Source organism: Vidua chalybeata, chromosome 1, assembly GCF_026979565.1.
Source record: "Vidua chalybeata isolate OUT-0048 chromosome 1, bVidCha1 merged haplotype, whole genome shotgun sequence".
NCBI lineage: Eukaryota > Metazoa > Chordata > Aves > Passeriformes > Viduidae > Vidua > Vidua chalybeata.
The window spans coordinates 14,613,407-14,756,006 of NC_071530.1; the positions used below are offsets into that span (position 1 = coordinate 14,613,407).

The 142,600-nt window shown below is 41.3% G+C and overlaps 1 protein-coding gene across 5 annotated transcripts; it reads left to right on the forward strand.

The window, feature by feature from the left end:
- The first annotated feature begins 26,369 nt into the window (after positions 1 to 26,369).
- ARHGAP12 (Rho GTPase activating protein 12) lies at positions 26,370 to 101,263 on the forward strand. 5 transcript variants are annotated; one of them, XM_053951850.1, is made up of 18 exons: positions 26,370 to 26,440; positions 31,828 to 32,579; positions 58,354 to 58,617; positions 63,579 to 63,719; positions 65,289 to 65,369; positions 73,597 to 73,722; positions 76,979 to 77,053; positions 79,786 to 79,847; positions 81,445 to 81,526; positions 87,771 to 87,875; positions 88,234 to 88,332; positions 90,870 to 90,978; positions 91,735 to 91,854; positions 94,739 to 94,837; positions 96,890 to 96,967; positions 97,744 to 97,878; positions 98,147 to 98,249; positions 98,668 to 101,263. In XM_053951850.1, the coding sequence occupies exons 2-18, from the start codon at positions 31,911 to 31,913 to the stop codon at positions 98,840 to 98,842; spliced, it is 2,523 nt and encodes an 840-aa protein (XP_053807825.1). In that variant the 5' UTR covers positions 26,370 to 26,440; positions 31,828 to 31,910; the 3' UTR covers positions 98,843 to 101,263. The 5 variants fall into 5 exon arrangements, with proteins under 5 accessions (XP_053807825.1, XP_053807834.1, XP_053807803.1 ...); XM_053951859.1 differs by having other exon boundaries at positions 87,774 to 87,875; XM_053951828.1 differs by lacking the exon at positions 26,370 to 26,440 and having other exon boundaries at positions 31,831 to 32,579; positions 91,738 to 91,854.
- The last annotated feature ends 41,337 nt before the right edge of the window (positions 101,264 to 142,600 follow it).

The window sequence follows — 142,600 nt, forward strand, 5'->3', positions numbered from 1 at the left end:
TAGTGTGCCCTGTTAACAGAAGATGGATCGACTCAGACCTCTTTAATTGCAGACAACCACTAAGGGTTGCTCAGAAAAGATAGGAAATCTTTCACTCTGAAGTTTCGTATGGGCAATGGAATGGTCCAAAATCCCTTTCAAATGTGAGCAAAAGAATATTACTGCATCTCTGCCAGGGAAAAGCTGTGGTTACCTGCACTGTCAAACTGGTAAGGAATTCATTGGCTGGCCTAGGTGCCTTCCTCCTTGCATGTACCGAGGAGTTGTAGCACCCGTTTAGGAAGTGTCAAAATGAATCACTATTTAACAGGTGCTATGTGCAAAACTGCCACTTAAGTACGTATTAAGGGCATAATAAAACCTCACTAAATGACGAAGGAAACACCTGTGGAAGATGATCACTGAGGACTGATGGGTACGTCAGAATTTTTGCCAGGGGAGTTTTGAGCTCGTGAGTCTTCCTGAACTCCGCACGGGGCTGTTCATTGTTTTATCTTTAACCAGCCCTTGCTGGGGGCAATGCGGGGAGGGCAGTTGGAGCCGCGGACTCCTTCGAGTATTTCACTGCCAAAGCTGGAGGGGCAGAGGGTACCAGTCAGTCAGCTGCGCTGTCCAGGGTAACGGGCAGAGGAAATTAGGTGAAGAAGGAAAATACAGTACAAAAAAAAAGGAGCCTGTTTAGCCTATTTGCATTTGAAAAGGAAAGTAAGAGGCTAATGATTATAAAGGGAAAGCTGAGGCATTGCATAGCATGATGTGGCGTATCTGTGCCCTGAGATGTCCTGCAGGCTGTGCTCTGCATGGTGTGGGCACAGCGGTGTTGTGGAACAGAGCTAAATCCATCGACTGTCTCCACCTCCAGCACCGAGGGAAGTGTTAATATGTACCTGCAGCAAGGAGGGCAGCATAACCCACATTCTCCGCGTTCCTGAATCCACAAAACTGGGTGTGGAAATAACTCGGAGGTGCCCCCGGGTGTGTGTTAAAGAGAGCTATTTCCACAGCTCCCGTTGTGAGGAACAAATGCCTGGAACCCCCCGTCCTGTAAGTCAGCTAAATTGTCTCCTACAGTGGGACAAAGACAGTTCACAGTTTATAACAGTGTATTGAAGATACATGTGAAGCCACTTGCTGTTTCAGTGGATTCTTGATTTTGCTTTTGTCAGGAGCAGCATTTAAAAGTAAAGGTAGATTAGCTCAGCGAAGTGTAAATGTCGGGCGTTTTCCTGTTTGCTTATCACCTTCACCAACAGGCCCAGTTCCATCGGCCAGGGGCGTGTTGTGCTGCCGGGACAGATGTTTTAAGTGATCACTCATCATCCGATAAGCGAGTATTTGGAGGGTATTTTTTAATGATCTTCCCTGAGAGGGTGTAAATGATTCTTTAAATGCTTTTACTGCAGGAAATACCCTTCAGCAGAAGCCAGGACAGTTTAGTTTGCTGCCCAGGAAAGCTCGTTTCAGCCACAGCTCTCTGCGAGCCTTCCTGTACCTGCAGCAGCCTGGTGACCGCAGTGCCCAGCGCTGGTTTACAGGGGGGCAGCAGGGTGAGCCTCTTTCCTGCTGGTCCTGTAGGAGAGGATATCCTCTCACGCTGAGTGGTGGGCTGTCTTGCAGAGGCAGCGCAGCTCCTGCTGCTCACAAGCGGTAAGAGAGTCCTGGTCCTGTCACCACCAGGCTCAGCCCCTATCACCGTTCCCATTCAGACTGCAGAGCTCCCCTTTGACCACCTGGGGTGTGGGTGACTTGTCCCTGTGCTGGGGGAAGGGATGAACTGCCTGCTTTTCCTGAAAGATACTGATATTGCTGCTCCTACAGGTCTGCTTTCCTCTCAGACACGAGGCCATGTGCTCAGGGTTACACAACAGAAGGGAGCTGAGCCACAGGTCACGGAGAGAGGGAATATAGGCCAGGCTGTGGTGGAGTAATAAAGGTTTTGAGTTTGGTCTGTGACACTTTCTAGGTCTGAGGTTCAGCTTGACTTAAGGCCGAATTATGAGTTACTCCACTGCCAGGTCTGGCATCCTCCCTGCCCAGCAAAGGACTGTTTGTCGATGAGCCTGCAAAGTCGTGATGAAGTGTAAGCCAGTCTTGTTATCTCACTGCTCGGGGCACTAAACCCAGAATTGTCCAGCCGGGGCTGAAGTTCCAGCGGTGCCGAGCTAGTGAGGGACAGCAGCACTAACCTGGCCCGTGCAGGAATCTGCCCGAGACCTCCGGCCGTGAGAGAGCCCGGGGGCAATGGGGCCTCGTGCGCCGGGCACCGCCGGGTCAGCGATCCGCTGCTCCCTCCCTCGGCCCGGGCCTCTGGTCTGCCTTCAGTCCGGACTCCCGGGTGTCAGCCGGGCCCCGGATCGCTCGGGACGCGGCCCCGGCGCGGAGCCCGTTCAGCGCCAGGGGGCGCGCGGGGCTCGCCGAGCATCCCCGGGAGCGCCGCCGCTTCCCGGCGTCCGGCACCGCTGGGACCGGCCGCGCTCACGGCCCGGGGCTCGCCGAGCATCCCCGGGAGCGCCGCCGCTTCCCGGCGTCCGGCACCGCTGGGACCGGCCGCGCTCACGGCCCGGGGCTCCCGGCACCTTTACCCACCCGCCTGTGCTGCTGGGTCCCTCTTGTCCTGCCGGGGGCCGCGGCTGTGCTGCTTCTTCCCCCTGAGCTGCACAGGATTGAATCCTGGCAGCTCTTTCCCCAGTTAAAACACTGGGAAAAGACGCGCAATATGTTTCTGAATAAGTACCAGAGTATCGTGTTTTCCACTCTTTGTTTAAATCACAGTTTTTTTGCAGGAAGATACTTGGAAATGTTGCAACATTTGGTTTCTTTATTTGAACTGCAAAATTAATGGTATGAATTAATGGCAGAAAGTCAGACCTGTGCAGAGGGTGAATCATTATCAAATCCACTCATAGTGAAGCTTGAGACATTTTTGTATTTTTCTCTCATTTCCAGCTGACTTGTCTCCATTGATCCACACACTTGAGCAGCACAAGAGAGATGGGAAGAGTCATTCCTGATGAGAAATGGATTTTTTCCTCCTGCGCTCATTATTGTAGAGGACTGTCAGTTTCCCTTGACAGCCTGTACAATGGGCTTGCTCTCTAATAAATGCAGATAGCATTAAATTAACGTTTCATTCCCACAGCGACAAACAGTTGCATCCAATTCCAGCACAGGATAATTCAATGACAGTATGGCAGCAGACATGTACCTTGCCTGTTGTGGGCTAATCAGTGATGCAGTATTCAAATTGGACTCAAAGCATCCACATAACTTGGAGTAAGTTTATCAACCTTTATTAGCTGGTGAAAATGAGCTGGGAAGTGCAAAATAAGAGAATATGAATAATAATAATAAAGAGCCAAAATGCATAAAAATAAGCATAAAAGCATGAGTCAAATCTAATAAAAATTTTATTTCTACTCTTCATCTAATTCTAACTGGAACCTATAAAGGAGCTGTCAGGGGAGGAGAACTGTTTCCATAACTGACTGCAGGAGTGTAAGCACATGTGGACACGAGGAAAAGGATCCTTGGTTCATATGCTGGGCTGATAAACCTGATAGAAATTGCACTGCTAGCCTGGGAAAGGATGGAGTTTGGTTTTGTCGTATTCTTGGTCAGAGTTTGGAAACCTAGGACAAAGCAAGGCTGTGGAGAAGGAGACCCAGAGGTATCTGGAAACTGTTGCACCAAAGATCTCCAGTAGAGAAGAGCAGATACCCACTGCAAGGAGACTGCAAGGGCCAGTGAAGGGTGAGCAGAGCCCCCCAGCACCTGCCGCGATACTGGGAAGGGAGCTGCTGGCCCTCAGGCAAGACCTGACTCTGAGGCTCCTCTCTGTTCCTCCTCTGCTGCCTTTGTTCCTTCCTGCTTGGCTGGTGGGTCTTCCTTGGGCCCGACCCTGAGTGCATCTTTCTTTTCTTTTGGAGTTACAGCACACGTGGGAAAACACTCCAGAGGGAAGTGGATACTGAGCTTTTTAAGACAACTTGCAAAGAAGAAGAGATTTTGCAAGGAGCCTTCACTTTTACAACATGCCCCGGGGTTTTGTTCTGCACATCAGCAGTTCTGCAGGAGGGAAAGGACCAATGGCAGCCTTGGAAAACACAGGGTTCCCCTTTCACTTGTGCTCAGCTTTCTGGGCTGTGTGTTTCTGAGAGGCTATTTTGGTGCATGCTTCTCAGTGAGAGCAATGCTTCAGTTAGTGCTTGGCATAAAATCTTACGGGTGCCAGTTGCTTTTTACTTTTCATCAACTGAGATATTTAAAAGCAACTCATTCGTGTCCCCTAGAATTAGTCTGAAGATTCTCACCACACTTGGTATTTTATTAATGGAAGCTCTTGGAGACACATCTGGCATATTTTATTGATCAAAATCTCATGGCTGGAAGCTCATCTTGGTAGCTATAGCAACAGAACTTGTTTTTTTTTTTTTTTTAAACGTTAACATAGCTCCACAAAAAGTGGAGTAAGGAGGAGCAGATAATTTAAATTACTAGACAGCTAATAACTCCTTCTGTAATAACTCCTTCTTCTGTAACCAGTTCTGAGATTTCTGGTTTGATCCAGTAAATAATGGATAGGAATTAAATCTTTCAATGACTACCTCTTCTGTGGAAGCTTGTGAAATGGATGGATGTGCTGTCTCAAGAGTCTTTTTTTGCTGATTGCCCATTGCTCCCATCCTCTGCCGGGCTGCAGGGATCATGAGCAGGCTGTGGTCACAGACCATGGAGAGTACAAAGCATACATTTGCAGGCCTCCCTCTACTACCCAGCCAGGCAGGGGTCCCAAACACTGCCCACAGCAGCAGGGCTTGCTCCTGCTCTTGGAGGCAAGAAGCACTCCCAAAACGTACCTGGGAGTTAAGATGAAATTATAACCTGTGAGTGTGCTCTGATGCCTAAAGACCCTTATGAGGTTGGCACTACCAAGTTTTCTTATCAGAGATTTTCTCAGCTGCGTCTACTCAGGCACAAGTGGGACCTGCAGGTAACCTGGCCTGCACTGTGGGATGGATCTTTCCTCTGCTTCCAGCTCCAGTGTTTGGCTCTGAGAGCACTCCTAGCAATGCTTCTTCATCCTGCCTTACAGCAGCATCCTGCTAGCACTTGAAAATGGTGATGCTGGGACAGCCAAATAAATCAGTGGGTGGTTGCCTCCCTTGCTTTCCTTTAGGGCTTTCCAGCAAGGCAAGTGGAGAACCACCCTCAGCCTCCAGCCAGAGCAGAAAGTCAGATCCAGCTGTGGCTGCCTGACTTCTTCAGGTCTGCAAGAAGCTGCATATGAGTATAACCAGTACTTCCAAAAGATTTCTACACATTCAAACCTTCACATCAGCTTCTCAGCAACTGAAAAAAAATAGGCCTTTGGAAGTGCTGGAGAGCACAGCCCTGAGAAAATTGTGGAGGGTGAAGGGCAGACACCTTCCCTAGGGGCTGCAAATGCTGCCAGGTCGAGGCCAGAAAATGTTCCCACCAGCTCCATGGCTGGTGAGCAGGGCAAAACACTTTGGTGTCCTTAACTTGCTCCCCCAGCTGGTGATTGCATTCCCCAAATCCCGCTCTGGTAGGGGGAATTTCTCTGGGCTGCACAGGAAGGGCTGAGGTTCTTGGCAGCATCCTACAAAGGGCCTAGGTGATGATGGTGATGGTGGTGATGATGATGATGATGGAAGTCAAACTCACAGCTGTCAGGCAAGTCATTCAGGTGTTCTGCTGCTCTAAATGTCACCTGTTTGACCCCCATTTCTGTGCAGTCCTGTCCTCAGCCGCACAAACAACGCATGAGGCTGTCCCTGCAGATGCCTTTCCACCCAAGGAACCGCATAGATCACCCTCTCAAAACCCAGGGTAGGTTGAGTTTGGGTTTGTTTGGTTTTTTTTTTTTTTTTTTTTTTCTTTTTTCCCATCATCTCTCCAGGGTTGTGTTAGATCTCCTGCGCCCCAGAGCTGTGGGCGGGTGCAGCTGGCCGGGGCAAAGGCGGGTGCCACTGCCGCGCCGGCAGCCCCGGCGTTCTCCCCCGTGCAGACCCTGCAGCCGCTCATGCGTGCTAATCCCTGCCCAGGTCACTGAGCGGGAACAAGGCGAGGATTGTTCCCCTGGAGCTGGGGAAAAGCAGGAATGCAAGGCGCGGGGCGGGCAGGGAACGCCGCGCCGCCCCATCGCGGACACGGCAGAGGGTGAGCTGCGTTTGGGGAATGCCGAGGGCTGGGTGCTAAAAGGAACGCTGGAATCGATGCCGAGTCCTCGCTGCTGCTGAATACCAGGGTGACTTGGCACGGACTGGCGCTGACTTGGTGAAACACGTTTCCCCTGAGCTGCACCCTGGGAGAGGAGGAGATAACCATCGGGAAAATATGCAGTGATAGTGCTGCCAGGGGCTTGACACAGCAGAATACTTGTGCCGTTATGGGTTTCTGCTGGCTGGAGTGCACCTCCCTGCCAGGACAGGTCCCTCGCTGCTTTAACACCTCGAAATTCGGGGAGGTGAGGCCAGAGGGAAGCACCAATCTGCTACATGGTTAAGGGTGGGCCCGGTGGGGCTTTGCTTCCTGTTGAGTCAAGTGCATCACTGTGAAGAATCTGTGCTTTGATATGGTGAGAGCAAACATGGAAGAATAGAGTAGGTCCGTAAGAGCAGACAAAACCAATGTGCCTGAAGAGAATTTCAAAGACAAAATGGCTCATAGCTGGGGAAAGTCGAGGGGACTTCTTCAGAAAATGAGTGTGGTGTTGTACTTGAAAGGAATAAAGAGGTACAGAGTGTTTCTTTACTCAATTCAATTTCTTCCCCTGCCTTTACATTTCCTGAATGCTATCCCAGGAAAAGTCTTTCACCTTAAGCAGAGGTTTTGCTGCATTAGCATAGCTGAGGGCCTCTGGCAGATCAGTGCTGGAAGAGTTTGCCTGGTGCTGCTGCTAGCAATGGGCAGCATCACTGACAGGACATCAACAGAGAACTGAGCACCCACTGGGAAGTTTTGAACTCATACAGACCTCAGATATTTTAGAAAGGATTAATGAGGCCACCTTTTGTTTTAATTCCCATTGCGTCTTTATAGCTGTGTAGATTGCATACCACCCACATCTAAGAGGAGCTTCAGACAAAATCATAACCCAAAATTTAGATGCATCACAGTAACCTGCTCTGACCCAGGAGGGTTCTAATTCTGTTATCTCCTCCTGTTCCACACTTGCAGACATCAAAGTCCCTAGATGTCTGTCACGTCCTGGGACACCACAGCTGGGGAGAGGGGAAGTGCTGACCCCTCGCACCCAGATTAGGGCTCAGTGTCCCAGAATGTGCTGCAGGCAACATCACAGGTTACATTATTTGGTATTCAGCATTTTCAGGAGTGAGGATGGGAGAGGGCTTTTCAACATCTGCTGATGAGTGGTGTCCTTTAGGCCAGGGACTCACCCTGACTTGACTCAATAAATATTTATGGACTCCATACAGAAGTGGAGAACTTCCACCAGTGGAGCTGAGAGGGCAACAAGGCTTGCCACTGCCCTTGGGCAGAGGAAGGGCCAGACCAGGAGTTCCCACATCTTGGCTGTTTTAACCACAAAAAACTCCTAAACCAGAGGGTGAATGTAGCAGCAATGAACACCAAACCCAGAAGCTAAATGAACTGAAACAGAAAGTCATGACTCATGTATGGTGTATGGGTCTGCACAGAATTTCCTAGTCCCACTTCCCATATACCTTCCAAGAGCTGTAAAAACCCTCCCCTCCCCCATCCCCCCTTTTTTTAAGCTGAGTTTAGAAAGAATATTTGCAAAAAACTATTGCTTAAACTCTCATGAGGAGCAGGATGGGCTCTACTCTCCTCAGCAGCTATTTCAGCTCCTGCCTGGGGCATACTGCACTCCCTGCACTGGCTTTTTGTTTTGTGGGTACTTACCTACCTCTTCTGCATCCCCTGAGTGGTTGTGATATTATGAATGCTAGTCAAAAATGAAATATCACAGGGTGCTATTGTAGCCTAAATCATGCATGTGACTCTGGTCTGTACTTGTAGCTAGTTATGTGTGATTACTGTAGCAGGATTGTTTTCTAGGCTTGGAGCTTGTAAATACCAGCTAGAGAAGGAGAGCAGGGAAATTAATTTAGGTGAGGAGTTAGATTTATCTTCTGTACATGTTACTGATATGATCATTTGTATTTGACTCAGTCAGCAGTCATTTAGTACACAGGCATTAACAAACACTCATTAAAGTCAGGTAGAAGCTGACTGCTGCTTAATACACCAAATACCTCAGGCTTCTCCTAGCACTACAAAATGATTGTACTATTTATTCATGTATATATATATTTATATACACACCATGTGTGTATACACAAAGATGTGTGTGGATGCATGCAGGTGCATGTATGTTTGAAGACTGTTATGTTCTGCTGATCCTTCAATACAGTGTCATCCCTGTGGATGCTCTCCAGTTGAAATTACCTCACTCAGTTTACACCACGAGTGTGGGTGAGGCAGGGCTGTTCTCACTGTCAGTGCAGCCCCAGCCCACACAGCCTGAAGTCAGCAGCAGCCCCACCAGTGCCCAGGTGACCATGGCCAGAGTTCCTCCCACTCCAGGGAGCAGAGCAGCTGTGGATGAGCGTCCCTCTGAAGGTGGGAAAGGAGCAGCTACTCCAATACCCAGTGGGGCATTGTCTGCATAAACCAACTTGGTGCAGACTGGGCCTGGTACCAAGTGTCAGAAGAGGTCACATTTTATTTAGTGTGTCTGTTTCCAAGGCAAGCCTGAGGTGGCTGCAGTCCTGCACTGAGAGCTCTTTGCTGCCCAGTCCATGGGGCACAGCGAGCGTTCACCGAGGTGCAAAACTGCCCTGAAATTGCAGTGTGTCTCTTAAAACTGTGGTCACACCACCAGTGCTGGTGGCAGCAGCCCACCAGCTGCTCCTGCCAGGGCAGACCGAGGGGGCACCTCGCTGTCAGGGACCAGGGGTGGCTGCTGCACTCGGGCACCAGGGCATGGGGGTAGGCAGCTGTTTTGTGCCACCTCTCCTGCACAAGCACCCCTAGAGCGTCAGTAAAGTGGAAGATCTTGTCCTGCACTCTGATTTACTTGGAAAAAGATATGTCACTAAATATTGACTCATTCTGCAATGAGACTAATACTTTCCAAACAGCTGCAGGTCTCTCCTACCCTCTGAAATATTCTTGTGGGGGAGTGATGTGGAATATGTTCCCTTCTGAAATATTATTTTCATTTGATGTGTGTTCTAATGTGTGTGCAATACTGTCAGTGAGATTACTCCAAACTGTCACGTGTTGAACACTCTGTGCAATTTGTTTCTATAATGGCACTTCTTACTGCTGAACATTTTAAACTTTTTTTTATAAGCAGACAAATAAATATTGGGAAAGTCTCACTTGAAATAGGGAAAACAGCTCCTGGGGGAAAACAATTTTTATTGTTCTTGGTTTATGAAACACTTAACAGAGGTCAGACTTCTTTTCTGTGTAAAGATTGCACATGTGGGTACAGAATGATTTTTTGAGTCTTGCAGTATGTCACTAGCAGCAGTAGAATGCCATTATTAAGCATTAAATAATTAATGTTAATAACTAAGATGCTGATGGAAGGGATGAGGTGGTAGGGCTGTGTTCAGACAAAAGCTCCTTGCTCCTGGTCTGCCTCTCAAACTGCTCCAAAGCAGGTGCACACAGCATCTTTGCTCTACCCGTGCACTTCAGCTGCCCTGACTGAGCTCTGCCCTGACCTTCCCTTGCAAAGAAGGGCAGGCTTTTGCCCACAGGGAAAGGCAGATTAAATGAAAACAAAACCAAACCAAAACCAGCCCCCAAAGCTCAGGACAGGGCAATGTGTTTTGAAGGGAAGCAGCCTGCTCCCTGTGCCCGGTGACTCACACCCTGGGTGGCTGTGAGCAGCAGCCAGGGCACGGCTCGAAGCAGGATGTTGCTGGATGCCAGGGGCAGCCATGGGCACGTTCAGAGGGAATGGGAGGTTGGGGTGGCACACATGGCCCTTCCTGTCACAAACAGGCACAGCCCAGGCTCAGCACAGGCACAGGCACTGTGTCACTTTGCTGGAGCTGTGCCCTCCATGGCTGCATGGCTCGAAGGTCCGGAGGTGCAGGAGGGGCTCAGCAGGGAGGACCCACGTGCCCCATGGCACAGTGACCCCATGGTGGGTCCTGCTGGCTCCCCTGTGCCCTGGAGCTGCCCCAGGCAGGTGTGGGCACCCCAGCTGCCATGGTCCTTCCTGGAAGAAGCCTCTGCTGCTACTCCTCCTTAAAAATTAGGAGATTGGCTTGTGAGAAGAAGTATTATTCATAGTCATATTTCACTACGTACACCTCCAAGCTGGCTGTGATGCCAGGAAAGATGTGAGGTTAACAAATCAGGGAGTCAAAATCTGCTCTTCCCACTTGATGAAAGAATGTATTGATTTCACCCTCACACTGTGACTTGGGGATGTACCTCCAGCTGGCCCTCAGCTTTTGCTGCCACTACTTGCCTAAGATTCTTTGCAATTTTATAGTTCTTGGATGACAGCAAAACCCTGATATATTCCTACCAACCCTCTGTGTGTGAACAAGATAAAGTATATAAGCACTCACCAGGACAACAGTAATTAGCTGCAACTTGTGAATCAAAATGCATAATTAATGCTGTGTCACATACTGAGTATAAGTCATGCAATGAGAGGGTTGTGATGGCAATTAGAAATTCCTGAGCTTTAGGGCCATTGCTGCGTCAGAAATCCTGGTCCACTTATACAAGTTGTCTGGGTAGTATCAAGCCTTTGTGCAGCATCAGGCTGAGGGACTGCTTGCACCTCACAGGAACCCTCTTGCAGCTCCCTCTCCCAAGAAATGGCAATTTCTCTGTTCTGGAGCACACCTCTGAGTGATAGAGTAATCCTGAGCCCAGGTGAGAGCCAGCTCTCCCCCTGCAAAAGGGGAATATTGAAAGTCCTCTTACCCACTTTTCTTTCCTTTTCTTTCCTCCTCCTACACAAACACCAAGAGCTCCCTCCCTCTCATATGAGCTGCTCCCATTCCGTGGAGCATGGGGAATGGTCATGCCGTGGCCCAGGGCTTCAATGTGATGTGTGAAGAAAGCTGATCTGTGCCTGCCTCCTGCCCATGGCACAGCAGTGCTGGGCTCTGAAACCCCTGGGTGATGCAGCTTGTCCATGGGTATCCTACCTCCAGTGCTCCACATCCAAAATACCTGTCCAAGAGCTGAGACACCTTTGCAATGACTCAGATCACGGGTTACCTGTCAATAACATTTGTTGTTTCAAAAGACATCCTGGGCTGGTGCCACCCTGTTTGTCCTCTGGTCCTGTCCAATGCTTCCAGCACCACAGAGGCACTGTCAGATGTGTTTGGTTTGGGGACCCAACCTAGTATTTCCCAGTGTTTGGGTTCTCTCAGTCGAGACGAATGTTGGGGCATTTTCATGGTCACATCTGAATACAAGGAAAGGAAGGACTGGCTGCCAGCAGGGGGGACAAAGAAGTGGTGTCCCCACTGCGACTGAAATTTAAAATCATGCTGCTTGTGATATGCTGAGGCTCTTATTAAAAGAGGGAGGTGCAGACAGCGCAGCATCTCGTGCCTGCCAGAGGGAGGAGGGGAAGGGTGATCCCCCCAGCTTCCCCCTTAGCACCACTCCCACTCTTTCTTACTGATTTTTAGGAAGAAAATTTTTTTCTGCATCAAATGCCTCCCACCTCTATATCCCACACTCCCCATGGCCTGTTACTGTTTTTCCAAAAGCATTTTGAACTAAATGCTGCTTTCAAACATGTCCCCAAGCCCTCCTGGTTCATCTTTTTTAGCCTTCCACCCTTTAATGGCCCTCTTACAATATTAATGGTTCACAGTTCTTATAATATGAGATTAATCTAATTCTGCATTTTTTTACATAATAATTGTTATTAAATCACTGTGTCCTGATGAAATATTATAAAGGGGCTTCTATCAGCTGCTACAGTGGTAAGGCTGGATGCACAGACCACTGATTTATTTTGTTTTGTGGAAGCTGTACAGGACTGAAGAAGGACCACATATTATTTTTACTGCAGACTTTCCACAGGTCACTAAACTGACACCTACAGTAAGCAGACCACCATTATTATTCTGAACAGGGAGGCAGCCCCATCCCAGCATTATGAACTGGTTTGAGAAAATTACTGATTTTTTTTTTCAGTTCAGCAGCTGAACCAAAATGTAAATAAAAGAAACAAAGAAGCAATTACCAGAGTGAGCAGTATGTAAAATTTGCAGGTGTTTCTTTTAGCTAAAAAAAAAAAAAAACCTTGTCCACAAAACCCATTCCATCTGACCCACATTAAAACTTTTATTTCCTTGCATTTGTAAAAAAAAAAAAAAAAGCAAAAAGAAAAAAAGGAGAGGCTCCATACATGTATCTGCTCCTACACATTCATGATGCCAGCCAGCATCAGCTGAGAAATCCTCCCTCAGAGAGCAGCTGTGCCCCCCCTGCACTGCATGTATGACAAGGATCTCACACTGACCCAAAACGCTGCTGCTGTGACCAATTGACCAATAAATAATGTCTTGTTCAGGGATGATCTCCTGAAGAGCCAGGCAATGGCTGTTCTTTGGCTAAATGCTCCCTGATGGGTGGGGATTTATTAGGAGGGATGCGAGTCTCCAATGCTTTATGGGTGAGGGTTTTTCCGTGCAAACTGAAAGTCTCCAATGGCGTGGGGCCATGAGCATCCTGCAGTGTCCTCTCTCTTTAGTGGGGTGAATTGTCACCAACAATTAATCACATCTTTGTTTGCTTGTTTGTTATTTTTCCCCACAAATTTGGGTCAAATTGATGAACAGTTTTGGGACAACTGAATTACTTTTTAAGGAGAATTTGTAGTTGCCTTCTAAGAAACTGCTGAGATCTACCTCAGCAGATTATCACTATTAGCAGCTCTGAGAATCCTTTGGGCAGCTGGAAACCATGTAGAAGAGACAGAAGTGAGACAAAACATTTTCCATGCAAAGATATAATTAGGGATTAGAGAGACTGATCCTACTGCATAGTGTAATTAGGAGATTATGGCGGGGCATTGACTGGGATTAGATTTGACAGAAAAATCTGTGCTCTACTATATAAAACCTTCCAGGTTTTGAAATGGAAACCTATTAACAAAAAAATCTTCATTCTCTTAAATCCATGTTCTGCAGCAGCCTTGCTGCATTTTGAGGGGTGAAGGGAAACTTGTGTGGTCTCCTGGGCAGAAGTAAAGAAACCCTTGACAGGAGCTGACCACAGCTCTGCTTGCTGCTTCCCCTTCCCTGCACAGAAACTGGTCCCAGCTGATCCTCCTCTGGTGTCCCCAGCACTCCCTCAGCCAAGCCTTTCTTTGAGCACCTCCTGAGTGGCAGCACCATGGGGCAGTGACTCGAGGACTCCCCGCTTCTCCTCTGGCTTCTGGGCTGCTGGGATCTCCCCTTGGGTTTGGGAAGAGGCTTGAAGTGCACTCTGCCACCTCCCCGGCCCTGGGCATTGCATGGGAGGACAGAATCACTCTTTTACTCAGTGAGTGGGGCCAGTGAAGGCACCCTGTGTGCTGGAGGGCAGGGAGAGAGGGAGAAACTCACCTGAGCACAGACTTGGTGTTGCAGTGCTCTGCATCAGCCAAGCCAGCCCCTAAATCCAATGAGCACCAGGAAAATCATGAGAACCAGCCACATGGATCACATTTCCTTATCTCCCACCCTAAAGCAGTTCTAAAATCAATAACTCAAAAAAAATCCCTAAATTATGCCTCTAAATGAACCTCCAGCAGGACAGGCTTGGTGTGCTCTCAGTAAATTAGTTCTTGTTAAAAGTCAATAAAATACGCCAGTGAAGCATCCCCCAAAACAAGCAGTAAGACCAATTCTGCTGCAGTATTTTTTGTGTTGCCCAGAAACATAGATTCCCTGGGGACAAGAGGGAAAATGGGAACTGCAATGTTCCAGTTACAACTGCAACTCCCAGAACTTTGCCATGGGTTTCTTTGTCACACACTACAGTTGCACCAAGGCTGTCCAGTTCCCACAGCATTTTCTTCTCTCTTTTATGCAGCATTCTTCAGCACAGGAGCCACCTTTTTACTTTGTTATATCTATTACCAGCTATTCCTGGCAGAGTAGATTGTAAATGTGAACAACTATGAGTACTCCACTTGCCTCATTATATTTACCAGCACAGGAGTTGGATAATAAAATAACAACTCCATCCTATGGTCAATTAAGAGGAATAAATCTGGGGATGAAATACATGTGACAAACCCCCAGTGTGAGAAGGCACTGCTGCCTCTGCAGATACATTTTTTAGTTTATCAAAAATCAGTGTATTGCAAAGTTTCAACAGCCTTCACAAGAAGATCTTGACCAAACCAAAGGCTTCTTTTACTTTGGGGAGCATTGATTTTTGGCAAGGTCAGTTGCCTTTCTCTTGCTGTGCAATCACAGAATGAAAAATTGCAGAATTTACAGAAAATGGAGAGTCATCAGCACATCATCTTGTCAGAGCCTGATTTGTCTGGAGACAAGTGACTGTCAGATTTCCTCAGCCTAGGAAGTTAATCTGAGTACTATCTGTCATCTAGTAATTGTGCTAAACTTCCCAGCACTCACATCAAACCAAATATTCAGGATACTAAAATGAAGATTAAGCATGTGATTTTAAATAAAAATGATTCCAGAGAAAGTGCTTGGATTTTCAAATATTTTAAATTACTGTTTTGAATTGTTTTGCAATTTTATCTCTCATATGAACTAAATCTTTCTATACACTGTAGGCTTGTCTGGTAAATATAGTTGTTTCTCCTCTACATTGTATTTTCCTTGGTTGGGATTATTACCCACTGGAGTACCTTACTTAGCCTTTTTTTTCTATCTGACAAGCTAATTAAAAAGTTACTTGAAGTTGCAAATAAAGAAGTAAAAGATTTAGAACTATAAAAAGTAATCTGTATGCTTCTATAAAAGCATGTCTCTGGGGGATATAAAATGACTGCAACGTACAGTCAGGAATAAATGGTAACCCAGCAAATCAGAGCTGCAATTTCATCTCCCATTAAGAGATTAAATAATTTTCCTTTGACAGTGATTGCAGCTGAGCTTCACCATAGTTGAAGTTGAGCTTCACACCTGAAGGACGGGATGTCACCCAGAGGGACCTGGACAGGCTCAAGCAGTGGGGCCATGGGAACATCATGAAATTTAGTAAGACCAAGTACCAGGTGCTGCCCTGGGCTGGGGCAACCCCAGCTATGAGCACGGGCTGGAGAGATTGAGAGCAGCCCTGCTGAGAAGAGCTTGGGGTCAATGAGAGGCTGGACATGCCCCAGCCATGGGCACTCACAGCCCAGAGAGCCAAACGTGTCCTGGGCTGCACCCAAAGCAGGGTGAGCAGAAGGGGAGGGATTCTGCCCCTCTGCTCTGCTCTGCTCTGCTCTGGTGAGACCCACCTGGAGCACTGCATCAGCTCTGGGTTTCCAGCACAGGAAGGACATTCTTGGAGCGAGTCCAGAGGAGGCCACCAAGATGATTAGAGGGATGGAGCACCTCTCCTGTGAACAAAGGCTGGGAGAATTAGATTTGTTCAGTCTGGAAAAGTGAAGGCTTTGGGGTGACCTAATTTCATCTTTTCAATATCTGAAGATAACCCACAAGAAAGATGGAGAGGGACTTTTTACAAGAGCATGAAGTGACAGAACAAGGGGAAATTGATTCAAATTGAAAGAGAATAGGTTTAGATTAATATTAGGAAGAAATTCTTTACTGTGAGAATGGCCAGGCACTGGCACGAGAGAGAAGGCACAGCCCAGAGAAGCTGTGGATGCCCCATCCCTGGAAGAGTTCCAGGCAAGGCTGGAGGGAGCTCTGAGCAACCTGGTTTAGTGGAAAGTATCTCTGCCCATGGCAGGGGGTTGGAACTGGATGATCTTCAAGGTCCCTTATAAGGACATATAATATGAAAGCATGAGAACTTGTTTTAAAAGTGTGTGTTGACAAAGTACAGTAGACTTTTCCTGCCACATTTGGCCCAGTAGGACTGTTAGGTCATTTGTCAGAAGCTGCAGAAATGGTCAGGAACTCCTGAAATGGGAATTTCATTCCTTTTTTTCCAGAGAAGGTTATTTTGTCTTTTGTAAGATCTTGAAGATCTTACTGTTCCTAAAATACCTGCTTGCTTAGGGAAATTTTAAATGTGAATCTTCTCACTTGTGTTTATTTATTGAACCCTTGTAAGAAAGAAGTCTTCTTGTATATTCAGCAAAGTACCCTGAAAAGATCTATATTTAAAGCAAGCCTACTTACCTGCCTGACAGCCCAGTTCTGTGGAATAATCTCATTGCCCCCAGGAGTCTTGGGGGTAACTTGTTCCCTCAACACCCCCAAAGATGCGACTTGCACTGCAGCCACCCCAGCCAGGGCCCTGACCTCACTCCTGGAGCTGGGATGGGTTTCCCTGGCAGTGCCCGCTGGTTTTCCAGCAGATGGAATAACCCATAGTGGCTGAGTGGCAGGGTCTGTGCAGCTGGGGCAGGAGTCCCCCCAGCAGCCCTGCACATCCCTGCGGTGTGGGGAGAGGGAAAAGCAGGGAAGAGAGAGCAAGGCAATGAATAATAGATTACTAAAATCTAGCCAGCGAGAAAGTGCATACACAGGAGAGGGATAGAGTGCATAATTCATCTGTAATTGCTTGGAGGGGGGGGGTGTTAAATAAAGAAGAGAGCTGGGTTTTGTTTCCCTTTGTTTCTCTTTTGAGTTTTCCAGCAGTGTAAATGTGTTTTTATTCACCTGTCTTGGCCTTAGGGCTCAAAGGTGACCCAGCTACCATCCTGCCATCTGTCAGGTGACGGGGCTGGTCACACACGAGATGCCAAGGCGTGACTGAAGCATGACCTAAAAATTACTGTAGCCTATAATACTGCAGGCCCAAAGTGGTGAGCGTTGAGGATACACCTTTAAAAAGACCGGGACAAAATGCCGATACCATCTTGTCAATGGCTATTTCACAGCTCCTGAAAATACCCTGAAGGAATTTCTATCTTGTGATTCATGGTTAATCATCCTGCTCACTTTGCAAGCCATAAAATGTAGTGAGGTTGACTTTTGTCACAGCAAATGAAAACCTGTTCAACTTTCTTGTGTTCCTGCAGAATGAACAAGGGAGCACAGGTTGGCTAACTCGGAGTCTGTAAAGGATGTTTCCTTGGGAATTGAGTATGTTTGTGTCTGAAAGTGACGATTCTATGCGATAACTTAACACCCTGCAGTTGTAAAGATTAAACACCACCAATTCTTTTTTGCATTACAGAAAGTCACATAAATATAGGCCCACAGTCTCAACTCAGAGTTCTGTTTGTGCCAGTATCCTGTCTCTAAAAGTCAAAAAACGTAAGCTCTTCTGGAGGAATAGCAAGTGAGACAACATGCCCTGGTTTCCTAATCACCGGGGGGAGGGATAAAAGGCTGGTCTCTGCTGTAAAACCTGAGCATTTGTGACTGCCGCTGTTCCAGGGCTACCTGTGTGAAGTGCCTTTTGTTTTCTCATCTTGCTACACTCTTGGCCTTGGTGAAAGGCTTTGGCAATAAGTTCCATGTTCTAGTTTGTGTGAAAACCTTTCTCAGTTTCTGCTTTGTAGCATTTCAGTATCACTGGATGTTCTCTTCCTTTTTCTTTTTATGAATAAATGCACTTAGAAACTTTTGATATGAGTTGTCCTTACCATGGTGATATATTTTATTTCAGAGTTTCCTGGTACTGATCTCTTCCAAAGATGAATGTTTTCAGCGTCTTAAAAACAAAACAAAACAAACAAAACAAAACAAAACAAAACAAAACAAAAAAAAACCCAAAAAAACCCCAAAAAAACCAAACAAGAAAACCCCCCCAAAAAACACAATAAAGTGGGAAGAATGGGTAATGCCCACTCAGAAAACATGCAGATAACTACAGGGCTGCTCACATAAGAGAAAACAACACTCTGGTTTCTATGTCTCCCCTGTCCTCTTTTGAGAAGCAAATGCAAAGGGCTGAGGAAGGTAATTGTTTTGTGGGGGTATCTGATTGCAGGAGCAATATCTGAAGACTTATAACTGTTAGAAATTAGTAACTGTTTGTTATTTCCTCATTGCTGTATCAGCAGATGTGTTTTAACTTCTGCTGTCATGGCAGCTTCTCAGCCTCCACAACAATAACCTGTCTCATGCTTATTGCTGAATTATGGTGTGTCCTAAAAAACAAAACACCTGACAAAACACTCAATTTGTGGCATGCACAGACTACCAGCTCTGCGTTTCTGTTGCTATTCTGTTAAGATGGAGCTGATGCAGTGAGTGCCAGAGATCATTTAGTGTTGGATGGACTGGCATAGAAAACTGTACTTCGAGAGACTTGCTCAGAAGTAACTGTCCTGACCTTTATTTCCTGACCAAGAGATGACTGTCGATACTGTGGTTCTTTAGAGGATAACTTGTGGTTATTAATGCACAAAACAATTTCCATTAAACAGGACTGGAAATGGGTGATATGTTTCCCAGTGAATAGTAAATTAACAAGAAATTTGGCTTCAGTCATTCAAAAAATTCAGATTTGATCTGAATTCATTTGAACGATGCTGCCTAGGGAGAGCAAAGGAAAAGCGATGTCATTGTATTTCTATCACAGAGCTGGGGGAGGGGGACGCCTCTTTTGAACATTCAGGCTTGGCATGAAAAATGCAGGTTCAGTATCTGCTTGAGGGGATTTAAGCCCCCTCTATCACCTATTTCTCAGTCCTTCATCACTAGCAACCACACCATTTAGTATTCTGGGGTGCCTGCAATCCTGTTGCTGCTGTTCCACTTAGCATTAATAATTAAATCTTCCCTGCAGAGGGACTGGGCTTGAGATATCTTCCATCCTCGAGGAGTGCTCCAGGCTGAGAAGCATTCACACCCTTTGTTTAAATGACTGCTCATATATTTTCCATGCACCAAAACTGTGGCAGTCAGAGGGACCAAAGGTGGCCCATTTAGAGTGACTCTTGTGGTTAGCAGGCTAATCTGGAAGAGATTATAAGCATTATTTTAGAGCAAATTTCTGCTTCATTTGAACTAAACTACAAAGTCATTGTTTTGGTATAAAAACTCCAACATTTAAATTTGTTTTGACCCTGGTCAGGACCTGGTTTTAATTTTTTTCCCCTCCCCCACCCTCCTTGCTTTTTTTTTTGCTCGGCAGGAAGCCCGAGAACTCTCCCTCCCTTTTCATTAATTGCAGACATAATGCTAACAAAACTCTGAGCCAGTGAACACCTCTCACTTGGCTTTGGAGTTTATTCATCCCTAAGGTAGAGCTATTATTTCATAATTGGAAGCACCTTCAAGGGACTCTTTTATCAGTACTTTAATAGATCCTTACAGCTCTGCCACTGCTTCCTGGTGAATCTGCCTTGGTGTTAACAGCTTTTATCTTGGCTCAGCTGTTTGCAACTGCTCTGGGGCTCGCCCCTTCCATAGTTTCATCCTGACCGAAACCAGCATCCTACACAGCTTCACTCTGTCACTGCCGCAGACAGGTGCTCACCATATTCCTCCCCATGCTGCAGGAAGAGATCATGAGCTCAGTTATGTAAAACAGCGGATGAAGAGAACATATTATGTACTGGTAAAGTCATGGCCTGATATGCACAAGGCCTCTAGACTTTCCAATTAGGGGACTGAGCTAATTAGAACTGGCTAAAATGCCCATGTAGTGCGCATGTTTTTATTTCATGGGATTCAAAAGAGATATATGCCTCTAAAAGGTTTAGCATTTATTAAATTGAAACCTGACTTTTCAAACGATGTCTGTGATTACATGAATCAACAATTTTTATGAGAGTTTGGGGATTGCTTTAATGACTTTGATAAGGGTAAGGCATTTTCACAAACCTTTTAGGGAGTGCCAGCTCAGTGAATGGTTGAGGCTGGGGAAAAAGGCATTAGGACCACAGCTATGGCAAAGAGGTGCAGTGCAGTGTCACAGCCAACAAACTCTGATTTTTCCTTTTCTTTATTGGAGAGCAATTGTAATGGTCAAACCATGATGTACATGAAACATTCCAGGAGATCCTTCGCATCAGCTCGGGATGTAAAACTATGATGGCTGAGCCAAAATACAAAAAATTTCCATTCTTTCTAATGAAACCTCTATTTTAAAAACCACATGAAAATAACAAAGACACAGCCAATCCCCCTTTAACACTATGTCCCACGGTTTCCTCTCTAGTAAAAAGCTGGAATGACTCATTTCTGGCTAGAAGCAGGTGAGACAGCAGCAGCATTGGCTGTGTCACCTATGGCGTTATTCCTAGGCCAGCCTTCGAGCAATGAAATTCTTCATAAGGGTTTCTGTTCACTTTTTGGTGGAAAGAAGAAGGAAAACCAGCAGAGAAACTTTCAAGAAAGCAAACACAAGACAAAATGTGGACATGGATTCCTTAAGATATCTCTGTTTGAAGGAGTGATGGATTGGAAAGGGTTTGGGCCCTGAACTCCAGTGACTCCTTGGGAATGGCTATGATATACTGAAATTACTAAGAACTCTGAGCCAGTACATAGTTTCCTTCATACCAGCCCACTCAGGGACTTGAAATAACTTTTATTTTTTTTTTTTTTCAGAAGCAAAACTCAGAAAAGAAAGCTAGAAACACAACTTGTCATGGAAATGTCGTGACCTTCTACCTGACTGTTTCTGCAGTAGCTATTGGCACAGGAGGATTGTTTTTTTCTTTTATGAAGCAGAATAAAATTCAGAAGAGTTGGTGCAGGGGCTATGATGGAACAGAGGAACTGGAGAAGGAAGAGTAAAAGATGGCATCTGTACTAGTCAATTAAACACAGTCACAGGTGCTGGAACTTGATCATCCATACTGTGAAATTGTGAAAGCAGTCCTCCCCATGGCTTTGGTGAGAGGCTAGCTTGCCATCTCCCACACATGTTCTGCAATAGGACCATTTCCAGGCAAGCTTTAGACTGTGATTTGCAAGAATGTTTACTCAGTTGAATATCACAGTTAGCAGATTAAGTATTTTTCTGACTCACTGGGATGCATAGAATGAAACCTCTTCCACCAGGATTGCTCTCTAGTTCAGTTTTCTTCAAGGACAACCCCATGGTGACCAGGCAATACCTTTAAGAAAAAAAATCATGCTTATATAACAAAAAAAATTTGAAGAACACCTGAAATAAAATATGTGTGTCTATTTTTCATGATTTCAGGCAGCTGAAAATTAAAATTTTAGCCACTCATTTTTCTCTCATGAATTTGTCTAATTCTTTATGAACATGAAAACTTTTGGCATTCACCATTTCCAGTGGCAGTGATTTCCAGTAAGTACATGAACAGACTCTAGAGTGCAATTGATCTGATCACATATGGGTGCCTACCTTAAGATGAGATGAATTACTCCCTAGACTCCTTTGACTGTGATAAATAGAAGTCCACTGAGTCTGAAGGGAGCTTTGTCATCCATCTCTGATGTAAATACACACTAATAGATACCCAAAAAAAAAAAAAAAAATTGAGCAGGATGAACCTCTCCTCTGACTTTTAACTATGTTTGTTAAGCTGAGGGGAAACCTATCCAGGTTGTCAGTTTCTGCTGTTCCTCAGAAAAAAACACCCAGTATTAACCAGACAACCTTACATAACTTCACTTTGACTCCACTGGGAGCTTTGCTGGACCTTGAGAAGCCTCTGTGGTGGAATGGGACCAGCAATGTGGAGTATGAGTTGGAGCTTCCAGTTTCAGAGCACCCACCAGTGACTGGGTTGTTTACCAAGTCACATCAGACCCTTGCACTGGAGTAAATTCTGAACTTCTGTGATTTGAGGAACCAGAAACTCCCCTGTGAATCTTCTCTAAGCCTGAATTTGGTGCAGTATAATAAAATTAACTTCAATGTGAGTAAAACATTTATCACACTAGGGTTTATTTAATTATTTTTGCAAAGCTCTGTATTATTTAGATTTTGCTTATCAGTGGTTGCTAAACAACCCTTCATTTTCATTAGAAAATATGTAAAATATGTAAAAATTAAATAGACTTATGTGGGGCTATCCTTAATTCTCCAAAGTATAAATGGACATTTACATTGTGCCTTTGAATATGAGCACTTTTTATTATAGGCTTATAAAAATAGATATTGCTATTTAAAGAATTAATTGCCTGTTAGCTCAAACCATGGTGAGATCAAGACAAGACTAGCTGTGCAAAGATGACTAAGATTTAGCTCAGGCAAAGGTCTTAGGTCAAGGTAGCACAAAGAGGTGTCCGCCTTCATCTACTGTAGGCTTTAGCTATTCAGTCAGAAAATTATTCATTACTTTTCTCCACTTTTAATTCTGTGCTGTGACTCAGAGGTATATTTTAGTGCTCCACACAGAAGTGGCACAGTTTGGAATACCATGCTTGATAAGAGAAAAGCGATAAACAGTTTAACTACACAGGTGAGTAGGGAACCAGCTCTTGGCAAGAGCAGAAACAAAAGATCAGTTTGACCAAAACAAATCTCACTTTGTTCTTTAGTAAGGCTGACAATCAGATAGCTGCAAAAAAATGTCCTTCACTTGCAAACTGAGACTGCAAATACAAACAATAGGTATGTTTGAATTTTTGTTACAGCTTCCACTGGATGCTCCGAGAGAGCTGTGAATATTGAAGATCACAATTGTGATGTGGCTAACAAACAGAGCAGAGTGAAAAAGCATGTGTTGGCCACTGTCCACTCTGCCTAATACAATTTGCAAAAATAATCTTCTGGCAAAATGGAAAAAATTTACAAATTCCTTGCTGATTTTTCACAGTACAAGAAATCATCTTCTCTGAACTGTGGATAAAAGTTCCTCCTTAAGGCAGAAAATTCCTTTGTAGTGTCATGGTGAAAGAAGTTCTTTACTGAACTCGTGAGAAATCTGGGTTCCTTTTTCTGTAGTCTTTACTTTAGTTGTTCCCTCGTCAATTGATTTTCCTTATAATGCACAGTTATATAAATAAAAATGGCTCATCTATTAGTTGAGTCAGGAGATGGGGAGTAAATTGACAAGTTCATGCAAAAAGCCCACAGCATCTGCACTTTGTGAAAAAGTGCTTTTGTAGTACAGAGAAAGAACAGAAAGAAGGAATTGATTGTATGTCTATGTGTAGGTGGTATGAGTACTTTTAGATTAGAGGTGAGAGGCTGGAAGCTGTCAAAAAACTGAGAGTAGGAGCAGAGTACACAGGAGATGCCCCAGGTAATGTGTTTTAGATCAGGAAAGCTGAGCCATTGTATAAAATACATTTGTAAGTAGGATTAAAAGTAAAATAAAAATATATTCTATTTATACAAAAAATATTTGCTGAAATAAGTGCATTTGTCTAAATTCAGAATGGTTTCTCTAGAGCATATCACTGTTAAGGTTGTAAGACCAATAAGAGAAAAGGTCTCTAAAAAGGAGTGAAAACTTGAGGAAACAGCAAAATGACCAAGGTGGATATTTGCAGTATCTGCCTGTTAAATGTGACAAAGCTTTTTGTATTTGCCTTCTTGGTCATTTCCGAAAGAAAGAATCAACAGAGTTCATAATGAGATTATGTTTGGTAAGGAGGGGTGGCAAACAATGAATAAACAACCCAGATTTAATACCAATCACGTTTTCAGCAGCACATTTCTGCTGGTTACCTAACGCCAGTTCTGGCACTATGAGTAACAGGATGGCAGCAACCACTCTCAGATACGCATTTCTAATTAATTAAAACATGACACACATCTAGAATTACAGTGACTGAGGCATAAAATAATGGACAGCTGAACTTGCAGAGATTTGATATAGACTCAGAAGAAAAAAAGAAAAAGAAAAGAAAAAGATGGCAATTTCACCTTCAAAATTAATAGGCTCAGCTTTTTATACATATAACACTTGAGTACTTGAGAGCTTTTGAATCTGAGAAGTGAAAGCAACATTTCTATGTCTAATTCAAACACCAGAAATGGATTTTTTCAAGACTGGATTTTCAGAACTGTGAAGCTTGTTTTCTATGGATTTGTATTTTATCATAGATTGTAACTGTCCTCTTTTCCTTCACAATTGCAGCATTTATAATGTCACTTTCTTATGTGGATTCTTCTCCACCTCTATATGGCTGACCGTTTCCACAGACCTTGTGGGAGCTTAAACCGCCTTTAAGGGAACTCCCTTTTGGCAAACACAGTTAAATTTGGACAAAGGTTTTGAAGGCTTGGTGTAATAGAACAGCTAGACACTTCAAACACTGATGTTTCATAGGGAATCAGTTTACAAAGAGAGAGATTGATGTTGCTGTGTGCAAGGTATGATACAGAACAGTCAGAACACAATAGATACATGAATTGAGTCCTGTACTCTCTACCATAGCTCGCATGTACTACATAAAGCAATTTTAGTTGGCAGTTCTTTCAGTCTGGGATTTGTGAGGTCAGTACATGTACTGGATGTTTCCAACTAATATATACATGCAGTCCCATCTGAGGTATGACTATGGCAGCCTTCCTACATCTCCAGGATAAACAAGCCATGGTGAGTAAAGGTGGTGAACTTTAGCTCTTTCTAATTGGCAGAGAAATCCTTCATAGGCAGCTACTAAAATTGGAACTTGGGCTGGACAGTTTATTTGTAATGTGGAATCTTTCATGACTGCACTTGGGCAGGGACTCAAAATTACATATCTTCTGGCACCTTCAGCTCTATTATGCCTGTTGATCTTATGTGGGACCATTGGTTCAACCCTGACTCAGAGGGAAGAGTGCCTCAGACTGAATCACTAACGCCGTATCCTGCAGCACTCTAGTGAAGCCTTGGCAGTAAGGAAGGATAATTACTATGTGGTTACTACGACTGATTTTTGGGATGCTTTTATGTACACCTCAGGCGTGTCAGCAGGTAAAATGCAGTCAGCTCGTTCAGAAGTACCCAAGTGTCCCAAGTACATTATTTTTTACCACAAAACTGGGCATACAGATAGAATCCTACTAGACAGAAACATCCAAGAATTACTCTATATCTTTTTCATGTATGTGTAATTTACAAAAGAGTGACCATGGATAAAAAAACACTGTCCTTTTACATGTTTCTTTTGCCTTTTAATGAAAAATAATGGACATCTATATACAAGATGTTGTTTCCCTTACAAGAGAAATGCTGGTGTCTAGTCTGTTTTTTCCAGACCCTGTGAATAACTGCTGAACAAATGGGTGTGACAGTGTTATCAGTCTTACAACATCAACAGAATTTTAATAATTATGTTTTGTGAACAGACAGCCCAAAGTCAAATGATCCTTGGTGTCAAGGGGGCATTCTCACAAGTATTCAGGCTTGAGAAGAAGAAGCTTTAAGGTGTATGCAGTGTTTTCTAATTGTCTTGCATAACACACATGGGATTTCAAGGAACTATCAATACTGAAAGTTCAAGATGGATTGCAATTCCATATGAAAATATGTCCACATGTTCAATTAAACCTATTGATGCTGTTTTCATCTTTTCCTCAGTTAAAGTCTTTTTCTCTCACTGGCACTTCTCAGGTCTTTTCCCATTGCTTGTCCTTCCCTCAGCAAACCTGTTCTTTCCACCTTTTGATGGTTTTACTGTCTCCTTCCTCCTTCCGTGTGTTAAAATAGTCAAAGAAGTAGACCAGCATTCTCCTTCACTAGATTAATAGAGTGCAGACAGTTTACACATATCCACGCCATTGTTTCAGGCTGTTTGCAGATGCATTCAGATACCACTGTATCAGTTACAGTCGTTCATGCTTTCAAGGTTATCTTTGCAACCAAGAGAACTAGATACTGCTTTTTCAAAGAGAAAGATAAGATTACTTACAATTTGAAAATGCTATGAAGGCCACCTAAATATTTTCAAACAATGTTTGAAAACTTTTTTTAATATAGTACAAGATACCAAGCAAGTTAACTCGAAATAAATGTCAAGGACTCTTTCTTATTATTTCTTTTTGGGCAACTGTTTAAAAAATGTGGTTTCTTCAGGTATCATCTATTAAACAGTCAGACCGACCCCTGTTTGCAGCGAGGAAGGTGCGTGGTTTTTGTTTCCCCTCTGTTCGTTTCGCCAGGGACAAAAAGGCCTGGGTATTTCACACACCGCGTTAGCTGGGAGCTGTTGGCATCGCCCCAGCAGCCGCACCGGAGCACTCCAGCAGCTCACGGTGAGGTGGGCAGCAGGACGGCCGGACGGAGCCGCCGCCGCGGTCACCGATTTCTCGCCGGGGGCCGGGCGGTCCCGGGCACCGCCCCCGCCCCACCCCCGCCCGGGCCCGCCCCGGCACGTGACCCGCGGTGACGCCGCCGTGCCCCGGAGCCGACACTCGCCGGGGCCGCGGCGGGAGCGGAGCGGGAGCCGGAGCGGGGCCCGGGCGGCAGGTGGGTGGCTGCGCCGCTCCCCTCGGCCCGCCGGGGCGGGCGGGGACCGGGACGAGCGCGGCGCTGCCGCCGCCGGGACGGTCGGGCAGGGCCGGGCGGCCCCGCGGGGGAACGTCCGCGCCCGGGCCGGCGCACGGGGCCGCAGCCCCCCGGCGCCGCCCTGCCGCCCTCCCTCTCCTGGGGCGCCTCGCGGAGCGCCCCCCGCGCCCGCCGGGGGTCCGGGCGGCGCCGCCCCGCGCTGCTCCCGGCGGCGGCGGCGGCGGCTCCGTTCCGCGGGTGGCGCCGGCAGCGCCGAGTCGGCGGCTCCGGGAGGCAGCTCCGCACCTGGGCGCTGCCGCGGGCCGCGCTGCCGGGGCGGCGGGGCCGGGCCGCCCGCGCTGCCGTGTGCGAGCGGCGCCCGCTCACCTGCGGGAGACAAAGGGAGGCAGCGGCGGCCCCGCCGCCCTTCCCGGGCGCCCCCGCCGGGCCGGGGGGATCTGCCGCCCTTGGGTGAACTTGAGCGCGGTAACTTGGGGTGGCTGGGCCGGGCCGGTCGGGGCGGCCGTGCCGCGCTATTTATAGCCGGTCCTCGCAGTCAACAACTTAACAAAAGCCCGCACCGGGAGCGAGCGGGACTGGCAGGGAGGGAGCGGGGGGAGGGGGGGGGCGCGGGCTGCAGCGGCGCTGAAAAGTTGTCCTGACACTTGTTTAAAATGCATGGCTTATTCAGTGCTCTGAGTCACGGGCAGTTATTAAATGGTTGCTTATTATGCCTCTAGCGTTTAAAGACGTGTGAGCTCCGGGTAGGTAGTTTACTTGCAAGTAGTGCTCCATTTCTAACTGTGTTTGAGGAAAGAGCGAAGGGCTAAGCTTGTTTTCGTACAGCTTGTAAGTTGTGTGTGTTTTGTTTGTATCTCTCGTTTCCATTTGCCTCTATTTGTATGCAACTTCTGCATGCTCTCAGTGCACGCTTTGCAGAGGGTGGCTCTTGCAGGCGTTGGTGAGGACTGGTCTGCAGGAAAATACTGGCTGAGGAGTTAGGTGTGCTGGACAAGCAGTGGTGCCCCCTTGGGAAGAAAGGTATGAATGGGGTTGAAGTTTGACAAGGGACCAGTCTCCCAGGCAGTGGTCATGCAGATACAGCCTGAACCCCTAAGAAAACTACCCAGGGAGAAGCAGAATCATGGAATCTATTGAGGTGTAGCCAGGGTATCTCATCTGGCCTGAACTGTTAAGAATTTATCCTAATTTAGCCTTCATAATTGAGTTTATTTCTGTATCAGCACTGCAGAAGAGTTCATTTCAGTAGTGGGTGAAGTTTGATGCTGAAAATGGAAAAAGATTACACAAGTCAACTGCTCCTGCTTTGTAGGAGGCTGCGAACAAGGTCACACAAAGAAATTTAAGGCGATCCGTTGGTACTCAGTAGCATTTTTAACAATTTATCATCTGCTTGTATTGGACAGTAAGTAACAATTCCCTGTCCCCAGTAAGGGTTTTTTTTTTTTCCCCTAGAGGAAATAAAAGAAATAGCAAAAAGCATTTTAGGTTATTTCCCAAGACTCAGTTACCTGGTTCTGGAAGATGAGAAGTAAATGCTCTGTGCCTGATAATTTCAAAAGAGAGGGTGGGGGTGAGTCTTGAATTCTAGGATAATGCTGAAGGTAGGGGTGATCATATCTCATACGATACATGAGCGTACTATATGTGTATCATATATGGCCATATTTATGATTCTGTGTCTTAGGACCGTGCCTCATTCAAGCATTTGCATTGACTTCAGGATCAACCCAGAGAGCATCATTCTGTAGTTAAGACTGGGTGCTCTAAGGAGATGAGGGTGCAGCTGCAGGGTTTAGGTTGCTCCGGGAAAGGCTGAGCTCTGAGCGGACCTACAGCGCTCCGAACCCTGCCTGTCTGGGGGTGATTGGAGCTGTCACATCGGGTCTAGATAAAAACGGTCTCGTTCTGTGGGGACTCACATAAACGTGTAGCTAGAGGCAAGTGTTGGCATGCCGAACCCCTGGTGCTGCGTGTGCACCCGCTTGTGGGGAGAGTTCCCCGGAGCCCCGAGTGCGGAGCGGGCAGGGCCGGCCCGGTGCCGGGAGCAGCGGAGCGCTGGGGCAGGGCCGGCCCGGGCAGGGGCGCGCCCGCGGGCGGAGGGATGGGGGAAGGGAGGAGCTGACCTCTGCGAACACCCAGGGTTGCCAGCCTTACTCAGCCTTAGCTGAGTAAGAGATGGGAACGGTTCCATCGGCAGCCGGAGTCCGAAGGGATCTCTCTGCCCCGGTGTCGAGTGAAAGCCCTGCTCGCCTCTCTCGCACCGGCTGCCGCACCCGGTGCCGTGTCTGCCATCGCCAGGCTCGCTCCCGTGGGACAGCGGGAATGCTCCGTGAAATGGTGGCTTGTGCATTCTCGTGGGGATGTGACCCACCTTAGATCATTTGCCAGTTGCGACTGGGGTTTTCTTCACCAGGAGAAAAGGGAGGTCTGAGTCTTTTTTGGTGTTCATGAATATAGGTTTTCTTAGTGAGGCCATTTGTTACTAATCTCTCAATCTCTCAATCAGGTACTGAGACTTTATTTAAGGTGTTATTTATTTAAGGTATGAAAGCTTACAGATGTTCTCTGTGGAAGTAAATGATTTTTCATACTTACCATTCTCTAATTAGAGGAATTCAACCTTCTTTAGCAATGTGGATGCCATTGAGCATGACAGGTAAATGGTAAGGAATAAAAAATACTGTGAGGTTACAAGAACTGACCAGGTATCACTTCAGCTGTTGACTAGTAGCACAGTGAAGTCAGCAGTCCAAGCGTCAATATTGTCCATTCACAACTGCGTTGTTGTGAGCCCCTTACAGCAGAGGTTTGACCAAGGCTCCTGTGGCTCTTTAAACTGTGTTCTGTGAGGCAGCTTCATGAAAGGGCATTACAATTAGCTGTCCCCTGGGCTGCACAGAGAGTGCAGGCAGTCTATCTTTTGTGACACAAGAGCTGCATTAAAAAAATTAAAGCAAAACAAAAATTAATGCATTTGAATCTGTGAAATCAAGGCCATGGTAGTTGTTTGCTGATCTACAGGCTTAATTTCCCATCTATACCATACATATTTCTTGCCTTTTTGGGTTGAGGAGGAGAATTAGAGCCTTGCTCGATCCTGTTGATGTGATATGTTTGTAAAACTGTTTTAGTATTCTGGCTGAACACAGTCTGTCTCTCTTTAATCATATGTTCAACATTACCAAATGTTTGCTATTGACTTGATAATTTTGCAGCTTGGATGAAGGACCAAAAATTGTGCTGCTTATTTTTGTTATTTCTTTTTTGTTGTTATTTTTTGGGAAGGCATTAGGCTGCAAAACTGACTTAAAAAGTGGGTAGAGCTATTTTTGTAGTAGTTGTTTTATTTAACTTGTATTATTCAAAATTTTGTTTTTTTTGAAACATAACATGCAACCTGTTGAACCTTTCTGTCTTGAGAAAATGTTAAGCATGCATTCTCAATAAATAGTCATATGGAACCAGCAAAAAAGGAATGAAAAATCCAAGCTTTTAAACACTCGTTAGTCCTGTGGGAAACCAGAGGCTTATGTCCTCTTTGGTTTCTGTGTGGGAGAAAGAGATTTTGAATGGATCCTTATCCTATGGTTCAGCTTTTTGAGATAACAGAGCTTTGAGGTATACTGCAGCTTGGTAAGACTTGCATTTTTCTGATGTCTGACCTGGAAGCCATGAAAAGGATTGGTAGCAGCTTTGAAGAAGTGTTGGAAGGAGTCAGGTTTGCTAAGAAGAAAAAAATAGCATTTGCATGGCAGAGCTTCCAAAACTAGGAAGAGAGTGGGAATGGCTGCAATTTGTTCATGTTTACCTTCTGCTGCTGTTGCTAAACAACTGCAGAGCTGCACTTAAAAACACCTATTTATGTAGAATAGCAGGTAAGCAAGTTGCTTTGTACCGAGGCTGTAAATAGACTTTGAATGTCAACGTACCATTTTATGGTAGAGAGTAAACACCAGAATCCTGGCATTCTTTTTACTGTTCCTATTGTCAGTTTTGTTGAATGTGGTACCATCATTCCTTCTGTTAAGTCTTTGATAAAATTGTTAATCTGACTTAGTGATTCTGTTTGGAACCTGGAAAATGGTGGTGGCTACCTAGCTACTACCTGTAGGAAATGCTTCTTGGAAGTAAAAGAAGATGGTCTGTGGGAGAGAGACACAGATTAAAGATGGGCACTTCTGTCTTGATGTAATACCTTAGCTTTTTACCTTCTACTTTGTCTCTGAGTTATGAGGCAAATGTATTTTTTCAAGGCTCAGATCAGATAACAGAAATGGCAAAAGAAAATGGAATGATCCTTCGTGGTTTCTGCTTTAGATCTCCCCAGAAGTTCTTTTTTGTTTTTGTTTCTGTTCTTAGTCCCGTTTAGCAGCTGAGTTCCCTCTGCATGTGTGTGCCTGCATGGAATTGCATTAGTTCCGCTCTGTGGCAGGGTGAAGGTACAAATCTCATCGCAAAGTCTTAACTTGCAGAGCTGCAAGTTTCTACATAACTTTTCTCATTCATGAAACATGCATTTAAAAATAAAAAGATGTGTTTGTTAATCTTCATAAGACTAAATATGGCAGCATTTTACTTGAATTCTCCTACTTTCTGTGGGAATGATGGAGATCTTACATGCTTTGATTTTCAAAGTTAAAAATCCTACCTTTCATATTAATTTACTATATTGTGTTCAGAGCAAGTTGGCAAGACTAATGTTTATGCACCCATGAATTTGGACATTGATACTACATGATTAAATAGAGAGAATTTGTTCATGGGTGTGGATGCAGCGGCAGTTGTCTGAATTATAAAGATGCTGAAAAGAACTTTTCAGAATTTTCATGTATTATTAATTATTTCATTACCCATTTTGGTTCATAATCCTGTTTTGTCACTGTGGGGGTTTTTGTTTGCATTTTAAGATCTAACCCTTAAACATTTGGTTAGATCAGGTTTTCTGTGAGGTAAATAAGTCTTCTTTGAAATATTTTGATTAAAACTAGTGTATTAATAGTTTATTTAAGAAATTAAGCCTATATGTAAGGAAGAGATTGACTCAGATGAGCCCCCTCACCAAATCCCCAATGATCAATGTTAATCAGTAATAGAAATAATAACTAAATAATTAATGAAGCTAATGAGCCTCTTGATAGCAGGAGGCTTGTGTGAATAGGACCGTTCAATCAGTGATCCAAGTTGTTCTACTGATTTTTTTTTATTTCAACGCTCAGAAAGATACCTGAAAATACTGCATTTTCCCATCAATTAGTCTAAGTAGGCAGGATTTTTAAAAAAATATTTTTATCCAAAGTGCTCTTTAACAGCCACTTGATTACATATACTTTTTTTTTTTCTTACAGCTCTGAACATTAATAGGAAAATAACACTGAAACAGAATGTCGCTTACCTTTTGTCTGAAAAGGTGAAATCTTTTCAAATAGAAATGGCTGATAAGGGCGGGAAGATGCTTCCAGGACAATTTTACATTCAAGTGGAGTATGACTATGAGTATGAGGCCAAGGACAAGAAAATTGTGATCAAGCAAGGGGAGAAATACATCTTAGTGAAAAAGACTAATGATGATTGGTGGCAAGTCAAAAGAGATGAAAATTCCAAACCCTTTTATGTGCCAGCTCAATATGTGAAGGAAATACCCCGGAAAGCACTGATGCCACCTGTGAAGCAGGCGAGCATGTTGCCAAATAACACCTTGAAGTTGACACATGGATTACAGAGATCAACAGAAAATGTGAATAAGTCACCAGAGCTTTCTAGTTTTGGAAAATCTTCTCCAGTTCAAGTGTCTTGCTTAGTTCGAGATGCCAATCAAAATCTGGGACTGAACAATAGCCCCTGTCAAACTTTTGGTTTGAGTCTGGACCTTACCCAGAACAATGGAAAACTAAACAATGAGTTGCAATCTCCCAAGGTTTCCAATCAGTTTAGAACCATTTCCATGGGTCATTTCCCATGCCCAGAGTTCTTGGAAATAGAGAAGACCAGCTTTTTGCATGAACAGTCCTGTGATTCAGCAGGAGAAGGCTCAGAAAAAATTCACCAAGATTCGGAGTCTGGAGATGAACTCAGTAGTAGTTCCACAGAACAAGTGCAGGTAAGCTAAAAAATGGCCCCCACATCTGGTTTATTTTCTTTCGTTATTGCCATAATTGTCTGCTACTGTTTTGAGACTTATTCCCAAAAATTTCCAGTTGTTCAAAAAAAATGTCTTCTCTTAACATGAAATTGTTACTAAAACCGAAACATTTTTGCGTTTAGTTCTTGCAGAATTTCTGTGCTATAGGAATTGATTCCATTTACATTATTCTGTGATTTAAAGTTAAAGAACAATGGTGTTTCCATATTAAAATTGTTTTAATATGACACAGAGTTTGGGTTATATTTTCTTTGAGAGGAAGGGAGCCTACTGCTTTAACTTCTCATGACTTGGCCTGTTGAAGTAATAGTGCAAGTTACTGTCAGTTTTCCCTAAGTGTGTATAGATAACATAAGAACTGTAAATTAATTTCTTAGTGGGTTTAATTACATTTAAGACTTACATGGAGTTGAATTTCTGGCTTGATTATTTTATTTGTAAACTGTTTTAATGAGTCAACCCTGCCAATTCTGCTTCTCACAACTTTACTCTGGATTAAAACTCAAAACATGTGAGTTTGTTAATTAGTATGGAAGAATCTCAGGAATGATGTACTCCTACTTCAGGCTAAAACTGAGCATTGATGGCCTTTGTCCTTGGTAAAGCAGTTTGTCTCAATTTTTTTTTTTAACAGGCATCCCCCTCCCCCATCAAAAGATTAGAACTCTGACTTAATCAGGTCACTTCTGGTATGGGTAACCAAGTTAATTAGTAGTTTGTAATCCAGGTTTGCTCTTAAACCAGTGATGTATGTGTGCATACACATAGTTATATATTTATATATGTGTGTGTGTGTAGATAATTCCTCCACCTCACACTTACCTTCCCTGTCTTTCTGTAGGGACATGTTCAATTATTTTAAATTCTGTTCAAAGCTCCCTACTCTTGAACATAATCTGTAGTGTGAAACTGTTTTTGCTTGGATAGAAACTGATTGTTACAGTAAATCCCACTTGGCAGCATGTGTTCAGAGTACCAGAGTATCTCAAATCAAACTTGATGCTAACTTTAAACATGAAAAGTTTTACCATGGAGAGCTGTGAATCAGTACTTTGGTAATAAGAGACAATGAAGACAAAGCTGCTTAGGAATGAGTCGGTATGGGAAAAACTTAAAGATACAAGATTGATTAGGTGAATTACAGAGTCTTGAACTGTGTGTATGTGTATTTATTGAAATACTCAGAATCTATAGCTTTTCAATATCCTACTATATTCTTGGCCTCATTCTTGATATTCAGAGTTTCTATAGTTATGGGGCATCATGTCTCTAATATGTGTATATTTTATGTTGATTTTAAATTCATCGCCTCTCACACAAATATTATGGAATGAATAGGATTACTGAATTTAATTTATTTTCTTCAGTGATATGTTTCTTATGCAGTGTGAGAATCCATGAGCTTTCTTACACTTTCTTTATAGCACTGCCCTAGCTCAGAGTAGTTGATATGAACCACTTAGAACTTGGCACGATAAAGTGATTACTAGATATTTATTTTAGAAGTGTGTGTTGGCATGTTACTGCCATATTAATCAATTGTCAAACAAATTATGAAAATACCAAGTAATGTTTAGAAAGTATATCCTAATTTAAATAGTTTACCACATTAAAATTTATATTACGTGGTAGGACAGTTCTTTCTTCTGTGTTGACTATAATTTGATGCATTTCCTTCTCTGAAGCAGATGGAATTAATATTACATGGGTGTCTTTTGTCAATAATAAATATATGGCCTGCAGCTCAGTTTCCACTGGACTTTGTGCCTCTTGATGCAGTGACACTTAATCTTTTCACCATTCTCCCCTCTCTCCACTATACTTTATTCAACGCTACAACTGATTTATAAATTTATATTTGAGCGGGGCAGCAGTGCATGTATTGTAGACACTGTGTTATGGGAGGTCTAAAAGGGGGGAGTTTTCACAGTGTTTAAGAATAACAAATGCTAAAAATGCAACATTTTGGCTGTGGAAAATGCTTGGCAGTTTCACTTGCCACCATGAGAATCTTGGGCAACAAGAATGCGGATGCTTGCTATGCCTTGCAGTTTGCCTTATTTTGTAACTTAATCTCTTGGTGCGTAATTGCAAGCTCTTTAAGTGCAATGAAAATGTTTGACATTTAGTAGCCGTGGGGATTAAAGCAGTGGTAGAACTGATGTCACCCTTAGCTCAGTCTAGATGCTCAGAGTGCCAGCCTTCTCACTGGAACAGCTTGGCAGTTATTTTAGAAGTCTTTCAATAATGAGCATTGTTTAGTAGAAATCAGCTGTGTAGAAATTAATGGCTCAGAAAGCTGTTTTTATTGCTCTTAGTCTGTAGTGAGAACATCAAGTTCCTGGCTTTCATGCACAAACAGGATTTCACTTCACAAGACTGACTGCTTCTCCCTCCCCTGCCTGTTGTGAAGTTCAGTTTTATGCGGTCTGCATTATAATAAACTCTAAGCTACAGGTGTTTTCTCTTAAATTTGTAAGATTAGAAGCTAGAATTACCTTAATAATGCCTTCATGTAAGTAATTTTTTGGTGGTGTTGAGGTGATAGCATTCAGCTTTAGCCCGACCTTCAGTGTCAGTTTTTACTGCCCTTGAGTGCAAATATATGAGATACAGAGGAATGCTTCTCTTGTGAGATCTTTCTAAGTGGTTACATTATTTCCTGAAGATTATCCTCCTCCTCCTTTCCAGTAATGAAGTGCAGGTTCTGCAGCTGTATGGTCTTGAAGTCATAGGCTTGATGGCTGCAGAAATACTGGAAGATCCAGAGCCTCCAAAGTAATTCATAAAGGAAGGATTTTTTAGCAGATGAAATATGTGAAGTAAAGGACAGAGAGGTGGCAGTGTGAGCAGAAGTATTTGCTAATGAAGATGTAGCAAGGGGTTTGGTTGAGAGAAACCTCAGGACTGGATAATGAACATTCTTGACATTTTATGCAAAGAAATGACAACAGTTGGTTGCCACTCTGGTGGATAAGGCATTGTGAGAACCCTCTGTTAGTTTGTGGACTTGAACTGTAGGAAGCTGGAGGTAATTAGAGGAAGTAGGGCTTGAGAGAAAACAAGCTTCAGTTTAACCAGATTTAAATCTCTGGTGTTGACAGTAATTGCAGGTTGAATTGGAACTGAATGAAATGGTTTGAGTGAATGCACAGCTGGGTGTAAGAATCACTGAGACAATGGTGACACTCAAAGCTGTGAGAATCAATTAAGATCAATAAAATTTTAGAAAAATGGTGTCAGGTGTCATGTCCTGATCCCAAGGAAAGGGCAAAAATATTTCTCAGGGAGGCCAAGGATGTAAGGGAGAAGGAAAGTTCTGAAAGAATGATTCTTTAGCAGATATGGACAGTACTTGAAAGAAGCAGATGGGATGTCTGAGCAGTATGCAGTAGAAGCAGAGACCTGGGTAATTGTTCTGAAGTTTAAAAAAAAAAAAAAAAAAAAAAAGGACTTACACGTTCAGGCATGCCTAAACTGATGGGAAAAGCTGAGGCAAAAGAAGAAGACATTAAAAGTAGTCTTTAAAAAGCACCCTGGGCAATGCTTGCTTTCCTGTCAAGTTTTGAGAGAGAAGGTGTGCAGACAGGGAGAGAGCTGGGTAAGTTCAGAGATCATGTCAAGAATGTTTAGGTGATATCTTTGAGGATGATACTTTGGAATTACAGACAGCAATTAAAATCTGCTTTTGGCAATGCTAATGCATAACCTATGGGAAATAACTATGTTTCTGATGCATGTTACCTCCTCGTTTGTCGTAGGAGACATAGAATGTATTTAAGAGTAAATATATGGCACTGTCTAAATGTTACTTTTTATGCTTATTAAAAGTTACTTTTAGCAACAGGTTGGTTTTAATCATTATATATATAGACAGTGACCTATTTGCAAAGATTGTTCTGTCTTTCATCCTCTTTAGTAATTGACTATTGCATAAACTGTGAAGCACTAAAGGGGATTATCACTAGGATGGCTGTTTTGCTTTGATTAATTCTGAGTAGTAAAGATCTTAAAGAGCTCTTTCTGTCTTGCCTCTGCAATTTCTGTGGGATTGCAGTAACTTTTTAGTCAGGAGAACAAAATACTTTCTGTGGGTGTCACAGCATATCTTCTGGAGGTCTTGGCGTTCTTGACTTTGTCACTTAGTTGAAAGACTGGTGGCAAATCATTAGTGTTAGACTGCCTTGCTGGTGAAACATTAAATCTCTGAAATAAATGGCTATCACTGTTTTGCGGGGCACAGAATCCGTTTGCTTCTATGATAAGAAATTTCATCCTGTTTTTTTTAATTCATTCATTTGTCCAAGAGATGAGTAATTGACAATATGAAAGAAGCATACAAGATTTTTTTTCTTAATAAAACTGAACATGTTTGCAGATTCATGGTGATATGTATAATGTAATAGTTTGAATTATGTTTTAAGTACCATCCTTTAGTCTCTTACCTTCTGCAAAACAGCATTTGTTATTCTAATGATGTTAAATGCTGAAATATGCACATTATAATGAGGTGAAGAATAACTTTCAATGACAAGGAACTAAAAGCTTTATAATTTAAGGAGTTTTATAAAACATTAATTTAATATATTTTTTTTTGTGATTTCGGTAGCTGCTGCTAGAGCTTTATAAACAGCTCGAAATATTTGCTAAATTAGATTAATAACTCAGAGGTTCTGGACAGATAATATTAGGGAATATTTTTCCTGGCTGTTTTTTTTGTATGTGTTTTTTTTTTTTCCTACACAGTGTCAACAGGTCTGGATAGTTTCACTTTACAGTGCTGCTGTTTGTGATCAGCTCGACCTCTGTAGTTTTAATATGAGAGTCAGATTGCTGATAGTTGGTCCAGGTGAGTAAATCTGGATTTAGGTGCCCTAAAATGAGCAGCCCTTGTGTGCCACTAACACTGCCTGCAGCCCATATCCCGTATGCTCCTCTACACATCCCTGCTGCAAATCAGATTGACCTTCCTTAAAAAAATAAACAGCAAGCACCAGTGTTATCTGTGTAAGGCAGTTGTCAGAAAATCATGACCTGCGAGACAAGTTGGTTTTAGTTGACTGGTTTGTTCTAATACTGGTGTTGGAATGCTCAGCTAAGTAAGCTACAGATCTACTTGGTACATGCAGCTTTGTGTTGGGCTTTCAGACTTGAAGCAAACATCTAGTGCACTGTCAAAATTCTGCAAGTGCCAACACAGTCTTTGACTCTTGCACCCCTATTTACCCTAATTTCATGTAGAAAATGATGACATGGAACTTCGAAGGCACTGATTTAGATGAATAAACCTGTGGCTTTTATCCTGGTAGAATTATTTCCTAGCTCAAATGAAGCTCAAGCTGCACTGCTTAAGGAATAATAGTCATAATATGGAATTGATTTTACTATTTTTATCTAGAAAAGTATAATTTCTAGTGTGCAATGTGTGAGTTTTGGTGCATGCTGTCCCACCTGCCTTTTCTTTTGAATTCGTGCCAAGTGCCAGCCTCAGCAGGGTGATGACAGAGTCTTTAGGGATGGTGGAGTAAATGCTTAAACAGGAAAGCAGCCCTAGAAAAAGGAATGGGTGTTTTGTCTCACTGCTGCCTAAGTTGAAAGCAGCTGGAGATACTGGGGACTTGCTTTTTCTCGTTGGCAGTGCTTCTGTCATTTGCAGTAGGGAACCACCAGACACAGAAAGGACTGTAATAGGTAAAACTCTGCTTGAGATTGTTTTCAGAATATTTGATCATATCTTGTTCTCTCACATAACTCTGGCTCTGGGTACAAACAATGGCTTTTGCTACGTCTTCACCTGGTTACGATCTAGGCAGTCGTTTAATATTGCAGTGCTTGCCTATAGAACAAAGGTGCTGTTATTCTGTAGAATCCTAAAGAAAGTATCATTTGTTTCACAGCAGTGTGACAAAACGTCAGGGAACGTATGACTCTGTAGAATAAAATGCAAAACACTTTTTTCCTTTTTTTAGGCAGCTCTCTGGAATAGTAGACATTTGTACTTAAAAAAAAAAACCACAAAGCAGAATCTGTGCATATCTAGCACCCACACAGCTGATATGTCTCTGACGTGCCTTGCCAGGTATGTTTGATTTGAAAACGGTACAGACAAATGGGTTTTGCCTTTATGTGGAGTTTGTTCTAAAGCTAAGGACAATACATTTGGACAAAACAGTCTTTCAGGATAGTAAGAACTGAGGATTTTCAAATGATTTCCATGATCATGAGTAACTGGACAACATAGTGTTAGAATATTTGTATCCATTTTGAATTTAGCCTATCTTAAAAGGACTTCTGACCTAGTTCTTGGGAAAGACAGTAGATTTCTAGTTGATTATAGTTCTATTCTGGTAGATATGCATCTGCTAGGTTAGTGCAGAGAGGCATTCAAACAAGCATAGAGAATGTCAGTAGTAGGAAATGGTGCAGAACGAAAATACAGGATGCAAATTTCATGGTGTTTCTGTGTTCTAAATAACATGCAATTGCTGGCCTCTCTCATCTTGAAAAAGAGGCAATTGTGGTATATTTCCCCCCATCTTTTGATAGTTTGTCCTATCGTCATAAACTCTTTTTACAGAGATTGGAGCTTGTGTACAGTGATGCTGTGAAGACTTGCATAGGTGTTTGGAGTCTGTATTTTAATTCATTCTAGTTTTCCGTCTGATAAGTTTTGTAAATGAAAGCTAGAAGTTGAGGAGCTGTCTGAATTAATTTAGGTTATTGCTTATGTTGAGTTTTGATGTTAAATTATCTGGCTTTACCTTCTGCTTATAATCAAAATCATGATTAGAAACTTGGACTCCTATTTTAAATCTGAAATTACGTATTACATTTTGAATTTAAATAATATAATTTTAATTATTACCTTTTAAAATAGTTTACCTAAGGCTTCTGGATGATCTTCAGATCATCTAGTAACTTCCCTGTATTTTGTTTAAATGCAGTGCTGAAGAGCAGAGTTCTGTCTGTTTTCTGCTAGTGTGTAGTGTACACAGTTGCTGTCTTTTGCTTTTGTGGATTGTTCAGCTGAATCACTTTGCTGCTCTAGTCACCACCTGGCTCTACAAATATTTATTTCCGGTGCTGCAGGGAGGTGGTAGTGCTGGCCTGGGCAGTGCTGTGACGAGTGTAGCCTATAAGGAACTCCTTTATGGCAGCCTGGATAGTCTCAGTCTAGTGCAGAGTCAGCAGATCTGAAGGACTCGAGGGCACACTTGCCTTTTTACTGTCACTGGTGTGATGGGACTCAGGCAACAAGTGTGCTTATGCATTACTGTAATAAAATGTTATGTCTGATAAAAACAAAAATACAGTTAGCAAACTTTCTGGACTCTCAGCTGGTTGTTTAACATGTCTAGTAATATTGCATGCTCATTTATTTTCTAGAGAGCTTGAAGGATCACTGGGATATTGTTTGGAAAGGATTCATGGTACAACAGAAATGTTGCAGTGTTGCACATAACTATTGGGGTTTAAGTATTTAGAAGAAGTTTTGTCCTGCACTAAAGTGTTGCAACACTAAATGAGGTTGTTAAGTGACTTTGATTTGACTGTTTTTCCTGTTGAAATTGTATACAGGTGCTTCCCTCCTCCCCCCAGACCCCACCAGTGAAGATTTATCAACATGCTTGGCACTATCAATTTTTGGGTACCTTCATCCAGCTGGAAAAATGAATAGATGTTTTTTATGCATAACTGCATTGTGCTTTAGGCACAGGGGACTATGTATGTGTGTGGGTATATATATCTGTATACCTATGTTCTCTGTATATATGAGATATAAAAAAAAAAAACAAACAGGGGCAGCTGTTCTGTTTGATAGCACTTTGATCTTGATTTGCACCTCATATAGTGTGACTACCAACTTTAAGCTTTCTCACAACAACTTCACGAGATGTACTCATCAGTACTGTCTTTTTTCTGTCATCCAGATAAGTCCACTTGTCCTGGCTGTGACTTTGTTCTGTTCATCTCTCCCGGGTGCTGCACTCTAACTTGTAATGGCATTTTCATGCTTCTCTGAGGCTCTGTGCTGTTCCTGCTGCAGTATGTGTTACCCCATGGTGCTGGTGCCCACCAGCTGTGCCAGGGCACTGCAATGCTTCCTCCTGGGAGAGCTTTCACAGCCAGGCTCTGTGGCTGCCTTGCCTTAGGCAGGGAGCAGGAGCGTGGGAAGAGGCAGTGTGGCCCTGCTAGGGTCCCAGTGGTCACACACACATGGCTGTCCCTCTGCCCAACTCTCATCTGCTCACTGAGCTCATCTGCTCGCCTGTGTCCCTGGCAGCTCCTCATCAGTCACCCACTGCAGCCTCCTCAGTCAAAGCTAGAGCCTCCATCTTCCCTTGCTTTCATTCTTCTTGCCTTTGCCAGCCTGAAGGGTTGTGCTTATGTGACTGCCTGAGGAGACACACAGGGTGAGGGATGCTCAACTAGAGATAGGTTTTCTTTTTACTCTTCCATGCTTCAGTCTCAAAGGGCGACCTGTCATGGTGTTTCACAAGGTTGTGGGTTGTGCTCCAGCAAGGTGTAAATTTTACTTTTAAATTTTGTTTACTTTTCAGTTAACTATATATGTAAAAACTGTATTGTGTCCATTTTTGCTCTTTGCTAGTTCATAAGTTGCTACTGTAACTATCAGTTGAGCAAAACTTGGATATGTACTTGGGCTTGTGCATATTTTTTTCTTTTATGGAAAAAGAGAAAAATCCAAATCCTGAGTGTTATGCTAAAAATCTAGCGCTAAACTAGTCTTCTTCTTTTCTTTTGTAAATAAAGCCTCAGCAGATTGTGTCCAAACCCAAGGTGTGATGATTCCCTGTACAGCATTTGAGAGGGCTGTGAAACAGCTCTTTCCAGCTGTTGCAGGTCCTTGGTGTGCTGCTTATTAAAACAATTGAAGTGAACATTGTGCTGAGATGGTACTACATTGACAAATTCTTTCTTTGCAATTAATTTTCTGAGGAAAGTAGCTTGAAGGGCTGTATTTAAATTCTGTGCCCATAGGTGGTCTCATGAATTGTGTGTGCTTGTCCTGCTTTCATATCATTACTGTCTATCCATAAACTGATGCTTTGCTTCTCAAAGTGTTATGTTAAATGGTGATTTGAGCCCCGAGCCAGCCTTCTGTGTTGTCCTTGGTATGGTTGGGTCTGCTTGAGTGCAGCCTCAGAATTATAAAGTAAATAAAATTCCACAAATGCTGAATCTTTTTATATCTTCTTAACTGCCATCTGAAACAAAAATTGCTGGTTTAATATTCATTGAAGTAAAGTGGGAGTTGCAGAATTACTTCAACATTTTCATGTTGAAAAACAAAATTCAATGAAAAGGTATACTTCTTTTTCTAGAAACTGATTTGCAGAAATAGCTGTTATTGGAAATGAAAGACATTCTTGCTAGTGTAAGGAAAATAAAGGGGAAGAAAAACTGCAGAAATGCATGGCTGAGAGTTTCATGCTTTCTGTCCTTACACTGGGTGCCAACAAACTGTCTGCAAGTAGAGAGAAACAGACTAAGAAATACAATCAAAGAACAAATACTTCTATTTTCAGTAGTTGTAGAGAGGAAAAAAAGATGCAACCTGGTTGAGATTCCCATGAGAATTTAATTGCTTTGCTTAATTCTGCTATAAGCAGTACATATAATCTATTGCTGAGTATTTCTGGGATTTTGAGAAAAGTCTGTACAATTGTGTACTTGGCTTTAGCATTTTAAAAAGCCTTCAAAAGTGATCTTAAAAAATCTCTAACTTCTTTAAGTTAGGCACCATGGGTTGGATAGATTTCTAAAATTGTTCCTCCTGCTATTCAGCATACTTTTGCAAAACAGAATCCCAGTGTTAAAATTGGAGTGACCATAGCCTGTTCTAACTCAATTAAATTTGAAAATTAAAAATATCTTAGAAGTCACCACGGCATAATTATGTACAGGCTTCTTTTTGTGTGGTCTTAAACAGCTACTGAGGGAAATATTCCTGCTCTGCTCAAAATTTGAAACAGCTCATATAAATATGTTAACTGATACTACTTATTTTGCTCATCCTATTATGTCTTTTAAGGCAAAATTTTAAACTAAGTCTTGACCTAATGTTCTCTGTACGTCTTCTCTGGCATGAGACTTGGTTTTCTACTTTATCCTTCATTACCAGAAAGAAATGTTATACGTGATGTAATAGGAGGCATTCTTTGTCCTAAGTCATTAAAATACATGAGATTGAGGGGTTCAAGCAGCCCTAACAAAACCTCAGAGTTTTGCTTGTGTGCTGTAGCACATACATTGTCTTGAGAATAGAGGCAGTGTCTTGGGAATTTAGAAGACCTTGTGACATTTTGTCTTAATTCTTTTTATCTCTCTCCCCTCCAGTATAAGTGACAGATGCCAATATATGTGGCAATTTTATGGTTTATTTAGAAACTTCAACATGCAAGCTAAACAGCTGAATACTTACATATACTGGAGGTGACAATATATAAAGAGCCTGTTAAGAGCCCAACTTATAATGGGAATTTAATTTTAAAATTCTTCTCTAGTGGAACTGTGAACCTTATTTCCACAAGTGCCAAAATCGGAGGCATTTTTCCTGGTCAGAGGAAAAATAAAATACATGTAAAGTATTGGTCACAAAACACATGTGAAGTATTGGGAAAAACAGAAATATATTTATTTTAATGTTAAGTATTTTTCCCATCTATTGCTTTTTGCCTTAAGGTCTGTTGGCTTCAGGCAGGCCAGTGAATGTCCCATTCCAGTATACTGAGACAGGGAGGATTCCAAAGAAATGCAGTGTCCTAAAATACCAAAGTCTCCTTTGAAAATGGAATTGTAATCTCCTCTCTAAGTCCTTATACGGTGACTTTGTCTTGCACCTTGTAAAAAAAGTCTGGCTGTCTGTCATAGAACCCACTAATTATATTCAGTGTTACACAGAAAACATGTGAGAGAATACTGGAGCTGAATACAGATTTAATAAAGGATAATCTAATACAGGGACTAGTGGGTTTTAAAGGCAGGGAAGTCTAATATGGTGACCGTTCTTTGAAATCTGCTAGGTGAAAATTATTTCTTAAAAGAAATAAAAATTATTTTTAAAATAATGACATTTTAGTTTATCTATTTTAACAATGAGTGAGAACATGATGTCTTAATTTTAATTTAACCAATTAAAAGATTACTTGTTAGCTGAAATTGTTTAAATATGTTAAAAAATTTGAATAGTGTGGGGATAATGGCTTTTGTGTAATCTCCAAGCTTCAGTCTGTATTGAGGGAAGGTTTATGTGGAGAAAGAAGCCCATGAAAAGCCATCAAAACCATATCAAACAGCTTCTTTGCCTGAATCTTCTTCACATTGCAGGATCTTCTCATATTAATGCATTATGCTAAGCATATCAATAAAGGCATGATTTACAAGAAGTGACTTTTAAAAAAATTGATGCTTTTAACTTCTTGCAGCTACCAGATGGATTTTGGTATGCTAGCTAGTATGGCTCAAAGCTCTATAGTGCTGTGGCAAAAGGGGGCATAAAACTTCAGTTTCTGCTCAAAATAGATGAATCTATATACTAAAATGGAAAGTATGTGTTCTTAGCAGTTTAACATCTCCCTGCATTCCTCTGAGGGGATTTATGGCTGCAAGGCTCATCTTGAAGCTGGAGGCTTCACTGGAGGTTTTGTTATGATTGCTGTACTGTTGCTGTGCCAGGTAGTTTGCCTGTCCTCTAATCCCCAATTCAGTGGCAATCTGAAATGCACAGCTAACACTTCCAGTAAGTGTTATTTAGGAGATAGAGCTAATCACCCTCCATACTCAATTACTGCTCTTGTGAAGACAAAAGCATTTGGAGCAATGTTAGCCTAAAGCCTATTCAGGCACTTAAATTTTCCCAATAAGCTTTTTATCTTTAATATAGCTGTTGTACTAAATCTGGCTGAACAGCAAAATCTTACCAGTTATCCAGCAGAATAAGCTCTGACACTGCCAGCAGTGTTTGCAGAAGGCTCTCTGGGCAATGGACTGATCAGCTTTCAGCACTGTTACTCTACAGACCCCCGTGGGACCTGGAATCCAGAGCTCCTACAATGCCTGCAGTTGCATAATTCACCTTTTTATATGAGCTCAATGGAAATCTCGCTGGAAAACAGCATAGAAATAAACAGCAAAGTATTAGTGTATCCAGTAATTCAAAATACATTAATTATTAATTAATGTTTCTCTTGAGACTCCCAGGAAGTTCAACTTCCATTCCTCCTGTGTTTTCTGCAGATGAACACCAGCTTTCTGTCAGCTTGCAAGAACAACTTCATAGGAGCATGACTATACACTCAAGCAAACATACATGTTCTTTAAAGCATTTTTTTCCCCTGACAGCTTGGCAGACAGTGCTGCCATACTTTATTATACTTGCAGTTTCAATGGGAACCTTCTCTAAAGGATAGTGGCTCCAGCTGATCCGCTGAATGCTGAGCACGGAATTGTAATTCAGCAGCACGGGGGAGGGCTGTGCTCGCTGTGGCGGGCACAGGGCACTGCTTACTGCCTGTTGCTTAATCAGCATGAAACTATTAGCAAATTCTTGCCATCTCAGCTATAATGTACTGCTAATAGGTTTGCTTTATTGCATAGGACAGTCAAAAAAGCCTGGAATGTTTTAGTAATTTTGAATAAGCATAGCATTCCTCTTAATGAAGTTTGACAGTGTTTTCAGAACTCCCTCACACTGTATAACAAGAGTACCATTACACATTCCTGTGTGCTATGTGCTGGTAATTTATTTGTGTTTTCTGCAACACAACTCTTCTTACATGAAAGCCTTTACATTAGAATTTAAAATTATGTTATTTTACAAAATAGATTCCTTGCAACAAAAGCATCTGTATGTTTTTAGTTCATTTAAATGTACTCTCTAAATTTAGTCATGGTTTTACACTTGTCAGAAGACTTTGTAAATCCTACTTCAGTGAAAAATAAAATCACAGAAATTATTCGGGGTTTTAAAAATTAATTTAGATTATGTCTCACCCCCCGGTATTTTGGAGCATGCTTTGCAATCTGGAGCACACAGTGTGCTAGTGTGGCCTCTTTCACTTGGATCATCAGGAGTGAGTTTCAGAGAGGGTTAGTGCCAGATATCTGAATCTGACTGTTTCTTTTTCCTCCGTCTTTTGTTTAGGGACAGGTGTTATTTTATAGGGCAGTTTAATAAGTCCTTCATTTTACTGATAAATTGGAATGAATCTCTGATACCTAGGGCTTGGATGATTTTCAGTTTTTATTGTCAGCAATGAAAAATGGTGTTGCATGGCAGAAGGAATTCAATTATGTCAGTTCATTTTACTTTTAGTAAGTTGTGAATTTGTCTTACAATCATGGGAAAAGTGAGAAGGGTCACTGTGTTTCCCCACTCCCCAGTGTGGTACCAGACAGCCCAGGCAGTCTGCATGATGAGCAGGGATGTACAAAGAACTCTGCTTCCTATTTTTATTGCAGGGTCTGGTTCACTTATGGCTGCTCTCACTCATTTCTCTTACTTCTGAGAGTCTTATTTCATTCCTGGAGCCCAGAATTCAAACAAGGTTTTTATGGTCTTAATCCAGCAGTGCTGCTCATGGTCAGAATGGCTCTACTTTGACTGCAGTGCCATCTCTGGGAAGACCAGGTGCAGTCTTTATGATCAGTGCATCTTTAGCAGACCCTCTGTGGATTGGTATAACTGTGACAGCAGGCTTTGGGAGAAGGAGTCTACTTCAAATATCAAAATACTTGACCCCCTTCCCACACACACCTCCTCCTCCTTTCTAGCAGGCCATACCTCTTTGTTTCAGCTCTTCATAGGAGGCCTTTCAACCTCAAACTTTGTTTGAGAAGGACCTGCAAACAAGCAGGGGGATTTCTGTTAAACATTTGATTACAGTAGATGTTCATACTTGTCTGAGTGAATGAAATCCACACAGAAAACTAGAATAAGACTTTTGGTGTGTGTATCCTGTTATTTCACAGTTGGCATCTACAGCAAGCACCTTGCACAGATAGTACCAAGCCTTTTAATTGCTCAGCAGTCCATGTAGAACATAAGGGACCATTGGAACATGTTCTGACACCTGTTTTGCAGCACATACCAGTGGACATAATGCAGTAATTTTCTGTGTTAAACATGTAACTGGGTTATGTGCTGAGCTTCTGGGGGAATTGTTGATGTGCCCATTCATTATTATTTTTTGAGTATTGTGGCATACACTCTCTCTCCCCCTTTTTTAAAAACAAGTTTCTAGATCATGAGACACACTGCTTTAGTCCCTTCACCAATAGTTTTATGTAAGATAGAATAGACATGCTATAGGCACTATGCATTGATGCAATTTTGTGGTTCTTTCTTGGTTATTGTAGCATACAATCAACGGAATTTCTTTTATCCTCATGGCCATGTAGAAGTTGTTTGTACTGTGAAAATTATAATTAACTGCTTCTGAATGGATGAATACTAGATTTTAGACTGCACTGCATTTACTCAGAAGCATAAAGAAATTAAGCAAAAGTCCCAAAGTTCATTTTGATTGCAGGACCTCTATTTTGTATTACAAAATGCAGCATGTTTCATCACTTGTGTATTTGCAACTTCTCAGGGAAGAAAAATGACTTTAAGTTTCCTGTCAGTGCTGCAGCTGTGAAAGTGAACCAGGGGGAAATGGCCACAGGTCCAGTAAAACTACTCTTAATTAAACATGTGTGGTTTGCCAGCTCATAACATTTTAGGGTTGTTTTGGCAAATTGTACCTGGGAATTGACTTAACAGCTGCAGTTCTGAGGATGGTGAATTTGATAATTCACAGTCAGGGGAGAAGTACAGTTGAAGCACAATTATTGCCACTTGTTGGCACGTTTCAGGGTATTGCCCTGGGTGACTTAAATTCTGTGCTGGACAGCTTTTTAGTGTAGAGATGATTTTACTGCCTTTTTGATGATCTCTGGACATGGAAGTAGGTTTGTCCATTCTTGAACTTGCTTGTTCTGAAAAAAATACTTATTAAATCCACGAAGTACAGCACTGTGTATATTTTCTTGTCTGGTTTGTTTTGCATTTTACTAATTTTTGGTGGTTAACTGCCTCAGTGAACTGAAAAAGGGGGTATGTCCCTATTTTTTTTCTGAAATATGGAAAGCTTGATTGTCCACAACTCATTCCTCACATTTGTGGGAATGTCTGAAATTGGAAGGATGACTAGACCCAGTGGTAGCCTCTTGTTTTATCCCTGCTAGTTTTGCTACAGGTTGAAGAAAATTGTCCTTAAATTTTTCTTTTTTAGGAAGTTGTGCAGAGGGAGGTGAGAGAAAATGTCCTCTTTCCTTACTGGGATGATTTTATAACACTTCTGGGTTTTAACTTATTTTGAGTATTGAGATACCCTAGTGGTTTGCAGAAGAGAGGAGAATATAGCATCTTCCCTGGCTTAAATGGATTTAAGATAGTCCCAACATTCCTGACCCAGGTTTTCCTACTAAAAATTAATATTAGTAATATTTTTTAATTTTTCAAGATGCTGTGAGGAAAATGCTTTATTTTATACTTCATATGTAAAGTATTGAATGTGTTAGATTTAATGTTAAAACAGTTTTTCTCAAAATGCTGACAAAAACCATGTTCTTCAGAATTCAGTTTTTTCATTCTCTTTTCACTCTTAGCTTTCATCCTACTGCTGCTTTCTGTACTCTGAGGTGACAGGAAGAGCTGTCATTAGTCAGTTTAAAAATATTTATTCTCTGCCTGAGCTACTTGGGGTACTTACTTCCTTCTTTGATGGCATGAGGTCTCTTCAGCTTCAGCTTTTGAATGCTCTGATCACCATGGTCCTTCTAACATGCTCTTTCTAACAGGCTGCTATTTTTTTTCTTAAGAAAAAACAAGAACTTAAACCCAGCATTTCAGTTGTGCATACTTGTACAATAAATCAGCTTCTTACTATATACTTTTAATAGCTTCTTCATTTGTTTCAAACGTCAGATATGAATGTGCTGCTTTTCAGGATGAGGGTTAGAGATGTGTGGTGTAGCCTTGTTTACAAAGCCTTGTGGGAATAAGGAAAATACAGAACAACCCCATTGTGGTTCTTTCTCACTGCATAGGGGCAGAAGCAAGAATACCAAAAGTGCTGTTGAAGGTTGTGGACTAAACTGTACTTAAGCTTTCAAGGAAAGTTCCTTATTTTGCTGATCAGGCTGTTGCAAAATTTAGTTCCATGTTTGCTCCATATGTAAGTAACTTTTTCCTCTCCTTCAATCTAGCAATTTTTTTTTTACCTGTCCCTGGGAGAAAGAGTTCTTTACTTATTGTTTCTGTAACTGATTCTGTTTTAGATACTTGAAGATAATTCCTTCTCTGAGCCACCTTTGGAATTTAATTAGGCAGCTAAACCTCCTTAAGAACTAACACAGAGGTTCTGAAAGAGAAGGTCCTGCTCTCCTGTCACCTTAGTCAGACACTTCAGAGGTGTCTCTGGCTGACCTTGCAGTGACCTGCAAACACCTAAGGAGTCTAAATATGGGAGGGCTTTTTGTTTGTTTGTGGGGCTTTTGTTTGTTTTGTTTTTGAAGTCTCAAGGGGATTAATTTATTGCCATTCCGGTTTTTTCCATCCCTTTGCTGCAGGCTCACATCAGCATCAGGGGTGCAGAGGGCAAGGGAGGTGGGGTTGCTCTTTCTGGTAGCCAGTGGCCAGTAGACCAGCATAGCTAGGTCTTAAAAATATATCATTAATCTTTGATTTTCTGAAACAAATAAATTTGTGGCTTTCTTTTTTTCTGAACTTTGAGTTGTTGCCTGAGTCTGTTGAACTATGTGCGTTATGATTTGGTTACCTGAACTAAATTAGCAAAAACATTTGCTGAACTTCTGTATAAGCAGAAGTGTCAGCGTGGCTTCTACCTTTCTGCATGAAGGAAATTCTTTGCTTGTGTGATGGGTTGTTAGGTTAACTAACTCATTTAAAGTTACTTTGGCAAGTTACTTTTTTCTTGGCTTCCCTTTCTTCTAAGATTAGCAAACCATTTTTTTTCAAAAGGAAAAAGTGAAAAAAGTTGTTTGGTGTTTTTTTTTTTAATAGTAGACATTCTGTTGTGTTAGAAAGGATAGCTCTTGTGTGTACAGATTTAAGAACATCCTGAGATTCTTATTTCCCTAATCCAAGTTCGTTTTATATTAGAGTATGAATACATTACTTGATGAATAGATTTTATCATAATTTCTCTAGACTTTAGGTGTATTATTTGTGTTTTGGTTGGTAACGGTATAGAGTTAGTATGTAAAATGTGGTTCTTCAAATAATATATTTTGAAATTGTTTAGCCAGTCATGATCCCTAGAACATGCTTTTTCAGGTGTTCCTGTGTATAAATTGAGCACTCTTGAAACTTGTTTTCCAAGAATGTAATACAATGTTTATGGAAGTCAATGTGAATAGCTACAGCTACATCAGCTGTTTCTGAGATTTATTCCCAAGTGGGCAGTGTAATCAAGGAAATTGCTCTCTGGAGTTCTGGGGCACATGAGAGGTGTAGTTGCTTGTGAATGGTAATTGCAGGTAATAAACTCAGGGAATGCTTGGAGAGGCAGATGTGGAGGATAACAGGGTAAAAAGTGACTAGAGCCTACCAGTTAAACAACAGAATGTATTACTGTTAATATATTAATAAGGCAAACCAACAGATGCCATTCTAGTATCTGATTTGATGCTTTGCTTCCTAGGCCAGTTAACTGTGTTCTTCACTGGGTTTTGCCACCTTAATTAATCCCATAAGATATTTCCAGTATCCCAGTAAGTGTGCTCATACATCAGCTTTGCTTGTATGTTTGAATACTGGTGATGTTCTGCAGCTGCATGTGTTATTAAAAGCTTTTAAGTATTGCAGTTCATAAGCTCAAGAAGATTATTCTAACACCTAACAAAGAAATACTACCATAATAAATGCTTGCTGGATTTGCTGCCACGAGCAACATTTGGTGAAGCAGAGTTTCACACAATTGAAATCTGCTTTTGCAGCAGAGTGAAAGGACAGCAGCTGTAAACTGAGTGGGAGTTCTGCATTTTCTTGTCAAGTGTTAGGAATGAAGTACCCTTTCTAACAGAACATCTATTTGATGACTGCTCTGTTTTAGAACTATCGCTTGCAAATTGTTATTTTCCCTATTTTTTTAAAGAATCCCCAACTATCTATTGTGAAAGTGTACCATTATAATACACATATAGAATTTCTTAATTGTTCTGGGTTTTTCCTTCTCTTTCTAATAGGAGAATATTACAGTTTTTGCTCTACTGAATGATGGGGTTTTGGTAACTTGTGTGGTAGTATTTAGACTTCATTCTGTTCATTCAAGTGGTTCTCAAGCTATCTTTTAGGTTTTTGAGCTTGCTCAGTATAACTTCAGTAACTTGGGAATTTTATCAGAGGTGGTGTTTACTTTCCCATCTGCAGTTTCATGGGTTCCTGGCTTTACACAACTTCGTGTAAGCACTGGACCCTCAAAAGTACACTTAAAGGCTATGGGATTTGTACTTTTGAAAACGTAAAGTGTAGAAAAAATTGCTATTCAGTTTGAAGTGACTGTAATGGAAACTTTTCCATGACCTCTAGGCTATTGTGAGTTCAAATTCTATTCTACACTATTCCCACAATAATATTTCATAGGAGCTAACTTCTTAGATGTGCTGTGTTTCTGTAATGGATACAATATAGAAATGTTCCATGAAGATCTTAATAATCTGCCTTTAAGAATACTTTCACCTCTCTGAGGCAAATGAGATGTACAGCTATACATTAAACCAGTTAATACAGTAAATGCTTTAATAAGTGAGGAGTCTCCACTACTTCTGAAACTCCAAGAGATTATTCTGAAACTTCAAGAGATTATTCTGCTGTAACAATTCTAAAGCTATTGAACTGCTTGTTGTGCTCTTGTGATACTTGCCATCTGAAAAGCAGTACCTATTGGCCTATTACAGGATAATTTTCCACTGGACAAAGCAAGCTAGGCTTTTCTTGTGTTTTCTTAGTGTACTATTTTAGTTTATATACAATATATCCTTGAGAGAGATCACAAATGATTCCCAACAACTTTATTATTCACAAATCTGCATTAAGACATGTACTGCGGGCTTCACAGAGCTCAAGAACTGACAGCAGTTGAGCTAAAATGCAGAAACAACTTGAAATTAACTTCCCCAAAAGTGTAGGAAAAATAAATGTGTAAATCTCCTTCTGTTTGGCATATCCAGGTTGTTCAAGATGTGGGCTAAATTTCTGAATAAAGTTGCAGATAACTTTATTATGTGTGTTGAAAGTATCAGCATTTGATGTGGTGAAAAGGAATGAAGGAAATTTACTGTCTGACTTTTGAACATTGTCAAATTTGGCTCCTCTTTACTAACTGGGGTAAGCTTGCTGTGTAAGCATGTATGACGTAAATGTTTCATATGGTATTGAAATTTTCTGCTATAGGAAAAGCAGCTTTGTCTATATCCTTGGACAAAAGCTTTTTTATGGAAGGGAGAAGCTAGATTGTGCAAGTGGCAAAGTACAAGTACGGTAAACACTGTCATCTTTGTGCATGTTTGACAAAGGATCCCATTGTAAGATCTTATTTCCGTTTTTTAAAATATTTGACATCACTGTTGCTGTCTTTCAGTATACTTTCTTTTATTGCTATAAACTTCCTATGTTCATATATAATAGTTTGCTCACGCAGTGAGCAACTGCAGGAATGTGAATGGGAAGTTTGCAGAGCATGCAGGGGAAAAAAATGGTTTTCCATCAATTTTCTTTGATCAGTCACTTATGATGGATGATCTGGGAGTGGTCTCTGGTACTCCAAGACCCAGCCAAGTGCTCCCTCCTGTCACAGGCTGTGTCCTGCTGCTGCAGCCAGTTTCCATTCCTGTCCCTGAGTGCTTGTCAGTGTGGCAGAAGCAGCCACCTTTAGCTTTATGTGCTGCACGATTTTGCGATGCAATTAAACAAACCATTATTTTAATGAGTATGAAAATAATTTAAATTACTTCTTTTGGGCTACAAAGGGAGGAAATGTATTTAGTTTGAGGGGCTTTTTGCTATGCACCTAGATATTGGTAGATTACAGTAGCACTAGATAAAGATTTATATTTTCATCAACTATACAATTTTTTTTTTTTTTTTTGGTATTATGAGAGAGCTAAAACAGAAGGGAAATTACATGGCTGAAATAACACCAGCATATTCAGGCAACCCGGATGTCCTAAGACTGTTTCATAATCTGGTTTCATTAAGCAAAATATTAATAGAAGTATATATAATAAAATTAATTGTATGCAACTATAGAAAGACATAATATCTCAGCCTGTAGTTCAGTGTAAGTAAAATACAAAATTTCCTGGAAGATAAAATTAGCAAAGGTGAATCATGCTTAATTTAACTGTTTCCAGTCTAATAGGAAGTTACTGACTGCTATTAAAAATTACTTTGAATCTAACCGCTTAATTTTTACATGGGACACTTTTAACTGCTGAATGGCCTTTATTAGGCAGATATATTTGAATGATTTGTATGGGATGATTTTATTTCTGTATTGCTTTGTCATATTTTTTTCTTACCAATTTACAATGGCGAATCAATTGAACACAAGAACTTCAATGCACTTAAATAATATTTGCATTGCTCTAGCTTGTCTGAAATTTATAATCAGCTGTTAACAGGCTTATAATACTTATTCTCATTGTTTTATATGTTCTTCCTTAGACTTACAGTGTGAATTATCCAGCCTATGTTGGAGAAGGTTGTAGGAATTTCAGTTCCCATTTAAATTTGGCTTGTTAAATTAGCTTGCTCTGTTCATCTCTGAGGTAGTAGAAGGACTCACTGAGAAATCTCCCCCATGGGTTTTTGGATATAAATTGTAAATAGGCCTGTATCTATTAGAAAGAAAACAGAGTCCAGAACATGTTTGTAAAAAGATAAACCAAAAGCAGAAAGAGGAAGGAAAAGATGAGCTAATTATTGCAGTTGAAGCTGTCACTTTATGGACATGAAACTGTAGTTTTTGAGATTTCTTTTGTATCATTCCCGTTGAATAAAGCTGGTATTGAAGTCCCAGGCCTTCCTAAAAGGACAGTGGGAATTCCTTGGCAAGAATCTGAGTTGTTGAGGGAACTGGGATGCTTCATTCCCGGTCTCAGGATGCTGTGGGATTTGCCTGTTCTCCTTTCTTCAGCTTGCTGCTGCAGTGACTGTATTCCGTTGCTTTCCTTCAATATAATGTTCCTCTTTTGCATGAATATGGACAATCTGTTGTTTGTAACTTCATAAGGAGAATTGACATTTACCTTCCCTTTTTGTTTTTTTTAAGGTTCTTCATTTTTAGCAGCTACTTACAGCAATCTGAATGCTGCTACTGAAATGAAAGCTTTTACATTCAGGTTCATAGCATTAAAAGAAGCTGCAAACAGAGGCACCACAGTGAAAGCAATTTGATGTGTGGTAGGTCATGTTTTGCAGGCTAGCATTGCAGTAATTCTTTAAGCAATTGTTATGTTTTACAAGTTTTTGTCTTGAATTTAAGTTCTGTAAAAGGAAAAAGGTAATTACCAGTTGCAGGCAAACTTTGTTTTCTGGCTTTTTGTTGCTGGCGTACTCTGCCACTTCACAAGGTACTTTTCATGACTGAAATGTGTACGTTTGCTTTCCATTGCACTGAGTTCAGGTTTCCAGAGGCCTGATAGCATATCTGTAGCCTTTGTTAAAAATGTTGACTGTTCATTCATGAATGATTAACAGGTTGTTTTTTTTAGAGGCCCATATCTTCTTCCTACTGTGCCAGTATAAAAAGCACGCTCTGAAAATGCTGTGTGTGCAGTGTCTGTTTGAAGAATGTTGTGTGTTGATCCTGGAAACTTGGTCCTGCTTGCATGAAACTCTCTTCTTTATCAATTAGTGAGGCTCTCTAATTGAGAGATCTTTTGAGAGACTGAGGTTAAATGCGGCAGATTTTTACAGTATTATACAGAGTAGTACTGAGCTCTGGGAGAGGTCCTTTTGTTCTTGAAGTTGCCAGAGTGCCTAATGGGCTGTACAATTTTCATTCATGTTGTAGTGTCATAGGAGTATTTCTGCTTTCTAATTTTCCTACATCACTTTTCCAGCAAGAGTCCTTCACTGTTCTTAGTAGGAGAAAGCAACATGAAAAAGTCTGAAATCCATATCAAATAGCAAATGAATGTTGAAGTGTTTGGGGTATAAGGTGTTTGGTGTGTGCATGCATGGGCATGTTGAAGGACGTGTTCTTGCAATTCTGATAGTGAGAAGACAAGGAGTCTCTTTGGGAAGATTTAATTCCATGTTTATGAGCAGTCAGAGTTTGATAGTGAAAAAAGAAAAGGCCTCAGGGAGGGAAGTTCTCCCTGGAAGTCCTATTTAGTGTTAGCATATATTTAAATCTCCTTTATGGTTTTGGGCATACACCCATGGAAATGATCAGGAACTGGTTTGGTCTAGGTAATATATTGTCTATTCACATTAATATATTGTCAGCGAGTAATGATTTGGATAAATGAAAGTTAAATTAATCTGCCTTTTGTCTTGAAATTATTCAACTTTTTTGCAGAACTCAGTTGCGAATTCACAAAATGATTGTTTGAAAGGAAAGGGGGAGGTGGTGCAGTGCCCGGGAGCTCTACAGGGACATCCTCTGTGACCTGCCTGTGTGGGACTCCCCTTCCCAGCCAGACGGGGGATTGACCTTCCTGCCAGCACTGGCATAGAATGCACACTAATGTTAACTTCCAGAAACTTTGAACTTTCAAAAAGCTGTTTTTCTTATCAATAAATATGATATTGATAAACTAGCCTTGGTAAGGTTGAGTGCTGCTGAACTGAGCAAAATCCTAGACAAAACAGCATACCTCATCGCATGGCTCAGGGTATGAGGAAGTTTCGTTGTGTGCTACAAGGTTATTAAAAATAGATCCTGATAACAAAGTCATATCCCTCAAGGACATACTTATGAACTAAGCTGTGTGTTATAGTCAGATTGGTGGCTTTGCATTTTCTTAATGCTTCACTGAAAGCAGTAATTTCCAGACGTCTTTCAAAAATCTTGCAGTTCTCCCTGAAAAATCTGTCAGAAGAGAAAACAACAGGGCATGAAAGTAGCTGGAGGGCTGGCTTGGCAGGACAGCTAGTTGTCTTGTTTGTTGCTCAGGAGAGAAGTTCTGTCTTCTCCTTGAAAACCAGAAATTGATATCTTGAGTTTGGAAGCACTAAGCATTCAGAAGAAAATCCCTCATCTGCACTATCATATCATGTTACTATTTTAAACTTATCTTGTATGCTGCCTGAGTTAGATGGCAGTACTTTGGCTGTGAGTATTTGCTGAGCACATCCATGTCCTGCAGTTTCATCTGGAGTTGTGCTGGTTATAATGCTGGAATGGCTGAAAACCTCCGTGTGAAGCCTCTGAGCCATATTCCTATGTGTTGCTTAAGAAAATATTCCAATGCAAAAATATACCAAGCATTCTGTGTTGCAGGCTATTTGGAAAACACTTCTATTAATACACAGAACTGTTCTTTTAGTGATGGCACTTAACTGCCTTAATTAAAACAAAATAGTAGCTGTTACACACGGGCCAGAGAGAGAAGCTGCCTTATTGCTTTGTGTGGAAGAGGAATTTCAGGGGGAGGTGAGGGTTGTGCAAACCGCCAGCCCCCCGTGGCAGCAGCCAGGGTGCTTGGTGGTGCTACTTTTGCCACTTCCTTAAAAGAGAGGAAGGAGCTGGAGGTTTGTGCGTTCTGTGGTGTCATTTCAGTGACAAACCCCGTGGTTTAATGGTTGGCTGGTTTACGTGGGAGATGCAGATCTGCAAGCTCTTGGACATCGAGGCAGAAATGGTGCTCTTGAATGAGGAGTCATCAAAACTCCTGCCCCAGCATCCCAGGGAATTGGTTCATCCCTGAAGACAGTAGGGTGGTCTTCATTCACAGTAGTGTTGTTTATGCTCTTAGGGCTCTCAAGATAACTCTACCAAAGGCAGCTGTTCTACCCTCCTCACAAAAAAAAACCCAAAGCAAATAAAACAAACAAAAAAAAAGTCAACATGTGTGATTGGATAGTAGAAAATACCTTTTTACTGTTCATCAAGTTTTGTAATAGATTTTTCCTTTGAATCAGGTATAGGAGGATACTGGTTGGTTTTGGCTTTCAGGTTTTGCCAGTGCTGCTTTTTTTTTTTTTTTTTTTTGTTTCCAGCAGTTGTGGTTTGCCTTAAATGTATCGTACTTGCTATATCTGGTAAGCTGTGTTCTCTCTTTTAAAGGCACGCAAAACAAGTCCATGCCCGTTACAATCGCATTAAGTTCCTCTCTAGCTGTTTCCCCCTTTGGTTGTGGATATTGCCCATATTTGGTTCTACCTATGGTGCAATCAGTTTATATCTGATTGTGTGGTATGATATGCTGTCTTGCCTGAGCAAACCCTGATAATTTATGATTAGATGTGGCCTAGATTAGCATCTTATGATTTTAATGTTTAAAAGGACATTATGAAAGGTCTTTTATGTAATGCAGTAGCAACGGGAGGCACAAGGACTTGCCTACAGCAAAGCTGCTCAATTAAAACTAAGGGGATGGTATAAATTGTATAATTTTTCCTTTAGAGTACCTAAATATTGTACCCCAAAATACAGAAATGGCAGTGTATAACCAGGAAACTCTTTAATTTGGTTTAATAACTAGCTGCTTTCACAATCTCATAATCACAGTTCTCATGAAAACACATGCTCTTACAGTCTGCATGGTGTGTTTGTATTAGACTTAGAAATTGACCATTTGAAGATTTATTTATCTCCTAAACACTGTAGGGGCTCATTTGGAAATACTTGTGGTTTCATTAAGTTCTTTGGTCTTATAACCATAATTTCTGCTGTCTGTCACATTAGCAAACTATTTATTAATAAGCAATTGTCATTAGTGTTTTGTTTTCTTGTAGGTATTTGTTGTTCTACTTTTGTGCATGTATCTGAACAAAATGAAGTGGATAAGAATATCCACTTAATTTCTACAAGAAGAGAGGGGTAATTGAAACACTTGGTGATGTTGCCTAAAATATTTTCAAATAAGCATATTTGAAAAGGCATACAGGTGAACTGTCCAGGTGTTTTTCAGAATTTCTTAGTCACAACATTGTGCTCATCTTTCTGACTGAGCTGCCTGTTTAGACCTTGCTGAGAATGCAAAAGTGCTGCTTTACATTCACCATCCCTGGATCAACAGTGAGGTGGAAAGGTTGGGGAACAACCTTTGCCTAACAAGGGGCATCTCAGAAATGCTATGCATTGTCTTCAACAAGATCACATTACTTACAGTTTCTGAGAAATACTTGAACTGTAAAGCTGAAGTTTTCCAGCAAGGCATGACAAGCATATAATTTTTTGATGACGATTCCAGTGTATTTCAAATCCACTCTAAGACATAATTATCAGCTGTCATCTGGAGAAATGCTGAAAAATTGGTTCAATATTAAATAAATATAGCTTGTGATATCTACCTTAGAATTAAGAATCTGGCGTTCTTACACCCCAGCATTTTATGGCTGTCCTTTGTGCTTTTGTATTTAACAACAAAAGAAGGAGTTTGTTGGTTTGTTTTACTACTGTGTTCTGATTTGTAAGGGAGCATTCGAAAATCCATTTGCTCGTTAACAGTGCATTTCTTCTCTCAATAGCCAACTACTCCACCAAGCCAAGGGAGGCCTGATTCACCAGTTTATGCTAATTTACAAGAACTGAAAATATCTCAGTCTGCACTTCCACCTCTACCTACAAGTGCTCCAGTCCAAATAAATGGGGAATGGGAAACCCATAAAGATACGACAGGACGCTGTTATTACTACAACAGAGGATCACAGGAGCGAACCTGGAAACCTCCACGGTGGGCCCGAGATGCAAGCAGTAATAAAGGGGATTCCCAGAGCCATGCAGATCATGAGGTAGTTCCTTCTGAGATCAAAAACAATGAGATTGTAATGCATATGAATGGTCTTTTGCTGTGGAATTTGGTATCTCTTGGTTTCAAGGCATCAAGGAGTGTCTTCCTTGTCTTTTTGGTTATGTGTCTTGGTATGAAGTATTCAGCACTTTCACTCTTGAGTTGCTTTTGTGTACAGGAATGTGTACATGATCTGTGTGGAAGAGTAGCGAGTTGTAAAAATGCCTGTAAAAACAGCCCCATAGCAGATTCTGCTATTTTGACTAGGTTACATTCAGGCCATAAACACATTCATGGATATATCAATGGATTTTTTACATTATGTAAAAGTTCTGCTTTTGCCAAGCCTTTTGGTAAAGCTTTGCTGCTGACCTTGCTTGAGATAGTTGAAGCTTACTGTGAAGTTATGTTAAAAGATGATTTGGACTAATATTTGAGGTGCCAATTTATTCTGTGCAGCCAGTTGCTAAGGAAAATCTGATTGTGAAGTGTGTTTATCTGAACTGCAGTGGTTCAGATAAAGTAAAGGAATAGTTGGGAGATGGATATTACTATTTAGATCCACTTAAAATAGTGTTCTTGTGTCCAAACAGTACTGAGGTTAACCAGTTTCCTGATGGAAAGAGAAAGCAAATATTTATCAAAAAATCTTCTACATATTTCCCTTCTATATCCCCTTTTCAAATATATATATATATATATATATATATATAGTTTTGGTGGATTTTCTCCTGCGCCAACTATATATAGTGTCTCTATATTTCCTATATATATATATATATATATATATATATATAAAGCTATAAAACCAGAGTTTAGTTTTAAAATTGAATTATGGACTGCTCAACATTTTTTGATTGCTGGAAGCCTGTCACAGAAGTCTACCTCTGGAAAGTTATTAACAGGAACAGGAGAGAAAGCGAAAATGGAAACCTTTCATTTCCTTTGGCACTGGCCTTCACAGCAGCTGTGACATCCACAAGCATTTAAATAGCCAAATTTTCTTGCCTCAGGCGAATGGCAGCAACAGGCAAACAGATGGAATGTTTATGCCTGTCCCTTTGGTATCTCTGGTGATGGTCTCTTAATTTATCACTGACTGTCCTTTTGCTGGATAAGTAAGACTGGTTTTAGTCTGGGTGAGCCGATTGCTTTTTTGAGTAGTGATTCTCCTTGTCCTAATAATGGTTCCTCATTGTAGTTCCATCTCTAGTAATGGTTTTCTCATTGTTGTAGTTCTTCCTTCTTTTCATGGAAGGATTGCAAGAGTTCTTTCTCCCTCTCCATCTGCAACCAGTCCCTCTGACTCCTACTCATACATCTGTAGCATCACTTCACCACATGGTTGCATCTTTGGAATGCTTGATTTTTTTATTTACTTTTTTAAAATTGCCCACAACTTCTTTCATGTCAGTTCCTCTGTTTATTTGTGATGCTTCAGGTATCACAAGTTGGCCATCAGTTATGTCTATCAAGTTTTCAGTCTTTTTGAGACCAGTGGACTATACATGTTTTGATTTTTAACTAGACACTAAGTCTGTATTTCGAGTAGCATAAGCTCCTTAGGTAACTTGTGTCTTGACTGGGTAATCAAAATATGGATCTAGGGAGAGATACACATTGCATGGTCATGTCAATCCACTTACCAGCAGTCATGTTTTGATTTTGAAGCTGCCTTTCCCCCCACCCCTCTTTCCTTTTGTTTCTTTTCCGTTCTGCATTTGGGAACATGCTTCACACTCCACTGTTTTTGTTCCTTTTTGGAACCTCTGGGTGTTTAATCCAATATAAAGTAAAGATTGAGATCCAAGCCTAAGCTACAGGCAAGTGTAGGGCATCTCAAATTTTGTCTGATTAGGAAAGGTTAGAGCTAACACATCTCATAATAAGTTGACTTTTATGCTAGTCTGAGTTATGCTCTTTTAATAATAAAACAGTACATGCAGAAGGATTAAAAGCTAGTTTCTACTGATTTGTCCTCAGAGGAGCTTGTGTTTTATTAGGTAGCAAAATGGAAGGCATTGTAAAAATGAGAACTGAGAAATCAGATATTGTAATATATGAGTAATATGTGAAACATGACATAGTTTATAGTTGGTCTTTGAACTTTGTGATTAGAAAATCAAATTTTATTGGATAATTAAAAAGGGGCAGAATTGTACCTTATTTGCCAAAGTAGCTGGTCACAGACATGGCACAAAGAAAACAGCTGTAGGTCATTATGGTTAAATGGATGCTATGTTACATGGATGGGATATGGGAAAGCAGTGAAGTCCTTAGACAGTTACTAAGAAGTTGAACTGTAAAAGTTCATTAAGTTGAACTGTAAAAGGAATGAGATGTCACAATATCAGAGAGGACAAACCCTTAATACCTGGATAGGAGATCATAATGTGAAGTAGACATCCACAAATTACCCAACAGCTCTAGAAAAGCAATGGGTTTTAATTGAATTTCAAAACTAGATTTAAATTGTCTCCAGAATGTGATTTCATTCTGTGTTTTCTGTTTTAATATAAACAAATGGTAATAAAAGGATGGTAGCTTCCTTAATTAGTATTCTTCCTGATTATTTTCACTTTCACAAGTAGTAGTAACCTTAAAAGCTGGAAAGGTTAAGTGATAGAAGGGACATAGATAGCTGTTCCTAGTAAATGTATGGTGATGAACTGGTCTCTGTGCCCAGGAACTTTCTATGTAAATAGAAAAAAGCCAAGAATGACAATAGAAGCAATGCTGTGGGGGGCCTTTTCTGTAATTCTGCACATTTAATGTCACAGCAAAGATCTTATAAGGTGTAAGGTTGGGCACCTGTCTGCTGAAGATGGCTTTATTTAAGTGTGGGATAGTGTACCTGGGGATGAGACTTGACATAAAGCATGGATGATATGAAAAAAAAAAATATAGGCAGTTAGTGCTGAAAAAGTGTTGAAAGTGAAATTGAAAGCTGTGGAACATGGTTTAGCCAGTGCTCTCTGAACCTTGTTGATGCAGCTTTAGCAGCTGTTCCTGACAGCTAGGGGACAAGGAATCCCTTGACTTGGTAAAATTTGTAATAACTCAGGAATTTTGTTGAAGTTTAGGTCTGCAAATGTACAGGATATGAGTTAAGCTTTGCAGCATCTAAACTATTATTATATGGATGCCATGCAGACAGTCACATTAACAGTCATCCTACTATATAACAGTGGTTTTTTCTAGGAGAATTTTCATTTTTACGTTCTCTGTTTAGTTTTACCTGTGTAGAGTGTTTCTTCAGTATCAGGAGTGCTTGGAAGAGGCAAATACCAATGTATTATATTATTAGGTCATAATCTCTGCAGATAGTAATAATAAAAATGTCCAAAGTCTTCTACATTGATTTGCCATATGACAATGCAATTAATATTTAACTATTAAAACCATATAAACATAAGTACGTGTATACAATATAGTTATCCTATGAAACAGTAGTTCAAATGGGGTCAATAGCACCCTTGGCAACTCTTCAGTCTTCATTCTGCAAGTGTAAAAATGGGACTGAAGACTCCCTGCTCCCTCTGCTCTCCTCCCCACAGTGGTTAGGAATTGGCACATGAGAATTTCACATTGCCCCATGTGCAAGATAGGTAGCACTGGTTAATCCATAGTTTACATGCTCACATTTTGTAAGCTGTAGAGGACGTTTGCATTTTTTCATGTTCCTTAATTAATGGTCTAAAAATTTCCTGTGGGTTTTCCTGTGCTTGGTAAACTGGGTCATGTCAGTTAAAGGAGTGTGAGTCACACAAGTGGTAAGGTACTCAGAAAAGCAACACCAAAAACCTATGTAGAAATCACTTGGATATGTCACTAAACATACAGTCTTTAAACCCACTGACTTTTGAAAACCGAGGAGCTTCTGATAATTGAATATTTTTTGTAAGACTTTATTTTTTTGGGAGAGTTTTTTTCCTATTTGAAGTTGAAATTGTGTCTCTCTCCTGCCTTACAGTTTTTCTCAAAGCTCTTATGCCAATGTTATTGAACCATAGTGTTTTATTCCTGTAGTTTCTGAGTAGCAGGGTGTCTTCAATGTTTTGCCTCCTGCTAGCTGAGGATCCAAGACACTGTAAAAGGAAATCTGCATAGAATTCCTCAGGAGACCACAGCATAGAGGTGTTGTGGGAGATGAAAGAAGGGAGAATTTTTTTGATGCATGGAGTGGATGCTTAGAATAAGACCTACAGTGTGTTAGCAAGGAGATGAACAAGGTTTATGGGGGAACAGAAATTGTTTGATGTGTGTGTAAAATCTTTTCTCTGCATTACACATCAAACTTGTTCCTAGGATAATAATTGACTTCTGCCTTCAGGAAACAATTTTTCACCTCAGCTAGCTGTGCCTTGTGGAAAGCCTTGCTTTTGCAGTGCTCTTTGTCATGTGCATCAGAGTTGGAAGGAGGAGAGTGGAAATTTATAATATTTAAGATGCAGTGGACAAATACTGTAAAATGCTGCCATCTAAGAAGGTGAAACTGGAGTTTCAAGTTGTCCTTAATCACTCCTGTGTTTCCAGATGTATCTGAGAAAAGGAGAAGGATTTAGGTATGAAATTAGGGATGGTGGTAGAAAACCGAGGTAGCAGGGCTCACAGGTTTTTTTTTTTAAGGCAATATAGATTACTAAAGCTAACTCTCTTCATCAGTAATGTAAATTTGTAGGAATGAAATTTGGATTGACAAAACCCCTGGAGTTTAAATTTGAGTAGTGAAATCTGATGTAGTGGAAATAAAAAAAAAAGAATGTATCAGTAAAAGCTAGTTCTGAAAATACTTTGAATTGTCTGCACTGTAAAAATGCATCTCATTCTCTCATAAGGTATAAAAATGTGAACTCCCTGTTTTCATTACTATTCTCTTTCTAGTCAAATAATCTTTGATCTTTCAGATTTTAAAGCGCTTTCATTCTCAAAACTGCCTTGTATGTTTCTGACTACTTGTAGCATCTTTCATCAGAAGAAAACGACCACAGTTCTTGTTACAGCCAGTCAGATAGTCAGTATGGTTCTCCTCCAAAGGGTTGGTCAGAAGAGTTGGATGAACATGGTCAAACCTTATATACCAATGACTATACTAATGAAAAGGTACTTTTTCCTTCTTGTCATCATGTGTTCTAAATCTTTTCCACTAATTCACATCTAGAAATGAAACCTGCATTTCCAAAAGTGAAGAGTGTACCTCAGCAGTAGCTCCTTTTGTTTTTTTTAAATATGCATGAAGCTTTAGTGAGACATTTTTCTTATGTATGTTTTTGTTATTTAGAATAAGTTTTATTTCCAGTTACGTATTAGATTATATTAAATGAACATACGATGTATAATTTTTTTAGTTCCTGCCCTCCCCCTTCCTCTTGGTTATACTTCAGGAATGAACTTCGTATCAGTAAGTTTTTCTTACTGTCTTTTAAGAGCTGCTCTTGTCTACATAGACCTTCTAGTTGAGATGGTTTTAAACTGAATGTAATGCTGCTTTATCACTTTCATAATTTCCTTTATTAGAGATTTTTCACTACTGATTTCAGATGTAGACAAACTTCTTAATTAAACTACAGCCATATCAGCAGATTTATGCCCTGTTTTTACAATCTAATTACTACTGACAACTTACTGGGATTCTGGGCATGCCATAAAAAATTCTCCCACTTAGGATAAATTACAGTATTTGTTTATATTTGTAAAGCAGTCCATTTTTCTAATTGTTCACTGAAGTTGCATTTTGAGTTTTTATAACTTCTAAAGTTCATTGAATCAGTACTTTATCATATTATAGCACCATTCTTGAGTTGAATTAGGCAAGTTTTATTTGCAAGAATTTTCTAAGTAGTTAGATTTTTTTTGTCAGTTTTAGAATTTTATCCTCTTTAGTCTGTTTCTGACAAACATCTGTAAAGCACATTCCTACATTTTAGCAAATATGCAGCTTTCTTTTTTAATTGCACTGGGATTGATAAAAAACAGCCTTTCCTACCACAAACAGTTATAGAAAGGCAATCTTGTGAAACCTGCTTGAGCCAAGAGCCTTGCTGTGAGTGTTTCTGTGTTTTTCTGTAATCATCTTGTTGAATTTTGCTCATTACAATTCTTTTCTTTCTGCATGAACAGTCCCAGTTGTCATGGGTTTACTTCTTTGATTGTGGGAGGTGCTTGTAGAGGTTACAGAAATTATATTGTCTTCTCCATGATTTCTCTAGGGACTGCATCTCACGTTTATATTGATGTTTTAAAAAAGGTGTTCAACAAGTGCATAAATCTCTCATATTTTCAGCAGTTGTTGGTTGAGCTGCTTTTTTGTAATTTTGTGTCTAAGATCCTGATGCGGGTCTGATGGAAAAATTGTGCTTCCCTAAACTGACAACATAATGTTGATAGGAATGAGATATGGCTTCTTAAAAAAAACCAATCTATTTTTCACAATCTCTTGTGTGATATTGCTGGACTTTTTTCTGAGGAGTTACAGAAGAAAAAAATCAGGATGCTGAAAACTGTTACTCTTACTGCAATCTAACTTTGGTTAGTTAATGGAGGTTGTGCATTAGACGCAGCTGAAGTGGATGGCACTTAATTAAAAATTAACTTTAAATCTCAGGTCTCAGAGATTTACTGTTGTGACTGTCACTCTGATTACCTTTTCTATCATCACATTTCTTTCTGCAGTGGATAAAACATGCAGATGAACAAGGTAGACCATACTACTACAGTGCTGATGGTTCCAGATCAGAGTGGGAGTTACCTAAGGTGAGTGACCTAAAAAAGAAACTTCAAAAACTTGGGGCTTTCCCCTCTTCCTGAATATGTGTTCTATCAGGCCTTTAATGTGAGGTATTAACCACCAGAGGACTCAGATATTGCTGTTTGTTATTTATTGCATTTTTGTGGAATTTCTGATGATGAAGAGGAAAAAAAATGTACTCAAGGACATGAAAAATAGATGTATGCAGCTTATTCAGATGTCAAAGAAAATCTGGTGACTTTGCTGAATAGAGCAAAGGTTTTATGCAGGGCTGCAGAATATAGTATCTGTGGTTTTCCTGTGATAAAGAACAACTGTATAAGAAAAAGGAGAAATCTTCACTGAGAAACTGTAGTCTATTTTTAGAACCCTCCTAAGTGTTTATACAAATAAGTGTTGAAAAACAAAAGTTTCAACAGAGTTTTGTATCTTTGAGGATGGCACAGTTTCACCAGAATTGTGTTCTGGTATTTTTTAATTTCATAGTGAAAATATAAATTTTTAGGGAGGTGACAGATCTGGGGACACTTGGTAGTCTGAGGATGTATCTAATACTATTTAATTCTCATATTCAAAAACTAGGGCATTTGTCATGTGGATGTTGTTATGTATATCTTCCCTGCTATTTGTTCAATACTACATAATAAGCTGTGGCCATAAAAAAAATGTTTCACACAAATCTGTGTGCATAAAGCACAGCAAAAAGCACGTTTCTCCATTATTGTTTTATCTGTACAAAAATCAATGTCTCGAGTCACTTCCACTTAGAAAGGAGCAACCTTAATAGGTAGTGCTTTCATAATACTTGTGAGAAAATGTTTATATGAAAATTATGAATGAAGTTATATGCTAAGCTGTTTTGTTATGTCAGTAGAAGAATGTGCATCTGAAGCACTGAAGAGCTGAGTGAGCTTTGAGAATTCTCCTATGTCAGTCTGATGTGTTAGATAACTTAAATTTTGTAGCAATATAGTCTGTACCCATTGTTTTAAAAGCTGTTTAGTTTTTGATTAGTTATTGGGTTTATTAGAAGTTTTAAAATCTGATAGACCAGGTTTTACCATAAGTAATTATTACTTCAATATGTATAATTGAAATAATTTTGGGGAATAATGTCATGAGTACTTCATTCTGTGACATCTGCTGTGCAGAAAGTTTTGACTTGGAAGAAATTGTATTTCACAAAAATAGATTGAATTAGGATTTGAATTAAATAGCAAATTGCCTTTAATCCAATTAGAATAAATCACAAAGGTAATCCAGAACCATTACCTGAGGTACATTAGGAGGCATAAGGGAGTGGGTTCTAGTATTTGTTTAATAATGCATGTTATTCTAGTGGTTCTAAACAAAGTCTGAGTTCTATTAGTAGCCACTTTCAAAATGAAACATAGCCTTTGGTTTGTAATTTGTGATCTGAAAGTGATCACATATTGATGTTAGAAATTTTCCCTGAAAATTACTTCTCATGATCCATTTGGATGGAATGTACTTTTAAATTCCTTCTTGAAACTAGTAAATCTTGACTGGTAGCAAATAAAAGGTTAACAGAAGAAAATGAGCAATTGACTCTTAGATTCAGAATCCTTGGCTTTAACTTTATATTCTGTGGAATAGATTAAATATTTCAACAAAAGATTTAGCTAGTTTATGTAACTATATATTTGAAGATGTAATGCTTGTGAGTAATTAAACATGATTAAAGATTAGTCTCTCAAAGATCTTGCTGAAGCTGGTTATAAAGTACTTAAATGAATTTGAAAGAACACTCAGACCACAAAACTGCTTTGAAGAAAAATAATCTATGTTGAAAGTTCTCCTGAGTAATGAGAGAAAACCGTAGAAAGATCTCAGCATTGTAACACTTGCTTAAATGAAAAGTAAATTACTAGGAAAAATCCTACTCTTGCTCAGTTTTTTGTTTGTTTTTGTTTGTTTTTTTTTCTTTTCCCAGTGTGTTTAGCACAAATATTGCCTTCCAAATCTTGTGAAATAAAGTGATGCAATAACATGGTCATGTAATGCTATAAATGAGAAAAAGAATAGAATCTTTTTGTTAGATGGTTCTTAATAATCTGGATTTCATTAGACTAAGAATGGTTCAGAGATTTCTGGAAATAGCACACTAGCTGAGCTAATACTGTGACATTAAATATCTTCAGAGTAATAGAATTAACTATAAATGTGCACATGCTTGGGAATAACACACTGTTCTTGTACGTGTGTTAAAAATTGTGAGGGTATATGTTGGGAAGGGAGGACGGTTACAAAACAAATTACTTTAGACAGTCTCACAGAAAGCCCTCCAGTCATGTGGATTTAAATAACATCTAGGAATAGCTGGCTGCCTCTGGCTAAAAATGATGTTTCAGATGCAGTAGCTTTGACAACTGCTGAAAAGTCTATTAAGGCTCATGATGAGTGTGACCCAGCTTTCTGCAGTGGAAGAGAAGAACATACTGAATTAATCTTTAAAATGGATAATAATATTTTAATCATAGTTTCTGCTAGATCCTGCAGAAGACTGAGATTTCTCATCTGCAGCATTCTCCTGTATTCAGTAGTTGGTTCTTGCAATTATTAAAAAAAACCCAAACAAACAAACAAAAAAAAACCCAACCAAAACAATCATGCAACAAAAAAACCCAACAAACAAGCAATTAAAAGTTAGAAAATAAAATATGCTTATTTCCTGTTTAGTGAAAGAATACTGTCTAAATTCAGCTTAAGGGCTATAACCCTATTCCAGAAATGTAATTTTCTAATAGGAGTTTTATGACTTAAACAAATGAGAAATCTCTAGTAAGGGTGAGGGGAATTAAACTCATCTCAGGAGTGAGAAGTTCCTAATTTCTGAAGTTTAAAAAAAAAGTTAACCTATCACAATGACAAAAAAAAAAAAGGGTGAAAAATCTAATAAATATCGAAATAAATAGCTCAAATGAGAGTTAGAGGGGACAACCTAATAAAAAGTTGAGATTAAAAATCTCTCAGACTTTTAAAATGCATTCCTAGGTCAACACCTGACATGAGAGCATGATGCTTGGCCTTCCTATGAGCAAGCTCACTGATCCAAGAGTAGCCTTTGGAAGAAAATGTGTCTACTATAAGCCTCTGGAATGAACTCACTTTTAGTGTTAATGTTTACAGACTGTGGTATTGAAATTGCCTGTGTTCTTCTCACAAGTTCCTGCAGCATAAGCTCTCCTTGCTGTGTCCACAGAGGAAGCAGTAGCTGAAGGAGTTTCATTTTTGGCAGTGTTCATGGGCCAGCAGTCTGGTAATTCACTCTGTGCACAGCCAGCCTGGGGGGTGAGCTCAGGGGCCTCAGTTCTGGTACTTGGTGAATGGTTTTCCTGATGGAGACCTGAAAACTGTCAGAGCATGATAGCTGAAGAAATTACAGTAAAACACGGGGCAGGTAATGTCAGGAACATACTGTGCAATCAAATGCTGAAGGAAAATAAATATGAGAACATGCAAATAAAACTTGGTTGTCTTATGGTAAATTTGTCTTGTTCTGAGCTGTGCTGCTGGATTTGAGGTTTACCCTCTGTGCTGGCATTTGAGTCTACTGCAAGTCAGTGCACTAGGCAGTTTCATTAGCAGTAGTGATATTCTTGTGCTTAAATTTGGGATTGGCTGGTGAAAGTTGAAACAGCCTCAGTTGGTGTGAGGATCCAGGTGGTTTTTACCAGCACAAGTTGTTAAAATAACAAACCTGAGTTAAGTATGAGAAGGTAGTTTTTTTTTTTTTCTCCTTTCTCTTTAGTATTTGTATTTCTACTCACAAAACTGGTCTGATCTTCCTCATTCATCCCGGGGTTTAGTGCTCTTACCTCCCCCCAGCCTTTGGTTGGGCACACGGCAGGACTTGGGGCTGCTCATCAAAGGTCCTCTTCATCTTGGTGACCCCGAGGATTAAAAGGGGAAGCAATGGATGTCCAAGAGAGCAAAGTGAACAAAGTAGGTTATCCAGAGGTGTCTTTCAGTCACTGGCACATTTGAGCTCGAGCTGCTTGTCCCAGTGGTCTCATTCTGCCTGGGTTCTGTTCCTTCTGTGTGGCTGAGGCCCCCAACTGCTGCCACCCTGACATTCTCTGGCAGAGAAATCTTCATTCCCTAGAGGAAGGGAGGGAATTCAATCCTTTAAAAGGGCAAAAATAATCCTTATTTATTTATTTATGAGGGTTTAAGAAAAATTGTTACAGCTTTTGCTTTTCTTATCAACTAAATCAGTAACACTAGGTGTTACATCTATAACAACAACAAAAAATTTTATTCGAAGCCAAGGGCAGTAGGAGCACTAGAAAGTCGTTTTGTTCTGAGGCAGCTTTAATTTAAGGAAGGTTCTATTTCAGACAGTCTTTCGGGACAACTGCAAATAAGGTGCTAAAGGGTACTAGGATAGCACAATGTTTTTAAATGCTGCTGTTTTGATCTTTGATTGCAGTAAGGTTTTCTAAAATGCTTCAGGTCTTTACCACCTTTCAGTATTGGTTGCTTCCCAGTCTTTTCTCAATTAGCCCACTCAGTTCCTTTGTCTGGCTGAAGATGTTGCTAACACAAACCAAGAAGAATCTTTTTTCTTTTTCTTAAAACTGACAGATCTGTGCTATCTCTGTGAGAATGGGGACAACTGCTACAAATAACGTGGAGGTGTTACATTTGTTTCAGCCACAATTAGCCTAGGACAGAGCCTTGAGCCATGCCATGTATCAGCTTAAAATTAAATAGAAATCACTCAGCCAGTTGAGAAGATAGAGGCAAAGATACTGAGGCAAAGAAAGCCTTTAAGTAGCTGGGGAAGGTATCGAACAAATTCAGCAATGAAAAGAGTACTCTGTGACCTAAATTTACACCACTGGTGTCCTTGAACTACGGGAAGAACTGTTACCAAAAAAAAAAAAAAAAAATCCCTGTATTGCTTGGTGTGTGCAGTCAGAAAATGAACGATTTGCTCATGTGCCCCCTGTGTGATGAGAGATGTTCCCAATGAATTGGGGAACAAGCTGGGGTGATGTGCCAGTGGGGTTAGTGTAATGGGACAAATCTGAGTTCCTCCAAAAGGAGGATTTCTCAAGGACAAATTTGGAGTTCTGTTCTACGTTTTAAAAAGCTTTAACGCTGTGAAAATAACACTGCACCCTAAGAAGATGCTGTTAAGGCACGTGGTGTAGCAGGGGCTGTCCCACCAGGCAATATGTAGTCTTGAATGGGTCAGTTTTATTGCAGAGGACAGCCTTGCCTGATGTCTGTCTTCAGGATCACACCAAGTCTTAGGCATAGAAAGCCTGCTTATGGTTATGTAAAAACAAGATTTTGTTTGAGGGAAGGCAAGCCCAGCCTAGTTTCTGATAAACAATGGCAAATACTGCAAATGCAGGAGGAGAGAGAGCAGCTCCTGTGCAGGTAGGAGTCTTGTAGAGTGTCAGGGAACCAGACCTGAAGCTGTTCTGCAAGGCTTTTTGACCTGAGGTTGGGTGGGGCAGAGCAAAGGGTAGCAGGGTGGTGTCATCCAACCAGGCAAGCCTTCCAGCTCTGGCCAGTGGACACTGCCTGGTCTGGAGGATGGTGAGTTCTGCTGAACAATGTGGAGTAGGAAGCAGTGCCTCTGTCTCCTTCTGATTCTCTTTGGGCATCACAGACCAATTCATGTATTTTAAAAGTGGAGGCTTGTCTTGAGCCCAGAAACACAAAACTTTTTATTTCCACATCACCCTTCTCCTAGTGTGTTTTACGATTTATAATGAATAAAACAAACAAAAAACCTCATAGACATCTGAGAAAAAAAGATTTACTTGAAGTTTCTATTGTGAGAAAATGGGGCAAAAATGTCAAATGATCTCTTTAAAGACTTGTCAGTTTACTAACACTGTTTGTATCACCAATGCAAATTATTTAATCTGCTAAGATGCATAGAGCTCAGTGTTCCTGAGTTGTTAGCAGTGTTTGTTGATGAGCTCCATATACTGTTGCTTTGTTTTCTTGTTAAATATGTTTAGTAAAACTTGAATTCCATGTTACAGTTCCTTTTTCCTTCAAGGTGGGGTTGTCTGTTAGAGAAGTTAACTCCCGTGGCTTGTGATAGTATCAAAGGAACTGTTTAAATATAGATCACCTGTGCCCATATCCTAACTTTTAAAATATACTTAAATTCAAGATAAATTACTTCAAAATACATATTTGTTTATTCAATTCCTTGAGTTACTCAAATGGAAAGTGCATGGAAGATCTCCATAAATAATGTATACCAGTGTCAGTAATGTGTAAATCTATTTCTGAAATAAACAGTTCTGTTTCATAGCAAGAAATGTGTTGGAATTGCCCACTTAAATGGGTTAGAGCTGCTGCAAGGAATGCTGTTTGTTGCATCCTTTGTGATTTAGACATAGTTTGCTGGAAATTGTTTAGATTTTAGTTTTGCTGGCAGGCAGTTTTGCTGCATATTGCCCAGTGTGCTGCTCTGGTTTGGGTTGCAGGAGCTCTGGCAGAGTGGGTATTTCCTTAAAAGAAAGTGAGCCAGCACTAAGGTCCTTTCAGCATGTATCACAGCTCAGCTTTTGATTTAACAAGGAGACAAACTGAGAGCTGGTTAAACCTCACCACTGCGGGGAAGCAGTTGTCACATGAGGGGAAATGTGCTGAAGCCAGTACAAAAGCAGGCTCAGACTTTCTGCAGTGAGAGCTGATATGTTTCTGTCTGTACATGAACTACCAAATTTTATTCTCAGCACTGCAACATCCATTCCCTTGGGAGTGTTTTACTAGTCTTGTGCATATTGTAATATAATAAAATAACGTAATATTTATAATATGAATAATAATAAAATAATGTAAATAATATAAAATAACAAAATAAAATGCTAAACTTATTTAGCTTTTAAGCGTCTGTTAGCTTATTGGAGCATTAACTCTGTTCATAGTAAACTACAAAGCTAACTCAAGCATTGTGAGTGCTATAACAGTAGTAATGCTGGTTCTTTATTTGAGCAGTAAATATAACTGTATTATGCAATTTTGGTTAGATTTAGTGTTTATATTGTTTAGGTTAAATCTTGCCATGCTTTGTTGGTATGTGCAGGTATAGGTTATTCTGTCCTTGAACACCTGAGGCTCTGAGTTTATAGCAGGAATCAGAAGCAAAACTCTGGAACTCAGTGTCTTCGCAGAGATTATTGTTTTAGGTAAAAGGGACACTTCACTTTTCTTTGTTATTTCCTACTTAGTGGATTCTAGTGCTTTATGTGACTCCACAAATGCTTAAGTTTCTTTCTATGTGTGGATTTTAGTCTTCTGATACTCACTAAAAAGAATGAGATTTTAATAAATCACTTTAAACCCCCATACATTGATGTTGTCTTTTCTTGTTTGCGTTTTCAGTATAACACTTTGTCTGCAATATTTTTTAGCATTTTGATAATGTATTGTTATGATGTAAAATGCCAACACTACTAATGAAAAATATGCTGCAATTGTGAGATCTAGTTAAATGCTGTGTCCTTCTCATGACCCTCACATTTTCTCTGCAAGTTTGCATGCTCTTGAGTTACTAGAAAACCTATGTTATGATAAATATGGTCTCTCCTTGGTTGTTACAGCTCAGCTAGGTCTTAAAACTATTTCCTGCTAAATATTTATCTTCCATGCTTATTGAATGTGTACATTTGTATGTGGTAAGTACATTCCACACCAACAAATTATTTTATAAGCAATTTGATCTGTTTATTCTGAAAAAGCAAGTCCTCACCCTCGCGTCTCCTCTCCTAGGCATCCCAAATCTTTGGGTCAAAGAGAGTCATACCAGGCAATCATAACAATCTAAATATCTTACTGCAGGATAATAGATTTTCTTTTTCTTACACAAGAGCTGGTCAGGTGCTGTAGTACTGTCAATGCAATATGAAGAGTGGCTGGAATTCCTTAGTGGTTCTCAGTACCTGGTGGGTTGCAAAATCAGCAGCATCTGCTGCAAAAGAAATCAAACATCTCTCTGCCAATTGAGCATATTATCCCAACACACCAGTCTTAGTTACTGCTTCAGAGAGGACTACAGGAGAAAGGACAATTCTTGAAGACTAAATGCAAAATAAAACCAAGCCTGTTTTCATACCCTTGGGTGGTGATATCAGGAGTCTGAAAGTTTGCACTATTTAAGCATATGAGTGGTATGTCCAGGTCTTGTTTGCATGAATTAGATTCTACTTACAATTTTATTTCTCTTTTCTTCAGTATAATGCTTCACCACAGCAGCAGAGAGATATAATAAAGAGTAGGAGTCTGGACAGGAGGCTACAGGAACCAATAGTTTTAACAAAATGGAGGCACAGCACAATTGTGCTGGACACCAATGACAAGGTAGGAGCAAGTTATCAGCATGCTGAAAGGTCACTTGTTTCTGATATGTGACATATTTAATGTACCAGAAGTTATTATGCCTGAATTTCTAAAACTTCATTTTTCTTTTGGTCTCTTGTATCATTGTGTATAACATGCAGTAAAAACAAGGACTGTTCAATAACTTCACTACTGTTACTTTGTGAATAGTAGCTCTTCTATTGTCCTTGAAGTATTTTAACTAGTGTTAGTTCAGGGGAAAAGCTGTGCATGGTTGCAACAGGATTGTAATATTGTTATTAAAGGGCAGAGGACAATACTGAAAGTGCTGAAACACTTGGCTTTGATCCTCTCCACAGCTGAGCTGGTGTTTAGTCTGAAAAATGCTGTTGGTCAATAACAACAAAAGCTGCTTTCTGCCCATTCTTAGGGCATATTGTTTTTGAGCTGTACAGTAAGAGGTGCTATTTAGGCCAGCAAGGAGACAGGACCTTTCCCTTGCTCTCCCTCTGCTTTGACCTTTTTCCTTGCCACTTCTCCTTGTGCTGGGCCATTCTGCCTGTGGGTTAGGAGAGCTGATGTGAGCTGAGCAGGGAGGAACTGAAATGGGTGCTGTACAGTGGTGACATGCTGGTTTCTGTAACTTCACTGCAGTCCTTCCCAAGATGCCTGGGAAATGAAATAACTTGGTAGTGCTGAAATCTTAGCACAAACTTCTCAGAATGAAATACCAAGAAATGGCATTGTAAGCTTCTTTTTCCTAAAATTCTGATAAAAAAATTAAATGACTGCAGATTTGAAAATGTAAGGAAAAGCCTATGAATGGCCTTGTGTAATCACAGATGTCAAAGCCAAACTTGAATGGACAAAACACAGTAGTTGTAATGACAATGGATCTGCTGCCCAGAACATTACTTGCTCGAACTGTTGCATCCATTTTAACGAACTTGCTTTCCATGAGTTGACTTAGCTCTTCAGAACAGGATTTATTGGATTTGATCTTGAGCTTTTGAGTTGTCACTTTGGGATATATCATGTGTGGTGTTGAGGAGGCAGTGGACTGTGCTTGGCTGGAGACTTTGCACCTCTCGGCATTAATTCAGCTCCAGCGATTCTGAGGTCCCGCTGCTGCTCCTTTCCCCTCCCTCCTCCTCTTCCTCTGCCTCATGCATCCTTCTGTACTCAGTGTGTTGTGGCACTCCATGAGACACAGCCTAGATGGAGCCCTGATAAATCAATGCTGAGTGGACACTTCTAGCCTCATGTGCAGTTTATGCTTCACAGGTATGAACAATTTTGTTGGAGATAGTTTGAAGTTCTGGCTTCGCTTTTAAAGAAGACTTAACTTTTTATTTTTTGGCATAAGATGTACTGATGTTTTGGAAAGAATTTATGTAGTGCTGCACTGAATGAAGAAGCTTTTGTAAAACATTGAATAAGAGGAGCTGTTTACATTTCTTCAAGGCTCAGTGTTCACATATCAATAACTTAAACCTAGGGAAGCAAACATGGAAATGCACAAACGTTATGGGTAATAACCAAAAGAAACTCTATTTGAGCTGCATTTGTGAAGTCTTAAGTCAGCAGCCTAAAGCTTCTTTAACAGTTTCCAAACATGTAGGCAGCATGTGTTTTTTATTGGTAAGAAGAAAATAGTTTATATGAAGCACAACATTAAGGCTTTGAGAAAATTTAAAACATGCAGTGGAGCAATAAACTAATGTTGTATGGAAAGACAAATAATTTTTAGTTCATTAATGCAGCTGTTTTATTACCACTAGCAGGCACACTGTTAATACATTCTGCTTTAAATTAGTATGTAGAAAGAGAATGTTTCATTACCACAAATACTGGATTTCTTGTTCCAGAGTTACTTTTGCTGTATGAAAGCTACATCAAATTCAAATGAAATAGAAAGGAAAGCAACTGGTATTTGTCTGGATGGGCACATGAACCCCAAACTTTCTTTTTAGCTGTTTCCTAGGGAAACTGTTTTCTGTTTATTTTCCTTATTTGTTTTTTTCCTGGAAAAACAATGGAACTCAACTGTATGAAAGCAGGGCAAAAGAGTGCTTGAAATGTGTCAGAGTTAAAAGTATGGGTTGCCAGAGCTCATGAGAATTTGATGATACCAAACATACTGCTTAACAGTTTATTAGCTGTGGCACACGTCTGGATATAGCCATCAGCTAAAAAATTTGATAAGCATAGGAAAAAATACCTTCCTGGGAGGGACAATTGATTTTCTTTAATTTGAACTTTTTTTTTTTATTTTCTTTGAAGACATCTGAAAATATGGAACATTTAGGCTGTTCTATTTAGGAGTGCTCTATTATTATGCTACTAAAAGAGCTAGTGGGCCACTTCTAGGTAGTTATGCAAGTGAATTTTAAAGCACAAGTGTGCAGAGTGCTGTGTAATGCTGCAAAAACAAACTGGGTTTAGGAGAGCTATCAAGGGATTTAAAAAGAGAGAGGGGGAGAAATGTGCTAACAGTAACAGAGAACAAGTGATGTTTTTCTTCCATTTGAAATTCTTGACCAGATTTTCAAGCAGTGTGTTTGTGCAAGGCAATCATTACTTCAGAGAAAACACTCATGCCTTTTTTTTGTTGTTGCTCCAGATGGGCAATTTTTCTAGTTTTCAGAGATTAAGTATTTTATTGTGGTCTGTAGTTAACAGTTCAAAACAAAACCCCAGATCTCTGGAGATTTTCAGTGTTTGATTATAAGGGGATTAATGATCATGAGTCACAAAAATTAATAAAGTTGGTATGTGTTTTTCTACGTATATAATTTTTTATGCTTATCTTGTATTTACTGTGTATAACCACACAGAAGCATATTGTATTCTTTAAAATCGTAGTATTTGTATATGGTATGTTGTAATCAGCCATTTTTTAAAATATACATAATAATTTGATAGCAATGTCATACAAAAAATCTACCCTTTATAAGGGTGAAGGCTTTGCTTGAAGCTGATGCAGCATGTATTAACATCTTTTTTTCAAATGGTTATGTACTAATTAACCCAGTTTGAATGTTGTCTGTAAACCTTGTAAGAACACTGTTTAAGTTTAGAATGTTTAGAATGGGAATATTATGAATATTATGGGATATTATGAATATTATGAAAGTACTTTTCTAATCTACGAGTGTGTAAAAAGAAAGAGAGAAAGCATCTCTAGGTTAAAAAAATAAAATAATTGTGTGAACGATAATAATATTAGTAATATTAGTAATACTATCTGTTGACATTGTCTATTTGAATTTTATAGGAATCATCATCTGCTTCTAAGGCTAGTTTTCCAGAAAATGAATCATCTCCTTCTTCACCAAAGCATCAAGCCACAGTCAGTATGCAAAATGTTTAAATAAATAAATAGATGTTGTAGAAACTGAGCTATTCATGATTCAAGAATTGAGGGCAAGCCTTCTTGTTCTTGGGAAAAATAATGGGATAAAACTATTTGAAGGCTTTGCATTTTAAAAGGAATGCATTACATCCAGCTCTGCTTTCAGGAAAAAAATGTGAATGTCCTTGGTTTAAATGCAACTTAATGATAGTAGATTAAGTAAAAAAAAAAAACCGCTGTGGCCAAATTGTGCCTAATTATGTAGAAGTCCGTTTGCTTCCTTCAACAGTCGCATCTTAAGGAGCATCTAGAAAGGTAAAAACAGAAAATTCCGCCTCTTCACAGAATCCCTCACTGTTAGTCAGTAATAGCTGATATCTAATTTTGGCTTGTATTTCAGTCTTTTTAAAGAGACATAAGGGACCTGGCATAAATAAACTGTATCCCTTTGATTTAGTAGAATAACTTCTGGGAGAAAAACCTTAGCCTGCTAAATAGCTTTTTAAATTTCAGTTTATTTTTTAAATGTGATCATTCCTTTTTAAACAGTGGGAAATGAATAAAAAACTTCATTTTTCTAATTTTTTTTTTTTTAAATTTTGGAACTGTACTACAGTAGCATTGAAATAAGTAACTTAGTTTTACCAGCCCCTTGATAGGTAGCCCAGGGCATTAAAAGCACAACTTCTCCTGTTTCTTTCTTACTCTATGTGCAGGGGAATAGTTCTCTGGCTTAGTCCTGATAATCCATTCTCACAACACTTCAAACAATTTTTCAATAAAATAAACATTGTTTATTAAGAAAGCATAGCTGATAGCCTTACACAAAAGCAATTATTGCTGCATGTGATCTAATTTCATTAAATATTACTCAGATCTTGAATTTTTGAAACTGTATTTTGTGGAAGAGCTCACTCCTGATTTAGGTAATGAAAAAGCATCTGTATTTTCTTTAGCTGTTCCCTGGGATTCAAATATTCCAAAGAAAGCTGATAAATTGTTGAGAATTTTGATCCTTAACCTGCTTTCCTCTTCTTTTTCTTGATTCCATTAATTTTCCCGTTAGTACCCCCTAGTGTTGCTGCTAAGTAGGGCAGTATGGTACTTTCTCTGAATAATTCTCTGGAACATCCCCACTGGTTCCACCGTGAGTAATTGACTAAAACCATGTTTTATTTTGGGAAGTGAGCACAGGTTGTAACAGTTGGTAACAGGCCATTCTGCTTGTTAAAAGCCTGTTAAAGTTGGTTAAAAGGGTGCAATATATGGGACTGCTGGTCCCTGGTCCACATGGGTCACAAATAGAGTAATCTCAAGAATGGGATAATTCATTTCTTTGGCCTTTTGGAAAGTGGATGAGGGGAGGGGCTCACTTCTTCTGTTGAAAATACCAGTTTTGGAAAATAATGCTTATGTCACTGGCTTGGAAAAGCATTTCAGCCCGGTAAAGATATTAAACTGAGTAAGAGCAGCAGTTACCACTGGACTAAAGTAACATCTGATCCACCAGCTAAAAACCTTGATAATGTGTCTTCTGTATTTTATGTGCTGGACTTGAATCATGCAGGAAGAATTTTTAAAGTCCATGAAAAACAGATCTATGTCTCTGATAAGAGTGTTGTCCATGGTATCCCAGCAAAAATAATTTCTTCAAAATTGTATTGTGCAGTTATGGTCCATTTAAATTTGAGATTTAGAGGAAAATTCTGAAGAGGATCTATCTTCTGTTTTCATTGGATCTAAAATTGAGGTCATCTTTTTAATGCTAAAACTAATTTGGATCCATTCCCTAGTTGATTGTTTCAACTAATCACTTATTATACACATTAGAAACTGTTAGAAGCTGTTACTGAAAAGGAATTGATGACAAAATAATTTAGCGTTCTTGTAGCACCACTGGCTGGTCAGACATGGCTGGGGTGTCAGAAGTCAATGGTAGATTTTGATACCTCATCTTAAGTTTATGGTTTAAGTGAATCTTTTTCTCCTAGAATGCTTTTCAAACATTCCTTCATTTTATTATGAGAGACTAGAAATACTCACTTCAAATATTTGAAACTTGCAAACAGCCTTCTTGTTCAGCAGTGTTCTTCTCCCACCAGTTACTGACTGGTCTTCAAATTTTTTGAAGGCATGCTAATATAGATGGTTTTCATCAACAAGACATAACTAAGTAGTTTAAAATTCTGCTATTTTCCATGGAGATAGGAAAAAAAGAGGACATAAAAGAAATGCTTCACTCTTCTGTTTTTAACATGAATATGTTAATTTTTTATGCACTTCAACCATGTTTTATTTAAAATAAGAAATTATATTAAAATTAATAGGAAGAATTTAGATGGGAATCTAGGCTGTTTTTTTGCCAGCCACCTCCTTTTTTAGTAAAGGACTACTGTGCTATTATTATATTACTATTATGCAAATCATTATAAATTTTACATTCATAATTTTCACTACTTTCACAAATTATTTAATTTGACTTGTCCAAAGAACCTTGGTCTTGAAGGAAAGCTTTTTACCCTCTGAATGGTAATAAGTATTTTCCCAGAGGAATTTTGATTTTGCTGATCTCTGAATATTTAAATCTGCTTAAAGACAGTTTCTTGAAGTTATGACATGAGCAAAGATGGCTCACTGCCAGAAATGGATTATTTGGTGGATTGACTTCTGTGATGTTAATAGAAGCAGACTTTCTTTTATATTTATTATGTCTTACTTTTATCTTACAGGGTCAAGAAAAGTATGGATTATTAAATGTGACAAAAATCACAGAAAATGGGAAGAAAGTTCGGTAAGTCTTGGACTTTAAAAGTGCATGTGCTTAGGGTTTATAAAAGGTCTTTTTATTATGACAGCATACTGGGGTTTGCAACTTCTTACTTTTTGTCTGAATTTGCCTTAGAGGTTTTCCTGTATGACACAGCTTAACCTTACCCCATGTGTTTGTCCCAGTGAGCTAAAGCTACTGGACTGCAGAGAGCCAGAGGCTCATGGATCAAGGCTTCGCACAGGCCAGCCATTTCCTGAAGGTGTATTGATGAGAGACAGCTCTTTAAAATGGGATTGATTACTTGATTTACTGAAGAACAAATCTGTATAGGTTATAGTGTGTCTTGTTCCTTGGATAAAATCACTGTAAGAGGAGCTTTCAGTCTTTCACTTGCTGTCCTTTAACTTCCAAGGAGTGTACATCCATGTGCTCCCTAATTCTTCCTTCACTGTGCTTGTGAAGGGTTTGGAGCAGTGTATTGCTCAACATCAGTCTCCTGTAGGTGCTGATTGACCTAATTTCTAACTTTTCTCTGCGTCCCAGGCGGCAATTTGCACTATAAATCATAATGTGTAATCAGGTGATGCTGTCTGACTACATTTCTGGTGTTTTGAATCAATGGCAAATACTGCAGAGGTGTGGCACATCCTCAGAGTTAATTTAGATTTGCTTCTTGTCTTTTTTCCCCTTTTTATTGTTTTTTGGTTAATACAATCTTTTAGATCTAATAGTGTGTTACCTCTAGTTCAGTGTTTCCCAGACTTGTGATACACGAAGCATGCTTGCTCTGAGGATTAAATAGCCAACACCCAGCTGTTATTGTAGACCCACCCTGACCTAGTCCAGTGTGGCTGGGCAGCACATCTGACCTTCAGTTTGGTTCCTCAGAGCTGCTTCGAAGAGTTTGGTGGGGCTGGGTAGACAGCAGAGTGTGTGAGCTGCTGCTGGTACAATGTGCTGTCATCATTTACGTTGCATCTGTTGGAATCATTGATCTGGATTGTTGCACTGCTGAACAGAAAGATGCATTGTGGCCATCCTGTCACTTTGAGAGCTCTTAAGTAATAATTCATGTTGGGCAATGGCAAAGACTTGTCAAGATTTTTTTTTTTAGTAACCTCAGGAGGACGGGCCTGTTGGCATAAAATCAAATAGTCAGACAACTGAAACAACTCGTTCTTTCTCTTAATTTTTCAGATGTGTAGGAAATACTTTTTGCCAATATAAATGAACTTATTACATAAACATGGGACAGTTGCATCTCAGATCAATGAATTTCAGAATTATGCAGTAGTTTGGCATGATCTGTTAAGTACACAGGGAGCTGAGCATTCCAGATTGGCCCCTTTGCAATTATAATTGCATGGTGTTTCTCTTGGTGTACTGCTTCTACTACTAATTAGCTCTGTTTGATTTAGACTTTGATGGTCAGGGTGGGATTGTTAACATATGTTTCCTTCTACAAATATGATAGCAATTAAGACTTACTGGTGCCACTAATGACTATATATGTGCTTAACTATATTATCATACAGGTCAGCTGAGCAACAATGATCGACAGTTTAAATATCTACTTTCAGAGTCAATTTATTTTATGTTTGTTTACCATTATTTACAGAAAGAATTGGATGTCATCATGGGCAGTGTTACAAGGGTCATCACTGCTGTTCACTAAAACCCAAGGAAGTGGAACTGGCTGGGTAAGCCCAGGAACAACCCCCACCCTCACTGAAGAGTTAGTCATATAAAGCACAATAAACTAAAGCCCTCTTATTTGCAGGGCCTAAATACCTATATATATATACACCTAACACAGAAAAAAATGCCTGATAAAAAAACTGATAACATTGAGGTGTTCCGTAGGTTTGAAGTTATTTCTCCAGGCCAAATACTTTTGTGTTTTTTACTAATGTGTTTGTCTAAACAGTTTGTGTGTTTTACCATTCTTGGATATTTTTTTGTAAATTCCAGATAATTTTTGAATACATATAATAAAGAAAATAGTCTGATACATGGCTTCTTGCATTGACCTATTTGAGCAATGCAGTGTTGTTGTCTTATGATTTAGTCTTGTCTTGCTGGATTCCATATTTTGTTCTAGGTCTTCATAGTGCATGACGAGTACTTGTACTTATTTTGTTGTCTGATGAAGACCAAAAGAGAAACATCACACTGAAGAGGATGATTATTCAATTTTTTAATCACCTCTAGTGTAATAGCACTATCATTAAATTTGCTATATTCATCCAGCTGCATTCCTGCATTAATAGGTATAGAAATGGCTCTTTATGGCTTTCATAGCCTCTTTTGGAGGTCTGACATTAAACTGTGTGGATCTCCTTTAATAAGTGAAGACAGCCAGAGACAGTGTTCATTATTTCCATGTACTGTCTTGTGAATTCCAGCAAAATTGCTTCTTACAGATCTGTGCTATCTTACTGTGCTTTACTGGTCTTTCTACTTGGCTCACTTTCTCCTGCTGTGCTTCATTATGGATAATGAATTGAAACTGACAATTCCTTTCTACAGTACTGAGGTTTTTTCAGGCCTGTAAATATATTTTTCCCTCCTTCTGTAGAAGGGGTGGTTGGAAAAATAGATGAGGATGGATAAATAAAGTTTGGAGTAGAAGAGAATGAAAAAGGTAAAGTTGGGCAAGATGATCAAGCAGAGGGAGGAAAGAAAAACCATAAAGATGAAAGGCATGAAAGAAGGTAAATTCCACTGTATGGCAGGAAGTGGATTTTGGTGGCTTCTGTGATTGACTTTTGCAGCCAAAGATCCAAAAAGTGTTTTAGTTTTACAGATATTAATAGGCATATTGCAAAGTAAAAGTTCTGCCTACGTAACTAGTCAAGTTCCAAAATCTCATTTACAGCTACTAGTATTCTTAATTCAGGTGTGGCTGTAAATCAAAAGAACTGTCTTTTTCAACTGTGTATTGATATCATTAAACCACACAATGCTAAACTGTTCATGAATATATGATAATGTTAAAAATTATGTGTGCCCAAATTAATTATCCATAAAGTAATGGATAATAAATAATTGCATAATTTATGGGCACTAGTGCAAGTCATGTTATACCAGATAGAATAATATAAAAATAAAAAAAACTCTTAACAAATAAATTGAAAAATAAAAATGCATAAATTCTTTTGATAATTTAAGTGGAACAGAAGTCCCATGGCCAGAGTATTTCTGTGCGACACTGTCAATTGTTTGTACTGTAAAGCACTAGAGTAGGGTCAGCAAAATAAATATCAGCAGTACAAACAGAATAAAATGAAGCTGGAAATATTAAGCAAAAATCTCTTTCAAGCACCTAATGTTTTACATCTGCATAATCATAGCTGACTTTGTAGATATGTAATTGAGTGTTCAGCAAACACTCTTCTTGGTCTCTGTAGGCAATTTTTTTTTCAGGTGTTCAAAATTCCACCTCACCTCTCAAACTTTGTTCTGTGTCCATGTTTTAATAAGGTGAAGTCAAGTCTAACAGTTTGACATGTGATAAGAATTACATTTCTTCTTCACCTTATGAGAATATTTAGCATTCGCCTAGTGATTGATATAACCATATCTTCTTTTTTTGTGCATTGTTTTTTGACTTCATCACTTTTCTTCCTTTTTCTCATCAAGTCATTTTGCCAAGGGGGCTCAATTCCTGAGCTCTTGCTCTCGCTGCTTTCTTCTTGGAAAAATGCTCTCAGTCATCGGCCTGCTGTCACCTATGTAAACTCTGCCCAAGTTTCAGCTATCACTGTATGTGTTCCTGTTGCATGCCTCTTGTCCTGTAAGGCTATTTGCCACTAATCTTTGTAAACTTGAATTTTTCCAAGATTTAGTTTTGACGCTTCATATAACAGCTCATGTATCTTTTGGAAGTCATCCAAGGTGCAAATTAACACAAGGTTATTGCAATAATTGTGTAATTGGAACAAAGTTCCAATTGCAATAATCCACTGGAACAAAGTAGAAAGTGTATTTGGTTCATTGGTGCTAGAATTATAATCCCAAATTTGCCTACTATTTGAACCACTAGTGCCTTAACTAATAAGCAGCATGATATTCTGAGTTTTTTAACAGATATTTTGTCTGATTCATTCTAACACAACTAATTTGGAGTCTTTGTATGGTGCCTATGATAACTTTGATACAATGGTGTATGTGTTATTTGATAATTCTAGCTGTAATTGGAATACCCAAAAATGTAAATGTTATGCATGAGGAGGTAAAAGGCAAAGAGCACAAGGATGTTCTGGCTATATTCCACATACAGAAAGCTGATGTAAATTTGTAGGACGTTTATATGTAATTTAAGCATCTGTAGTTATGTTTTGAAAATGCCAAGCACAGAAGAGCTGCCTGTCAAAAATTCATTAATTAACCTTGTGTTTAAAATGATGCAACTGTCTTTTTCTTGTTTGTGAAATTAATTGCTCTGTATGTGGAAGCCTGGAACAGATAACTTGTGAACAGTTTGGTAGCCTTGTACAAGGCTACTTATTATAAGGAGATCTTGATGCTTTTTAAAAGTATTTTTCACTCAGTTTTTGGTGTGAATGAGATGTATTATTGTCAAAGTGACAGGGCTTCATAAAGCAAAGAAAATGGTAACTGCTTAGAAGGATTCCTTTGTCAGCTTTCTGTAATAGGGACATGTCCTCAGTGACGAGTACAGTGGTGGCAAACCAGGCTTGTAAATTTCCCAAACATCAAGGAAATAGATCTCTCCAAGATTCATCTGAGCAAACTCTTGTTGATGTTACACAACTGTGATTGTAGCCAAGGATGTTATGTGTACATTGCTGCAGTTCATCAGTATTGCACTGCTGATTACGCAGAAGCTCAGATGCTTTTGTGAAAACTTTTTGGAATACAAATGGTCCTATAGTCTGGTTTAAAAACAATCCATCATTTTGCTGTGATGTAAAGAATTTTTTTTTTTTGCTTAAGCTGTAGTTTTGAAACTTCTCTGCCAGCCAAAAAGGTGCATCTGTCTCCACAGCTTTCTTTCCACAGTCCATCCATGGATGAGGAGGACTTGGAATGAAAACATCCTGCTCAACTCTAATTAGAAACAGAATTACAAGAATGTCAGGTGTCATTTGTACATCCAAAGTCTTAAATAACTTCCAGTTCTGTTTCCAAAGAATGCTAGAATGTGTCACAGTACAGACTGTGTGGTTTGTCCTTGTGCAGACTTCCAGGACTTGGAGAAAATCCTGAAAAGATTGAAAAAGGCTTCTATTTATTGATGTCAGTACACGTCTTCAAGGCTGTCCTTAAGCTGCACAGCATCTACTCTGTCTAAAGCAAAGAAAACACCCTGTTCTTTCCAAAAAGTTACCTCTCCCATACAACCAGCATAAGTACATCCCATGACTATGTTTTTTTGTCTAAAAAAAGGTGTCAGAAGTGACTGTAGGACAGCTTTGTATCTAGGACAGCTGGCAGCACCACACATAGACCTCTCCCTCTTTCTGTCTTACACTGCTGCCCTTTCCAAAACTCTCAGACAGCTCAAAAGAGAAATCCAGTAAGAGCAAGGTGTCTGCTCAGTAAGAGCTGGATTTCTCTTGACTGGTGCTGGCTAGGTAGCACTCTGTTTTGAGAAAGCAGACTTCATACCTGTGTGGCAGCACATGAAAAAGGAAAGGCTTTTTTTTCCTCTGTCTTCAGGAGGGTTCAATTGCCTTCAGCAGCCTTTGTGTGCAGGTTGCTCCTGAAAGCTTTAAGGAGGGAAATGGCTGCTGGCATCTCATTTTCATAGATCCAGGAGCAGAAAAGAACCTTGACAGGAAAGCTCAAAGGAGAGCCTGCATGGTGAACTTAAAATGTCCTTGAATAAAAAGGTTGTGACAAATATGTAATGTGTTGGTGTTAAAGAAGAGCTTTGCAGGGTAGTTGGATTATTTGTCTGAGTTTCCCCATCCTTGGATTTCACACAGCAATTTGGCCAACATTTGAGTGAAGGAGTGGTAAAAGTCTTCTTTTTTTTCCCTTTTGGCTTTAGTTTTTGCTATCTTCTGTGCTTCTCTGAAATGCTGAGGGGAGTCAGGCCAAAAAGGTGGGTACAGTGTAAAGCTGTAGGAGGTAGTGCTGTAATCTGTCAGGTGTGGATTCAGCAAGCTGATGTAGTGGAGGGCTTTTCTTTTGGTCAAAACAGCACTGACAGGTAACATTTTTTTCTTTTATGTGCTGGTATCATCTGTAGCAAGTCCCATCCTGTGATTCTTAGCATCATGTGGGCCATGGTTTTAACTAATCACCCCCCTGCCCCCAATCCTGTAGAGGACTTTGGCACTAGTTTCCTGTTCTCTCCAAGTGCCAAACTCTATAAATTGATTTAATTTTTTTTCCAACACACAGCAAGATTGACCTGGACTGCCGGGAAGTGCATCTGGGACACTCTGGATGTGTGTGCAGCAGTTATGTGACTTTCTCTTGAATGGGCAGCTGCTGCAAGAGCCAAAATGGCCCAGAGATTGTTCCTGTGGATTCTGCTGCTGAGCTGGGCTTCTTTCAAAAGCTCTACTATAATTAATAAGAAATGTTCTTGGATGAGGTATCTGAGAGTGAAGTTAGAAAGTGAAAGGTGATGGGGATTTTTTTCCCAAGTGCTAATTGGCATTGGGTAAATTAGAAGTACAGCCCTGTTCTGATATTTCATGGGTAAAATAAAGAAGTTAAGATGCTGCTGCTGAATTCAACACTTCATTGCCCTTAGGACTCTAGACGTGGAGATTTTCCAGTGGTAAACAGCCTTTCTGAAACACAATTAGCATTAATTAACATCCATGCTGGGAGTTTAATCAGAAGCAGCAGATTAGTCCTGTTTTCTGAACCATCTTTTCTCCCCTTGGGTATGACTGTTCTTGTACAGGCTGGAAACTTGTGTTTGCAGCAAGGAGCTTGTCCTGGGGCTTAGGAGGTCCCCCCGAGCTGTCACAGGAACAGCATTCACACATCAAAGGCTTTGTGAAGAAATAAGAACCTTTCTGGGGGAGCAGATGCTACAAGCTTTCCCTGGAACTACAGCATGAAATTTCTGTACTATAACTGAGTGACTTCCAGCTTTCCCTGTTCCAGATTTTACTCATGTCACTCGCAATTAGAGCTTTTTGTTTCTGTGGGCCACTGAACTGGTTTCCTTGAGGAATTGCATTTCAAAGCTATGTGGTGTATGTTGAAATCATAGTAAAAGTACTTTTTAAAAAAAAAAAAATTTGATACCTAATATAAATGTGAAGGTAGGAAGTAAGAATAGCTCCCTGAGGTTTTCCTCCAAATTGTTTGAAGGGTTGCTTGTGGGTTATTTGCTCTTCAGTAGACAGTGAGTTCTGTTTACATGGTAGGACATGCTCCAGTATTGCAATAGAAGCACTACAGAAAAGTATAAAAGTGTTGGGGGGTAAATGTTTTTAGAAAAAAAACCACTATAAATAGATGAATGTACAAACTGAGAGTGCTCTTTCAGTGTGGAGGGATGTGATTCCTGTCCAGCAAACCTACTGTTTCTAGTTAGATTTTTGGTTTTATATACAACTGCTGATTAAGTGGCAGAATGTTTGGGGGTGTTTTGTTCAGTTACTTATTAGCTGGCTTTGTTTAAAGCTTGGGACTATCTTGGCTAAAATCAAGCTACAATCAAACGTTGTATGGACTTCTGCCATTTGTGATAGAAAAAGAATCTCTGCTGGAATCTGATTGGCATTTAAATTTGTGGAATTTCGAGGGCTTTAAGCTGAGCAGCTTGTAACAGACATGCTTAAAGGTTGTTCTGTGGAAGGTTTTTTGTTCTCCTGGTGATTGGTGGCAAAGTACTGTATCTGGTCTAAGTTGTATGGACTGTAAATAATACATGTTGTATTTAAAAGATTGCAAGACTGTAAAGAATGTAGGTTTAATTTTTTCATCACTGTTCGTAATTTTTTCCAGAAGTTTGGTGTTAATCAGTCTAAGCCAGAATTTACAGTGGATCTCAAAGGGGCTTTGATTGACTGGGCCTCAAAGGACAAATCCAGTAAAAAGAATGTTATTGAGGTAAATTATTTTATTTAAATGCAGAATTTTATGCACTTCAATTACTGATGTATGAAATTTTCTTTAAGCTTAAAATCAAAAACTCATAAAACGGAGTTTTATCCACTTCTACCTGCTTAAATGTAGCTGTTATCTTAGTACCTGCAAGAAATGTCTATTTTTAATATGTCTGCATGGGATATGCTTTGCAATTTTAAGTAGACTGTTAATGGCTGTTCTCACTGGTAAATGTTTTTGAGTATCTGTGTATTAGCTAACAATTTTGCCAGTGAGAAGTTTGATTTGATTTAAGTGATTTTACTTTTGAACTGTAGTGTGTTTATCAGTTCTGATGATACCTGTTTTTATTTCTTTAAAGCTAAAAACCCGCCAAGGTACTGAGCTCTTAATTCAATCAGATAATGACAGCTTTATTAATGAATGGTATAAAGTTCTTAACTACACCATCAATAATCAGGTATGTATTTATATCATGACGGTTCTATTATCACAGTAATACTATTTAGTAAACTAATTGATATAACAACTCCTAAAGTTTCATGTGCGTCTTCATTTACCGATTTTCTTGAGAGCAGGCAGGAGTTTTAGGATATGGCAGTTCCTGGTGGTGGTGAGTGAAATATAATTAATAGTGGCAAAGGGAGAATATGGTCCACTGTCTTAAGATGCAGGAAGTGTGGGCTGACATCCATCTCAGAAATGAACTTACTTCTACTTCTCTGGCCAAATACTTGTGCTGTCTCAGTGACCTGAAAGGTTCTGATCGAGAGGGAATAAAAGGGGGAGGATGGCCAGGGGACAACTTAATGACATACATTCATGAGCATTTCATGCTGCTCTTCACTTACTATGGCTGCGCTGAAGTGCAAATTAAAAGTCCTGGCAAAATACTGTATTATTGCTTCTTATCTGACAGCATAATGCCAAGTATTTAATTATCAGAGAAGTGCTCAAGCATCTACTTTTGATATTGCCAAACAGGATTAACAGTTTTTTAATTCAGAAGTTGCAGGAGATCTTGCAGAAAATGTTGCTCTCTAACAAGTGTACTTCATATGTATTCTTACTTTTTAGTAGTTCCAGGCTTGGCTGCTGTCCATAAGCTTCAGTTTTGCTGCTTTCAGTGCCAGTCAGTGGCTTTCATTTCTCTTAGCTCTGTTAGTGCTTTTCATATATGGGTGTTTTCCACCTAAACACAGCAGGGTAACATGAATGGTTGAGTTTCTTTCTAAGCTCTCATAGTTTAGGTTCCTAATCTGCTCTCTCCTGGTATGGAAATGTCATGGCCTTAATACCAAGGCAAGGCAGTGTCACTCAGTCACTCAGTGACCCCTTCTCCTGTCTGCCCTGTGTAACACAACTGAGGCCACTTCTTCCCTGCTTAAAAATGAGTGAAGATGGAAAGGCTGAGATATGCTGAGATGTGAGGTATTACCTGTTAGGTTGAGGAAAGGTGGAATAAGGAGAGTTTATCAGCATTCTGGAGGAAATGGTGATGTATACCGCTGGGAGCTGGTAGCCAAGAGACCCAAGACTACAAGGCATAAGTCAAGAAAATGCATTAGACTACCTGATAATTTGAAGCACTGAAGCTTTGGGTACAAAAATCCATCAGATCTAAAGCCAACTTTTAATTTTGGAAAGTTTATGGTAATAGTAGCTGTGATCTCTTTTCCATGGCCAAAGCACTATTGCTAGCATGACAAGACCTTCCTCAAAAGAAAGGGCAGATCAGATTCTGTTCTCTTTGCTCCCTCAGGCTGCTGTTGTGGCAATATCCTGTACAAGAGGAACAGCTACCTGCAAAGGATGTGGCTGCTCTTTTTTAAATACAGAAATTTCCATGTTATTACTTTAGACTTGTTGCATAGTACAAACTAGATCCCAAGTGACTTTTTTCCAAAGCATTTAATAGTTTTAAAATATGCCAATCCTAAAAAGCTTTGAGGCCTCTTGAAGAGGAGCAGAGGATCCTTAATGGGGACATTATTTGGGCAGTTGAATATATTGATCTGTGATGTGTGAAAAGTCTATCCAGAGCTTTTGAAAAGGAACAGGAATGAAGGTGTTTAAAGGTAACACTGCCCCACAGGTTAAAATACAGCTTAGTCCAGGAAGTGATGCTGCTGCTCAGTGCTCTGGAGTGCACAACCCTGCCTCATTTTTAGGGTTTCTTTCCTTGTAAAAGGAGGCACTCTGCAGTCAGATTTTGGCAACTGCATAGCAGTCCAGTTCACTTCAGTTGAAGTGAAGTAAGACATACACAGTTTGGGAAGGGAATATGTTGTACTGAAATTGAGGAAGGTTGTTTCCCCATTTCCTGGTATGTCTGCAGTCATGCCCGTAGCCTGGGCTGCAGGTAAGATCAGCAGACTGGTATCTGCCTCCACACTTCAACATGATCTATGTTTTCACTTGTCAGTGTTTAATGAGAATATGCTGAGATAGCAGGAACACTGGGAAAGAATTTTAGACACTGATGCACGTATTTTTCAGAGTGTATTCAGTGTATGTTTTGACAGTAGTGAGATTTTCCAACTGATAGTTCTATTTTTCTATTAAGAAAATTTTACTTACAGAGAAAACAAATTGGGTAAATACTCTAGAATTTTTTTCTACTCCATCAGTCAGGCATTTCTGTGGCAGACCATTAAATAGCTGATGTTTGTCTATTGGATTTGGAAAATAAGCCCAACCAAAAATAATTTCTGTTGTTTATTGGTTGATGTAATGAAGTGTTACCATGATAGGCTGGTTGTATTTTGTTCAGTGTCCAGTTTTATGATTAAATAGTGTTTCTCAAAGTTATTTTGCACATGAGAGTGGTGTTGTCTCTGAAGAAGTTTAACATCTAGAGTTCAGGAAAGAACAAACTGAATGTCATTATGGGGGGGAAATTGTGTATCGTAGAACTGTCTGCAGGAAATGTGTGTGTTAATGCTGTATTTTCTGGACTGGCAAACTGAGCACTGCATATCTTCTTAAATCCAACAGGTAATAGAGTCTGATGAAGCATTAGATGATGAGGTACCAGATTCCCCTGGAGTGGAAAAACAAGACAAAGAGAAGGAGAAAGAAAATAAAGACTCTAAGAAACTTCGTTGTGAGTTGAAAATTTTCCATTAATTTATTCTAGTAATGCCAGTTTTCATTTTCTGCATCTTCAGTGTTATGTGTAAATAAGGAAGAATTCAAAAGGACAGCTAAAAATGAAACTACTGAAGTTTGGAAACAATCTTAATATAGCTCATTATACATCTTGATGCCACTTGGTAAATTTTCTTCCAAAATTTTTATTAATGTTTTATTAATTATACTTTAAAAAAGGAAGAAGAAGAAAAGAAGTGTGAAATGTCTTTAGCTCCTGTTGTATGACACATTTAAAATAGGGGAAAATAAGCAGTGGTGAAATTGTTTTCATGGTGTTGTCAAATGCACAGAAATAGTATCTGACTTACCAGGCAAACTGTTTTCTCTGCTTTCTTTCCAGGCTTTATATGTAATTTTCAAAAAAAATTATTTCTTTCTTTCAAGATAGTTAACCTAATGAGAGGCAGGACTGGCTTTGAAACATAGCTGCATTTTTAAATTTCCACATTAATTCCATACGTAAGCTATCGTTTAGTTGGTTTTGCAGGTTTTTAGTGACAGGGTTGTCTCTTGGTAGTTTGAGAAATGGATGCTATTTACAAAGAGTTCCAGAAGGTTAAGGAAAAAATTAGGGCTGCGTTGCAAATTTGAATAGGTTTTTTGTGTGTTTTGGAGCGTAATGGTTTTTTCCTTTTAATGTTGGTTCCTTGGCTAATAAATGCAGTGTTGTTTCTGTGGGTAGTAATGCTAAATGTGTTTCTCTTTTCAGCAGTGAAAGCACCCAGCAATATAGACTCCACAGATCAGAAAAAAACCAAAACGAAGCTCAAGAAGTTTCTTACACGGCGCCCTACATTACAAGCTGTCCGTGAAAAAGGCTACATTAAGGGTAAATGAACCTTTTTAACAAAGGACATAATTTGAAAAGCTGGGTTTAATAGTTCATGTGTAAAATGGGGTTAAAATGGTCTAGTTTCAGAGTGAAATACATGTGTATAGTTGGTTTAACAAAAGTCTTGGATGTATAGTGGAACTGGTGATTGCTGTACTTCTGAGTGCTGTTACTAGCCATTAAACTGCTCGGAGGATGCCCTCTCCTTTGGCTCAGTGCTGGCCAAACTGCAGTGAAAACTGGGGGCCCAGGAGCCCGTTTGGACTTGGACTCTCTAGCTAAGAAGCACTGCATTCCACCCTTCTGAGCTGGAAATCCAGATATCTGACCCTCATTTGTGCAAACAGGGGAAAGAACAGCCCTTTGGGTACAAAGCTGAGTGCGTGTGCTCACCCATTTCACAAGGGTGTTTTAGTCCGTGTGGAACCAGACAATCATGTGCCATATCATAAGAAATGAAATATTTAGGAAAACCAGAATGAGGTTACAGGAGTCTTAACTTAAACATCTTTTTCCCATAACCTTTTTTGAATGTATACATTGTTTTAATTGTTTCATGAAGAGTGTTACTGATACTCTTGAATCAAATTTATGAAAGATTTCTTTTTGTCACACTTGTAGAAATTTGAGAGAACAGTATTTGCACAGGTTTAAGTTAATGTGTTTGTGTAAATTATTGACTTGGTGCTCATTGTAAAACTTCATTTATTTATTTATTTGTATGCTTTAGCAGGACTTGTAGGTGGTGCTCTACTAGGGTCAAAATAGCATATGGGTAGGCAAATACCAGACCAAATCCTACTGTGATTTGCCTCACCGCATACTTTTAACAGGTGTGCTTCTGTTGCATGTGGCATTTGATATATTTGTGTATCTGCAAATATAATTTACTTGTAAATGATGGAAACTTTGTTTGGAATAAGGGAGCATTATTCCCAGACTTTGACGTTTTGCTCTGCTTTACAACTTAGTATTCATGTCATGGCTCAGTGACGTAACTTCTGACATTGGCAACAGTGAACACAAAGCCAAGTTTAACTTGTACATGTGCGTGCTAATGATTGGATTTTTAATAAAGGCATTAAGGAATGAGGAGTTTGGTTTTTATTTAAAAGCATGGTGTAAGTTTTAAAAGTTGGATGTGCACTGTACAGCTTTACATTTATTGTATGAATGAAGAATACAGAAGTCTTCATTTAAAAGCCCAGTGTACTTTTGTGGCTGCTGCAGAACAAGCTTAGTAAATGGAAAGCTTGGCAAACCCAGTATAAGCAGAAAAACTAGTGAAAAGTTCTGGAAGAAAAAATCCACTTGAAACAGCATGCACTAAGTGGAGAAGGAACTGTGTTAAAAGTTTTGTTACATGGAAAATCAAAAGTACAGACATTACTTTTAAGATGTGAAGAAAAAATACTACTACTGTATATGTTGAAATTACTAAAGTCAAAGGCAATTGTAGCAAATTACTTTGTTACATGCTACTATTTTCTTCTGCTACCTAATCTGCATTGCTTTACCTGCCACAGCTGCATGCTAGCCTGGCTTTCTGCTGCGTGGGCTTTTTCAATCCTTTGCTACTGATTCTGCTTATAAAGCTCGCTGCGTGAGTAGCTGCCACAGCACTGAGGTGGTGTGGACCACTGGCTTTATCACATCCAGCTAATAATGCCATTAAATGCCCATTTTTATACTGTAAAATTGGTTTGGTGTGCTGTTTGGGTTTCCCAAAGCACTAGTCAAGATGCAAGAGTTGTTAATCTACTTAAATTATTGAACATGAAAAATGGGCTAGATGCGGTGCATGATGCAAATGCAAGAGCAGTCTCTCTTTTGCAGATGCTCTGAAGTAAGATACACCAGATTCTGGGAAGATGGCCACTTATGTGCCTAATTTAACAGAGTAAACAAACCAACAAACAACCCTTCCCTTTAAGAGTGGAATCTTTGCTTCTCTGTCTCATGACCCCATGTCACCCTCATGCATCTGAACACAAGAGGCCATCTATTATTTGGGCATCTTTGATGAAAGCCATAGAAATGGATCTATCAAAGGTTTTGGTGGTAGGAATCTGAGCAAGAAGAATTAACATGCTGCTAAAATTCACTGAGACATTGTAAGATTCTCCTCTCTGTCCAAGCTAATTCTCATTTTTGCTCCACTTTATGATGGAAAATACTCCCCCTGGATTGTGCAGTTTTGAAAATAAGATTCAGATTTACCATTGCCCATAAATATCTGTATTTATATTCTGACCTTGCAGCCGGGTTGCTTATGCATGGTCAGACTTGCATCCGTTCAGAGCTCTGAGGTAGAAGTATATCATTTACAAATTTGTGTCAGAACTTAAAAATGTCAGAAGACTCTATGTTAAAGTAAATTAATATATAATGCAGTGTTAAACAGTGGGTGCAGTCAAAGATGACATTTTGCAGGACTTTTTTCCAAGCAATGCCAAAAGCTTTCACTCCAGTTAAAGTTCATTATCTCTTTGAATTTTTAACAAAGATTGCAATAAATGCATGTTGAGCTTGGGACAGGAATGGAGTGTAACAGGACACATTTGTATCCATAAAATTTCTTATAACATTATTGATGATATGACTCTTAAAAGTATCACCTGATGGATTAAAATTATTTCAGTAGCAAAACTTCCTTTCTTGGAGGCTCACGATTGTGTAGCTGCTGACGCTCTTCGTACGGGGAGCTTTTTCTCGCTGGGAGCTGCTGAGAACTCTTTTCAAAACTTTCCTATTTCCTCTCCAATGCTGCGACAATTGTATCCAGTAGACTTTGCCCTTTGTAGAGGTTTGTTTCAACCTGAACTAGTTCTGTCACTTGTGTCCTGTTCCACTGTAAATCAGTCTCTTTACTTGGTTCCAGATCAAGTTTTTGGTTCAAATCTCACCAGCTTGTGTCAAAGAGAAAACAGCACGGTGCCAAAGTTCGTGAAGCTGTGCATTGAGCATGTTGAGGAACATGGTATGGTTGAATTTTTTGTTTACAAATCTCTCTAGCTCAACAGTCTTAATGTTGAATGTTTTAATCTTAAAATGCTGTTGGTTTATTTGGGGAAGATAATCTGAAACTTGTGTCTGGAGATAGCATTGGGTTTTCAAGAGTGAAGACCTAGGTGGGATCCAGTGTGGGGAGAGGGGAGGAAATCTTATATCTGAGAAACTGATCTGCTTCAGTATATTTCAAACTGAAGAAAAGGCAGGACAGCCTCCTGGCAGCAAGGCTCCAAGGGAAGAGGGATTTCAAGAAGTAGTAGAAGAGCTCAGCTCATCAAGTTTTTTTTTTTTTCAGATTAAAAGTGAGACTATTGAAATGCAACTATTCATTTTTGGAAGGTTTAAGCATGCTAACAATCACTTCTATTAAAACTCCCTTGAAATGAACTTTTAGGAAAAAGTTGTGTTCCTGTTCTGTGTATGCACTGACTGCCAGAAGATCAGCCTGTTGGTTTGATGCCCTTCAGCCAGTTACATGAATTGCTATATTTTATGCAATTCTGGAGATGATCAGTGTCCACATATTGACTCCGTTTTTGTTTGCTTTGATTGAAAATATGTATTTCCTATCTAATAACTGAGAACACTTTGTTTGAAAGCTACATGTGACATTCTGGGTTTTCTGCTGTAAAGCACATCTTCACATTTTTGTTGAAAATGTGTCGGTTGTGACTCCTGACTTGGCTGTAGTCTCTGCGGGGTTTCTTGCCTGTTTCTGTTGTCTTTGCCTTATCTCTTGGAAAAGATGACTGAGAGGGGATTATGGAATCTCCATAATCATCATTCAGATATTTACCAGTCCGTTAATCTGAGAACATTCCCTTGAGTATCAGGGTAAGTGTTACAGGGGAGTACATGTGAATTTTAAGACATCTTCTATGGGAAATTCATTTAGCCTGTAGTCCTCTTTGTCAATGCTTCTATCTTATGGCTTGGGAGGGGAGAAAAACTGCTTCCATTGCATTACTCCAGTTTGACAAACTGCCACCTTGTTTGTGGCAGCAGGCTTTATTCCATTTGTGATCTGAAGATTGTGAGAAAGGGGTTATTTTGCTTTGTTCCTTTTTTTTTTTTTTTTTTTTTTTTTTTTTTTTTTTTATTTTATTTTTATTTTATTTTAAAGGCAGGACTGCAGTGAAAATAGTGAAGTTTTCCTTTTTTAAATACCTGAGGGGAAGCTGACAGAAATGAACAGCTTTTTCTTCTTCCTACCTCTCCAACTCTTCTTCCTTCTACCAATTCACTTCAAATCAGTCCATTCTGTAAAAGAATGACTGTGGGGAAAAGGGATATGTCAGATGGTGCTGGTAACTGTGCTGTGTTGCATCAGACAACTCCTTGAGAAGCTACAGGGACTTGCAGGTATTCTGGCAACACTCACCCTCTCAGTGGCACTGACTCACCTGCTGCATCCAAATGGTTTTTCAGATAAATTCTTTACCTCCTAATCACTGCTGAGTAACTGCAGTAGCAGCCACAGAGACACAGTTTTCTTTTTGCGTGTGCAATCCTGTAAGGCAAGGGCTGCCCATTTTAGTTCTGTAGGCTGTTGGGTGGCTCTGAGTGTGCATGTGCATCATTCCTTCTCTGTGTAAACCTGGTCACTTGACAACTTTGAGATGCTCTCTATGCATGATTTGATTGGGTTTTTCTTAACCATACATTAAAAATTGAACATTGTATCCACAAAATACCTGGTTATTGCATGTTGGACTCCCATATATTCTCTGCCCACCCACCAGGAGCATCTTAAACAAGACATCTGATCTCATTTGGGAAACTTGAAGCTGTTGCCTCATTACTACTTGAATAGGAAGTTTTAGAGATTACTTTGAGCTCGATGCTGCCAAACTTCTGTCAGCAAATTAAACCCCCTCTATTTTATGTGCCCTGCCCATCAAAACCAGCTAGTTTAACTTTTTATTTCTGTGTTACAAGGTGGGTTTCCTTTGCTTTTAATTTTGCTGAGTAGACCTATACATATGTAAGTTATTAAAATGGATTTATTCCTTTATTTCAGGATTAGATATTGATGGCTTATACAGAGTTAGTGGCAATCTTGCAGTGATACAGAAGCTGCGATTTGCAGTCAATCATGGTAAGCTTCCTCTAGTTATATTACAGTGGCATGTATTTTCAGATTGTTGAAGTCCATAGAAAGCTAAGGCAAAAGATTTCTCTGTAACTGTAGTATATCAAGAGAAATGACTGTCATCCTCGAAGTAAAGTTACTTCAGAATTACAGAACTGACTGTGTAACATACATTACTTGAAAAACCTGATATTCTGGAGGTTTAGTCTCATGCGGACCACAGAGGCATTTCTAGAACAGAATTCTAATAAAAGATGGTAGTAGAATTTGAGGAAGGGGAATTATTTCAAACAAAATAACTCACCACAGCAAGCATGTTAAGCTTTCACTAGCATTAAAATTGTAAGTTAATGGTTTTTTTTAGTGATATTTGCTACTGCCTTTTAGTGGGGGGAGGGCTTAGCTCCTCTTCACTGTACTTGTCTATAAAACCTTTTCTTCTGGCAGTATCTTAGTGTAGCCTATGCAGAATCTGACCTTTCATTTCCTGATTGACAGGATCTAACAGTAAATTTTGTGTTATATCAGCAGCTCCTGTTCCCTTCTGGAAATTGCCCTAGGAGTAGGGGAACTGTATGTAGTGCAGTAGGCAGAGTTTAGCCATCTCCATCTGCTGCTGCAGCTCTGTATCCCAGAATGGGATATGGAATGTGCTGAAGTAGACCAAGTCTTCACTGCTTTGAAAGCAATAAGTACAGAAAAATAGTTGAGTTAATTAAAAAAAAAAAAAGAGCTTTTTTTAGTTGAAGTATAATAAGTAACTATTTCTTTTTCTCTCTCAGATGAGAAGCTGGACTTGAATGACAGTAAATGGGAAGATATACATGTCATTACAGGAGCTCTAAAAATGTTCTTCAGAGAATTGCCAGAGCCGCTGTTCACTTACAACCACTTCAATGACTTTGTCAATGCAATTAGTAAGTCTGGAGAACTTGCATATGGTGCTTGGATAAGTTCTGTACAATTTTAAAAATGATTTTGGACATAAGAAGAATGTTTTGCTTGTGAACGGGGTGACTTGTCAGGAATTGCCTGTCCGTGCTGCCGGGGCCGGCCGGGAGGTGGCAGTGTCCTATCTCGGATAAGCACTGCAAACCGTGGCTTTCATTCCCAGCCTCTAAATTTTATGCTCAGGTTTTAAACAAAAATACTGAACTTTTGTTTCTCAACCTCACCCTTTTACAGAGCAAGAACCAAGGCAGCGTGTCGCTGCTGTTAAAGATTTAATCAAACAGTTGCCAAAACCAAACCAGGACACGATGCAGGTACTCTTTAGACACCTGAAAAGGTAAGTAACAGACAGAAGGAGAGGCTTTTTGTTGCTGATCTTTCCTTAAAGATAAAGAATCCAGTTTAAAGTACAAAGGGACTGTTCTTACTGCATTTTTTTATATTGGACTTGATAAAAGCATGTATGAACTGTTTGGATATGAGCTTGCAGAGCACCAGACTTGAGACAGTATGTTGCATAGTTGTGATGTTTGCTGCCAAATCCTTTAGAGGAACTGTGAGAGGACCAAGAATGACATTTCAAAACAAAACTTTTTTCATAGAGAGGGGAATTACGGCAGCTGTATGTCCTAATAGCAAGACTACTCATTAAATAAATACTTTGAATAGCCATTTGCTTTGGGATGTGTCTTTTTCTGTCATCTTGTTGCCCTAACACTGATAAATCTCTTCTTGTGTGTTGTTTTCTCTTTCAGAGTTGTAGAAAATGGAGAAAAGAACCGAATGACCTATCAAAGTATAGCAATAGTTTTTGGTCCAACCTTATTAAAACCAGAGAAAGAGACTGGCAACATAGCAGTCCACACAGTATATCAGAATCAGATTGTAGAGTTAATTCTACTGGAATTGAATTCCATCTTTGGACGCTGACATTTTTCTTGGAGCAGAAACTGGAAGTGATGGGTTGGCAACAGTACTCCATCAGAAGGAAAACCTCTTTCTGTATATGATGTTTTATGTTTGTGGACCAAGCAGCAACTTGTTTTTTGCACTTTTGGGGAGGGGAGAAACAGGAGAAATGTTTGACCACTTTAATGCAAATTAAAGACAACACTTCAGATTTCTTTGAAAAGTTCAATATAAAAAGTGAATTGAAAAGTTTATCATTTACCTTTTTAAAGTATCATTGGAAAAATTTAATATAGGTTCATACACTGGATTTCATGGAGAGTAAAACTAATAATCTCAGACTGGATAATCTGGAATTTAATCTCAAAATTCTTCCATATGATGGGGAAAAGTCCTACCATTTTTCCCAGTATGGAAAAATTCAGTGAAGTTACATCTTAAGCTTGTTAATTACAACCTACTTAGATCTGTATGACACTTTTCCAAGGGGTTTCTGCATGCTGTGACTGTCGTAGACTTGCGCTAACAAGTTAGTTATTCAAATCTAATTCTTCCCTTGATGTCCGCTGCCCTCTGTCATTCTTTTTCTCCTGTTTTTCTGTTGTTGGGGTTTTTTTTGTTTTGTTTTGTCTTGTCTTTTTTTTTTGGTGGGGCTTTTTTTTTTTTCTTTTTTGTTTGTTTGTTTTTTGGGGGTTTTTTTTTACTTCTTTCTTTCTTTTTTTTCCCCCTAGCAGCCTCTCTGGAAGTTCTTTGCTGCTTCATAGAGCAGCACACTATTACACTATTTCAAACACTGAACTTGTAAGAATATCCAGCAATGGTTATTTGTTGTGGGGCATAATAGAAGTAATATTTAATAAACATGTTCATTTTTTCAGGGTATGTCCTGAACTAAGTTTTGTGTTATACTGATCTAAAGCTAAAGTCCTGCGTAAATACCGACTGTAACACTGTACTGAGTTCTTGGTATAATGCTGTGGTAGTGGAAGTTCATTCTTGATGTAAATACAGGCTGTCCTTTTCATTCTTGTATATAAGTCAGTTCCTGTATAGTTTAAGAACACTTTAGTCACACATTTCTAATCATGGGTAGATTAGCTACAGTAGCATAATGTTTCCAGTGGATGTCTGGGTTTCAGCAGGGAAACAGGTTATGGGGAGGGAGGGAGATCTAACTGTGTGCACTTTTAGATGTTAATTACATTTGCGGGCAAATAACTGTAATGCAAATGGTACTGGAGAAATACTGAGTGTGCTTGCTAAATTGTTAATGCACTACAAGAAGAGCCTTTTAGGTTATTTAATATGTACAGGATACATTAGAAAAATGTATTATGAATTCTAACATCTGCAGATAGTGAAAGTCATGTTTTGATAGATAGATGTTTGATGGAATCCACTATGCTAAATTTAAGATTTTCTTTTTACATTAATGTAGAATAATTTGTAAAATTGGTTTTGAAAGATTTTGTTACAGGGAGCATGGTCTGATGAAGATTTTTTTAAATGTATTTTTCTAGACTAACTGCTGTATCTGACATATTTGTTATGTCTAACCTGAATAAAGAAAACCAGTAGTTCTTTTAGAGTTTACCATACCCACTTCAGACAACATGAGCCTCCTTTAAACAAGATCAATGTATCTTACCCCTTAGCATGGATGGATACCACTTGTGACAAAGAGCTGTCACACTGGACTGAAATATGAATGCCTACTTTATAACCTGACAATTTTAGAAACTTCCCGGTCCCCTTCTTTAACAACTTGAATTCTAACATAAGGTTCAGAGAAGGCAGAAGTAATTTATGGATATAAATTTGCAGTCTTTAAAACACATCCCAGCTTGAGCCCGCTGTACAGGGAACAGTTACGTTGAGGAAGGGATTGTGTCAGTAGCCTTCGATCTGCTGTGCCCCTCTCACACACAGCCCTGGCTGGCAGCAGAGGGGATGTGTGGTGACACTCTGAGCTGTAACCAGACTGATGGTACGAGAATTTCATGAGCATAGGGCTTGCATGAAAAGTTTTTGGAGATGAGCAAGAAGATTAGTAACCTTGTGGCTTTCTCAGTGTCTTCTTGTGGTAATGGTGAAGTCTTGTGGTTTGTTGCAAAGCGACTGGGTGAGGACTGTGAAAGCCCTGTCTCAGAAGTGTGTTGTCAGCCTCCCTCTGGGCTGTCACACCGAGCAGTGCTGAGCCTGTGCCCTAACCTACTAGAAAATATTGACTGAGTTGGAATCTGTGGCTGTACATTATTCAAACCTGCCTTTGGCTGTAAAGAAAGAATTCCTGCTGCTACATGAGAGGGCTTGTTCACCAGTCACCTTTTGTTGTGAGTGTTACCTTTTTCAAAGGAAGAATGCCTTTTAAAAGCAATTTGATTATGAGGATGTCACACTTTTCCTTGTATTCCCCAAAAATAAAGCATTTTGTTATTACAATACCTAGTATGGTTTTGTTCAGTAAAGTTGTCTTAATATTCCAATTTTTAGTTTGGGGAGGGGAGAGGATTCTTTTTAATTGGAGGAGGTGTAGGCAAACACTTGAGACATTTGGGAAAAGGAGGAAGTCCAAGCTGATGGTACATTTGTTGTGACCAGCATGAAACTGTGTATGTCACCACACTGGGTTTCTTCACTGCTTGAAAGATCTTGTCTTGTCCCTGCAGCTAGCTTTCTTTTAAATAATCAAAATGAGGGATCTGCACAAACATACCAGGGTCATCTGATACACTATATGTGTCAGATGAAACATAGATAATTTTTTATATTCCTCAGTTCAGACTCTATATCAGATTTGGTTCTGGTTTAAAATCAGTTTAAAGCATGAATATAAATTTTCTGGGACCATAACCACTCAAAGGATTCTGGAGGTCCAACATTATATACTGGTGCCAGCTGAGATTTTTGTTCCAGCACTAGAGCTGTGTTCAGCTACACAGCAGTAGTACCAAGCAACTTTCAGCCATGCTTGATCTGTACTGGTTACAGGTTTCTTCACTTGGAAGCTGGAGAGAGAAGTGGGCACAAAAAAAGACAAGGCAAATATGCACAGTCACTTCATGTAAACTAATTTTTAAAGTCAGAGTTTCATGCAGGAAGCTTTATTTACTTGCAAGTGGATAGATCATGCTTACTGTCCAGGCTCAGGAAAGACTCCCTCTCTTCACAGAAATCCATGATAAATTCCCTTTGTACTCAACTTACTGTACCCTGGCAAGCGAATGCCTTGCAGCATGAGAGAGAAGGGAGTTTATTGGTGACACAGTATCAGTTTATTCCTAGGCTGGGCCCTGACTTTTTTCCCCTAAAGGGAACAGCTTCATTTAGCCCTAGCGTAGTGATATTTTCAGAATCAATTGGTTAATTCATAAGCCATAACATAACCCAGGCACAGTAGGGCATTCTGCCGGGCCCAGGGGGAGGGACAGCATGTCTGATGAGGCTGCCTGCAGCCGCTGGGGAGAGGAGAGCTCCTCTGAAGAATCTTAATTAGCCTCCACAATTGTGAAGTTTTGTGGGCAAGCAGCTGGTAGGACTGGATCAGGCCTTTACAAAAGTAGCCCTATGTGAATGTGGGGCTTAAATGAACATTCCCCCCCTCTCCAGCTCCCCCAGCATTCTTGTAAACAGAGCACTTGTAAAACAAGCTCACTCTGTGTAACAAACCAACATGAAAGACATTCAGAGGCGACTTGGCCTCTCAGTCCATTTTATTGCCTTGAGAATTAAATGGCAGCTCTAATATTAGTTTCCTACAACTTCCCCAAACAGAATCTAGATTCTTAAGGTAGTCAGCTGCTACTTTAAAAAAATAAAAGAAATCTCTGTTGTGTTCGGCAAACTCAGAAGGCAAAGTGGAACAGGCCAGTACAGTGTCAGTTTTATTTCTCATGGAATCTCATCTTACAGCTTATTACACTAAAATATAGTGGGCTGGGGAAGGGGAGAGAGATCCTGAGTGTGGGAATAAGTAAATGCAGAACACTGAAGGCAACAGACAAAGCAGGTGTGATGGACAAGCAAGATAGCAAAGAAACATTCACTCAGAACTGCAGGAATCCAGGCCAGAGACCTGGGAGAGAGCCAGGCTGCCAAGAGTGTGGGCTGGAGTTGCTTTTTATTTTCTGTTTTCTTCCTTTGCATGTCTTACAATACAGATGAAGGCCCAGTTATGTTTTTTAAGGGTAATTTGCTCTGCAAACAGGTGGAGTTAAGTAACATTGCAAAGCACCAGTATCTGCCTTTCTCCATCTTTTCTGGAGTGGCTTCTATGTGTCAGCTCCTCAGGGATGCACTTGTGTCTAACTTCCCTGGACACAAGCAGCTGAGTGCTAATGGGGGTCGAGAGCTATGTCCCTTCAACCAGCATCTGTGCAATAAAAAAATAAACTTGTTCTCAGTTTGGCAGTGTTGTTCTGGTGACATTGAGGGCCCCATCCAAGATCCAACCCTTGTTTCACCAGATCCTGAGAAATGCAGGTGGTCCTGTCTGTTACAACCTCAGCATGCCAGAAGAAATAAATACATGAAGCTCAGAAGTGAGAGTATGCCAAAGAAATAAAGCTCCAAGTAAACTATCTTCACAACTAGTTTAGATCTGTATGCACAGTACAAATCTGCTCAGAATAGCTTAATTAGTTAATTCATAGTGTGAGAGAAGCAGCTGTCCTCTAAAACATTAAGTAGTGTAATTAAAAGCTGTCATTTCTTATATCAGGAGTTGGAAAATACATGTTAAACATTGGTCAGCCTGTCTAGTTCATCAAGTGCTGCAGCCAAATTACTGGAATCAAACCACTGGCAGTGTTTCCTGGCCACTGATGTGCCAGAGCTCTCTGCTTTTACAAAGAGGGTGATGCTGAGCTGATGGTGGCTTGGTGGCTTCCTGCATACAAGTGTCCAGCTAGTTAGTTGTTCCAGTAAAAGAGGTGACTAACCTAAAAACGGAGCTGAAAAATCACCTCTTTACAAGAAAACCTCTCATATCAGCCTGGGCTGGGCGGTGCTTGGGCTGCAGGGGCTTGACCAGCACAGTGCTGTGCCCAAGCTCACCTGCCTGCTGCAGGGATGCTCTCTCCCAGCACTGAGTGACTGAGTGCATCTTCTGTGGGTGTTGGTCTTGCCAAAGCCTCTGCCAACACACACATGTGAGCTGCTCAACTTCACAGCTTTCTTCTGTGAGGAAAAACTGAGACATGATTGTGCAAAAGGTAATGCCTCTCCTCTGGCAGGTTGAAGGATGCCACTGTATTTCCCACTATGACAAAGCTGTTTCAGAGCTGAAATGCTGTTCTCACTCATACACTAGTCCTGCTCTGATCCAGCTCGGACCTTTTGCTTCCTTATTTGTACAACAGTCTGGAGCCCTGGAATGTGCTGTGCCCTGCCCAGAGCGCTGCTTCCCTGGCGCAGGCTGAGGCACGGGCCACTCAGCCATAGACACTTCATCACAAAGCAGACATCAGTGTAAAACCATGGACTAGAGAATTAGAAAAATGTTCCTTTCCAGGTAATAGTTACAGCAGGCTGTGTGCTGCTCCGTGTCACAGAGTGCCTCTTCTCCTCTGTACTGCAGAAATGTACATAAGCTGAGCAATCAGCTATTACATTTGGCACAGGACTGAGGGAAAGCAATGTGTTTCCATGCAGCCTTTGAATCCCTGTCTGCATCGCTTGTGCAGGCTGAGCTGTGAGCCAGCTGCCGAGAGGACAGCACAGTCTTCAGGTTTGCATTAAAACACTGCAGCTGTAGGCCAGGATCATGCTTGTTACATTCTTTTGCCTGAGCTTCCCAGCCTGTTCCATTCAATTGCATGAAAATTAATAACTTTCTGTCCACCTTTCCTATTTATGGAGTACAGCAGCTCTGTGCAGCAAGTCAAGTGCTCAGGGCCCTCGGGTACAGCTTCTTACCCTGTATATACACAATTTGGTTAAGAGGGGGAGAAGACAGTTTATTATAAACATTGAACAGTGGGCGGCATCATTAGCCTTTAAAAATCATAACTAACCCCCCAGGTGGTTGTCCTAATGTGTTCTGGGCTTTCTTTGCATCCCTGAGATTAAAAGAAAGCCTGAGCACGTGAGGGCGAGATGCAGCACAATGAAATGTTGGTGGCACAGCAAATTCCACTCTGCCGGCATCAGTCCCAGATGGCAGAAGTGCTGCCCATGTTGTGCAAGGGAGAGGCTGGGGACTAGAGCCTTTCCTTCCTTCCTGCTGCCTTTCTCATTTGCTAGGTTGTGATCTAGGGCTCATGGCATGTTGCAGGCCAGACATCATCATTGTAGCTGTCCTCTTGGGTTTTGGAGAATCTATGAATGGATTTACCCATTTTATGAATGGATTTAGCCCATTTACCCATGGGCTTCCTTGTTCCTACTTGGCCATTCATGGTCTCTAGCAAGTGAAAGCACTTCTTCTGGCCAAAGGCTTCCTTCCCATTTTTTTCAGAAACGAACACAGGTTGAGCAAACCTGTCTCATCACCCATGGCAGCACTCACATCCCTGCTGGTGTGCAAATCACTTTGTTTGATATCTGTAGGGACATATCCTTGGGAGGAGCAAGAGCTCACATTAACAGCTGATATATCAAAGCACTCCAAAATTTACAAATCTACTCAGAAGTGTTGGCAAGGAGAACTGGCATTGATTATCAGGGAGGAAAGTGAAAACCATCATGGGCAGCTGCACTGGGTCTGGGCAGAGGAGCTGTTTACTCTGACTCCTTTCCAGAACAACAAGTTTAGGTGATGTCAACACTCAGGTAGATAACTGCAACTCTTTTTATCCTTGTGAACAAAAGCTTTTCTGAAGTGCCAGGGACCAGAACACTGGCAGAAAGTGCTGCTCCATGGGCTTGGGCCATGGGCAAGGGTGAGGGAGCCTGAAGCAGCATTGGCAAACAGCCTCCCTGGCTGACACCAGGGCACTGCAAAGGGACTACACTGACTCCCAAAACCAGACTTTGGACAGGGAAGAAGAAGAACGGCTTTCAGGAGCTGTCACCAAAGCAGCAGCCCTGGCACACCCTGTTGTTGTCTCCCTAGAACGCCTGGCAAAGCCTTGCAAGCCTCCCGGCCAGGGCCACAAAAGGAGGAAGACCCTGGGGTTTCCCTTCCCTCCTCTTGTCAGTACCCTTCCCTCTGTGCCTCCCACAGTGGTAACCATGACAGCTCTCTGCTGTCCTGCTCTGCTCTGCAGTGTCCATGAGTCAGGTCATCTGGGCAAGAGCTGCCCCACCAGCTGTGCCCTGGACAGACAAGGAAAAGTTGGAATTACCTTTCTGCTCATGGCATGAAGGTCAACATTGAAGGACTATGCTGTTAGCTACCTTGTGGCAGCTAGAAGAGGTTTTGGACACAGAAACACCAAACACATCTAGCTTGATTATTATTTTGAAGACAAAGCTCGTTGTGACAATGAGCTATTTAACTTTGTAAGAGGTCTTGGCATCTTGTAATTATGTACAAAAAATTAAGGCTCTGAAAATTCAGAACCAAGATAAAAAAAAAAAAAAAGGTACTAGCACATTTGGCTTAGTCTAGCAGATTTGGCTGACAAATTAAAAGAACAAACAGAGGTACTATTTATTACTATTTTATGTGAGCTGGTGATCAACACTACACCTGCAACACCAGGAAGAGCATGACAAAGCTGAACTTCCTGTCATTTACTGGAACCCATGAAAAGCCTTTAATTCAAACACTGTAAAGCTGTTCAGTGGTAGTTTGGGGTCTAGTAATGATTTCCTCACAGTGCATTGCTGTGTAGAAGATATGACCAATTCCCTTCCTAACAGAAATTCAAGGTCTGCAAAGCAGGAATAAAAATTTCCCTTTTTATTCACACAAAGTGGTTCCCAAACAAGTCACCAAATCCTGGGTGAAGTTGAAAGAGCTGGAAATTATAAGCCAGGGCAGAGCAGATGGTGCAGCCAAAGTGAGTGAGTTACTGCTCCTTTGATCCCACCATCTGGGCCCCCTCCCACTTGCCCTGCAAACAAACCCTGGGCAAAGTTGTTGCCCGCCCCCAAAGCTCTGCTCCCCACCAAGCTGCCCAGCATCTCACAGTCTTGCACAAACACATTTTATAATTAAAGCACCGAAAAGAGAGGGAAGACACAATTAGGAGGACTCTGGTCCTCTTTTTGCAACCTTAACCCTGCTCCTGTTCAATCTGGCAGAACAGCACTGTCACCTTTCCCCAGGATAATGAACTTGACTCTGTCAGACTCTTTCCTAGGGAGGTGAAATATCTAACAAATTCTGGCCCCTGTTACCGATCAAGCACAAATTATTTCAGAATTGCCTTGACCTGATCACATTGGTCATCCTTGGTCCTGGTCATCATCCTCATTACGTCTCCTCTGCAGATCACACTTATGAATGCTACCAGGCTGCAAAAAATTCCCTCTTCTCATCTTCTTCTGGAGTCAGACACTGGATGCAGCTCCCCGTGGGCAGGAGGGCCCCAGGTCCAGGCACAACAACCAGGGCAAAGTTCTGGGTTGGCCCTTACCACGACGGGCACGAGCAGGAGACACAGCCTGGGCCAGGGTGGGCTGGATCCTCTGACTGAAGAGTGCCCCGGAGAGGACAGGCAATGCTTACAAGGGGCAAGTGGTTATTCAAGGAAAATTTCCAGGCCAAGTTCTCTCCTTGCCTGAGACCTCACATTCCTCTCCTGTTTGTTTTACTGTCCAGTGGTTGGCTACCAGTAGAATGAAGGTCACAGCTCAGTTTGTTAAAAATACCTACCCAATTATCTCTTGGGTCATATTTATCCTTTATTTTCCTGGTTGTAAGTAGCCCTGGAAGGCACAGGACCAGTCACCTCAATGAAGGCAGCCAGCCTGGGAATATGGTGTTTCATGGTCACCTCCTTTCTCCCAAAAAGTGCCATGTGAGGGCTCTGATCTCCCTTTCAAAGGGGTCTCATAATCTTCCCTTTAAGAGTGCTGCGAGGTCTCTGGCACGGAGCAATCTGTTCACAGCATAATTATTCTCTGCTAAGGCCTCAGAGACCATGAGGCTCCTGACATTTTTCACTGCCTAGAGAGGGGTAATTTTTCATTGCTTTCCTGAGGACTCTTGTACTTTGCAACAGTAATGGAGCATCCAGCTACATTGAGCTGCAGCCTACAGTTTATTTTTATCTCTTGATGGGCATAAGCTGAAGGACTTCCAGCTAAGATCAGGAAAATGGGGAGGTATAAGCAAAGCTAGTAAGTACCCAGAAGAAGCCCCTAGCAAACCACAGTTTCTATCACTGTGCATGCAACATGTTTTTGAAATTGTATGATAACAAGATATGCTTTACTAAATACTAAGTAAAAAGTAACAGGAGCAATTGGATCTTGAGTTACATTAAAATAAATAAACTTTGAAATACAATCAGCAGTATCATACATGCTTCTAATTTCATCTGTCCCCAGCTACAGATCCAGAGGCCAGATCCAGCTGCAGCTGGTAAGGGACTGTGTCAGCTGAGCTGCTGGTTGGGAAAGACATCACTTCATCTCTGGGATGCATACTAAGGAAAAAAGAGCCCAGAAACTGTACTTGGGCAGGATCTGCACATCTCCAGATAGTTACTGCATTTTTTTACCTAGTCTGTTTAAAAGAAAGTAACTGTAACAGAAACCACTCTTGCAAGCAGCTGGTAAAACAACAACAACAACAACAACAAACAACAACAACAAAAACAGAGCAGAAAAGGACGGAAATTATAGCTCCTATTTGAAGGGACATTGCATGAAAGAAGTGTTTTCAAATACTTCTGAAATCTAACATATAATTTAACTTAACAAAACAGATAGCCAACAATCTGCAAGCCTGAAACATAAAAACATCTGAGTTTTGCCAAACCTTCCAAGTGATTTGCAAAAGAGTAAGTATTTTAATTTTAAGCTCTAAAATGGAAATTATTTTTGAAAATGTAAAGCAAAAATCAAACTCTCTTTTCATTTATTTTTCTGGTAGCATTCCCTGTGCTGCTGCTGAAGGGCAGCAGGCTGGGCTGCCTGCTCAGCCTTACAAAGAGTGTGGGGAGAGGGAGGAGGTACAAACAGGGCTGAGGACACTGCCCTGGGCAGGGCAAATCCCTGCTCCCAAGACAACTGAAAGCCTTCGTGCCCTGCAATTACTTGTCTCTTGTATTAGACAATCTGCACTTAGGTGACAGAGTAAAAGTCAGTCGAACTTCTTTGGCACAGTCTAGGCCAAAAATTAGGTTGATGCTGTTTGCTCCAGACAGGGTGGGTTTTTTCTTTTCTTTTCTATTCTTTTTAAACCCAACCCTAAAATTCAAATTAGGCTCCAGCTCAAAGCCTTTGCCACCAGGGCATGAATGCTAAATAGCCTGTTCCCAGTCCAATCTGTTCACTGCTTGGCTAATGATTATTCTCCATAGAAACCTCACCAGAGTCAGTTATTATTCTCTCCTCATGCACTTGTATCTCTCTTGTATTTATATAAGATTAAGTAGCCCTGTTAAGTTTTTACCTCTCTGATTGGAGCTTATTTTAACCTCAATTAAGCCATCAGCCCGGGTTTCTGAAGGCAGAGCAATAGCAGAGCCATTATCATTCTCTCCACCTTTTGTATGAAAATGATGTTGAGAATAGGTTGCTTTGGGGATTGCTCTGTGGCAGGTAACCAACGCTGAGAATCGGGAGGATAAATGGTGCCAGACTCCCAGAGGTGCCGTGGCACTGTGTAATTATTGTTCCAGACAGCTGAAAGCAGCAGGGTTTCTGGTTCCCCTGCTTAGTTTCAGTCTGCCATGATTGCTGGCACAGAAAGATGCTGATTGTAAGTAAACATCAATTATGCCCTGCTACCCCACTGCTAACATCTCTGGGCTTGCAAGAAACAGAAGCCCAATGCTACGCTTGGCTCCTACTACCAAAAAAAACACCTATATGGATTTCAGCTTCCAGGTTTTTGTCTTGCTTGGTCAAGGGACATCGCTCCTAAATTCCATCCTCATGAATAATAAGAGTTATGGTGCTCTTTGTATCACTACTTATGCACTGTACTTCAATGCTGTTGCTAATATAATAACTAAAGTACTTATTCTTTGAAGAAGGCATACTCAGGTGATGCAGCAAGCAATTCTGTTATCTGCTCTGGAGCAGAGGAAGCATTTTAGAGTCTTTAAAATAAAAGGAAAAAAAGCAACTAACCAACAAGGCAAATACAACTTATCAATCATCCTATATGTCAAGGTAATTTTTTTTCAGATGATGTGTTTTTTTAAATGTCAGCCTATTCCTTATCCTTTTTTATGTGGCTTCGGGATTTCTTTTTTTCTTTGTTAAAGGAGGCTTAAAAATGCAGAGCCTACACTGTGGCAGATGACAAGCCCTGCTCCTCGGGTTGTGTGGACAGTTACAAAGCGATTTCCGTGGCACTTGAAATGCAGCCTCCGACGCTGATGGAATTTCGCTGTGCTGTGATTGCACTGCACTGCAGTGAAATGGGTTCAATTTGATTATCTGGCTATTCCATTTCGCCTATATTTACAACCTGCCTGACCTCTGGGGGAAGGAGAGGACAGGCAGCCAGTCATGCTGGAGACATTTCAAAAGGTCAAAGCAATACAGCGTTTACCACTATAATTCACAGGCTCTACAATTCGGAGATAGTGCTCTCACGACAAAAATTGGCAGAGGAACATAGTTAATGTGAAATATTTATCTATTCCCAGAGCAAACACAGAAAGTAGAAAATGTTTTAAAAATTCTTCCCTTTCTCCTTTTGGCACATGATGATGTGTAAGTGCATAAAAGCAGTGTGCAGACAATACCTTATTTTTTAGAAGTTGCCCTTGGCTGGTGCCAAAAGGTTTGCGTTGGACTGGCTACCTTGTTCACAGCCTTGGTGCTGATGTTAATGCATCTACAGCCCCACAGGGATGATTTTGAGTGTGTTGTTGCTGCTGATGCTGCTCCCAGATGGGTACTACTCTCTGCATCTCCACCATCTGTGCTCAGCAGTGAGCCTCAACCTCCCTCCAATGTTGTAGCAGCAGCTGGGGGGTGGGTGAGAGCAGAAAGTCCTCTGCAAATCTTAATTAAACTTCATATGCAATCCTCCTGTCTTGAGGTACAGATTCATTAAGGTCGTAAACAACCGCCACTCATCCCAACTGGTTAACTAATAAAATGGTGTGTTGACTCCAAAGCACTATTTTAAAATTCTTGTATACCTTATAGGCCCCAAAAGGGTGAAAGTAAGAAAAGCATCTTCATGCTCATGAAGTGTGTGCAGCTGCCCATTTCTGAGATTTCCATCCCTCCCAAGCCTGGACCCCCGGTCCGGTTGGCCATGCAGTCTGGACCTACATTTTGCACCTCTAAACTCTGTGTTTTTAATCCCTGTTTGGTCCTAAATCTTCCCCAGTTAGGCCTTCTGGTACTGGGGACAGAGGTGCTGTGAATTCTACTAGTTTTAATTTGAAAACTGGATTGATTTTTGTTTCTTTAAAAATGAACACTTTGTATGACATTTCCTGAGAGCTGCTGTCTATCATTTTACATCTTATTGGATTCATATATGAGAGAGTAGAGTCTGAGAGGCAGCTTTAGGACCTACTTAGCATCTTTCATCTTTGCAGGAAAGATATTTGAAAGGCAGCCTAAGAGTGCGGAGCAGCTTGAAATAAGGCACAGCCTCAGCTCTCTGAGTCAGCACAGATCAGCACTGTGAAGTGGTTCACACAGGGAAGCATCTCAAGTTAGATGCTGCATCACATCCCAAAGAATCCCTTGAGGCTCATGCTGCCTCTCCCTGCAGCTGCCATGAGCACTTGGATCTCTTCTTAATCCCTAACAGAGGTCTCTGGTGACACCCAGACCCTGCACAGAACCTAGCAGAGGAGTTTTCTGCGTGGGACAGGGACAAGCACTGACTCCACTAGTGCTGACCTTGAGGTGACAGACCTTCACTGGGGAGCATTAGCACATCTATTGTTCTAGGCAGAAATTCAGAAACTTGCTGAGAGGTCTCATGTTAGTGATGGGATTTTTGTCATTTCCATGCAGCTTGACCAAATTTGGCCAATTTTTGAGTCTGTGAAAACTTTCAGACTGCACATGGGCAATAACTTCCAGCTGGAGTTTGCCAGCTAAAATATCTTTGCACTGAACATGTGCCCACTGAGGGCCCATGAGATGCTAGATGAGATTTCCACACCTCCCCTTGTGGGGCACAAACACTGGAGGGCAAAGGACCAAATTAAGTTATTTCATAAACCTTCATTTTAGAGGTCCCTTTAATTAATTTCTTGGCTCAGTGACCCTACTCGAAGCTGTGCAGATAAACAAGATGAAGATTCCCACTGCAACAGAGCCATTGGAGAAATTAATATTTGCTGTATTTAAAGTATGTAAAACAAAGCTTTTACAAGAAACATCTTCATATAACCAAAAATGTCAAAGGTATGTCTTTATTTTTTGTCAAAGTAATTGTTTAATTATTTATTACTCTGCACTGCATTGCCAAGATTTACACACTAATTCAAATAACAGAATTGCTTAAAAGAGCAAGATGATGTCTTTACAGACAAAGCTTGTGCAACTGGCATAAGCTCATCTTGTCTGGGCTCTGTCGTGGATTGTCTATAATATTACATTGCCAAGACACAGGGTAGAAAGGAGAAAAACCCATCAGGCTAAAGCTCAGCGTGGGGAATGCTGAGAAGGGTGAGAGACAGCATCAGCAGGAGTTTCTCCCCTTGAGCCACCTGGAAACCAGGCTCAACAAAAGCCTTTGTAAAAGTGAAGCAAGTAGTAAAAATAACAAGGCAATAAAAAAAAAAAGAAAACAAGACAAAACTATCCACACCAAGAAACAAATGCATCTCCAAGGCAGGATGAGAGAGCAACTCAGGGAAATTTCCTGCAGATAAGAGAACTTGGTAAAAAAATCCCCAGACTCTTCACCCTGCAACTCATGCACTGGTGATGGGAGGATGGAGGATTGCATGGACTGTGAGTGCAGCCACAGCTCACCCATGTGGGGGAGGACACTGTGTTGCTCTTAGAGCTCACTGAGACCATGGCTGCTGCAGAAACTAGCATGAAACAAGGGGTCAGAAGGTCCAAAACTCTACCAAAGCCACTACCTGAACTGTCAGGCACATGCACATTGAGTGGGGCCAGTGGAAGGCGGATGGTGGAGCCACAGTCCCCAGGTCGAGGTGGCCAGAGGGAGCCATCCAGGCCAGGTGAAGGAATGCCCGTGAGCCACAGGAAGAAATATCATTCAATTGACAAAAAGTTGCTTATTGAAAGTCTACAAAGGAAAAAATACCCTGGTGCTTCTTGTTGGTGCTTCTTGTTAATAAAGCTCCTTTCCTATTTTTCTTTATTTAATTCCAGCTGTGAGCAGAAGAAAAAGCTTTAAAAAGGAGACAAGCAAACCTCTAACCCTGCATAGATTCCTTCAGGCTGTTAACAGCTCTCCAAACAACTACAGCTACACAGCCTTGACATTCCTGATCTTTTACAACAAACTGGGCTTTGAAACAAGATTTTCCATGTTTGCTTCTTCATGTTACAAAAATTAGAAAGGAACAAAAAATTACAGGCTGCACCAAAACACACAGACCCAGAGGGACATTCCTGAGCGTCCGCCCTGTGTCTGACCCTGGTCTGGCACATGTAACTCGAGCTGCTCTGGAAATGCCAGCCATGTCAGTGGCCATGCTGAGTTTTCCTGCCAGGGCTGTAACTCCAGCAGCAGGTTGCTGAAGAGCCACAGAAAAGCTACAGAAACTACAGAACAAATGGGCAGTCGGTGCCACCACTCCTGTCATCCGTGGCTGCTATAGGCTCTCTGGAACTTTGCCCTGATGGGAGTCAGAACCACAGCATCACTGCAGAGATAAAGTTGGAGGGGACTTCTGGAGCTCAGCCAGGGACGCCTAGAGGAGGCTGCCTAGGACCATGCCCAGATGGCTTTTAAATATCTCCAATGATGGAGACTCCACCACACCCCTGGGCACCCTGTGCCAGTGTTCGGTCACCTTCACAGTGAAAAAGTGTTTCCTCACTTTCAGAGGAAGCCTTGCACTACCTAAAATGTTTTGAGTACTTAGGCTTTAGGTTCTTGTGAAGAAGCAGGAGCAGACCCAGTCTGCCACTGCTTCTTTGGCAGCTGGCAGGCAATGAGTCTCCAGCCTCCTCCCTTCCTATCACAATTTTATTGACTACTGCCTGTACTCATTGACAAAGCAAAAATGAACATTCATGCCCAAATTGTTAACAGATGTTGGGAACATCTCAGAAAACACATGAAGCCCTAAACTGGTCTTTCACTGAGATTAATATTAAGATGTCATCCCGGCATGGTGCAGTTCACAGCAATCTGCCAAGACAAAGAAAGCCATTAAAAAAGTTAAGAATGTGCTGTAAGTCCAAATAAGGGAAGAGAAAAAATGAAGTTTACCCTAAGCCATCCTTAGCTCGCCTTACTATGTTTAGATGTGGCAGGTTGTCAGAGAACTCTCCAAGAGCTTTGGAAGCAGGTATGCAGCAGATCAAGTTTTTCAGCTCTCAGCTGGGCAAGAAGTCACTGGTGCTTGCAGACTGGAGCTCACGGGCAACCCAGCAAAGTCCGGTTGGATTTTAAGCCTGTGTTTATCAGTCTCCTGACATATTTAGGCATGGGGTGGGTTGGCAAAAACCCCAGCACCACAAGTTTTATATAGAGAGCCATGGGATTTTTGTTACTCTCTTGCTGTTCCTGCCAGGTGTTTTGGAAGAGTCTGAAGAATGCCTCACTAAAGAGACCCCCACCACTTGTTAGCTGATTTACAAAAGAAAGACAGTTAAATGTCAGCTTAAGGGCAATACAAAAACCATGAAAATTTGCACTATGATTTGACACCACAAATTGCCTAGTACAGATACACAAAACCCAGACTTGGGAACGAATATTTCACTGGGCAAGAGCACGAATGTGTGTAATAGGGTTGTGGATTCAACGACTTCAAATGACTTCAAAAATTAACATGTCCAAAGAAAAGGTGTGTTTAAAGAACAATTTAGTCTTCTCCTACATTTTGATGCTTTTTGAAACTATCTTGGTGCAAAATAATTCTCTTCAGGCACAGGTTTTTAAAGAAAGGCTTCGAGAGGTTTTGCCTTAGAAATTCATACTCATGATGCAGCAATAGAAGGAGATCACGATGGGCAAGAGCTGGTTACAAAGAAGGAAGAAGATAGAAGCCAAAGGGAGCTGGGAAAGGTCAATAAGCATAAGCGGAGCGCAAAGCAGACTACAGCAATTACAGCATCATTCTGCTCTTATGCCAGTACTGTGCTTGTTGAAAACATGGTGCTTTTCTGTTCCCTGCAGCATAACCCACAGATTTGCAGGATTGCTGTGCCAAAACCCTTCAAGTCAACATGCTGTATATTTATATCATTAAAGAAATAAGAGGCCACTTCATTCGTGGTATTTAAGCCGATATATTCAAGACCTAAACAAGCTCTGAGTGACAAGGCCTAGTAGAGTTATTCCATAGTTTCCTGCTATGAAATTTCTCCAAAGCTTCTGGCTGACTGTTGCTACAGGTGCATACAGGCACAGCCAGAATACTCACTACAGCAAACTTGTGCTCCTGCAAGTCTCCATAGTTGTACACATCCCTGTGCTCCCCACAGTCCTCTGAGATCAAAGATACCACCATGTCCTGGTTCACAGTGCAGCAGGAGATGAAACTGGAAGTGACACATTTAGAGAGCAGTCCTTTAGTGCTAGCACAGGCGCTGTGAGTTGCCACTTGCCTTGATATTAAACAGGTGTTAAACAGTAGGCAATTTTATAAGTTTCTTTTAACTGGAAAGTGTCTGTAAAGCAATGAAAACCTCACAGCAAAATTTTTGTGAAATGTCAGAGGGAAACATCTGTTATTTGAAAACCTAATAGGAGGGAAGCACTGCAGTAAGAACTTTCTCTTTGGCGCGTTTTTCCCATGCCGGGAAGTGCTCCACTGGGACTCTCACTCTTGCCTGCTCCAACACTGCTGGTTGAAGGTTTTGCCTGCAAGAGCTGTAGAAACTAAAACTGCCAGACATTCAGGCAGGACCTGAGCCACCAGAGAGCACATGGGGTGAGGTAGCTCAGCATTGCACAGCCTTCCTAGAAACAGAAGGCCACACAACTTAGCACACAACAGCACACAACTGTGCTGTACTTGGCTCCTGCATGCACTGGTTTATTGGATTAAAACATATAGATTAAGGGGGTAAACTAGCCAACAAACAGGCATGGAGCTCCCCTAGGCTGGGGCTGAGGGTGGTGCAGTGCAGGCTGCCAGCATAGCACCCACGCCTGGGAGCATCGCTCCTCCCTGAGCACACCTCTGTTGGGGCACCACACCGTGGGCAACACCAGGGCACACACCTGGGTGAGAAATCACATCCAAGTTCTCTTGCCCTTCTCTTGTCCTGACTCTTTTGGGTTTGTGTGGGTCCATTTGTTCTGTGTCTGCACCTGCCTAGAGATCTCCTTGCTCAATTTTAGACCCTGACCAAGTACTTGCAATGTCTGTCCTGGAAAAAGCCTCAGGTGACCTCAGTCCAGGGCCCGTGACACAAAGCCTTGTATACAGGGCATGCAGGCATTGGTCAGTCACACGCTTTCATGGTCCTATTTAGCCAAAACAGATCGATTGGCACAGGATGGAGTTAATGTAGGAGGCAAACCTTTACCAGACATCCCTGCACTGATTTCCATGGGCACAAAGGCCATGTGCTGGTGTGCAGGCTGCTGGCAGCATTGAGCCACTAGCTGACACTGGTTTTTGCAACCCTCCAACCTTTAAACAACAAGAAAAGCAAAAAACCCAACCATAAATCCCCCTTGATTTTGGGGGACGGAGGAAAAGTGACCTGTGCACATATAGGCACTTTCTTGCTCAGGCAGGGGCTCAGCCAGGTATGCTGCTTTTTCTCTGAGTAATCTCCAGAGACACCACGCTTGTGTTGTGCCAGCTCTTTGCACAGGCTGTTTGCTGCTGTGCTATATCCCCACGGTATTTGCCATAAGCCAGGCTCCTAAAAGGCTTAGCGTGAAGTCCCTTACGGGAAAGCTATTTGGCATTCATCTGCTGCTCACTTCCAAGGAAAGTTACCTCAGATAGGCTGCAAAATCATGATGCAAATACCTACAGCTTTACATTACAGAGCTAATTCAGCTCCTCCCACCTCAGAGCCTGCAGGAAAAAGGCAGCAAGTGCCTCCACAACCTTCCTGAAAAGTGCTCTGCCCTCCCTGGCAGCAGAAAGGCTGCTGTGTTCACAGAATCACAGAATATTCTGAGTTGGAGGGGACCACCAAGTCCAACCCTCAAGCAATAGCCCCTGCTGGGATTGAATTTGTGATACACAGACATCAGCTTACAAGGCAGGCAGCATCCTTGAGCACAGAGGATTAACTTAATGAGTGACAAATTAAGAGTAACTGTCCCATCTTCATTATTATTCTAAAAAAAAATCAGAATGTAGCAGGAAATCTGACCTCTGTAATTGCCTTTTTCTCCAAGGCAGAAATCACATGAAATAAAAAGGCTCCAGCTTCTCACCCAAAGTCACGCTTTTAACCTCCTGCAAATACACAAAGATGATGAAAAATGCCCGTATTTTATCTGCAAATGTTATATTGGGCTAACAGCCCAGGTTGAAACAGATGGGCATAGGTTCCAAAAGCAAATAATGTATCCTGAAAACTATTTCAGCATGTGTTCCTTTTAGAAATATTGCCTACAGAGAAATTCTAGGTGCACTGATGGACAACTGCTTCACCTCTGAGCAAAGTCAATCCTGTGCTTTCCAGAGCCACAGCTTCTGTTGCACAGACTAGAAAGCCCAACCCATTCCTACCTGTGCTGTGCAAGCCACTTTCTCCTGCCTCTGCCTCTTTTGTCTCATTTCAGGTGTCTTGATTTTGTGGACCGAAGCATTTGGACACTTACTGTAGGAGCCTTTTCCCTTACAGAAGCCCCAAGTCTTGAGTGAGGTCATGAGCTTTGCATGAATGGTTTAGCCTTCACTAATTAGGAGCCCTTTTATAAGTATATATTTTTTAGGCTATACTGACATCTGCAGGTGCACCATAATGGATTTTGGAAATTGGACATGCTGTCGTTGAAGAATCAGCCTCCAGGTTTGCCATGAAAAGGAAGATTGCATCACTCGCAGTGAAGGGGGCAGAGGAGTAGGGCCAGCTCCCACGAGAGGGTGCTGCGCACTGCAGTGGCCAAACTCTGCCACCAAACCCTCCCTGGTGCTAAAAGCAGACTCACTCCTTGTTCATGGAATTGTTCTCAGGCCAGTAGACCACAGCAGGCCAACACTGCAAAGAACCTGCAAGATGCAGCTGCTCAGAATTAGCAGAGAGTTGTATTTAGTGATATTTTGGCTGGCATTCAAACCTGTGTTGACCAATGTTGGCCTTAGTTTAAACAGTAGCCACAAAAACCTACATTTGGAAAAATGCAGGATATTGTAGATGAGAATGAGGGTCAAATTAACTTAGGTCATTGTTACTTGAATTTATAAATACTCATTGAAATTGTATTCAGCCAGAGCATAATGTGCTTTGCAAATATTATCTATTTTCTACAGTTCTGATCTTAAACTGAACATCTCTGATGCTGGAGATGTCACTGCAGCAAGATGTCACATAATCTTCAAAATCAAGTGAGTTTCAGAGTGCCTTGCCTTTAATGAAGCTGTAAACAAAAAATCCATGAGAGATGCCACTTGAAATAGTCGAACAACAGGTGCTGAGACAGGTGGGAATTTCTGCCACCTAATGCATGCCTGCAAGTTGCAGAACTGAAAGAAATTGCCCGAAGCTTAACTACCCACGACACTGGTTTATCATAACAGTTTTGTAAAGATGAGTTTTTGTTAGATATGTTCTTTGTGAAGTAAACAAACACACAGAATTATCTTCATTTACCTTCCAAAGATTTTTCTGGCTTCTAAAAATATTCTATTACCAATACAACACTTTCTGTATTGAAAAGTATTTCAAGTCATGAGGATTTGGACAGTAATTGTGTTGCTTCTAGGTATTATTACACTATGAAAAAAGAATAAATAAATTAACAAGACAGAGTCCTTTTTGTTAAAAGATAGAAACTTCCATTATCTAAGTTGTGATTTGTTTGTCTCACATCAAATTAAAACTTAGGTTCTTTGCCCACTCTTTAGAGGACCTCACCAGATACCCAGGCCTGCCTGACCACAGGGAGGCCTGAAACAGGGGCCTTCAGGGACACAATTCCCACTTTATCCCTGCAAACTGTGTTTGTGCAGTCTCAGGACTGGCACCTCTGAACCCTCCAGACACCTCATCACTCATGAGAGGGGCAGCAGGGACTGATCCTGGAAGCTGTTACTTTTTAAAATGAGATTGCCATGATTTGGTACCAGGAATTAGGTGACATACAAATGAACACAGTAAAGCAGAAGAAAGCCTGGAATGACGAAACTACACTCTCTTATGTCAAAACCCAGGCTCTGCTCACTTTGGTTTTAGTTAGTCCTACTGAGAGCAAAGCAGATCCTGGGGCAGTTAAAGAGAAGGAAGTTGGACTGTGAGTGTGCTAATGTTAGAAAGCCTTTCCCCCTCCTAACCAAGACACTATAGCCTGTGAGCATGAGAAGTGACCCTCTACTAACACCACACTCTCGGTACACATCTCTCAGGGCAAGATACACAAAAAGGGTTTTTAAGACCTTATCTGCCAGCTAGAAGTCATGGCCATGAGTTATGTCCCAAAGCACACCGTATGACTGCGGGGAGTCAAGCACCTCTGAGTTTTCATCACACAAGGAGTGATGAAAACCAAGCTGCAGGGTAAGAAATAACCCTGCACAGCAATTAGGAAACACTCAGATCTGTCTTGTGCACTGGCCCATGTACCCAGAAAACATGGAGGCCCTACAGCAAGAGCAGTGGCTTATCTCTGAGATTGACACCCTTGGAACTACAGAGCCTATATCCCTCAGGCAGAGCTGTCTGCAGCCTGTTTATAAATCCTGCAATGGCACATTGCCTGATGAGGTAGGAGGCAGAGGTACAGCTCTCCCTGGCTGTGGTAACTTCAGGCATGTCCCTGCCAGCCCCAGGTGCTCTTGCAGGAAGGGTCTGAGCTGAGGGCAAGGTGGCTCTTCCAGTCCCCATAGCAGAAGCCACTTCTTTTGCCTCACAATACAGGACAAGGCTGGAGAGTTGGAGCCTGAGTGGATCAAAGAGACAGAAAACTCACTCAGCAAGTCAGGTTACAGCAGCTCTGAGGCAGATTGCACTGAGTATGAGCTTCTCTCTTCCATCCATTTAAGCATCACAATGAAGTGCCTCAAATGGGGAAAAGCTGATCCTTCTGACTTGGCTGCACTGGGAAGAGAGGCTTTCAAATATTCTGTGGAGACAATAAAGGCTAAAACCGCTTGAATATCAGCAAATCTTTTCTGCCTTTGCTCAGTTTATACTGGGCATCTGGACAGAGATCTTGCCTTACATGTGAGCTGTGGAGCAGCTCAACAGCCCACCAGGCACATCCCAGAATTCTTGGCAGCATGGAATCTCCCAGGAGTTCATCACTTAGCCACACTTTTGCAAACCTGGTTGTTTGCATCCTTGTTCTCTAATTCAACAGTGCGACAAGCACAACCTCAAACCAAGCAGAGTGTCCACAGACCCACCATTTCTATCACATAAACCTCCTGTCTCTTGGATTCCACAAGAAAAGCTCTGGGGCAGGTAAACTCTGTAATAGTCATACATTGTGTGCAGCATGGCTGACAGCCATGAGCATGAGGCAACCAAGAAACAGAGGAGAAGTCGAGAGGAGAGGATGGGTGCTGTTCTCACATCCCAGCAGTGGTGGAAGTGGTGCCCAGGAGGACACGAGTGCCAACTTCTTGCTTCTCAGTGCCAAAAGGGTTGTAGTACAAACCACCTAACAGACAGAAATATAAAAGCCATGGCCCTAAAGGCCAGGGCAAATCTTCTCTTCTTCTGTTATGAAAATTAGACATTTAATAAAACCAGGAAAATTGATTACATGCAAGACCTGTTGAAGGCCCTGGGCTGAGGACCTGGCTCACTTGCTGACATGACAGAGATTTAATTCAGCGAAGAGAAACCTGAGGGCAGGAAAAATCCTCATCCAAACTCTACTTGGTGAAAGTGATGGAGAGAAAAGCAAGGGAAAAAAACCGAGTCAGGATCCAGAATGTACATTTTGGTTTGTGTTTTGTGATGGTCTAAACCTGAAGTCTGATCTGAAACATCTGAAATGCAAGGAATTCAAATTCAGGTCTGAGTTCATATTTTAATCCATTCCAAGCAAAACATAAAAGGACTGTCTACTGCTGTCTGAAGATTAAATACCTTTTTTCTGCCAAACTGTCTATTACCAAGCACAAATCTAGCACAATTAAAAAAAATTTAAAAAGGGGGTGGGGGTGGGGAGTGGAATACATTTACTTGAGTTTTAAACAGATATTAAATAGTCTAGATATGAAGGTGCCACCTGTGGAGACATAAGACACAATCCCAGCTCTGCAACTGGGAGTTTTCCAATCTTTTAAAAAAACATTTTACACATTGTCAAAACAAACTACAGATAAACAAGCATACAACAGGTGAAAAATGTGACTGCAAGGGCTGTGATGACAGTTCTGTTTGCACAATACATTCATTCCAAAGTACTTGAGCATCTGTTACATATTTAGTTCTTTCCTGCTAAAGACAATAAAGCAAGTGAGCATCACTTACACCTAAGAGACCATATGTTTGTGAGATGTTGGGAGGTTCACTCAGCAGAGAAAGAAATGCATTCCCTTCAAGGTAGAGCAAAGCAGATCAAATTTCTTCTTTGCACTTTATTATAATGACATTATTAGCGCAAGTCATATAAAATAATGTACACAGACTACAGCATCTGGGCTAAATGCTTCCTCTTCCCTGCTGCCAAGACATTAAAAGAGTCTTGCTTTGGGTTTTGTGGACAGATAAAGTATAGAAATGACAGTTAAGAGCAGCTGATTTTCTCTACCCTTTGTAATTAATCCACTTCTGAACTGTTAGAAGGAGACATTGGGCATGAAAAGGTGGCTTCCATGCAGGTTTCTCCTACTGAGGAGAAGCTCCCAGATATTCATCTTAAAGCCTCAGCTGAAGACAGGAAAAGAAGAGGTTGTTTTTATTTGAAAATTCCTGTTTATGATGCCCCCATTCCCAGAAACACAGCAATGGCTGCTTTTGCTCACACAGTTTGAGGCAATTTTTCATGTTTTGAGGACAGCCGTGATTAACCTTTATTCAGAATTATGTACTGGGCGTACCATGTCCACTTTTGGACTGCCCAGAACAAGACAGACCTTGATATACTGAATTATGCCCAGTGCTGGCCACCAAGATTGTTGGAGGCTGGTGCACGTGGAGGAGGAGAGGCTGAGAGGGGCCTGCCCAGCCTGGAGAGGGACGGCTGTCAGGGCTCTTGCTGCTGTCTACAGCTACTGGGGGACAGGGAGAAAGGAAGAGGGAGCCAGACTCTTTTAAGAGGTGCACAGTAAAAGGCAATGAACACAATCTGGAACCTGGAAAATTCCACCTAGCTACTAAGTTGGATGTTGTCTGCTGTGAACAGAGTGAGATCTCCCAAGGTTACTTCTAAATTACATCATTCTGCAATGCTAAAACTGGAGGAAGAATCCACCCTCTTCACACCTCAGTTGTGATGGGAAATGCAAAAGCAAAGGAGACAAATCATATGAAAACAAAGATACATTTTTTATTTGACTATAGGGCGTCCAGGACAATTCAGCCTGAAGAGCCCAAGCAAAGAAAGCTCCAATTTCTAACAAATATCACCCAGCTTAAAAAACTTACCAGGTGAATCTGTCTCCTCTTCATTGACAAGGCTCTGCTGAGACAGACAGGGGTCTCAGCCTGGAGAGAGGTTGTAAATTTAGAAATTAAATTCAGGTGTGTGCACTAATTGGCCAAATGAGTTTGTACTAGTGTAGGCACAAAAGCAGAACTCCAAGGGAGTCCTCACTGCAGCTGAAGATGCTGGTCAAGTCATAACAGGAAAATATTGTTGGCTGTGAAGAGACCCAGGTTGTTTGCTGAAGGGGTTTTGAAGTGTTTAGGTAACAAATAAGATGATACTCTTCTTTTCCAGCTCTAAGAAATTCAGGTCTAGACTGCAAACTGCAGTTATACTAAGAAGACAGGAAAATTAGCCCTGAAAGACATTTGGAGAGGACTGTGTTTCTTTGTGCATACTGAAGTACAGAAGTGCAAGTGCTGTGACCTTTCACTACAAGTATGCGCAGTGGTAACAAAGGGGAAATTTTGTGTGAGAAAAGCCAATGGATTTACTCCTTGAAAGGGTTTTGTTTAAAACTAAAGCACTGGTATTCTAAATACTACTTACTGTGGGTTTTTTTACAATATATTAAATGTTTGTTTAGCAAGGAACTGAATGGTATTTCCTCATTGATGCTAACAGGAACTTCTGACACCTTCAGTCAATAACTGAGGTCTGTGTATTGCTCTCTGGAAGGAGAGAAGTGATGCTGTTTCAGGAGTTTCAGGAAAGGGTTAAACAGAGATCCTCAGTAAAGGAAAGCTGGATGGTTACAGTAGGACTGGCAGAGAAATGGGATTACACAGGCATGCAAATGAGGAGGACAACTCCTACAGCTGAGCACTCTCTCACTGCTTCCCTCTTACCAAATCAGGACAATGTTATCCAAGATACCCCAGCTCCTTGCTGGGCAGGAGATCTCCAGCCCACCAGATAAGGGCCCTGAAAGCAGTCAGGCAGGACAGAAATGCTCCTGTGGGGAGCCAGCTGGCACAGGAGGAGAAGTGGGAACCACCACCCAGTCTCATGTCTCATTCCATGAGAAGCAATAGTGTAAACAGATCTGCCCCACAAACACTTCTCTTTCTGCGTGGGCATTATCGGCTGGGGGGGCTCCTACTGACAGAAAGGGCAGAGGAAAAATCTCTGGGAGCAATGCAAGCCTGCCAGCGCTGTAGAGCTGGCAGTTTAGGGATGCATCTTTAGCCTTGCCAGGCTCCTGAGACAGGCAGGCCTGAAAGGCTTTTACTGGGCCAAAGGGGTGGTGCCTGGGCTCCTGCTTTCCCCCATGCCAGTGCTCCCAGCAAGGTGGTGGTGGAAGAGGGGAAGGAGCCCTGGGGGAAGCACGGCTGCTGGGCTCCTCTCCTCAGGCACACTCTGGACTAAAGCATTTGTCACCCTGGAGCATTTAGTGGGGAACAACCGAGCTGTACAAACTCCCCAGAGGAAAGCCAGAGCTGACCTTCACCGTGCCCTCTCGCTCACCTGCCACCTCCTCCTCCAGGCCTCCAGCAGCCCAGAGCCCACCCAGCCCTCTGCCTGCTACTTATTTATTTATCTTGTAAAGATGAGCCTGGGGTGTTTCATGTTTCAGCCTTTTGTGCCCTTGAGGGAGGAGATAATGGAAGACCTGGCAGCAGATGCACACACTCATCAGCCCAGGGGTCCCCCACACCACCTTTGCAGGGATCCCGGGAGGGGACCACACTGGCACTAATAAATATTTATCAGCATTGCACCATTAATCCATATGCTTTTTAAAATAAAGAATGTAAGCATAAATAAAGCTGGGCTAAAGCACATATATAAAATTTGCAGGAAACACTTGAGACTTGGAGAAGCATCTTTCCTGTACTAGTGGGTTTCCTTCTGCATAAATACAACAATAAATAAGTAGTACTTCAACTAACAGCTATAAATAGCATCTTGTGTGCACCCTCAGATGATTTACATGCTTGTCCTGGAGTGATTGGGCTGGAATGAGTTGCAGCCTGTTCCTCTTCCTACATGGCAGGAGTTCTCCCATTACCTAAGCTTCATTGTTTTTGCACTTTTTATTCCAGGGCTTCACGCATGGCTTGTTTGCTGCTCAGTTCCTTCCCGTGTCCAGCTTCCCTCCTTGCCAGCATTTCCAGCCATGGAGATGACACCTGATGGTGAGCTGATCAATGGCTGGTTTCCTTCCTCTGAACTCACCCAGTCCCACACACACCACAGTCCATCGGCTTCGCAGATGTTCCCTCTTGTTTTCATGGGATCTTTGAAAACATTTCAAATCCACCAGTGACTGAATGAAAATAATTCATGCCTGAAGTGAATGTGCTGATTTTAATCATATGAATCCTGTTGTAGAGAGGGACACACACACACATGCAAATACTTTCCACACTCTTTTCAGACACGTGCATGTTTTCTCAAGCACATAATATAGCTGATATATTTCTTCAATTGGTTTTTCTTGGTATGAAGCAGTATCTTTAGAGACAGGAAAAATTGCATAGCACCGACAAGAAGTTTCTACTGCTTGAATTTTTATGGCAAAGGCACTAGTGGAAATTTCCCTTGGGAAAATACATGGGATCTGAGATTTCTCCCTACATTAAGGGACATATATAAATGAGTCTTGATTGTATGAATTGCTAATTGAGAAGATACAATGTAATTCTCCTTGCTATCATAGCTGTAGAATTGCATTTGCCTTCTTTAAAACTTTGCCGCTGCCTCAAATAAATAAAGGCCAGAGAGAGTGAAGTACCTCAGTAAAACACACCATTGTCCCAGAACAGAAGTTCACAGGCTTTTTAATCTGGTGTGCCAACTCTCAGCCTTTTGAACTGCAGCTTCACAGACGAGTGCCATCTCCTCTGCAACCCACATGTTGCTGGAGGTGGTTCAAAGACATATGGGGACTGAGAGCCTGTTACAAGCAGCAGACAGCACAGCTTCTGCTGAAGGCCAGACACTATCCAACTGAGAGGCTGTGATGTACAGATGAAGTTGAGGCTGTGCCTGCTTAGCCCCGTGCTCTGTCAGCCTTGGCAACTCCCACAGGCAAGCACAGAGTCACAGCCATCAACTGGGAGCTGTAGGAGACTGACAAAAGTCACCCATTGCTTTATTATTTCTTGTAGGAACACATGGAGACACACCTCCCAGTTTATCCATGTGGAGGCCTGTGAAGATTCCTGCTCCTCAAGCAGCAGGATGTGCTTGTGCTGAGGCTCCACACAGCTGCAGGGCACTGCAGAAGGGCTGGAGGCACTCCTACTCACAGTGGTTGTTTGCCTGCAGCTGGATTATGCACTTGGTTGCTTCCAATGTCCACAAAAGGTTGAAGAATGTGGAGAAAACAGCTCAGACAATTGTTTGTTTTCCAAAAAGGAAAAGAAGGAGACTCTCTCAGTGGAGAACATAAATTCATAGCCAAGTACCCATCTTTGGACTAGAATAAATGGTGTCTCCACCAAAGGAGATGAATGCTGGTATCTCCTGCCAGGCTGGGCCATGGTACCACTTCTTGGTTTTGCCTCACCATGAGTGGCAGGACAGCTTCTCTCCAAGTGAAGTTCAGTAGAATTAGGGTCTCAACCTCTTTGGGCATCTGTCAGTAGAGGGCAATGTAGTTACAAACAACCGACCTACTCCAGGTCCCCACCCAGCAGAAAGCATAGACCTTACCTAGTATTTTATATTGCCATGTGTGACCTAATAGTATATCCTGCTGTTTTGTACCGTGTTTAACATACCAGCAACACTATGTCATGCAGCTGATACTAGAATTAAGGTCTAGGGTATTTGTTTATGAAGGCAGGTTCCCTTGTGATCACTGCTATTTGTGGCAGGGGAAAGGAGGGGACACAGCCCTGGAATGGGTTTCCAGTGGGCGTTTGTTTACTGTACTTTCGATGCACTGGTTTATCAGCCCAGGGAATAAGTTATAGCTTCCCAGCCTGCCTGTCTGGTTACAAATTCCAGTCTGTTCCTCCAGGCTGAATATAGAGAGCAGCTGGCTGAAGCTAAATGAATAATACTGCCTCACAAAACAATAGTGCTGGGCTCAACATGTTGCACAGACATCTATTTTGAGTTTGGATATTTAAAGACTAAGGAGGCATGACAGGCACATTTATGGGGCAGCAATTACCAGCAGCCTGCAGACTGTGCCTTGGATGTGAACAAATTAACACCTTCTTCTCTGCGTGTGTCAAATGCTCTGGTAAAGAGTTCACCTTTACAAAGAAAGTGTCTCTGAAGAGTTGACAAGTCCTTCCACTTCCTGTACATACAGCATTTTCCTGTTGGATAACCTTAAGCAGAAACTTTCTGTGCTACAATCAATCTTATCTAAAACAAAGAGGTGAAATGTGGTGCTGTTAATTTATTTTATTTCATTCTGTAACTTTTATTGGTGGGAAATTGTAGAACGATCTAACAGATCTTTCTGGTCATTAATTTTCTAATTTCATTCTGGTCTCATGAAAGCACTAAGAACCTCCTTAGCACATAGGATGCCTCAATACTCAAAAGCAACCATTACTGTTTGAAAGCCAATGGAAAAAGGAGGTAATGTTCTACTTTTCAAGACAATCAGAGCTAGGACATGAGCAGATACATAGGCTGCTTTTGGAGATACTTCACCTCTTTCACTTTCATCATCTCACTACAGCTATGAGTGTCTGCATATACCAATAATCCAGAAGGAGTTTGGATTCCCATTTTTGAGTACAGCCTGATAACCTCTATTTGTTTCAGACCAAGCTGAATGTGTGCAGAAAAGGCTTTGTGGCCTGAGCTTGCAAGTATGTACTGAAAAGCACAACTTCAGGACACTGTCATGACAGATTAAAACACTCTCATGCAGGGCAGTGCAAGGATGAGGCTTTAAAATCTATTTGTTTTACAGTTCATGCCATAAAATCATATACAAGCAGACATAGGAACTTGCCAGAGTTTTTATAAGCTCATAGTAACTTCAGGTACTCGGAAGTTCTAAACTTTGACTATTCAGCAGGAAGGAAAACTCCTCTCAATTAAATGGTGCTTAAGGAAAAAATTGAGTCTTTCCTAAGAAGTTCACTGGCCAGTGACTCTGGGGTTAGAGAAAGCTCTAGATCACAGTGGGAGGTCACTCAATAACTCAGGTTTAGGGGTTCAAATATAAATTAACATAGGATAAGAAATCTCCTGGCCTAATCTCCAGCTAAATTATCAGTGTGAACTGGCCTGCAGATAGCTTATGCACTGATGCATTAGTAGGTTCATGGCTAGTAACTAAAAATACCTAGGAGAAGATATTGAGATGATTTGATAAAAAAAATGCTAGGAAATCCTAAACTGCTATTCATGCCAGATTTTTTTCTGCAGTTTTAAAACCAGCATTGTTCTCTCATCTCATGTAGTTCTGCATACTGCAAACAACTGGGACAGTGAAAACAAGCAGTAAACAGAAAGTCCCAGTGAAAAATACAATATATCACACTTCTGACTTGTCTGAAGATGGGATGTGATACAAGTGCTTTGGTCTAACCAATAATGTCTGTAATCATTAAGTTGAGCATGTGTTTAAATGCTTTGCAATACTAATAGAATTTATCTGAGGTTTTTGGAAAGCTCAAAAAATAAGTATATAATAATTTTTTAAGAAAAAAAAAGATTCAGAAATCAGGTTGTGATTTCCAGAAAAAGGAAGATCTAACAATTTCAGTAGAATTAAGCATTCACACCTGCATTTGTGTCATAGGGCTTACAGATAATTAAGGAGCATATTCCCACAACCAATATTGCACGCTTATTTACCATATAATCTCCCTAAGATCTCAATAAAGAGTAAAAGGCTTCTTAATGGTCAGTTCAAAGAACCTAACCTGAAACTGTGCTCTGGAGCACATGCTTGAAGAGACCAGCTCAGCAGTTAGCCTGGATATTGCCTTAGACCCACAGAGTAATTTAGGTTGGAAGGGATCTCTGAAGACCATCTTGTCACCCCGCTGCTCGGAAGGGGGTCAACTGCAGCATGCTGCTCAGGGTTTTGACGAGCTGGATTTTGCACATCTGCAAGGATGGAGACTCTACAACCTCCCTGGGAAAGTTGTTGCAGGGTCAGGACCTTCCTCTGCCCTGCTGATGAGTCAGGTTTTCCCACTGCCTAATTTGAATTTCCCATGTTCCAGCTGCTCTGCTGCCCATCACTGTGTACCACTGAGGAGCCTGACTCCATCTGCCCTTTTGTGGACCCCATTCCTGAAGCTTTCCCTTCTCCATGCTGAACAAACCCAGTTCTCAGACTCTCCCCATACATCACCTGCTCCAACCCCCTCACCATCTCTGTGGCCTTCTCTGGACTCAATCCTGTTTGTTGATGTGCTGTGGAGCCCAAAAGTGGACAGAGTGCTCCAGATACACTCTCATATCTCCCAGCCTGCTGCCTCTGCTTCAAGCTCCCACAGCTCACTGTGGAGTTGGCTGCCTTTGCTGCAAGGGCTCACGGCTTCCTCATGTCCCACATTTGGTCCACAAGGACTCCCAGATCCTTTTCTGCCAAACCACTGTCTGCTTCACCTCCACCCTGTCCTGCTGTGTGGGGCTGTTTCATCCTAGGTACAGGACTCTGTGTTTGTCTTTTTTGAGTTTCATGAGATTCTTCCCACTTGATTCTCCAGGTTGTTCAGTTAAGCCCTGAAGCACAGCAGCTCTGCCCTCCAGCACATGAATTATCCATCTCCCTCCATTTCAGTACTGCCTGCAAGCTGCAGGGAATAGAAGAAAGAAGCAGTTAATGGGACAATGTGCCAGAAGCAGTTAATGGGACAAACCCCAGACAAGCAGTGTTTGAGGTCTTCTCTGCACAACATAGCAGCAGCCATGCACAGACTGCCTGTGAGTCAGCAGTGGGTGCACTCACAGCACCTGGCAGTGCTGGGACAGCCAGGACAAACTTCCTGCCACTAGCAGCCAGCCTTTCTGGGTGCCTGTCATGTTTCAGGCAGACAGAAGTATAGGGATGCTGTGACTGAATGTCTAGGGAATGTGCCTGCTCCATCTGAAGGATTTATTTTTGCAATAATGTAATATTAGTACAGCAAGCAGGAGACAAAATGACATTATATATTTTTTATCAATTTCTTTGCCATCAGACTGCACTATGAAATTTTTTCCATGCCCCAGCAAAGGGGCATGGGAAAAAAGAATCACTATCTGAGCTGACAGTTTCCCCTAATTTCAATCATACCCTATAGCACTTTTTATCCAGATTTTGAGTTTTTTTCTGGGATCAGCTGTGTCCCCCACTGAAAAAGTTGCAGCTGGTCCAGATCTGATGGGTTAAATGCCTTGTTCCTGTCTCTGACAATGTTTTACTGCTCTGGAAACTCTTTTAGGGCCGTGTGTCCAATAAAATTCAGTATCTAGATAGCGAAGCAAACTGTGTGCAGAACACACTGAGCCTGGCCTCTGCTCACCAGCACCGCTGGTGCTGCACAGCTCCTGGCCACAGCCTTCTGCCAGGGTGGCTGGGAATGGCTCTTTGTGTCCAGAGGAAGATACCAAACCACTCCTGTACCAGGGAGAGCCCTAAAGCAAGAACAAACCACTTGTCCTCACCTCATGCAAATGTTACTCAGCACAAAAGGTTGCGTGATTTCTCAGGGATGCGATTACAAAGCGGAGGGGATGCACATGCTCTGCCTGTTAATCACCACTCGGGTGCTTAGAAAATGTAAATCTCTTCTCTGTGTGCTGGGTTTTGGCAGTGCCAGCCACAGAGAGCTCCAGCTTCACCCTGCAGCGTGCACAGCGCTCCCTGACCTCACATTAAATAAGCTCCCACCTGCTGCAAGGCCTGAGGAACCACTTGGCATTGCTTGCTTATAAATAGCACACACCTAATCCCAGCGCCAAATTAAATTAGACTTAAAATATTCACACAGTCTACACCTGGTTTCCTGCTAATGGCAGCTAACAGCTACATTAGTAAATGTTCTGTTTCTCTACCAAAGCTGTCCCCTCCAAGGCAGATCTCGCAGAGCTCTTTTCTCTGAGCAAGCATGACTGGGATAAGGGATGTGCTCTGCCTCTGCCCCTCAATCGAGCCAAGTCTGCCACCCAAGCAGGCCACCCCTGAAGCCTGCTTGCTTTTTTCCCCCCCAAAGAGATATCTTCATTTTGGTATTTTTGCATCATGCACAAAGTACCATCTTATTTTAATTTTAAATATATATATGAAAAAAAAAAAGACAAAAGAAAAAGACAAAAAAGGACACCATTTGCATTTTCAGAGATGCTGGCAGAGATACTGGGCACTTCTGAAAACAGAAAATTGTATTTATTCAAAGTGTCTAATAGGTCTGTACCTGAAGTATTCCATTTTCTCAGTGACACACTGAATACAGAGATTGATGACATACATGACTTAATTTTAAGGATTGCTGTATAATTGTTTCCATATAATAATATGAATAAAATATGTTGCTTTTTTAAGCACCTATGTTTGACCTAAAAGGCATCTTGCCCTGCTAGACTTCCAAGGAACTGCTGCAGGAGAAAACAGCTACTGCCATAGAAGTGGTTCAATAAGTAGAGCCTTTATCTGAGCAGTGTTGTTCAGTCCAGGCTGCAGCATCTGCCTTTGCCAAGCTGGATGGTCCAGAAATTTGCAGGACAATCAAATCTGTTAGTAAGAGTGAACTGTGAGCCCCCTGGGCTGGGCCCTAACAGGCTGCCCCAAAACAGGAAGAAAACTTTGAAACTTCTAGATTATTCATTTATGTATTTTTAAAAGTCAACATTTCTTGTTTTTATTTAACCTTGATTTATGCTAATCATAATGGTAAGGACAGGTAATTCAGAAAAAAAAACAGAAACCCCCCCACCTTTATCTCTGGCCTGAGGAAAGTATTTGGGAGTTCACTCTTTTGTAACAGTTTTGGCTGCCATATAAAAAAAAAATCATTATTCATACATCTCTTTTCAGAATCTATCAGTCTACATGTCCTATATGGCAAGGCTTTTTTAGGCTTTGAGACATAGTAAATATCAAATATTTATACAATTTTGGGGTGGGGGGAAGATGGAAACTGTAAGCAACTGTTTATAATTCAGGTTCTGTTTAATGCGGGCTAAAAAAATAGACTTTGAAAACCACTGTGAAGGCAACATTTAATAATGTAAATGTTTAAGTCAGAACTATATCTCCTGGCAAGTTGGAACTGAGTAAGAGGCACTAAAACCAGCCTTCACAAGCTCTATAAAGCCCTTGTGCAGTTCCTTTCTGTTAGTAGTTATGGGCCTTGCTCTTAAAGGTGTGGAAGATGTGCCAAAAAGCTGTATCCATGTAAACAGGACTTTTGATTTCATCACTTTGGAAAAGATAAAATAGCAGTTACACTCAGGGCACCTGAGGAAATGACAGGCAAAGTTTGGAAATACTGGTATAAAATATTAATTGTTTGCAAATTGCCTATTATTTGCTGAGCACTGTGTAAAAATAGAGAGGTTGCCTGTTCTGGCAAGCCTATGGACTTTGTTTTTTTAGCCAGTAGCATGAAGCCAGACTGCTGTGGCTGAAGGGGAACCACTGCTTTAATCTGCACTTCTCACCAGCAGACCTACACATTAAAAGCTGCTGCCTAAACAGCCAAGCCACCCAGTAGGGAAGATGAAAGGGAAACCAGGATTTTGAAAACAGTCTTTCTATTCCTTGCTTTACCTCAGAGACTGTGGGCAAGCCAAAGGCTCATGTTCCTCATCTTTTAAAGGCTGGTGACAGCACCTTGCTGCCCTGCAAGGATGATGAAGATATGTACATTTAATACTCTGAGACTCTCTGGCACTAAAAAGAGAGAAGCATCCTGAACGGATGCAGAGTAGACAGGCTGCCCTGGAAAGGAATGACTGAGGAATGTGGCTTAGTGTTTGCAAATTATAGTTGACACTTTTTTTAGGACTTAGTATTTTCTGGCAATGATAATGTTCTCAAAGAAACAGACCTACAGTCTCTTGCAAATCATGCACTAGAGCAGATGTCATATTTCTGATATTTCATTCCATTACGTTTATTTTTGGAACTCTAAAAATTCCTAAATCCTCCAAATCTAGACTGAAAACCCTATCTGTGTTGTAGCATAAATATGCATAGCTGAAGCCCTGGTTATGACTGTCAGTACTAACTAGAGAGCCCTAATGTGCTTAAATTTAAGCCCACTTAATTTCCAGAAAGCTATTCAGATTCTGTCAGTCAAGCTGGGAATTTGAAGAATATTTAAGTTGTTGATTAAGTACTTAACATTACAGGTTAATCCAAAATTTTCTGTCCTACTTTTCTTGTGGTTATATGGTGACCTGTATAAATATTGGAGTTCTGTCTCACTCCTTCCAGTGCAATCAGATCTCATCACCCCAAATTATCCAGGACTAGAGGAGGTACAAATGTGCATTCCTGTGTCAGGCCGCTCACTAACAACTCCCTTGGGCTGCCTATTTGCTCTCAGTGATGAGATGCAGATATTCACTAGTCGAGTGTGTGAGGCCCAAATAAGGCAGGAGGAGGAGGAGGAGGAGGAAAAAGAAGAAGGTCCTCAGAGCTGCTCCTCTTTCCATACCTGTGGTGAAACCTTGCATGAGCAGGGAGAAGATCAGTACCAGCAAAGGCATGTGTGGGAGCAGGCAGCCTCTTCCGAGAGCCTGGGTTTTATTAGAGCTCCAAAGTGCTGTGAGTCAAGGTGAAACTGGCAACACTAGATCCCTCTCTGACCAAAACAGCTTCCATCTGAGAAAATCCTGACCCTGTCATCATTTTGCACATGAAAGTGGGAAGGTGAAACCCTCTCCCCTCTAGAGACTGGGGATTTGTGTACAGGACACCAGGTCAACATCACAGAGCAGAACAGAGAGTTTGTGCTGCCAGAACCAGAGCTTTCATGGGGAGGCTTTGATTTCTTTTTTCTTGAAGCCATAGGCTCTGCAACAAGGATGTTTTTAGCATAAAGCAATCTAAAATATATACAAAACTCCCCACCAACTTTCTAACCCTTCTTCTTACAGAGAAATGCCAGAAAAGATGAGCAAATGCCATGTAACAGACTTAAAACTCAAAAGTCTCCCATCTTTGTTGTGGGCTATTGTAAAATCTTGTAATTTTAAGCAGATGGACAGGCTGAATGTTAAGGCTGCCAGCACTACTTTGTTGAACACCATGCAAGCCAGGGCAGCTCTGTACTTCTGGAGTTCTCTCCAGCCACTGTGTTAGCAGAGCTGTGCTACAAAGCTCCTCTGCAGGTGTGTTTCTTGTGAACTTCATGTAGGGAAAAAGACCTTAGATGCCCTTTGTTCTCACAGGCTTCACTTGAGGTGTTTGGGGCCAGGAAGAGTTCACATTTACCTACCTTTAATGCTGCTTCAAGAGATGAAAAAATGCAGTGTGGTGGTTGAAACTCATCAACTGGTTGGAGCAGAGATCACCCAATGATAACGTCTTCCACCACTTCATATTGTCATAGAACCCACCTCATCTTCTTCAACTACCATTCAGCTGCTTGCAATTGCCTGCTCTTCCATGTGACACCAGAGAAGAGTATCATTGATTTCTTGCCTGTTTTAATGGAGCTTAGCAATTAGAAGAGAGGTAGAACAAGCATTGCATCATCAACCAGTCCTCACAGATAAGCACCAACTGATCCTCAAACCACAGCTGGGACAGCAGTTGGTAAAGATGAGAGGTACAGACATATGCACGGATTCAACATGATGGAGGAGTTCCTGGTACTAAGCAGGGATTTGAATTTTTGGGGTTATTTGCACAAACCCTGTGTCTTTAACAAGTTACTTTCTCTGCAGTTAAGGAAATCAGATTACCACCTGCCTATTTGTCTCCTGGGCTGTAAGGATTAATGGGTTGTTAAAATAATATATTCTTTGAACATGATCCACATGCTTATAAATGGCCTAAAAATCCTTGTATGTACCTTTGTGTTAGTTTAGTCTTAAATGTACATGGGAATTGAACCAAATGTTGTTCCCTGCAGTGTTAAAGAAAAAAGCTCATGGCTTACCTCTAAGTGTTTATTCTAGTATGTGTTCACTTCTCTGGGAGTTAGTTTTTTAACTGTACTCCCAGGGTAGTCAGGATGTTGGTAAATATTCATTGGCAAAAACATCCCCTCATGATTGGAATTCACTCCCAGCAGGCATTAAATTGGAACAGAAGAACAAAGGATGTGCCAGACTTGATCAGACCACTGGTCTGTCAAGCCTGGTACCCTGCCTCTGGCAGTGGCCCTTTCTTTATGCTTCAGACAAAAGAAAAAAACAATTTAAAAAAAGAATGCACCTGTCTGGAAATGCATCCCAAATACCTAACTCAGACTTACTACCTCATCTCAATGTAGCTGGGACTAGAGTAACAGAGAACAAAATAACTTAATACAGTACTTCAGGGAATGATTGTATAATTTTATTTTTGTTTCACTTTATTGATCATTTCTTTAGGAGAGACTTACTTTAATATTTATGCAGTTCTGAGTATCCCTGACACTGCTGAAAATGAGCTGTGGCTTCTCAGGGATAATTTTGTGGGTGAGTGTCTCAGAAATCAGATTTCACTCTGGCAGTTTGACACACAAAAACTGCCTTTCACTTATGGCTCAAAAGCCCCTGAAATCACCAGCTTGGGTGGCCTTGGCAAGAATTGTTTGATTCCAACAGTTAGGTTTGCTTTTATGATTGAAGTTTATCCTGTATTAAGGCTTTATCAGGTCACCCTGCCCAGGACCCACTGTGGTAGCCCATGCACAAGCCTATCTCAGTTTTGACATCCCCTACTTTCAAAGACTTTACTGTCCTGAACAGAATCTGTGGCGAGGGAATGGAATAGGTAAGCCAGCAGGGAAGGTGAAGGGCAAACTTCTACATTCATCAGGAAAAAATCAACAGGATTCTCCCACACCGGTACGACAGATCTGATCTGATCTGCTCATTGAGTATGTGGTTTTATTGGCAGTGTCAGGAGAGAAACTGAGGTTTCAGTGACATGGAAGCTGAGTGATGATCTCAGCCCAGGTATAATTGCCTTCTGGAGAAGATCCAAGGCCTATTGATGAAGAGGTGCTCAGTATCCAGCCTTTGGTGCCAAACAGAGGCTCTTAGGAAACCCTAGATGTCCCCATTGCTGTGTTCCTCATGGGCAACACACAAATAATACAAATATGCCATATCTTTGTGCAGGTCAAGTCTCTTCAGGCCTGTGGATATGCAGAGCATCTCTGTTTCTAGGTGAGTAAGAAGGGCATTTAGACAAACTTCCTGCACACTTTGAATCCCCCTGCCTCAGGCCACTCTTGAGCACTGTAGCTGAGAAATCTTTGATCCCCAGTGTACTGTATCACATAAAGTGTATGTGTCATGAAGTCCTTGCCTTTGTCCCTAATAAATTGTAGCCACATATGTCATAAGGCAGGGGACGCCACTGGCAATGGGTGCCTGAGTGCTGAGGAACCAGGCCTGGTGAAAGGGACCAGTGCTTTGACCTTAAAAGCTGTTCTGAGCACGTCCAGTCTGCATGGGAAACTCAGTCAAGAATGGACATCTGTGTTTTCGGTCTGTTAACTTGTATTTGACAGCTTGGGCTTTGGCAGCCTGAAAAGATTTTTTAAAATGCAGCCCAGCCAAGGTTAGCCTTGCACTGAAGCCGATAGTGGCAAGGGATTAGAGGTGGAAGGGAGGCCGAGGTGCCAGGCACAGCGGTAGTGGTGGGCCCAAAGCTATGACAACAGCCACGCTGCTCACTTTTCCTCAGCTGGTAGCTGTTTGTTTGAGGATTTGTGCTGCCTGCCCCCTGGGTGAGGGTTTGCAAAGTGCCTGCTTGGAAAACATTTCCATCTGTGTTCCTGCACACAGCTGCCGGAGGAGAGGAGCATGGCCTGGGAGTCTGGCACTGCTCCGCACACCTCGTCTCCCTCAGGCATGCCCTGGGTTCAGTGACTTCCTGGCCAGATCCAAGCTCTTCCCAGTGCCTTTTGAGCTGGTACCCCCTGCCTCTCCAGAGTGTTCACCCACTGAAGGTCATTCAAAAAAGGAGCTCACATATCTGACTGCCATGGGGTATAAAACTGGCTGAGAAGGAAAAGTGTAGAGCCTCCAGTGGGAAGTGAATTTCTGAGTCTGTATCTGTGATCTTAATTTGCTGGTAAAGCTTTTTGTTTCATTGCTGCAAGAAGGGAATCAAGATGTTTGCCTGATTGAGCCTGCAACAGGATAGCAGATTTAGAGAAATGTACTTGTCCACTTTTTGCTGCTGAAAGCTAAATGCTGAGTGAGCTGTGTGCAATACTCACAGCAAGACTTTTATTAATGCCTGCCACTGTTAGGATTATGTCAGGCCAGAACACCCTCCATCACACAGAAGCATCTAATGTCCATGAGCTGATGACAATGGTATGTTAGTGACAAAGATTTTGCAGGCATTCTCCTTTTCCCAGAAACAAGAACCAAGAAGCTGAGACTGCTGTGTTGCTTGTGCATATCCCAGTGATGAGGTACTTCAGTGCAATGACAGAGGAGCTCAGAGTAGTGTTGAATGTCATTCTGAAAAATGTTGGTTTTGTGTAGGGGGCAACTGTTGTAACACCCAGCAGTGTTGTCTTCTGCTGGTGGGATGGAGGCAGGAGCCAGCTGGAAGGCAAGGCTGTGCTGCTCCAGAAACCCACCCTGTAGGTGAGCAGCAGGACTTGCTGAACCTTCCAGACCTCTGAGAGCCTGCGACCATTCTAGCTCAAGGTCATTTAGCAGTAGCACCTGACAGAGAGGGCATTTCTTACAGGCTAACTTGTGGTTAAATATGTTTTGTGACTGAAAAACCATCCAGTCAGTAAAGAGCAATAGGAATTGCTAACCTAGTTGGTCATTTAATTCAATAATTTGTTAAAAAATGTGACTGGTAAGAGGGCAGGGTTACATTCCCAACATCTGTAATGCTTATAATAAACTACAGAATAGAATGGCACCATAACAACCCAGTTCTAATTTCTGGGAAGGCCAGAAACACTGAACATTTGGAATTATTTTTGATTACTCCTCTAGAGCAGCATGCACAACCCTTATGGAGTGTCCAAGCTGCCATGTGTCTTGTTCGGGGGAGTCGTGAGCGTCTGAGCAGACATATGGTGAGGCGAGGAACCAGCCGGTGCGGGCTGATGCAGACGCTGCCAATTCACTTGCTGCTGCTGCTGGGCAATTAGGCACATCAGGAACTCAGTGAGCTTCTTCCCCTCTCTACTTGTTTGGAAGTGAAAAGACAAAGTGTCTGCACGGCTCATACACACTTTCCCTGCCATTGTCTCCATCTGAGTCTCCCCTGGCAGTCACCAAAAGTGAGACAAAAATAACACTGTTTGAGCTGAATGTATCTCTGTGCAGAGAGACCGTGTAATGCCTTCCTCAGCCTTCAGGCCTTGCCTTGGGACTGCATATGGCTCATGGGTGAAGCAGCCATACAAAGGGGGCTGTTGTACTGAACAAGTTCCTTTGGCACAATAAAAGTCTCTGCCGTAAGAATAAAGCTCCTTTGTGCCAGGAGCAGAGCATTTCCAGTGCGTGGCAGTGGAAGGAACACCCTAGAGACTGGGCAGCATCAGGCATCCTTTCCCAGCATGAGGCATCTTCCTCTGCTGCTGCAGAGCACACAGCAGCATTGATTGCAAAGATGCAGGCTACCAAAAGGGGCTTTCTCCAGCTCCTGCCTCTGCCTCCAGGCCATGGGCCAGTCGTGCCAGGGTGGTCATCTCACTGCTCTGTGAGGGAGCTCAGGGCTGCAAAGATGAGGACTTGCTGCTACAGGGCTGTCTCTGAAAGCAAGGTGGCTGGTATCTGCTGTTCTAGTGCAACCAGGCCATCCTGGGACCTTTGGCAAGGATGCCAGACATGGCCAGGACACCAGCAGTTGGTAATCTCTTCTTCTGCATCCTGCAAGGCCAGGGTTGTGGTTCACATGCAGGCTGTCGAGCTGCAAAGCCCCAAAAAAGTATTCATACTCCAGGCAGAGATGCTATTTCTTAAATGTTCTCCTGCTGCTGGTCCAAACCCAGCTTGTGAGCTGAGGGGGCCCCTGCTGCCACTCAAATGAAAAACACTCTGTAAAGGCAGGAGCACTTGTGAGGCTGGTGCTTAAAACCACAGCTGAAAACAAACCATGTCAACAGAATATCAACCAGACATTGACTACCTCTGAAACCATATGCAAGTCTAACTTCAGCTGAGTCTGCCAAATGTGCATGGCAAAGTGGCTGGTGTGGGCACATTTCCTGTTGTCCCCAGGTCCGGGCGCTGCGGTGCCGTGAAGAAGAGCATTCATCCCAGGGAGCAGCCAGGGGATGGACCAGCCTCTGGAACTTTGGTACGAATGCTCCCAGTGCTGCCAGTGCTCCCCAGCCCCATGGCTGCTCCCCGGCCCCATGGCTGCTCCCTGGCAGGTTGTCCAAGTGCTCAAACACTGAGCTGGGAAGTGCAGCGAGACCCGATTCCATCTGCTGGCATCAGTACAGGGCATTTGTGGGTGGGCAGGGTGGTCCCAAACCATTGTGGTATGCTGAGCTGTTGGGTGGCTGAGGGCAGCAGGCTCTGTGGGCACTTTGGCATTTTGTTGAGCAGCCCAGAGAAGGTTTTTTATCTGGCTTTAATTACAGCTGGAGCAGTAGTAGTTAGGAGGACCTTTCACAGGGACTTAGGGGATTTAGGCAAGAGTCTGCAGGTAGAAAGAAATATTTCTGGATTTCAGACTTCCCTTTGGTTTGGGAAAGGGATGTTGATAGTGGGAAAGCTGGGCTGAAGAGAGGTCATGACCTGCCATGATTGCTCCTGTTGACACTGCAGGAGACACAGTCTGGCCTCCTCTCCTTGGCTGAGGGAAAGGCTGCCAGCTCCCGGATCCTGTGATAGCAACTGCCAGGGCTTTGTCTGTGAGCAGCTACTGCTGTGCACCACTGGAATGCCTGGGGAATTTCTGCCTTAAAACCCACCCTGTCTCCGCAGCAATCAAGTGTCAGGATGAGAGGGACCAATTAGAGGGACCAGTGGAGAGTGGGAGAGGCTGCAATGCTATTCACTCTCTGTCACTTCAAAAGGGTTTTATTTTCTGTATGTTTAATATGCAAATATTTAATGGGGTGTATTAGAGCATTGCAGCCATAACTTGAGACCTTTCAGTCAAGAGTAAACAGGTGCTGAGTCTTTCTTTTCAAGGCCAGGCACAGCTGCAAGCCTGCCCTCCCCAGTACATGATTATGGGATGCTGCTGGGACTTTTTCCACATCCCTCCCCCATGATGCTGCACACGCTCCTGCAAAGATCCTTTTTTTTTTTGTCTTTCTGCAAAAGACTGTCCTCACTGTTCAAAAGGAACAGGAAAAAAGAAATGTGATTTATTAGCTCTGGCATAGAGGGCAAGATTTTGACCTCAGGTGTGAATCTGAGAAAAATACTATTTTCCTGACAGCCAGCCCTCTTGGAGTGAATTAAAACTGCTATTGTGAGGAAATGGATTAAAGCCATTTCAGCTTTTATGACAATACAAGCTGGTTACTTTATAGACCATCGAGGATGTAGACTCGCCCCAAGGTGCTTTATAATCATTGGTTTAAAGGGAGAGAATTTGCCTGCAGAGATGAATCAATGGGTGTATTTTATGAAACATTAATGACTGCTTTTGTAGATGTAAATTCAGGGGTATGTGCCTGCATCTCTCTGTGCTGTCCTGCAGCTGCAACTTAAGCCCTTTTGCTGTTAGTGAAGATCATAATCCAGCAGTGCAGTTTTGCTGGAGGAGCTTTACATCATCTTGTAATGTAAACAATATTGTAAGAGAGCCCGACAGCCCCACAGGATTTTCATTGAGCTGTGATTGATGTGGAAAAGGATGGAGCTGCAGTGATTCTGCATCAGTCACAGCTCTCGCCTGGCTCTAAAACTGACCCTGTTAGCACAGTCTGACTTGGATCATTTGTCTCAGAAGTACCAAGGGATTTTGAAACAGCTGTGGATTCAACCATTTCAAATGGGAACATATTTTTGGTTTGTGGTAAGAACAACATAAACCGTATGTGTTTCAGAACTCGGGCCTCAGCATTCCTGGCTTGTTTTGTCAGTGCGTCTTTGCAGCATTCACACGTATGGGTCCATGGAGGCTTTTTTTGTTTGGTTTTGTTTTTTCACTTCAAGTGTTCCTCCCTTTTTTTTTCCTTCCATCCTCAAAGAAAGACAGACAGAAAGAAAATGCATCACCTTTGCTTTTTGGGGCTAGGCAAGGTTTAAGCTGAGGCAACACTTAAGCAAAGGGACCATTTGTTTTTCAGCCTTTGATGTATCCCTCATCTGATGTGTTTTCTTCTAAACTCTGTAGAATGTGCAAGTGCCCAGTGGTAAAAGCAAGTACCAGGCACCATGGCAGAGCCCTGAGCACTGCCTGCCCATCTCTGTGTCCAGATGGGTAACCTATTTCAGTCATGCAAATTATTCTGCTTTTCTACTCCTCAGCCCTTTCGATCACTCCTCCCCTTCTCCTTCAGCAGGTTCCTTCCCCACTGACATCTGTTCTCAGGAATGATGAACTGAGCTTTGGAGCAATTACCACAGTTTTTATTTTCCAAACCAGCTTGCAGCATGTGTATTGAAAACACCAGCATTAAAAGTCAACAGGGTGTAAAAGGTAACAGAGTCTCCCACCTCAAAGCTAATGATGTTTTGCCCTGTGAACAAGAGCTGTGTATCCTAATTTGCAGGCTCCTTTCTCATTTGTACAATTTTGAGCCGTTGTTTAATGAAGCCCGTCTGGTTCCCATGATGGGAAATTATATTATCACAATGCTCATGTTAAAGGCCTTATATTTCACCCCAAGCACCTGTGGCTGCACAGCAAGGAGGAAAGCTCTAATGCGCCAACTTGGATTCAGATTTTGAAGCAGGGAAAGGCTGATTTAGGAAATGCTCCTCTGCCTTCTTTGCAGCCAAGCACAGCAGGGGCTGGGGAGCTGGTGGGCTGTTGGGGTGCCTGCAGTCCAAGGCAGCTCTGTGCTGCAGCCAGCAGCTGGGGATTAATATCACAGAGAGAGTAAGAGCTGAGTTATTTCCGCAATCCGTTCACATAATGGATGTGAATGTCAAGATGTCGCCATCTGAAGTATGAGCACCTTGGAACAAAACAAAAAATTACTGGCAGTGTCAGCTTTCAGGAATGCTTTTCAGAGGTGGTGGAAAGCTGCATACACAGCACCGACTTTCTTCAGCATCTTCCTTTCTGAATAAAGGGTGACCTCAGGCCCTCTCCTCTTCCTCCACAGGCAGTCATGCACAGGTCGCTTATAAACTAAACCCTATGCACACTTACTGCCATGTGAGCAGCTATTTGGCAGGCAGTTTCTCCAGCAGGCACCCTGCTCCAAGGGGATTTGTGGCTCCAGTGTGTGTTCAGACTCTGCCAAAGGGCTGTGAACAGACCTGAGCATCTACAAATCCTTCCTGAAGTTTTCTTCCCCACTTTGCTGCAGGCTGCCCGGAGCTCATGTCAAACATGTGACATGGGCTGATTTGGCAGTATCCCTGAATCTGTAGGTCCAGGACCAAAGTAAAGCTGGAGCAAGGTTTACTGCTAACCAGAAGATGGCTGTAATCACACTGGTACTGAACTGAAGCACTCTGTACTCAGGACCTTCCTGGCTGGAAGTTGAAATACTGTCCACATCGTCACCATCAGTGCAGTTGGTCAGGATACCTACTCTGTGAGCGCTGATTATACTGGAGAGCCAACTACTTGGCAACTGTTGAAATGCTTCTTTCTCAATCTGGGAACACAGGCAGGGGAAGCTGCATTGATACATCTTGGCTTTGGA

Coding starts and splice junctions, on each gene's coding strand:
- ARHGAP12 (XM_053951850.1), top strand. CDS start 31,911: ATGGCTGATAAGGGCGGGAAGATGCTTCCAGGACAATTTTACATTCAA. Junction 81,527..87,770: donor AAGGAAGTGGAACTGGCTGG/GTAAGCCCAGGA, acceptor AATTTTTTCCAG/AAGTTTGGTGTTAATCAGTC. Junction 91,855..94,738: donor TGAAAAAGGCTACATTAAGG/GTAAATGAACCT, acceptor ACTTGGTTCCAG/ATCAAGTTTTTGGTTCAAAT.